The sequence below is a fragment of the Pseudopodoces humilis genome, chromosome 1 (genome assembly GCF_049639895.1).
Source record: "Pseudopodoces humilis isolate 2021_Gansu_Grassland_sample_001 chromosome 1, ASM4963989v1, whole genome shotgun sequence".
NCBI lineage: Eukaryota > Metazoa > Chordata > Aves > Passeriformes > Paridae > Pseudopodoces > Pseudopodoces humilis.
The window spans coordinates 23,723,514-23,867,692 of record NC_142200.1 but is presented as its reverse complement, the minus strand read 5'-3'; the positions used below and the strand labels follow the sequence as shown (position 1 = coordinate 23,867,692).

General features: G+C 38.4%; 1 protein-coding gene across 4 annotated transcripts; it reads right to left on the bottom strand.

Moving 5' to 3' along the window:
* Positions 1–55,343: 55,343 nt before the first annotated feature.
* Positions 55,344–114,173, bottom strand: TRIQK (triple QxxK/R motif containing). 4 transcript variants are annotated; one of them, XM_014254680.2, is made up of 5 exons: positions 114,083–114,173; positions 96,368–96,464; positions 95,787–95,867; positions 68,103–68,188; positions 55,344–58,439 (listed from the first exon to the last, which is right to left on the bottom strand). In XM_014254680.2, exons 3-5 carry the CDS (start codon positions 95,845–95,847, stop codon positions 58,326–58,328), a joined length of 261 nt encoding a protein of 86 aa, XP_014110155.1. In that variant the 5' UTR covers positions 95,848–95,867; positions 96,368–96,464; positions 114,083–114,173; the 3' UTR covers positions 55,344–58,325. The 4 variants fall into 4 exon arrangements, with proteins under 4 accessions (XP_014110155.1, XP_087922590.1, XP_087922580.1 ...); XM_088066464.1 differs by lacking the exon at positions 114,083–114,173 and adding an exon at positions 113,656–113,761; XM_088066454.1 differs by lacking the exon at positions 114,083–114,173 and adding an exon at positions 101,094–101,212.
* Between the last annotated feature and the right edge of the window lie 30,006 nt (positions 114,174–144,179).

Below are 144,179 nucleotides of genomic sequence, written 5' to 3'. Positions count from 1 at the left end.
AGAATTGAAGAAAAGCATGTCTGAAGTTACAGCAAGAATACAAGGACAGGAAAGTACTGGCACAGCTAATGGAAACTGTTACACTGATATATATGTCTTGATCTATAATAACTCCAATTTGAACTTTTTATACATTTAAAAGAAAGGCAAAGAATAAATAACATTTAATTGCTTTGAATGAAAATAGAATACTTAGGAAATGAGAATTGAAATCTGACTAAGAAAACCAACAGTCTCACAGAAGAATAAATGTAGATCACATACCTGCAATTTAAATTACGATGCCCAGAATGAATAGCAATGCTGTCATGGGGTCTAAGAAACCTGCAATGCAGCTAGGTGCTCTATGTGTACCTCTCCCACAGTTCTGCAGATCTCTATGCTAAGAGAAGCAGCAGTGAGAGTAAGAGAAACTTGAAGTACACCGTGGGTTTAGTTCCAAGAAAGGACCAAACAATCACCTGTAAATGATTTGGAAAACAAACAAACAAACAAACAAAAACCAAAATTAAAAAAAAAGAAAACCAAAACCAAATCCCCACAACAATGATAATGACAAAACAGGAAAAGAAATTGAAAAGCAGTTAAGTGGTGCACTCTGAAATGTCTCCGCTGAATTATGATAAGTATGTATTAGCTGCAGTATGTTTATCTATGTCCACAAGAGAGGATTAACTGCAAACATTCTTCTGAGATAAACCAGAACTATTTGGTGCTGGCACTGTTAAATTTTTGTGATATGCAGGTGTTTGAAGTATGTGTGCAGCTTCCTCATTGGTTTTGATCCAGGTATTTCCACTGAGAGCATTTTTACACACTAGATGTGACGAGGTACATAGAACAATGGCAAACACTCTGGGCATCTAGAAAAAATTGCTTTATTAACATTGAAGCTTAAAATAGTTTCGTGTGTTAAAGGCAATCAATGTAAATACTCCCTTTGTCAGAAAAACTTGGGGTCAGTGAATTTCACCCACTTCCAGCTGGCAGGCATCCCCACAGGCTGCGCAGTGCTCCCTACAAGTGGACAACAGCACAGCTGTCCCATTTCTGATAGGAGAGAGGCATGGTGTGAGCAGGGATTCAGGGCCCCTGGGAGGTGCAGTCTCAGGTAGAAGGGTGGGAGAAAACAGTCTTCCACAGTGCCTGGTATCTTTGCAATGCACCTGTGCTGCACCAGAGCTCTTCAATCTGCACCAGCCCTCTGCAATTTCTGTCCTGCTCTACATGGCTTCACACAAAGTCAGGATCTGCAGTTTGTCACCTCCCACCTCTTCTGTTCCCAAAGCGCTTCAGCTCAGCTATTCTCCAAGGGTCCAATTTTCCTAATCCTCTTGAGGTGACAGGCCTGGAAAATTTCTCCATTGACTTTGAAAATCACCTGCCTTCTCTCTGTTTAGTGTCTTTTCTGATGTCCTCTGCATCCTTATTGCCCTAAATGTGGTAACCATCATTTAGCAGTAATTTAGGTATTTATTTCAGAAGTGGTGCTCTATGTGACATACAAAACCTAGGCACAATTTTGGTGACTCACTCCAATAGCCTTGATGCCAATCTAGACACCTGATGAGGAGGTCATTTAGACAAACCCTCTGAAATTTTACAACTGCACATTTTTAACTTCTCCAGTTTCCACTGAAAAGCAGTGTGTTAGAGCAAATTTAGAGGATTTTTCCAAATAAATAATTTCTTACATCAGCAAACCTAATCTCTGCTATGACTTACGAGTATTTCATTCTGCCAAAGGACTTTTTGCAAATTGTTCTTGCTGTTCCTGCTGTTCCACAACTGCTTGGTCTACACCACACCTACCTAAGATGTTGAGACAGCTCTCCACCTTCAGACCAACTCATGTGTAAGGCCACCACAGACTTTTACACTGCATGTTTTAATCTTTTTTCTTCTGCCTGCTAAAAGCCCCATTCTCAACCCCTATGCAATGTGACCTTTTGTTTACATGTAGTTTCCAGTGTGCAAAATGGTTTATTTTTTTTTTCAAATCTTCACTTGTCAGTGAAGTCCAGTTTCATTTTGTTCTATGGTGCAATGAGACCTTGAAGTCTCCAACTATTTATCTACATGAACCCTTCTCCACTGCACCCGTCTTTCATCACAGGCGATTCCCACTGAAATTTTGAATTATCTATGAAATCACATTGGTATTTCATTAGTAACCATAAAATATGTTTCATTCTTGTTTTCTTAAAATCTCACATTTAATTTCTCATTGAGTTGTGCAACTTTCAGATGAAGCCATCAAGGATTTTTTGGCACTCACCTTGAGATGCAAGAAGTATTTCCAAACATTAAAGATTACAAGTTACTGATAGGTTCCAATGGACTGTGGATCTACTCCTGTGTCTCTTGAGTTAATGGGATTTTTACTTCTGGTCACAGCTGGGACTCCATCTGTCTTTCATTAACTGTAATGTTAGAGGCATTAAAAATTTAGAATAATAATTTCCATTAAGAAATACACCTAAAGTGGACAAAGGTTTACCTACACTAACTACAAGAATATAAGTATATATGTATACAATGACTTGAAGATAGTTTTGACACACTTAATCTGCTCATAATTAAAGGAACAGATTTATTAGTGCTGCTAGAAGCTGAAAATAACTATGTTCTAATGGAACCTATGGACTTATATCTTCCTAACTTTTATTCTGAGTTCTGTAAACAACAACAAAAAAACAATTTCAAATGCCTCACATAACAATACAGCATGAAAATATTCTGCTATGCATCTTAAAATGACAGAACAGAACAAAATTAACAAAAAAATTAGTTAAAAGAAAACTAAAATATCTGTGATTTTAATTTTGCAAACTATTTCAGCATGCTCTTTAGCCCTTCCACAATAAGCACAGCACTGTAGCACACAACTATTTGCCAAGAGTGTCAGCAAGAGAACAGGATATCAAGGCTAAGATCCAACATAGCAGAACATCAAAAAAAGATCAGCAGATACGCACTCTGCTCAAGACTTTGGAACTACCAATCTGAGCCATTTTCCTCATCTTCTTTTTCTCTGTAAGTCTGTAGGGCATCCCACCCACTTGTCAGGTCTTACCATTGGCTGACACTGAGAGCCACATGGTATAAAGTGTTTTTTAGATCTCTAAACAATTAAAAACCCTACAACTTTTAAAAATAAATATTTTCCTATTCTTTTTATTCCTTTATTTTACATGAGGATTCAAGTTCCATTCAAATTTCAAGACTTTGAAATAATCTGACAACTTTTCATTCCCTGTTCTACCTTCACGTATGGTCTGGTCTGTTTATAACTATCACCTTTAATCAGTTTTGTCATATTTTCAAATATACCTTCCAGTTCCTGGTTTTGTTTATTCCCCTGCTGGACAATAAAATGTTCCTTCCCAGTTCTTTTTCCTATGATGCAAACACAACAAGATCTTCTAATCTCTTCCCACAAAAGTAATCCATCATTCCTCACAACAACCATTATTCCTGTTTGAACTTAGCTGTCTTAATATGGGCAACCAGAAAAAAAACTTCTCTGTATGCTGATAATATTTATTATTTATTTATTTTCACCTCTTTAGGGTGAGACATGAGGCTCAGCTGATTTACCTGAGGGCAGAGCCTGCCACCTTCTCAGAAGCATCTCTTGGATTTCTCGGACATGTCTTGAAAACAGTGAGTTTATCTTGCTCCCTCTCCTCGGCTGTTTCCTGCCATTGAGCTTATCAGAGAATTCCTCCTAGCTGCTCCTCTAAGTGACTGCCCTTGCACATTTTGCTATTGAATTACAGTTCTTTTCTGCTATTCCAGTCCTCTAGGTAACACAGATCTTCCTGCATTATGCTTCGATCTTCTCCATATTGACAAAACCTCCAATTTTGTCTCATTACCACACTGCCACTTTTTATGCCTTTGTCATTACTAAAGCTATTAAGGAAAGGTATGAGGAGAGGAAATAGTTACCAGAGGGAAAACCTGAACACATAATTTACTGTGCAGCAACTGCCCACATTCATCCAACTACCTGTAGTGAGACAGAGTAGTTGTCTCCTATTTATCACAGTGTACTGAGGGGCAAGTGTCTCCAGAGAAATAGGTACAGTGCTTAAGCTGCAAACTCACACTCCTGCCCATCATGGTCATCACAATTGATTAGGTATCCTTAATCAGCCTCTAATGATCCCTCAAGAATCCACAGCACCTCCTTCCAGCCTGATGATCCCCTTCAAGCAAGAGCTGTTGCATGATTATATTGTCCTCATTCAGCTTTACCTTTTTTACTAAATTCCCTACTAATCCCCATTCTCCCTATTGCAATTAGTGAGACTCCCTACTGAAGCCCAGGCATTCCTAGATAAGTCAGTCAGGGAAAACTGACGAACCTGTAATTGCCCAGATCACAATTTTTCCTTTCTTAATATTGGTTTATACTTGCTACGCTCCATTCATTCTCTCCACGTTTTAACTTATAAAAATAAGAGCTATCAAACTCTTATTGTTTCATGTGTCATTGAAATTCATGTCATTGAGTTCATGTTTACTCCTGACCATGATGAAACTAAACTTTCCAAACTCTGATATTAACTGTGGAGATTTCAGATTCTCTTCTTTTTCCCTTGGGTACCGTGATTTTGATTGAATCTTGAATCTTGAAATATCTGTTATTACTGAACAATGATTCAATAATTAACTATTATCCCTCTTTCCTTGGAAAAAATTAGGAAAAACCCAACATTTTGGGTTTGATCCATAGCTAAATCTTAACCTCACTCCCCGCAAAGAAGAATGGCTTTCTTTTTTGTTCTTTTGTTAGTTTTACTACCAATAGCATTCTGCTGTTTCACAGAATCATAGAATATCATAAATTTGAATCATCTGATCCAAACTTTCTTGGCAAAAGCATGGTCTAGACAACATGGCCCAGCATCCTGTCCAGCTGAATATCAAAATTGTCCAGTACTGGGGAACCCACCATTTCCTTAGGGAGATTACTCCAGTGCCTGATTGTTCTCATTGTGAAATGTTTTCCCTTTTGTGTCCATCTAGAATCTCTGCACAATTAGAATCACAGACTCATAGAATGGTTTGGGTTGGAAGGGACCTGAAAGATCATCCAGTTCCAACCTCCCCATGCACAGGGACACATTCCACTAGACCTGGCTGCTCAGAGCCCCATCCAGCCTGGCCTTGAACACTTCCAGGGATGGGGCATCCACAACTTCTCTGGGAAATCTCTTCTAGTGTCTCACCATCCTCACAGTAAATAATTTCTTCCTAATATCTAATTTAAACTTACTCTCTTTCATTCCTCCTTGTCGTCTCACAACATGCCCTTGAAAAAATCCTTTTACAGATTTCTTATAGAGCCCTCCAGGTACTGGAAGGCTGCAATAAGGTCTCCCCAGAGCCTTCTCTTCTCCAGGTTAAACAGACCCAACTCTCTCAGACTGTCTTGTTTTAAGCCTTTTTTGCTTTCAGTGTATTTATACCTGATTATTTCCTACATTTTCTCCTTCAAATTTTTAGAGAGATTGTGCAGTTTTGACTTTAACGTATCCCAGGGCTCATCCATACTCAAGACACTGAATTTTTAAATCCAGCACACTCTGCTAATTGGGTCCTTAATGTCTTAAACAATGAATAAATCTTACTTAAGCACCTATTTTTATTTAGATTTCATTCAGTTCAAAAAGAAATCACTGCTGATCAGAATAGAATATTATTGTCTGAGACCATAATTTTTGTAAGGCTCTCACTACTCACACCAGTTCATAAGTTCTTGTTGGCCCAGTGATTTTGTGGCAATAGGGCAGCCACCATGTCCAGAAAGGACTGCACTGGGCAAACCTCTCATGTCAGGCTGGCTCCTTTACCTGTGGATGAAGTCTCCTTTAACAACACAACCCTACAGGTCCTGGCAACACTCCCTCTCTTCAAGAAGCTGTGTGTTCATTCTGAAGTGTGCTGATTGCCACTATTACTGCCACGTGGAAAATAAGGTGTTTATTAGCATTCTCAAAACCAAATTTATTCCAAATGTGTTATTTTGTGTGCTGTGCTCTTTTTGAACAGTTTATTACATTGTTAGCATTTAAAGTCTTGCGCTAACTTTTTTTTTTTTTTTTTTAATTTTCTTTGGTCAATTTTCCATCCAGTCCTATGGATTGCCACATTCAAGCTCAGGTTCTCTTTGACCTGGGTTCACATATGAAGTTTCAGGCTTCAGGTTTTCAGGTGAGTAAGAAGTGTACCCTGGCAGCCAGGAGTGCCAGCCTGGGGTACATCAGGGACAGCATTACCTGGGCAAGGGTGGGGATTGTCCTGCTCTGTTCTGCTCTGCTCTGCTCTGCTCTGCTCTGCTCTGCTCTGCTCTGGGGCAGCCTCACCTCCAGTGCTGGGGGCAGTTTTGGCACCACAACATAAAAAAGACATTAAACTGGTAGAGAATATCCAAAGGAAGGCAGTGAAGATGGTGAAGGGCCTTGAGGGGAAGCCGTGTGAGAGGTGGCTGAGGTCACTTGGCTTGTTCAGTCTGACAAGAAGAAAAGTGAGGGGAGACCTCATTGCAGTCCTCAACATCCTCACAGGGGAAGTGTAGGGACTGATCCCTTCACTCTCATGATCAGTGGCAGGACCTCAGGGAACGGCCTGAATTTGTGTCAGGGGAGGTTTAGTTTGGATATCAGGAAAAAGTTCTTCACCCAGAGGGAGGCTGGGCACTGGAACAGGCTCCCCAGGGAAGTGGTCACAGTACCAAGGCTGACAGAGCTCAAGAAGTGTTTGCACAACACCTTCAGGCACGTGGTGTGATTCCTGAGGTGTCCTGCACAGAGCCAACAAGTTGTACTCTATAATCCTTATGGGTCTCTTTTAACTCAGGATATTCTGTTTCTAGATTTCCCTTATCTCTGGGCTGTCTGCTTTCACATCTGTATCAGGAAAATACTTATGTCTCATAAAAGGCACACATTTTCCTAGTCAGACAACACACTGTATCCCACCAGCTACTTAATCAGCCTAAATGCTCCTTTTCTTCTTAGTGTCCACTCTTTTACAACCTGCTATTCCTTTATCTGAGTTCAAGAGACCTATATGCACTTGAGCTTTTATTTTTGAATTGTTGAAATAGCAGGAAGCTGCTGGGATTCTTTTCCTAGCTGAGGCTGATCCATCAGCAAAATGGTTTTCTCATGTAACCATTCATCAAAGTATTTGCTGAATGACTTTTGGTTTTGAATAAATGACTGCAGCCCAATTTATTGTAAAACATCTCCACTTTTGATACTCAGTTCCACAGTCTGAAAAACAATTTCTTGTGATCAGAAGCTCTTTCTCCAAAGCCAGAATTTGTTTTTCCTCAGATGAATTAGTTATTTGTCGTTAGTGTTGCCAGCAAACTAAATACATTAAAACAGCAGCTGAATGTAAACAAGAAACAAAGTTTTAGTTACAAAATTAAAAATACTGAAAATATTTACAAAAGCATTTTCTCAGATCTGAATTTTTGTATTTATCTATTTTTGATCCAGCCAACATCCAGAACACAATGACACTCAGAAAGAGTAATAAGAAAAAAAACCATCAGTAGCTAAAAATCCCAAGCATCTTCCTTCAGGAGGGATGGTATTTTGAAGAAAAAGGCTGGAGTTAGAAACTATATTCTGTTTATTTTCTCTGAATGAATTGGACACATTTATAATAAAATAATGCATTTTTTTATCTGTTAAATTAATTTAAGTAAATTAATTATAAAACAATTATCTGAGGTTTTTATGTCATGCAGGAAGTGTCATTTATATGCCAGTTGTATGCAAAGAGAGAAAAGGTTGCCCTCTTAATTTATTTTAATGCATGCAACAATGAAACATGATTTAATTGAAACAAAAGACAAGAGGATGAAAAGAATTTTTTTCTTTTTTTTCCCCAGAAAAATCCAAAGCATTTGCATTCAAGGCCTTGAAGCATTTCCACATTATAAATTATATATTTATATGTAAATGGACTTCTGGCTTCTGTTCAGAATATTTGGCAAATTGAATGCTAGATTCTGCTGTCTTTATCTCCACTGAGTTGTGAACTATTCCCTGAATATTCCTATAGATTTCTAAAGCTTTGCATAACTTAAGCTACCATATGTAAGCTACATGTGAAGGGTTTTATGACAAAAAGTGTGCATCTGTGAGCTTTCTGCTCCCCATTTGAAAAATAGTGTCTCATACCTGCAAAGCTGAAGCAGTTGAACCTTGGAATAAAAACAAAAGGTTTGAACTCCTCTTTTAATCTCAAAAAAATTTTCTTCATTGGCATCTCCTGCCTTCCATGTTGGCATGAATTCATGATAGCTTAAAATCAGTGTTTTTGAGGAAGAAATAGTAAAGGAGAATAAAAGAAAAATCCTGATGTACTTACAATAGTCCAGGGATTGACAAGGAATACCCTAACCACTGAGCAAAGTCCTGATCTCTCATACAATAGGGACACAAGTGCAGGAGGGAAGGAAACTAATTCAGAGCATCCAAGAAGGTCTTTGATTTGCATAGAAATCCCAGACTAAATACAAGAAATTTTTTCTGAAGAAATCACTTCATAACTTCACAACTTGAAGGTCAATTAATTGTTTCCTGGAAAAAATATTTTGTCATTGCAGTTGCTGCGCAGTTCCTAATTATGAGCATTATTTCACAGCCTTCCATAATGATGGTACTACTGCAAGGACAACAGGTTTAAATTACTCAATTCTGACTCCACAAATTGACTTATCAAGTTAAAGGTGACTCTCTAATAAGAGCTACAACTTCATTATCAGGGAAGTGCAGGAAGACATATAGCAGAATACACTTTACCATACTTCTTAAAAAAGGAAAAGTAATATATTACTGAATCTTTTATTGTTAGTGGAAAAGAAGTCTGAGAAAATTACAATAATGTGGCAGTATAAACAATAATGAACCTTATTACCATTTTAAAGAACTTACCTTTCCTAATTATTTCTTACCACAAATAATTAATAAAATATTTCTTTTGTTGATAATTGATGCATATTTTCCTTATACTACTTCTCATGAAATTTTGCAGTTGTTTGGAAAAAAAAACAAAGCAAAGAGAAAAAGAAGGATTTTCCTTTGTTTAGAAAACTGCAGATCTCCACCTAGAGATCTCGAGTTTCAAAGTGAAAGCATTCCAGGTGAATGTTTTAACACAAAACCTCTACCCTGAGGTCTTTTTAAAGAAAACAATTCAGTGGTTTTCTCTTTGGAAAACATTTAAAGTACCACAGTCAGAGACCTCATGCTGCCATTTGTCTGGGCTGGATTCTCCATCACTACATTTGTCTCCACCACACTACCGATAAAAAAGCAAGAATATATTGTAGGATAGCATAGAAATATCCTAGTAAGTTTAACACCAGAGTTAATTAAGCTTTATAGCATATTATCATGTACAGGATAGAGTCCCACACTCTTTCTGGAGCTTGGGCCTCCTCAGATCCTGCTACCTCTACAGTGCATTGTGAGAGCAAGAAGAGAGATGGATCTCCACCTAACAAGTTCTGACATACACCAAAAGTTGAAATTTTCCACTCCAAAGAAAGGAGATCTCCAGCAGAATTGTTATTTCACAATTTGTTGATATAGATACAAAAATGTGACACTAAATGATAGAGCTGATACTGCAACAATGACACAAGAAACAGGAAAAATTTTAGTTTGCTGTCACGTAAAACAATTAAAAACAATATTTCACAAATACAAATCTGATAGAAAGTCTGTTGGTTTCCATATGTAGATTTCAGAACACTACTTTATTAAAAGCTTCGTTCCAAAAAGCTACACAACAAGCATTCTTGGTTGGAGTCCCATAATATAATTTTACAGCAGAATTTAAGACAGTAGCTCTGCTTGTCAAGTGTTCCAAGGGAAAGGTAGAAGCTCCTGCTGATGACTTAAGATAAAAAATAAATTCTGATTTTAAACAAAAAGTTTCTAATTTGGGACATGTATTTGCATACAAAATGGGATTTGTCTCTTTTGAACAAAAAGCCTTTGCCTTGCAATAGAGAACAGGGGGTGGGCTGTGCCATGAAGCTCAGACACAGTAAATCTGGGGCCATGTTTTAGTACTGGGCTACCCACGAGCTCAGAGACACAGCTGATCCTCTTCAATCTGGAGTCCCTCCTGGAGTGTTAGTAAATAACTAGCGTTCCACTCAGGCAGGTGCTGTTACAAGGCAGATTATAATCACATCTACGCTGTGGTTGCAAAAAGAAAAACACAGTGCCTTGAAACCTTAAAATTAGAATGACTTCAGTTTCAACCAACTCTCTTCGAAATGTGGACTACAGCAAAACCAGAAAGCCCAATAAAATGAAGTATCACAGCCACCCAGTATAATTAGAGTCATCCAAAAGATTTACTTGTTAACTGGCATAATTCCCCCTGGATGGGAATACATCTGATCTGTAGCCAGCACTGCTAACAAACACTATTCCTCTCTCTGGAGCCCAAAATAAATACCTCTGTTGCATTTTGGGGGGTTACAATCCCCTGCAGGGCAGTAGGTCAGTGCCCTCTTCAGTGTGACACTAAACAGAAAAGGTGAAATACTGTCAATGAGAGTTTTGCTATTGACTTCATCTAAGCCAGGACTTCATTCCAAGTGTTTCGCCCACTCTTAAATTTTAGTAATGCTTATCTTATCTATCCTAAGAAATTTAAATGGCAAAACAACATCTGACATGCATGTAAATCTAGAAGCTTGAAATCTGGGGTAAAGGAAGACAAGTTCTCAAAAATTAGTTCCACATTCACTGAGATATGCTCAGTCTGCTATGGGAATCTCCAACATGTTAGTGCTTGATCCTACCTTTCCCCAACATCTCTTCAAATTTCCGCAGCAGAATGAGGTAACAGGCACACAAAAATGATTGAACTCTTCCTTTTTGTGCTATCCCCCATAAATCACCTTTGTTTGCATAAGACCCAAGGCAAAGTCTATTGAAATCAGTATAAGGCTTTTTCTTTTGGATCAAGTCCATTATCTGTGTTTCTCCTGTTTCTTTCTCTTTTGGCTGAAATGTCACATCTCACTTAAGCATAGAAGGGTGGCCAACAGAAGAGATGGAGCCAGCTACAGGAGTGTCATGAGAATACATGAATGAGATATGTATATTCATAGAAAGATTCATTTTAAAACAGAGTAGCAGAGCGAAGACACATCAGTTGCTCTTGCACACTGATAATTTACACATTTTACACATTATTACTTTGCTGTTCTACAGCAAAAAATGTAGTTACTATAGCAACTGGTTTGTCATATGACCAGGATTCTATTTTTAATATCACTCAAAGGTACATATTAACATGCATAATATACGGACTACTTATGGGGGCTGAAAACATATATTTTAACATTTTAAACCTTAAAAGAGACAATCCTTGCTAATTTCTTTTACTATCTGCATTTTTTTTTATTTTTTTCTATCTAAAGACTCACAAAGAGCAGCAGAATAGAACTGTCATTACAGCTCCTAGTGAACTCGTGCAGTTTTCTCCTTTGTGGTACAGGAGACCAGAGGTATCTACGAGGTTCAGAGCTCCTGAGAGTTCCAGGGCACTGCCAAGGTCCAGACACGTTTCCAAAAGCTTTGGCTCCTGTGTTTCTCTATCAGCGGCTATTGTCTTCTTTTTCTCCCTTTTTGTACCATGCTCCTGAGCAAGCTTATTTTTTAGGATGAGTTACGTTGAATGAATCAAGAAGACATCTTAAAGCTTTCTTCTCTTAGTCTAACATATAAAGTGCTTCAGTAAAGATGTTGTCCATCTGCAACAGACACAAATAAACCATTTCCCTCTTAGAGAGCTCCTAGAGTCCCTTGCACAAGAGGGCCGATATGACACCATTCTCCCTGCTGTTAAAACAGAATTTATCAAATCATGGATTTTCAGTCCAGTGGTAAAAATGAGTGTAGAAGGGGATGTTTAGGGGAAAAAAAACATTTTAGAAAAGGTGTGGGAGTGGGTTGTACAGTTTTTCTTCTTGTCTCATTTGACTTTAACTATGACAAATTTTTGGTGGTGTGGATATGAGGAGGACTCTTACTGAATTTGAAACTCCCATTCTGGGACTAGAATACCCATACAGTCATTTACTGCAGCAGCCAGGGAATATACTCACAGCAGAGCTTCTCAGGTTGCACCACTTTACAGTTTGTTTTGGAGGCCAATGCAAAGCACTCCTATTGCTCTACTGAGCCTTAAACTACTTAAGATTGTAACTGGTTGGGGAGGGGGAGGGCTCCCAATTCAAATTATTTCAACCTTTTTACTCCCTGTGGAGACTTAGCATGCTGTCAAGCCCCCTCTGACTTCAGCTGACAGCAAACTTAGATGGTTTCTACTCCAATATATAGTTTTAACCTTACAGATCCCTTAACACAGAACTCCATCCCTACCATGCCCTACAGCCTTCAGCAAAGTTGTCTACATTGCAATTCTGAGCTCTCAAAGGTAACCTTGAAGTATAACTCAGATTCTTGCATGCTATGGGAGGCTTAGGATATCAGTCTGTGTGCCACTGACTTATGGGTAGCAGAGAGAGGCGACAGATGCAGAGCTGCCAGAAGTCAGGAAGGAGGACTTTTGGTATTGCTCCTGCCCATCTGAGCCCAGAGAATCAGGTCAGTCCTCAACATCCTGCAGGAAAAAAGTGCATCTGTCTCTCAGCACGTTCATGTCATCCATGGAGCCTTCAGTTTCTGGATGATGCTGCAACTGACGTTCACTGGCTGTGTGACTGCGTTGCTGGTTGTCTGGTGTGGCTAAAATTATTCTCACATTGACCCAAACTTGAGTACCAAAGGAAGGTGTCTCTCTCCTGATGTCATATTGCTGCAGCAAGTGACTTCTAGGGTGCTCAACAGTATTTTTCACAGGAAAAGACACACAAACAGCCTTTTCAAAGAGCCCAAATGAAATTATCCCCTTGCCTGACTAAAAAAAAATGGTCCAAAAGCCAGTATCCCAAAAGTTTAGGGATCACAAAGAGTGTTGTAGTCAAAGAAGGTTTGTCCTACTCAGTGGCTAACTGGTTTTGACAAGTGAAAAAGACCTTGCATTAGATGGCAGCTCTGATATCTTGGCATGAGGAATTTGTATGCAATTATTTGTACAGGAGGAGAGAATCATGAAGAATGCCTGATACAAATCCCAGTAAATAAATCAAAACTGCTATCACATGAAGCTTTGTTTCCATTACTTTGCTATTATCATGGTATACAACAGAAAGCTTCATTATCTATTTACATCAACGCCCTCACAGGCCAGAATGCTTTTTTGCTTTCTGTTGCCATTATGTTGTATTATGTGTGGCAATGCCATAGCAACCCAGGATAACACAAGTAGTGTAGGGCAACAGTGTAATATGTTCTGGCTTTTGTTTTGAATGAGACAGAACACATCTACCCACTCTATGCAAGCTATACACAAATACCAAAGATTCAGCACAATAAGTAGCAATTAGGAAACCAACAGTACTTATTGCAAGCCAGCATTTGTCTCCCTTGTGTTCTAAAGGTTTAAAATCACTGAAAGGCACCACTACAGCATCTCAAAGGGCTGAGCAGCACACATAGAAGTGTAGTTCATAGGTTTGGTGTATGTCACCACCCACTGATACATGTTTGATGTAATTGAACATAGGTACGAGATGTCTGGGCATCCATGTTGTATCCATCCCATCTGAACTGGGCCAGGTCTTCATTTAATAGTCTAAAGGCTGAGGATACCTTAGGATATGTTTATTTGGCAAGCACCACAGCAGTGCTATTTGTAAGAGAACTTGTTGAGAATAGCTAATCAATATGTTCAGGCAGAGTGAAATGTCATTTTTAGTCACCTGAGACAATGAGTTCAGTGTCTTCTCTGAAACATGCACTGATTACCATGCCATTACCTTGTGTGAATAATATGTTTGGGCAATCAGGCACAAAAAAAGTATAGAGAGTATGATCAGCCAAAGTACCAAAGTTTCCTCCTGCTTGTTTTGCAGAAATCTCTCTGATACCCTGGGGATGACATAATCTGCCAGAGCTCAGCTTTTCAATATATTGGAATGTTCACCACAGATTGTCCATTGTCCATTGGTTTGGTTTTGTGTCTTCTATCTAAAAATGACAAACAAGCCAGTTCACACAATCAATATACATTCATGTAGTAGATCACTTTGCATTAATTTTACTGCTTTTTACCCCCTTCGTCATGAGAGGGTTTTTTCCTCTGCTGAACTAACTTAGTTGCATGGGACAGGGATCAGATGACAACCATTTTGCAAACTCTGACTTATAGATGTGCACAGAAACTAGACATCTAAAAAGATTTAAATATGCTTTTATAAGCTACAATAAATGGTCAGACATGCCAATGAACAGAGTTAAAACTAATATACCATTAGAGTTAATATTAAGCATTGTTGAGGTTGACTTAGATAGCTACTGAGCTGATATTCAGATGTTTGGGTGGAAGCAAGAAGCATATTTAGGCAAACAGGGAATGACTGAAAAACCTTCTTAACCCAAAATACAGAAGTATGCAAATGCGCCCAGGAACCTAACTTACATAGATGCCAAAGCTTTACTGACTTCTGTGTGTAAGAGTGGATGAGGTTCAATGAAAAAGAAATGCTCTGGGAGGCAGACAAGGAAAATTTGGTTAGTGCCAGAATTAGGATTGCAGTGAGCCCCAGTGGAAAAGCCCACATGGAGCCAAAGGTGCTGTCCTGGACAGGCTTAAAGATACAGATAAGAAAAGGCAAAGTAAAGCCCCTAAACAATCTGGAGTAATTTGATCTTCCTCTGTCTATGGAACAGTACATTGATATTTTCTTGTAAGCGGAAGTAAATGTACACACCTGACTAATATGACTTTTTTTCCTTAACTGGTGTGATCTGTAAAATGTTCAAACTACTGGATAGTTCCTTAAGAATGGAAATACAGTTTATAAATATAGTTGAGTCACGAGATTATTTCACAACCATTTAAAAACTGCTCATTTTCATAGTGCAGATGAAGCCAGAGTTAATTAGCACTAGTCACTGGAGAGAGCAGTAACTCACCTAATTTTTTTTTCTTTGCTTTTGCTAAATGAATTGCAATTACTCCCCCAGTAATACTGTGATAACAAAGTTTAATACATATAAAAAGTATTAACAGCATCAACAATGCATCATGGGAGAGTAGCAACTAAAGGACAAATTGAGTGAATATTTTTTGTTCAAATATGAAATAAAAAAAAAATTCTGAATAAAGATAGGTACTTTCAACATGGTTTTCATGGTTTTCTTTCAACCCTGAAAGACTGTAGAGATTAAAAACAAGAAATCTTAAATAAGCATTAAATACTTATTATAATTACATATATCTGCATTATTTTATACAGATGTTTACAATTGGAAAGGCAACATTAGAATAACCAAAGGTCTTTTCTAAGCAAGCAGGGCCACATGTTCAGGAAACTGAATAAAACCTATTTATTGTCCCTGCAGGTTTGAGGTTTGGGGATTTTTTTCCTTATTTCTGGTATGTCATCTTAATACAGTTTGCTAGCAGAGGTTAAAAATATCCTAGTTCCATCCAATCAAGTATTAATAATACTGTTAAAGAATCAGATATCAAACATTGCTGATGAGATCCCAATAGTCATGGGAATGGCTAAATCAGTCTGTGGCAGTACAGTATGGACAGGACTGTACAAAATCCAGGGTTTTCATTATTGTCCCCAGAAAACAGTGAGAAATGCCACCAACTGTTCTCCAGATCAAGTTGGAAAATGAAAATAGTCTTGCAGTTCACTCATCATTAAATTTTAATATGTCATGAAAAGATAGGTTGTTCTATTTAGCTCAACATGAAAAACAAGTCTCTCAAAAACCCTGCTGTAGGTAAAAGCTGAAGTCTACAGGACACAAAATGCTTTAGATTTGTAAGTATTTTGCATTATATAGCATTTTGTTTTCCAAAGGACTGTGTTAGAGAGAGATGCTGTAAAAATCCAGATATGCTGCCAGCAATTAGGCAGTTGGGTGACCTAGAAATCTTCTCCGTTACACTTGTGTTTGCTTGCCAGTTCTTCCTGTTCTGTCCTCAAAGACTGTTTTGTTTTTGTTTACACAGCTCTTCTAGGCAGAATGAGTAAACCCTTTTTTTTCCCTGCATTTTCCAGGTTTCACTGATACAGTATTGGCTTCTCCATTTAGAGGCTTTGGATGGGCATTTCAGAGTATTTGGTTTGACCAGAAATCAATTCTCGTGTCACCTAAAAGAAAATATCTTTTTAGAACTGAACGTATTTGGAACTATCAGTCAGATAAAATTGACAATAAGGGTTACATGTGGTTTAGAAAAAGAGATCTAGATGTAAACCTTAGTTAATCTGAGACAGCATCAGTAGGGCACCTGCTAAAACAAAATTCCCTGTGGGGAAAAAAAACACCTTTCCCAAAAATATCCTAAATTTCCCATTTCCCTCCGTCCTTCTACCACTACATTTCCACTGCAGGTGTCATGTCCGTTCTGCTGAGATATTTATAATCCCCCCATTCAAAGCTCTCCTTTGGGGGTCTCAGGCTCAGCAAGGAAACAAGGCAATGGGAGCTCTCAAAGGAGCAGCAATTTTATTTGCTGCCTGAAATATTTTGGCAGAGACTCATTAAACATGCATGGGAGGAGCTTAGGAAACTGCCTGAGATGTTTGTGTTCGCTTCTGCTCAAACTGTCCAAGTGTGTGGTCCTCACTGAAGACAACAGTTCAAAATTCAATAATTTACCTTGCTTCTTGGGATAGCAAAGATTAAAAATGTACATTTTTGACATATGGAGCACTTTTTCACTTGTCATTGTCTGAAATGAAAAGAAAACAAAAAGGAAATTATTATGTGGTTAATTTCTAATTTTCAGAATAACTATTTTCCTTTGGGTAGGGTCTAATCATAGTGTGTTTAGAGTAAGGGGAGAAAGTTTCAGAAACTTTTGACTTCCAAACATATTCAAAAAAACACATTTATTTGTCTCTAGATATACAGATATTAAAGCAAACTGTAAAAAGAAATACTTACTAAAAGTAGAGATATAAATATAGCAGAGGAAATATAACTTTAAACAATTATAAAAAGCAGAACTTGTATAGCAAATTTCACTGCAAGATCTTCAAAATATATTAACAATTAAAAAGCTTAATATTTCAGTTGCAGTATGTTCTTACACTGAATATTCAGAAACTTTAAAATAAAAGTTCTACTATTTAGAATAATATACACAATAAAAAGTAGTGCAATGTTGCTACAGAAAGTTAACACCTCCATTACCAGAGCTTTCAATTTAACATATTTTGCTAAAAAGTAAGCTTTTATAGCCACCTGGAGCAATCACCAGAATTACCAGAAAAATCAGAACAGGTTTTTTGACATTAGATTTTTCAGTTCAAAGCACTTCTCATAGGTATGAAAATGTCCAGTATTGAACACTTTCAGCTTCTGCTCCAAAATGCTCTGAACTTCATTCTCTGCTTTGAAAATTTCTGCAAGTTTGAGAGGAAATGAAAATAAGCTATTTCACATTTTTGAACTGGAATCAATTTTATTTTGTAGCAGATTAAAATTAAATACTCTAAAGATAGTCCTTAGTTTGCCACAAACAACCTACATGACTATATTCAAGCCACTGAGTCTATTTTTCAGTGTTCCTATAGATAGTAAAAGATACTTCTATACTTGCCAACTGAAGTCTTTGTGCATATACTTAGCTATCATCTCACAGTTCTTCTGAAATCTATGAAAACCTCTGAATCCATAAATGTTAACTATCCATCTCCTTTTGTATCCATTTTCAAAAGGCACAATCCATATCCAAAAAACTTTAGTCTGGAAACAGGACATGCTCTAGGCACAAGTTTCAGAGGAACTTGCAAATGGACCATAAATTTTACAGCACATAAGAAGCAGAAGCCTGCAAATACCAGGCAGACACCTGCTTAGTTTAAGACCAAAATAATTTTTTTAAATTTACAAATGTGATCTTTCACATTGCTGTGTGTACCTCCAAGAGACATGAGTGCAACCCCTGCTCCCAGCACAACTGAGGCTTCCTTCCCTCACACTGCAGTCATCCGTCCATCCATCCATCCATCCATGCATCCATCCATCCATCCATCCATCCATCCATCCATCCATCCATCCCTCCCTCCCTACCAGCAGGGTCCAACCTGTGCAAGCTGCTTTCTTTCACACAAGGGATGTGCTCTGCTTTGGAGCAGTTCATCACCTGGATAAATAATGTGGCTGTTTGTTCTGTCAGCTAAAAAGCTATCGCTGTATCACCTGTATCACTGACATGCCACTGAAGATGTCAGGAGCCATGCCATTTCCCTGTGCTGAAGTGGTTTTCCTTTTATTGCCAGGCCTATAACGAGATTATTGAAATGATTCAACAATAGTCAAGCTGCAGCTATAGATACTTGTTGAAAGTAAATAATAAAAGCATTTTATCAGAATTGCTGTCATTTTCCTGTTGAAGGATACATCTGTTTCATAAGTACATTTTTATGTGTGCCTGCCTTATGTGAACCTGCTCTAATTTAGTTACACTGATAGGTACAGTTGTAGCTTTCTTTCTAACAATATTAACAGATGAATAGGGCAGTCATTTTCAGACAGCAATTTGCCATGGCTACAGTCAAAGTGGATTGGATTGAGATTGCAACCTAGCAAGAACTAGGATTTTATTATTATTGTTGCAGTCACTTTCCTGTTAGGTTGGCTTTTTTCTTTATTTATATTTTCCTTTTTTTTCTTTTCTTTTTAAGCAGGCTACTTGTTTGGTATGCATTAATTTTAGACAAAAGTCCATTGCAAGGAAAACTAAATGGGAGTCAAAAACATTCCTCTGAGAAAACCAGTGGTGAAGTGCAGCCTACAGATAGGAAAAGGTACAGACTACATCAACTTTCTTAGTCCCAAGTAATGCCCAGAAATGCAAACCCTGATCACTCAATGCAGCTGTCTGACAGACATGCAAACAGTCAGGGAGATTCTTAGCAGATGACAGCTAAGGAGAACTGCAAAGCAAGTGGCTGCAACATTACATTTCTGAGGAGAGGAATCTGTACCTGTACTTGGAGATGCAGGGAAAATGCCTGCAGTTTTGAAAAACAAGTGCTTTTGTACTCTAAGCTATCCACTTGATAAGTCTAGATGTTGTTGTTCATAATAGCAATCCCACAAACCCTGCCCAAGCACCTTTACGTAACTAACCTCCTACCCAGAAGCACTTGTCCACCTTTGCTGCCAAGAATCGACCACTTTCAACCAGGTTTAACTGACAGTGGTCTGAAACATTTGAAGTTCCACCCAGAAGTCAGTGACTTTACAGAGGAAAGACACCTGAACCAACCTAAAGAAGTGGGGCTCAAGATGACAGGTTCCCCTTTCTGCTTGACTTCCTGGCTAGCTAGCCAAAACACTACCAAGTGTCCTGGTACCCCGTGTGGTGAGGCACAATGAGAAAGATGAGCATAGCGAAAACTATTTTATTGTTAAACAAATAATTTGTTCTTCCTGGGCTCAGAGGCTCTAAAGGCTGTATTTATTGGAAATTAAAATGAGACAATAAACAGTAAGATAAAACAAACACTGAATTGACAGCCTTTCAGCATACAAATTTCTACTGCTATGAGTTAACAGACGTCAATGTTTAAATTAAAATACTTCTCTCTAATTTTCTATATGCCTATTCTTAGCTAGAAAAATCCATGTAGTGGGGAATTCTGTTGAAGCCCTTTCCTTTAATTTGCAAGGAAAGGAGAAGAGCCCAGTCAGCCTCCAGAGACAGTGGATTCTGAACAATATTGCAACTTGGCAATAATGAAATCCTTTCATCCTCTTTAATGTTTGCACCTGACAGTTAAATTCAGAAACTCTCAATTACTGGAAGCTAGGAATATCAAAGTGTGCTTCAATATTGATTGCCACCATCACTCCAAGAATATCTATTGGAAGAAACGTAGGCATAGGCTGCCCATCTCCTCTTCTACTCCCAAGAGATATGGGGCAGTAAAACCTTGCATGGTGAAAGAAATTGCATCGTTGCAAAGCTAGCTTGGACTGCGTCAGAAATGTTTTTTTATCAGCTTTTATTTTTCAAACCTTTTCATTTGCTTAGAAAAATACTGCTTTCCCTCACATTTATCTCCATCCTCTTCTCCTTTTAAATAATTTCAGAAGGAGAAGGTTAAGCAAACAGCCCTGAGGGAACACCTAAGTCAAAGGCTACCTTCAGGGGTATTTTCTCTAAATTTCTTCCTGTAAAAATATGCGGTGGGAACAAGTTATGTATCCCACAACAGAGAGGAAGGGAGAGCTGCAGCTGCATGAGCTCAGAGATCTGGCATGACGCAGGCTCTAGAGGAACCCCCCCAACAAACCCCACTCCAGAGAACCGAGGAAGAAATGAGCTCCTCCCTGCTCCTGGGAGTCCTGCCTCTGCTTGACTTCACAGGAGCTGGCAGGAGCACTGATGGGAGCTTCCACAGAGCCAGAACTCCTCTCCAGGATATGAGATTCAGCACAGCGCTGTTAAACACATCCTGAAAATCTGCCACATCTCATGAAAAAAAGAATTGGAGGTGGTTTCCCCTTCCTCTGCAGAGAGCGAAGCTCCTCACAGTGTTTGTATTACATCCAAATATCTTCTTCAAACAAAATATTTCCCTTGTGAAGCAGCACAGCCAAAAACCTGGAGGAAACCTTGGTACAACTTTTCCTCTGAGATGACAGTCCTTGCTGGGAAAAATAAGAGTATAATTCTGTGACTGGGGAAGACATCCACATCAGCAATGTGGGGTGTTAGACTAAGAAAGGGAAAATACAGTTGAAATGCTATTGTTTCTAAAATAAAATCTGATCTCTTTGCTTGTTGGCTCTTTTTAAAGGACTGAAGACACATTCAAATTTTTTATGTATACACATGTAGGTAAATAGTTGATTTATATAAATACATTATGTATGTGAGGCATTAAAAGCCAAACTAATTGTGGAAGTTTTTTTTATTTTACCCAGAAAAAATATATAAAGATCCTTGAGGGTAGGACATTTTTCTTCTCAGTCATACAAAGATCAGCACAAGGAATCCTGGATAATACCAGAGGTTCGTGGACAGCACAGTTGCATAAAAGGTTGGTTACCTTTCTTGTCCCATTGCATTATCTGCTATCACTTGTGTTGATAAAGATATGCCCATCTTTTACCTCCTAGCTACTTCTCAAAGCTTCACTGCTCTTGCATTTAAAAAGAAAATTTCAGTAAACCAGTAAAAAGAAAATTCCAGTAAACCAGTAAAGATAATTTGCTGTGCTTTAGAGACCCAACTTAATAGGGCTCTCTGTTTATGGTTGTTGTACAGACAGCTGCTTGTTGTCCTTCCCTAACTAAAGTGATCACACTGAAAAGACAAATTTTGAAGCTTTCTACCCCTCTTCTAAGTCATCTGGCCTGTGAGCTGCAGAACCAGCAAAGTCTCTTGTCCTGAACATTACTTCCCAGCATCCCACACTTCCATACTTCCACTTCACATCCACCACAGGTCTCCCCACAATACCTTCGGCTCCTCCTTCAAGTCGTCCCACTTGCTGGGTCTCATCCCCATCAGGCAGACAAATCAGTAGTAGCTGGTGTGGTGGCTTTTTGTGGAACAGGCATCCAGCAGTGTGTTGAGGAAAACACATCTGTTCCTCCGCTGGTGCAGCTACACAGCACACAGCTGCTGGGCTCGTGCTGCAGACGCACGCTCAGATGAGGAATTAATTTTGGCTATCCTCTTCTATCCTTCTATTCTATCTTAGTAAGTTTTCAATGATTTGGTACATTCATATCTTTGAAGTCAGTTTTGGTGGAAAGTGGTAAATGGGCCCAAAAAGATAGGGGAGATGAGAGGACTAAGATTTCGTGATTGCTTAAATCTTTTCACATAAAGCTAAAATTGCCTACTTCCAAAAAACGTCTTTTAAAATATATTTTATCCACCAAACATTCCATGCAACTGGTTAATGTGCCACAAGGAACAGAAAATCTGAAAAAAGATCTTTTCAGACTACTTTTTTTGGGACAAGCATCTATTTTTTTCATTTCCACATTAAACAAAAACGCCAGTCATATGTAGGTTAATAAAGTGAACACAAGGGAGATGTACCTCTAAATTGGAGCCAGACGGTGAATAACAGAGCAGGAATGTACTTAAACCTCGGTACCAGCTCGTGACAAGGTCTGCTCTCTGTCTTAGCCCGTGGATTTTGGAAAAAAGCTTCAGGAGCTAAGAGAAAAACTTTCAAGCTGACAAATACTCCTTGCCTGGAAAAGGCTCCTGTTTTAATTCAGCACAGATGTGACTTTTAATGAAAGCATTATGGCTTTGCAGCTGCATGGATGATATAAACCTTTTTAAAGGAATAACTGACTCAAAATGCTTTATTTTCACTGCACCATTATGCTTGACCTTTGCTGGGGTACAATCCTAAAAGCAGCTATGATGCTGTTTATGCTTACTTGTCTCTTATCCAGTCTAATCTTGGGGGAAATGGGGCAGCCTGACTCCTGCTAGATGAGGAAAGAGAACAGCCCCTACCTCCCAGGTGGGACTTCACACTTTGCAGGATTAGGTGCCCGGTGAGTATAGACACCAATGGTAAACAAAAAGGAAAAAATCTAAATGCACCAGACAGGGAACTGCAAAGAAATACTGGGTCACATTAGCACAGAGTCACTAGATGACTGAAAACTAGGTCAATGTGAGGAACACTGGGAGCTTTTGCTGCAGCAGTCATTCTCCAGAAATTAAGCTGGATCTAAGGGCTGGCTATTTGGCTCGCATTCAGACACCTGCTTCACACAGGCACAGGGGTAAATTGTAAACCTAATTTCTTCCCTTTGTTTCATGTCTTAATTCTGCTGGGCAAGAGACAAGACAGACACCTGTGTAATAAACTTTTTTTTTTTTTTTCTGTTTAGTCAGGTAGCATCTTCTTTATCTCACCTAGCCTCTGTCTGATTAGAGCCCAGTAGTTTCCTTCCATGCAGCAGCTTCTCTGGGGGTAATTAACAACAGGTACCTTACAACAGGATAAATCAGCTCCTAGGGAGAGGCTGTCTCTTTCCACCTATAGAAGCTCAGACCAGACAGCTTTCAGATAGCCATTAAGGTGCAGAAAATCCCACCCTTATTATATACAAGCCCAGTGAGTAATTAAAAAAATAATACTGGAGACCAAGCGTATCTTTTCCATCTCACAGAACAAGCACTGTTGCTTTGAACTTAAAACCTGAAGTTTATTTTAGGTAAAACCTTCCAGTCCATGTTCTTTCCTGCTAATGTTTCTGTATATTTATTTCAGATTTGTTCCCCTACAAGGAAGAAGAAATAAACCCCCTGTGGTCAACATTTTCTTTCACCCAAAATGCCCTATATGACACTGCACAAGTCTGGCCCTGATTCAGCAGAGCACTTATCCATTTATTTAAAGACTGCTGAATCAAGGCCAGAGGTACCATCCTGCGCTCAGCAGTGAACTAATAAGCCAAATATTGTGGAGTCAAGTTCAACATGCTGACAAATTCACATTTATCAACTTGGATTCCTGGAAGTCTCCAGATTTCTGCAAAAAATTTGGACTTTCACTGATTATACTCTCTGTACTGGAGGTGCAATATGTTGCATCTTCTTACCTACTCAGTACAGTTTTAAAAAATATTTACCAATGGTCATGTAAATCATTGGTACAACAGCCTCCAATAACTGACCCATAAAATGTTTATAATACGCAGAGCATATGGAAATAAAGAAAGCATTGTAACAGACCAGTTCATTTCCTAGGGTAGCTGGAAAAGGAAATAAGGAAACCCTGGACAGCTGATGAGAAAGCCTAAACAATTCTGTTTAAAGGGAGAAAGTTTAAAGTTATTATTCTTTAGCAAATCATCCAGAATGAATTTCATCATTCTTGATTCAAATGTGGTTTTTTGACACTTTAATTATAAAGAAACCATTCCTGAACCACACAATATGAACAGAGATGCCATAAGTTTAAGTAAAATGCTATTACCAGCTCATTTTGCAAAATTCACAGCCTCATTCAAATTAAACAGCATTTCTCTACAACAGATGAAATGAATATTACAAAAAATGAAATTGTATGCACAGGTTCAGGAATATTTAAATTCTTTTATGCTTTCTATACATATGTATGGGTGTGTGTGTGTTGTGTGTGTGGTTGTCAACAATGTCATGCTGACAATTGCAGTTTAATAAGTGTATTATTTTCCCCACAGTAAGATATTTTCTTATGTTCTTGAAAATGAGAAACAGTCACTACAGCAGTATAATGAAGCAACGTTTGTTAAAACCAGATATGTAGGTAACATATTTCTATTACCACATTACAGCATCCACTTAACTAAAATACAGATGACTCTATGAATTCACCCAATTTTTTTGCTTGTATTCTCCTGATCCTAATTTATTATTGAGCTACCACATTTATAACAGATTTGCACAACTTTGCTCCAGGAAAAAGCACAACCAATCTGCACAGTACAATGTTTACCTCTCATCCCTTGTCTTTTTTTTCCCTTCTCTTTTCTAGTCACAAATCATTTTCAGAAGCTCTGACTGTTTCGTTGTCAGTTTCCTACCCATTTTAAATTTAACAAAAAAACAAACTTGAGCTCAATTTGTTTTTCTTTAATAAATACATGCTTCTGAATAATGCAGGGTGAGCAGTTACTTCAGGTATTACATAATACTCTAGCTCAATTGATAACATTTTCAGCCTGTAAATCAGTTTCTAAATTTGCCTGACAAGCACAGTTCATATGACATTTAAACTAGTGACTTGCTTTACAAATTTATGGACTATTCTCTTCCTATAATTCTAAAAACACAGGAAGCTTTAGTGCTAAAACATTTTGATTCCAAAACGTTGCAAACTCTGTTTCACATTTACGGGATGTCTGTTCCTCTGCCATGCAGTAAATATTCAGGCAGTGAAAGGGCACTGCAGAGGGTACAAAACATAAAAGGAGACAGACTGTAAGAAACCATTTTCAACACCAGCCAGAAGTGAGTTGGAGCCCTTTGCCCTACCATATATAAAGAAAACAAAACCAAAAACCTTTTAAAAAAATCCTTCCTTAGGGAGCAGAGCAGACATTTGTAGAACTTCTCTTATAAGTTTTCCTCAACTCAATATTAGCTGAGGGAAAAAAGTGAGATGATAGTTGCAAACAGAAGCAAAAGAACAACAGTAACAAACCTAAAGTCTCATATTACCTCATTTCTCCATTTTCACATAGACAAACATGAAAATGTAAAAAAAAAAAAAGTCTGGTTACACTGAAGGTAAATATGGCAATATTTTTATCCCACTGGCATTTAGGCAGCTTAGGCTTTCCCTGAGTTACTTGGTTCCTTACTGTACGTCCTTTGTCCAGCTCTATTAAAATACAGCACATGCAGTAGCGTATTAATTCAAATTGCACAGTTGTACATACACAAACTGACCTGATTTATAAGAACAGTCTTCAGTAAGTACTTAACACCTTGAATCTCCAGCTCAGCTGCACTCAAATGACTTAGATTGGACTCAATTCTCACCTCAGCTTGCTCAAATACAAAACTCCCTGTGGTTTGGGGGGCTGGTGGCTAATCAAATGCCAACCAATTAATGAAAAATAAGAGGTAAGACACCAGCCACATTGAAAACCACCAGTCAGCACAACAGGAAACTAGACTGAGTGAAATTATAATTTCAGAATCCTACTAATTATTTGCAAGCGAAGAAGGAAAACCATACTTGTGGTTAAGAACCTGTAATAGGACTTGGGACCAGACAAATGACCTGCTTCTTGGTTGGGATGAAGTTTCCCTGAACAACTTTGTGCTGGCAAATTTCTCTTCCATATCATTTTCCTATATATGACATGATAATACCTACACCTGTTTTCTTGCTTTTCTGCCCTCTTTCCTCACCTTCACCCATAAGAAACACTGGCATGGGAGGTCCTCTCTCCTAAATGTCTGTTACAATTTTTTTTTCCTTTTTATGAAAAATATATAGGGTTTAGGTTAAAGGAATCTGATACATAAAATTTTACAGTAATTTTTTTTTCTTAAAAATCTCTTAGAATTGCTAGAGAAAAATGGTGAGGACTCAGGTAAGCTATATCTATATGCTATTCATAAAACACAAATTTTATGCATATTAAGATATTACATATTTCAATACTGTTCAACCTTACCGTATCACAAGCCCTTAGCTTGGCTGTAGAAATACTGTTTTTTCAGTAATATTGAATTGCACAAAGCCTTCTGCTAAATAAATAGAATCAGCTATGAATTAAACATTATTGCAACTTAAATAAGTCTGCATATATAATTTTACAGCTAAATCAATGATATTTTCCATTTTCTTATTAAACAATATAGTCAGCATTTTTCTCTAAGCAGGACTACCTTTTGGGGAGGCTCTAGGGCTTATATTATGCAAAACATCAAAATACAGGGCCCAATTCATGAATATATATACCTTTTTTCCAGAAACCTCAGCAATTATAAAACTTGCCTAATTTTTTTTTAACTCTGCACTGAAATATATTAATTGACTGGATGATATGCATGCTTGCTAGACCACAAGGGGCTGAGTGACCAGATAAAAGCCTTTTTTACCCTTATCAGTAGGCCATACCAATTGGCCTACTGAAAGACTTAGTTATCTTCACACAAATATAATCAATGAAGTTTAAATTTAATATTATGTAAGACAAAACCACAGAAATGCTACAGTACACAGGGAAAATAAAACCTTTTAAAATAGTTTTCCTCCTTTTTAGCAGTCTGTACAACATGACATATCCCAACACATTGACTACATTAATATATGTATGCGTTAATAGATCAATACTCGGAGCACACTTGCTCATAATGCATTACAGATGGTTCTCTGCTAATTATTTACATTTTGCTATACGGAGGCTATGCTGCTTACTGCTTTGATGATACTTTGAGTTACTGTTTTGATGACTCCGAATAACTTTGAAGACTTCAAGGTGATGATGTGTTCCACTCACACAAGTCTTCTCTTGTTTTTATATATGTGCTCAGCATGCAAATTTGAAGATTTCTATTTACAGGCCAGGCACTAAGTGAAAAACAATCTGTATCAGATAGTCTAAAGAATACAGTAACCTATGCTTCTTATTCATTGTTTATATACTTGACCAGTCACCAATTCAAAATCTAAAACTTATTTCTCTGCTTGCAATATTTGTGTTGCTTTCTTAAGTCTTTGTGAATAACTATGTTCAATTTCTATTCTGAGTTTTTCAGGAATAAATCTCATACACTGATCTACCCTATTAAGTATCATCCTCTGTCAATTAGTTTTCTTCATCCAAAATCTTATCATAAAAGATACTTTTGGGGGAGAAAATTATATTATTTAATGTAATTGAAAAGAGCAATGCTATATTTGTCAGTAATAATATCATTAACTGATTCATCATTCCAAGCATGTACATTTTTCAATATACTATTTCCATTATTTAGATAGAATTATGAAGTCAATTTAGATTTACATATTCTTTCGTGATCTTCGTGAAAGAAGAATTATATGAATCAGAAGAGCAAAACACTTCAGAAGTGGTCTTGTAGGAGTGGAAGAGAATACTTTATTAGTTTAAAGGTGGAAGAAGGCTTCTGCAAAAACTTCCAAATTACTTTGTTCCTCTGAGTCACTTTAATCCCTTGCAGAGAATATCTTCTGGAGTGACCTCCTTGAACCTTTGTGACCAAGGCAATAAAACACCAAAAGACCTAAAGATTAGAAAAGAGAGTCTTGAAACTAAAAAGAGTGTTCCTCAGGGCTATAAGTTACACCAGCAGAGAGAGAATGAATCCCAGTGGGAAGGGAAGATCCTGTATCCCTACCATTAATTATCTGCTTCGTAATCTACTCCCATTATAATTGTAATACTTTCCAAATGCAGCTCTCCTTTCTCATGCCTGCAGCAATGCACATTGTTCCCTGTCTGACAAAACCAGTCTTTGTTTGGGAACCACAAGCTATGTAAACTGCAAATCTGTCTTTAAGAAAAGAATCAGATCTTTGTTGTGTTTACACTACACATTTCTCTTCAGTGTTTTGTACAAATGATTTGCCCATAGAACCCCACGGATATTCCAATAGCATAATTTAAGAAATTCTGATCTACATGTCTAAATGCTGTTTTATTCCTTGCAGAGCTTCACTCACCCCATGCATCTTCATTATTTGCTCGTTCTTCTCTATTATGTTTGTTCTTTCCTGTTATTTAAAAATAAAGAAAACAAATTTTATTCTGGGGTACTACTGAGGACACCAAAACCTTGCTCAGAACAATCCATGAGAAAATTTAGTCCACAGACAAATAGAGTGCATATGTTTAAGAAGAGCAATGTGTTAAATCCTAGAGATTGCACAGCTTGCCTCCTTGTGCTGTCCACTCGCCCTGCCCGAGCTGCAGACCACACTGCCTGTCAAAGGCAGCACAGCCAGACCCCTCTTCACTGCCTCACCACGCCATGCCACGCTCTCCAGAGCCAGACGCAGGCACCTGGTGCTGTGCTCTCTATTTGCAGAATAGAGAGGTTGATCTTGCCAGGGTTGATCTGGCACTGTTATTGCACATCCACTGATGACAGAGCATCTTTCCCAGACATGGTCCTGGGCCTTGAAAAATACAGGAAAGTTAGTTTTCAGGGAAGAAAATAATACATGAAGTGCACGCCTGCAATTTCACAACAATGTCAAATTTAATTTTATGCCAGTATTCTACATGGCCATATATAACATAAACAAATTTTAGAGGGCTTCATAATTTTCTTGCTCATGTCTTTTCCAAGGAGTACAAAATTACTGGAACAGTCACACTCCCTCAGTTGGCAATGTTATTTTTGCTAAAGCCTAACTCCTGATTATATTAACTATAATTCAGCAATGGCTCAGCTGTTAATGAAATATAAGAAAGAACATTTAAAAAAGAACATGGCCTATGGTTTATGAAAGGATTTGTGGGAATTGGGGAACAATTACCTTTCACTAAGACACTTGCTCTGCCAGCTGCATACATATATTCTATCTCCATGAAGACCTCAGTCCACGAAGCTGAAATAGTCTTTCAGGAAAGGCAATTGTTTTGTGGTGTTCATTGTTACAAAGGCAAGCAAGATAATCAAGAATTGATCATTTATAATTGTATCTTTTAATAATAGATATGCTGGCTTGAATCTGGAATGTTTCTAAATTATTTTTTAGTTATTCAATACCCTTTTTGCTTCTTTGCTTTAATCTTTTTTTTTAATAACTTGGGTCATATTTTATCTTTAAAGTTTGCTGTTTAATTTTCTAATACTTTTAAAACACAGAAGAGAGGCAGCAATAATCATTTTACATTAAGCATCAGGAGAGGAGTAATGAAGTGGAATCACAGTGTTCAAGTCCTTCATTTACAAAACACTCTTTTATCCCAAACACCTGCATCTTTCCCCAGGCTAAGGGAGCATTTTGACTTAGAATGTTAGAAGCTCTAGTGCATTATCACTTCAGATCACCTACAGCCAACTGATTCTGGGTGCCAATTAATGTTATTACCACCTAATCAAATGCTATTTAATGCAAACTGTGGGCTATACCCTTGGCTTTGTATACAGCCTGAGATTCACAGATGAAGAGAAGAAACCATTTCCAAAGGGCAGTTTGCAACAACTGCAAATATTGGGTTAGTTTCTAAGCCAAGACAGAGAATTAAAGAGAATTATATGTATTTCAAGAGGGAGATCTTATTATAATTACTTTCAAGGTATTATATGCAATGGTCATATTGTCAAGAGTATCGCAGGTTTAGAGGTTTCAAAAGCATAAAGCTAAGTGGGACTCCCTCTTCTGTAGGTATATTCCCAAAACTGGAGTGGGGGAAGGGTGGACTAGTTAATCTCCAGAGATTCATCCAACCTCAGCTGTTCTGTGATTCTCTAAAAATTAGCCTTCCAGGTGGTGGGCATGCAACTGTGGTATACAACCAGCTGTGGTACACAGCCTTGTGTCCTCTCACAGCCACATGAACGGCTGCTCACATACCACAGCCAAGGTATCTTCCTTTTCACCTTCATCTTCTGAGACAACGCCTTAGCCAGAACCTTGTAATCTAAGGTGGCATTCTCTGAGTTTCTCCTGTCTTCTCTGTAGGTATTACTACAGTATTATGGTAAAGGAGCACACACAGCAAGCTTGGGCTTCCTGCACTCAGGAGAAAGCCAGACACAAAAGGATTAGCTATAGCTTTGCTACATTTGTGTTATCATATGAAACACCAAAATATGCACTAAAACCTGTTTTGGAACTCAGGAAATTTAGTATTTCTTTCCTGGGTGATGCCAGAACCACTGAACTTCCTTGTATTTTGTCCCAGGAACTGCCAACAGCTTACCCCAGATCGCATCAGGTCTTCAGACACTTGCAGCTGTCTCCTGGGAGTTTGCTGGTAGAGTGTCCTATCCCTGCTAATGAGCAAAGAGGAAGCTAAACCTAAGGCAATCTTCCCTTGTATTTATTCTCCAGCTGCTGCCACTCTGAGTAAAGAAAACAGCAGCACCAACTCTCCTCACAAGCATGAGCACTGGTCAGCGTGAGCTTTTCCACCACATCAAAGTTCACTAAACAGAACGTGCACAAGCCTCCTCCTATAAATTCTGATGGGGCAAAACCTGCAGTAGCCATATGATAAAAGAAGCTAATCAAGCTTTCACTTTCTCAGTACAAATTCATGCAAAAGTTCTGACAAAACTTTCTGACAAAACTTTCTGACAGCTTTAATGCCCTTGTCCTGACAAGGAATGACATAAAAAACATGAGGTCGAAACCCTAGTGCATGGTTTGGCTAATTTATCAGAAATGCTCACATACCTGTTTGTGATCCAGATCAAATGTGGACTTAACAGACCCAATACTGTACTGTGCAGCCACCACTTTCCTGGAAAGGGGAGTAAGTCCTCCTCACATTCCCAGCAAAGACCATCCTATCAACATGCTTTCAGGATTTTGTGTGACAGAGCAAACAGTACACTTCTGCACTTCTGACTCAATTTCAGAAAATCATCCACACAGAATGACATTTTCCAGTATCTTCCCAGAATGCCATTAAATTTACATGGAAGCTGGGCTTCAGTATCTGGGCCTGTATAATGTGTTGGGTTAGTTGCAATCCATTCACAGAATATGTGTTCACTATCTGATACCTTATTTGAAACCCTGCCAAAACATACTTGAGATATAAGTTATCTTACAAATTATTTCTGAAGAATTCCTTTTCTATTATAATTAAAAGCCTACTTTATATACACTAGGCATCTTATTTCCTTAATTATTATCAAATAGTTCCTGAATGGTTTATGCATTCATCCCCAAACACCCCAGCCTGTTATTCCCCACTGGAATATAGCATATGCTGAATAATAATTCTATGAATATATAAATTACAAATATTCTTTTCCAGTACCTGTTTGCTGACCAAACTTTTCATTATCAATTAGGCAAGGCTAGAGAAGTTACCCAATATAGGCAGAAAAGAGCAGTGTCATCCCAGCAGATATGCTCCACGTGTTGTGTGCTGTGTGATGCCTTGAGCATGGGCTCACTTTGGACAATCCATCTGCATCTGCAGCTGTTTCACGCTTGACATCATTGCCAAGGGTTCTGCAGCTGGAAGGGCAAAGTCCACCACATTGGGTCCCCAGGCGTTGCAGAATCCATTCTCCAAGTTGTGTTTGATTCGAGTTCATCATGCCCAGACCTTAGCTGCTGATAGCCTCTTGGTCTATGTGGTTTTCTTTGCTTGCCTTTCAGACCCATCTTGAGAAATTTCTCTCAGAGTTGATCACAACTGGGTTTTGATGCCTACTGCTTTTATTATTCTCTTTAGTACTATTTTCTAGTGAAATATGGACACAACCATATGCATTCAAACAAAATAATCCTTATTCTCTTTTGACCAAGTGCCAAAAAAACTTCAAAATTAATGGTATTCAATCCCTTAATAATACCTTTCTCAAACTTGAATACATCAAAGAAACACTCTGAGTTTTCTGTTCTAACTATTTGGATTTTATTACTGTGTCACACAAAACAACAATCCTAACAAACCAGGAAAACAATATTTTATTATATAAAACTTTGTTTATTAGCAAATGAAATTATTTTTGGTGAAGCTTCATGCATCTATCAGAAATCCTAAGATATGCTTGGAATTGCATAGAAATGTGGGAATTATAGTTTTAACGAAAGAGAAAGGCAGTAAAAGTCTGGGGTTTCTGTGTGCTCCAAACTCCTATCTGATTCTCAGTCTGACTGCATAAAGTCAGTGCCTTGATTCTAATTTTCAAAGAAAATAACAGGTAAAGTCCTTGTCATATTAATAGCTGCTTTCAACTAGACACCACCAAGGTAGCTGCAACTAAAGTTTACTGTGAATGGTTGCAACCATAATGAAGGCTATTGAAATTCAGAAATAGAATATTTGAAGAGGTGGAAGCTGTGAAACTAACTCCTAGAAACAGGTCAGAAAAATGCAAAGTGCAACTCTTTTGGAATGTGACTGCATATTCAAGGTCCTTTTGACTTAAACCTTCTTTTGCTGCAATGCTTCCCAATAATATAAGAGGTGTAACTGCAAAATATTTGTACCAGAAAAACATAGACAGTCAAACTGAGAAAAATGTGAAAGAATAAAATAGGGGTTTTATCTGGCCAGTTTTTGAAGAAAGAAGAAGTTAGTAATGCAAACTGCAGACTGAAGTTTAAAGCTTTCTGAAATTTTAGCTTTTGGTAGTGGGGGCTTTTTTGTTTTGTTTTTTTCATATTAAATTTCTTTTAAGGCTCTTGTTCTAGCCTATTAAGGAAGTGTGGTCTTGCTGTAACTACAAATGAAATTTTAACTCTCACTTCGAAGAAGCAGCACAGACAGTTCTTTTTGAAGTGATTTAAAAGACAAGTCCATGTAAAAGAAAGGATTCCTATTTTGACATAAGAAAAATGTTGGCTACAGAGTTTCTTCACAGAATGCTCAAAAGCAAACAAAAGCTGCTTGGGAGTTAGATTAATTTTAATGAGTTTCCAGGAACATTTATGACATATCTACCCCAGTGATCACAGGTGGATATCCCTGTGGGTAACACTTGGCTGCTCCTGAATAAAACAGCGGAGAGCAAACAAACAGAGGAGACGAAAGAATAAAAGGAAGATATTTATGTCAGGGTGCACTTAATGAACACCTGCATTTCACAGGTACAGGTAACTATTTACCACCTTCTTCCCTCCAGATAAATATCTACTGAGAAATTAGTCCTCTTTCTGTATCAGTGACAAATTAAATGAAACCCTTGAAGAGTGCTTGGAGGCAAACTACGCATAGGTTAATTTTCCTTTTTTTGTATGTCATGAAAATAATCATCATGGGAGTTCCTAATTAAAAAGGACTTAACCCTTTGTGCACAGTCATGCTTATTGCTTCATAACAGAATGACTATTGTTTTGGATGTGGATAATGCAGTTAAACAGAGCTTCCAACTTTAGTGGTCCAGCTGCTTGGCATCCGAGCACCCCAACAGGTTTCCATCAGAAAATCACCTGTGTAAACTTCAAACTATCCACAGTAGGAGAAACCACAAGGTATTATTACATATGGGAGAAAGGTCTCAACATCCTTTGCATCACAGCTAGTTTAGGAACTTGGCCCATTTGTCCAGATCTGCCTCCCTTCCTCTCATTTGCAATGGTGATTTATGCATCTCTGACTGGGCGTGTGCAAGATATTTGTGAGCCCCAGACAAGTTACCCAAACAGGGTAGCAGCCTGAATGCAAGCTATATACATAGTCCATGGGCCACACTTAACAGGGGAAAACAGCTAACAAACACCAAGAGTGCCCAAAAGCTAATTTCACAGATAGTGTAGAAGGGCAGCAAAATAAGCAGTACATTCTAGATACTGCTAAATAAAAGTCCTGAAGGGAAGCAACCACTCTCCACTGCACACTGCAAGCAAACTAGTGGCAATTCCACAAGGGGAGGCTGTAAGTTCCTCCAGAGCTGCCCAGAGCAGAAGCTGAAATTCTGGCATGTCCAGCACACTGTTGATCACAGGCTGACATCTATCCCCAGCAGCACACACCATCCTGCCCATCAGAAGTGCCTGTAAAACACCAGTGTCCTTGTGGTATGACAAACGTGTATGCCAATATAGGACAGCGTGTTTTTCAAAGATGCTTAGGGACTGACAGGAATCTAGAATAGCTGAAAAATTAATTTTAAAGGCTAGATGTAGAAGTCTTCTTAATGAAATTGACTTAGGTGTCCCATAAAATTAGGCACCTGAGCATATCCAGGAATTTTGTTCCCACTAAGTTTGAAATCCTGAGCACTGGTTGGATGTCAGTTCCTCTGGAGAGATCTATTCAAGTTCAATGAACATAACTGGAAAGGAAACATTTGTCTGGAATAGCCATGGAGGGCATAGACTTGTTTTAGATTAGGACACTTGCATTTAGATATTCAAGTATGCATGTCTTAATATCAGACTGAACACTGCCCCGAACTTCTAGCCTAGCCTAGAAAAATATTGTCTTCATGGGCTGAGGAAAAGGTACACCTGCAATAATCTTCCCCAGGATCTGCAATCAAGCAGAAGTCTGTGCAGGAGTTTTTTGGCTCCTGACTAATCCAAATGGGTCATTTTCATGACAATTTCTTTTTCCTTATGAGCAAAGAGCAATTCACGGTAAAATCATAGAGCAGTTCTTCCTCAGGTATTAATCCCTTATTACTTTTTGTTTTGCCTTTAAAATGTTCCAGAGGAAATAATTTCATTCAAGTAACATTAGTGCTTCTTTCCTTCTATTCATCTCGGTCCCCTCTTTACTTTCTGCTCTACCATAAATGATAGCATTTTTGCTTCACCTTCTCTTTCTTGTTTTGTGGCCTCAAATGATTCTTTTATAAGTTGTCACACAATCTTCTGCTGCACTGACTTGGTCCTGAAGAAGACAGGGCTTGTATTCTATATTTTAAATGCTAAACAAAGAGAAAAAGGATGAAAGTTCCATTGGCAAAATATTTTTCATTCAGATTCTATCTTGTATGTACTGAACGTAAGGGTTTTTACATTTAAAAATTTTGGATACACAGTAAGAGAAAAATACCTGGAGAAAGTAGCAGTACTGGTAGTATTGCATTAATGTCAAAACAAATGTTCCATACTCTGATGGCAAGCAAGTCAATCCATCACCAAGGGTCAATTGCTTTTGCTAAATGTGGCTTAGCTGTCATTAAAACAAATACACTGTTGTGACAAAAGCATCATAGGAATTATGCTCTGTGCCCCTTACAAAAGGAGCCTTGACATCCTACAACAAAACTGGACCTTTGGTACAAAAGGCCAAAAGCTTCAAATACTCTGTGTATGACAGAAGAGAACAGGAGAGGTCAAAGTGCACCTCCTGGTGTCTTATGTTCTCATAATAGCCGCTAGTGAAAAAATGGATTATCCTAGGAAATTGGCCATATACAACAAAGGCAGAGAAAGGACTCTCAATGTTCTTTGCCAGCCTGTCAAGGGAAATCCTGACCTCAGGTCCTCAGTGATGGAACAGCCAGGTACCCAAACTGCTTCACAATCAACTTGGGACACCCCCTGTGCCTTGCCCAACATCCCAATTCCGACTGTGGCCAAACTCCAGTGCTACTGGGAAGTACATTACAGAATTTGAGATTCTGCCTCATTTGGGAAGTGTGGATTTGCAGATTCTTTCAAAAATATTGCAAGATTTTTATCTCACAGTATGTTGATATCAAAAAGATCCCTGCTACAATTTAATCTTCATAAACAAAACAATATATTGCCTCAAACTAAAATAAGACTAATTCAATACAGAAATTTATAGACAACATGCAACACTTGATTTAATTTTAAAGACTTCACTTACAGTCCCCCTTGGGTTAAAGCTTTTCTAACACATCAGGAGAATCAAGCAAACAAAGTCTATGTTTCTGCATAGAGTATTTTAAGTTCAATACTTCAATATTTATGTATGGCATTATTTACCCTACACAAAAATACAGGCTTTCTGATTTTCATTTATTCAACACTTTAGAACTGCTAATACACATGGGTATATTACACCCACAGGTTTATTCCTCTGACAATGCTTACCTCAGGAAAATGAAATTTTACATTTTAAATTAAAGGTAGCTCTAACTTGCAATCATAATGTACTGTAAGAGATTATTGTATGGTATGTGTGCCAAAGCAGCTACCTTATGCTGCTAAGGTACACCATAGTAGGGACTGCTGTGAATGAACGTGACACTTGAGAATGAGAGAAACGACACATCAGGTAGCTCCAGCTTCTGCTATTGCAACTCCACACTGCTGAAGTAATTTTAGATGTGGCTGAAAATCTGCCAGAGCCCACCAATCTCTACAGCCTGGCAAAGAAACATCACTCACACACTACTCACATGCAAAAAAAACCCACGTCTTTGTAACTATGCAGAAAAAATTATGTCCCCAGGGTATCTCCCTTTTTGAATGGCCTTGGCATTACCTCTTCTGTCATTGAATGTTTTATCAAGAAATCTTTCTGATTATATTGCATAAACAGAAAATTCTCAGTGCACCAGTTACAAATATTCATATTCCTACCGAGCCTAGATCTATGCTAGTTGTCCATGTCTATGATCCTTATTCAAAGAAGCCATTCTGAAACAAAGTATTTAATGGTCTTCCCAGACCATTAGCAACTGGAATGCTAGCCTGCTATACTACCATTGTTTAATTCTACTCCCACACCAGGGAAACTCCTGGTTCATCACTGTCCTCCTCTACCTTCAGAGCCAGGAGCAAGTTACCACATAGAGGAAGCTTGGCTGTACCATCTCCTGTACACACTCATATACTGAGAGAGGTGTAAAAAGGCAAGTTCACTCAGGAGGATGTTGTACTATCCTATGTACAGTTGCCTAATATATATATAAATATATATCAAATCTGAATTGATTGCTCCCTGAATCCCAAAGATTACTCCCACAACCCTGCTACAGCACACAGTAGTTAACAAATCTTCAGAGTGCTATCATTTGTCAAGGTGTAGTTTGTTGTCCTTAAGGCAGCAAGAATAACAGAGTTCATGTCCCTTGACAGCCTTAAGTGTCCTGCAGAAAGAGACTGCCCATCCCTCATAAACAACCACAAGGGTTCATAGGATTTGTGGTCTGAAGCGGGCCAGATGCTCCCCCAGAGCAGTTCCAGAGGTCAGAGGCAGCGGTGCTAAGGGTGCTCTTACACTCGTTATGTGCATTGGCTGGTCTTACATCAGAAGAGTGTCTTAAAAAGCCTGTGTGAAAACAGATCGCTTTGCCTTCGGGCATTGTTTGCTGCCAGTGATTGCAGCATCAGAGTTACTCTCCCTGATGTGGTCTATCGAGTATTTTCTGCTTAAAACTAATAAGCTGTGAGAGTGTTATTTGTTCCCCCACCTCCCACTTTTTCTAATTTTCACTGCAAACACAGCTTATTTACACTCTGTCTCTTTTAAAAATCAAGTGTCAACCAAGTGCTAAACTGCTGCTATTTGCCAACGTTTCATTAACACCTTATTAACTTCCAACAGCTGAAGGTGACTGGACCCTCACCTCTGTTTATTTCCTCAAAGTAACAGTTAACTGAAGCATCAGGATAGAGGCACCCCTGTAAATATGACTGAAAACAAATATGCATGCAGAATATAATCAGGCACAACTTCAGCCAGATCTGCTAACTGACACATCTAGTTAATTTTATGCATCGTCACATACTATCCAGTTAGTAGCTCAGATTTTTATTAGAGATTATAATAAAGAACTCTGCTTTTTCTCCCTAGCCCATATCAGAAACTGGCTAAAACAGAAATACAAACCTTGTATAAATTAGGCCACCAGTAGTTTGCTATTTCATTTTAAATACCAGGTACAAAGGTGTGATCCTCTTGTCATGTAAATCAGCACAGCTCCACTGATTCCCATAAAAACTGTAGTGGTTTACACAGCTGAGCCTCTCCCATGTGTATATACATTCTTCCATATTGAATTCCAGTCCATGTAGATATAACTGTAAAAGAAAGGAGCAAAAGGACAAAAAAAAAAAGGAAAAAAAAAAAATGGCAAGCCTGAAGAAGTAGGACTCTCAGAACAGGAGGATAGGAAACATCCTTCTTCAGAGGTATCTCTGAATATTAGGAATTAAAACTATTCCTCAGCTTTTCCATATTCTGCTGCCCTAACCTCCCTCTTCTTCCACCCACTTCTGTGTTGTCATTTAATTTGAAAGGGACAGGAGAGCCTAGATATATATGTTTGCTCCATCTTTCTCTTTGTTTCTCAAATGGTTTGTTGGAAAGCAATACGGAGATTTTTGTTCCTCTGCCCAAATAGACAGGTTCTTTGAGCTCCAGTAATGCTGGAGGAACTGGAGCTGTCATGGTTGCTCTCCAGTTCATACTTTTATTTTGAATGGCATGTTGGTTTCTAGGACTGCATCACATATGTATTAACTCTGGGAGCTGTCAGAGAGATAGTTATCACTTTTCAGTGTCCAAACAGGAAGAAAGCAGATGTTTCCAATAAGCTAAAGAGGGGGAGGTCTCTTCTATGAATAAGCATTCAAGAACTTGAACTAATCAACAATAAAATTTTCATGCATATAGTAAAAAAATTTAGAAAATAAATTAAAAAAAACACTTTCTGAAATAAACACTGGAAAAGCTGGTAAATCACAAAGCAGCTAGGGTGAGAAGAGTAAAAGGAAAGGAATTGGCTGGCATTTAGTCAGAAGTCTAAAGTCCAGAAGTATAAAGAATCATATGGGTGATTAATGAAACATGGATAAAATAAATGGGATGCTGGTGCCACTAACAAAAGCAGAGTACCTAGTTATTGCAAGGGTGGAACCTTGAATTATAGTTCTCATCTCAAAATATTATGTTAAACTAGAACATTTAAAAATATTTGCAAGCTCACAATCTGAAAATTAATGTAGCTTATCTGATTTTTCTTTTTTGCATCAACCCAGGAACATTCCCAGGTTTTACTAGTTTTGGTATAAGCTAGTGGATAACTTTTAATCTTTTATTCTCTTAGTGTTCACTCTGTTTATGCTTATTGTTACACAAAGACTTGTGTTCAAGGATTTAAAAAAGTCTGCAGGGGGTTATATTTTACTTGAGGATTGAAATGAATGCTTTGCTCTCAGATCTCTGCAAGTACATTGGACCAAATTTTGGTCTCATTATCACCAATTTAAATCTGGAATAGTTCCACTACTCTCTGTAATGTTACTCCCAATACATGCTGATTTAACTGAGTTCACAAGCTGGTCCATTGACCTAAGTGGTGTCAGTGGGAATGTACTGTGAAGAAAATTTGATCTACTAAATTCAAATCCTTGAGGTGTTGTTCTAGCAGCCAAGTTGTTTAGAAAGAAAACACTGAACTTGAATGTTGACCCTCCATCCCAGCTGGATCTCCATGTAAACTGTGCTCCTGCTGTAGCCTTTTAAATAGATCAGCAATTTACATTTTAAATAGATCAGCAATTCAAATTAGTGAAATGCCAGAATGTAGGTAGTGTGTAGTGGGGAGATTAAGCACTACCTGAAATTTCATCAGTGCTCAGCAGCATAACTCTCCTTACATTTTCTGAGAGCAGGGACTGGACGGGCTGCAAGGATTTGGCTGCTGCATGTCTGTACCCAGGGATGGCAGCAGTGGCTCTTAGCTGAAGGATGAGCAGAGATGGCCATAGAGTCCCAGATTGTCACCAGACCTCGACTGGTGATAGCAGGTGGGCTGAAACATGAATCTTGCTGGGGAGAAACATGCCAAAAAAGCATCTTGGACAACTGCGGGAGGCACAACAGTGTTCTGGCCTGGCATGGTTTGCTGATGTGGATGTGCCCCACAGGTATTCAGAGTGTGGAGAATGGAGTACATGGAGCAAGGATGTGACAAGATGATGGCACCGTGCTGCAATTTGTACTCCTTTAAATGCCCAAATGTTTCCAAGAATAGGAGGCAATTGCTTCTGGGAGTTCTGGGATCTACCAATATGGATGCGGTTGCCTCTAGGCTTAAATTGCAGTGGCCTGTAGGGTTTTAAATCATATTCTTAAATTTTAGTGACAAAGTCGGTGGTCCAAATCTCACCAAAGATAAATTACTGGCTGTGAGAGCAATGCATAAACAGAGGAAAATATTAATGGAAAGGCCAGCATAAAAGTGTACAACCACATGGTGCTTTCTTCAGAAGGCCCCAGCCCATGTCAGGCTGTGTCATACAGTGGCTCATCAGGTCCTGCTAGACAGGATCTGTCCTTCTGCCTTCCCACAGAGCCACACACACAGCAACACTCACTTGTCCATGAGAGCCCAACACGTGCTCCATACAATAAGCCTGTGGGATTATTTGTAAGGTAGAAGCAGCCAGTTCTTCTGAACAGTGGTGGGAAAAAAGACAACCGACACAGAATGAGATTTTAATGAGATGTTTTGTTTGTTTGCTGCTTTTTGCGGTACTTCCTAATTTATTTGTCCCTCCCTTCACGTATTTAACCATTGCTGCTGGGCAGTGAAAAGACTTTGCGCTACATTACCTGCACCTTTGGCCTTCAGCACTAATCTTACTGTGAATAGGCCAGATGACTTCGGGGTGATAAAATGCTGCAGTTCTCAAGCCCAAATAATTTCCCCCTCAAAGAAATGGTGAAGCTTCGGTACTTATTCTCATCTACGTCCCTTCCTTCACACAACAAAGTGACTTTAATTGGTGGCACCAATTAAAGGCGTGTAGTGTAGGCACGCACCCCTCACCCCGCGCTGTGCTAGGTCTGTCTGCCCTTGGCTCAAGGAACACCACTGCGTTTTATCTGCCTCCCTGAGGGCCTGACACACAGCGCAGAGCAGTGTCACACACCTCAGAGTCTGCCTCAAAAAGCATCTGCGCCAATCACAACACAATTATTCTTAATCCCTCCAGCTCCGGCATTTGATCACCTCACACCAGGAGGAAGAATAGGGGGCAGTTGCTTGGGATAAACACGAATGACTGTGGGAGATGCTCTCAGGACCAGCTCTGTCAGCGAGGACATTTGCCTCATTGACAGCCCCACGCAGCCTGTCGGCTTGGCTGCCGCTCTCCACAAGAGAAATGGCAGCATTTCAGGCTCTTAAGGGTGTGATTGATGGGTGTTGTCGGTCCCTACCTGTCAGCTCATTGCACTGACAGGAGTGAGATCCCCCAGGGGAGGCAGCCTTACACAATACAGCCCACCCGTGCTGCTCAGTGAGACCCTGCTGCAGAGCTCCTGGCAGGTGGCAACCTGCTCGGCAGGACGGGGGAAGGGCAAATGAAGAGCCGGGAGCACAGCGTTTGCTGGCAAGGGCAGTGACATCTCTCTCAGAAGTACCTGGAGACGCTGGAGCAGGGCTGCCAGAGCAGCTGAGGCAGGCTGGCTGCTGCAGAGCGCTGGTTCAGCCTGGGGTTAGGATAGATCCTGCTGCTGCAGCTGCAGCTGAGGGGACGTCAGTGGGAGAAACTTGTGGGATGCTGGCACGACTCCATGGCTTTGCATGTGCAACATTAAACACGTGCAGAGGGTTTGCAGTATGTGCTCCTGAGCCCAAGGGATGACAGAGGTGATATAACCATTTACCCCCGCCTGGAGGAATCCCCCACAGATGCCCATGGCAGAGCTGGCAGGCGTAGGTGTGAATTCCTTACCCCGCAGGAGCGAGGCTCAATGTCATCCGACTGTTCCTCTGGTTTTGCATCTAACTACACAGAAGAGGCTGGTCAGAAAAATAATTCACCCTAGGAGCCAGGAGCTTTTTTTTTTTTCTGTTTTGTGTTTGACAGCAGGAGGTTTAAGGCTATTTTTCAACATTGAAGTTTAAAGAGGATCTTTTCATCCACAAGAACGTACAAAACCTCAGACCATTCAGCCAGTGTTAAGAGGAACAAAGCAACAGCAAGAAAATCCAGCTGCCTTTCAGCAGTTCATTCCCTTTCTAGCTGTCCCCTTCTCTTCCCCACCCTCTGCCCCTCCAAACCAGCAGTGGTTAACCTTCGAGCAGCCTGACCTGCCTCTCCCTGCACCTGGCTCAAATCAACACCGATGCTCTGGAGCCAGGAAAGCCCAGCGGGGCCATCCAAAGCCCAGTGAAGTCAGTGGAAATACTCCCACTGGCTTCAGGGGAGGCTGCATCAAGCCCAGTTTGAAGCAGAGCCATCTTTCCTTTAAAACATTTGCTCGACAGTTCGGATCCCACAATGTCTACGCATTAATACTTTTGGGGACTTGCTAGGGCGGCTGCAAGGCAAGCGCTGACGTCACAGCTGGATCGCTCCTTTCAGCTGGTGCCTGGGATGACAGCCTCACAGCTTCCCTTTCCCCTCCAAATCAAAGGCAGCGGCTGCAGCTGCACAGACCAGCGAGTCTGTTTAGTTTCTGTGGGCCAACAGCCACCAGCTGTAGAGGCTGCAGTGCTTTTTACTGGATGGGAGCTTTTAATTCCAATAGACAATGTGTACAAATATTTCCCATACCAAAATTGTTCCATATCTTCCTAAGTTAATTAAATGCTAATTTTCTAATGAGGTGGCAACAATGGCAACAACCTGTTATCAACATGCTAGCTGGTGCCCGTAACCAACCGGTGAACACAGAACCCTTGTGCTGTTATTAAACTGCATTCGTATATTAATTAATTACTTTTGCAGCTGCATTATTCTGAAGCTGGACACAAATGTGGATAGTAATTAAATGAAAAAAACATTTACATCATTTTGTAGATTCCAGAGTTGCTTTGTGGAATTTATTATTTCACAGCGTTGTTATAGAAACCCCTCATGTGTTTTCATGTCTGCTGTATGCTAGTTTAGCAAGAAATGGTGAAAGGAAAACTCAGGATGAAAATGCTATTTGTTGTGGTCTAACCCCAGCCAGCAGCCAAGTCCCACACAGCTGCTAGCTCATTCCCCCACCAGCAGGATCAGGGAGAGAATCCAAGGAAAAAAGGTAGAAAACCCATGGGCTGAGATAAAGACAGTGTAATAAGGAAAGCAAAAGCCATGAACACAAGTAAAGTAAAGCAAGGAATTAATTCACTGCTTCCCATGGGCAGGCAGGTGTTCAGCCATCTCCAGGAAAGCAGGGCCCCATCACACGTAACAGTTATTCGGGAAACAAACGTCATCAGTCTGAACTGTTGCAATCCTTCCTCCCGGTGGGACCCCTCTGTCCCACCCCCCGTGGTGAGAGCCTGCTCGTCTCAGGGCACAGGCGGCCGAGGGGGTCCTGGAGTGGATACAACACGGACTCAAAGTATCTAGACACAGGAGGCTCAAACTTGCTGGAGTAATCCCGGGTTTATTGTCTGTCGTCCATCCGGGGCAAGAGAGAGACCGAAATGCCGTGGGTCTTATCTCTTATACCCGGGGGCAGGGGTAATCAGGGTGGTCACAGCCAATAGGAAGGGGGAAGGGAAAGAAGGTTTTCAGGTAGGAACTAACATTACACAACCAGAGGTGAGTTTTACCCTTGGGAGATACCAAGATTTTTAGATGCACTACAACACTGAACATCCCCCCTTCCTCCTTCTTCCAACTACTTTATATACTGAGCATGATGCCACATGGTCTGGAACATCCCTCTGGTCATTTGGGGTCACCTGTCCTGGCTGTGTCTCCTCCCAACCTCCCATACACCCCCAACTTCCTTGCCATCATGGCAGTACAAGAAGCAGAAAAGGCTTTAGCTCTGGGTGAGCCCTGCTCAGCAAAACTAAAACATCTCTATATGATCAGCCCTGTGTTCAGCACAAATCCAAAACACAGCCCCATATCTGCCACTGTGAAGAAAATTAACTCTACCCCAGCCAAAACCAGTACACTCCTCAGTATACATTCAGCATAAATTACGGTTTAAAAGTTTCCTGACTTGTGCAATAAGAATGAAATCTTGGAGTTCAGGTGGAAGGCTGTGCATCTGTCATGGCTTTATACTCAGAAGAGGATTTAGGTGCTTAAAACAGGGCAGAGTTGGAATTTATGTGCTTACAACCAAAAGAGAGATTCTGCTGTCTGTGTCAGGAGGTTTCCAAACTCTAAGTTCAGCTGCCAGTACAAAAGTTTCCCAGGCATCTTGAATTTGGTTCATACACAAGAGCTCTTTGGCGTTAAAAAGGTCAAGTTGCTCAGCATCCACTTCAGGCACCACCTTAGTTCAGACACAAAAATATGTTCCTGTTTATCTTCCCCCAGGGCTGGTTTGAGCACTCCAAGAATTTCTACCAAAGCGCTCTGAAATTGGATTTTTCATAAAACACAATGGCAGCTATTGATTTCTTTTGAAATATGGCTGTTAGTCCTCCCCTGTTCTAAGCTACTGTAGTATTTGAATGGGATATGAGAGATGCAGCTCAATGCCTTACTATGCCCAGTCAGAGCTTACAGAACCACAGAGTGTCCAGAGTTGAAAGTGACCCACAAGGATCATCAAGTCCACCTCCTGGACCTGCACAGGACCTTTCCCAAGAGTCACATTATCTGCTCAACAGCATTATCCAAACAATTCTTGAACTCTGTCAGGCCGATGCTGTGACCACTTCCCTGGGGAGCCTGCTCCAGTGCCCAACCGCCCTCTGGGTGAAGAAGTTTTTCCTGATTTTCAACCTAAACCTCCCCTGATACAAATTTACACCATTCCCTTGGGTCCTGTCACTGGTCACCAGAGAGAAGAGAGCAGTGCCTGCCCCTCCTCTTCCCCTCACGAGGAAGTTGCAGACTGCAATGAGGTCTCCCCTCAGTCTCCTCTTCTCCAGGCTGAACAGACCAAGTGACTTCAGCTGCTCCTCACACCGCTTCCCCTCAAAGCCCTTCACCATCTTTGTTGCCTGCCTTTGGACACTCTCTAATAGTTTATTATCTATGTTACATTGTGGCACCCCAAACAGCCTCCAGCAGTCGAGGTGAGGCTGCCCCAGTGCAGAGCAGAGCAGGATATTCCCCTCCCTTTCTGGGCTGGTGATGTATCCCAGGACAGGGTTGGTCCTCCTGGCTGCTGGACCAGTGCTGACTCAATAGTCAACTTTTCACTGACCAGGACCCCCAGAGGAACATATTCCTCTTGCAATATACTCTGATCAGAAGATTTCATCTCCCTGGAAGTCATTCTGCAATTTTCTCATCCCTTCTCATAGAAAAGGAATGGTAACTTCTATCAGAACCATGATTAAGAGATCCAGAAGGTCCTCCACTTTTGACAGAGCTGGCACCTACTGCCATCAAGATAGCATTCAGATGGTGGGAAATGGACAAGTCTTCTTGATGGCATTGAAATGAAAAAGCCTGTTAAAAAGCCATTCCAAAGTGGGGAAGGGCATGGGATTTCAGACAGGCTCCTTCCTGACTTCCACATCTCTGCATCATCAAGTATGCTTTACCCTCCAGCACCTCCATGTGCTGTTCATGGACTCTGGACACCCAATCAAGGATCAGGGACTGAGAAATTGCATACATCAGTGGCAGAGAGTTGTGATGGGTAAAACCTGCACTTGTTCTGAATCCTCTTAAATCCTGGGGTTTGTATTTGGGAAATTCCAAATATTTTTCTGCCAGTGGCCAGCATCCTTCAGAAGTGCAAAGGACAAATTTTTCCCTAGTTTTGGAGAACAGACTATGTTTGTAATGACTAACAGATTTTATTAGGAATAAATTTTATGCACTATGTTTAAATAACAAGGTAATGCACTTCCACGAAGAACATTTTACAGCCATTCTCTTAATGGTATGGATTTCATTTACAGGTGAGGTGTGCCTGTAAAACATTTCTTTGAGGGCTTCACAGAGCCAGTGTAATGATGTCCTACAAAGGAATAATAAAGTCTGCCAGGAAAATTAAGACATAATATAAAATTCATGTTAAATGTGTTTAAAACAACTTGTTTACTGAACTCAGACAAATACCTCTGAACTGTTTTCATTACATTTACTACTACCTAAGTTAAGTAAAAAAATACAAAGCTGATAGTAAACTACGAATTCATTCACATTAAGGAACAGGTAGACAATTATCTCTGCTGATTTCCTGGCTGCTTCCTTCTACTCATAATGTGGATAGAAAAATTCTTAGTATTCACCCCTAGTAGATGATGACAATGACAGTAATAATAATGATAATGATCATGATGATAATAGTGAAATAATTTACATTTAAATAAAATGTTTCCCTTAAATAATTCTACAAACTTTGCAAAATGATACAGTGGGACCACTTTACTCAGTTACTGAAATACAGCCACCTCTGGAGTGAATCACAACATCTGCTCAAATACGGGTAAGGTCAATCCTCTATGATAGATTAGGATCAGGAGAACGAATAAGTACTATTATATAATAATGAAAGAGAAAGTATTTGAGTTCAGGTTTGTAGGAAAACAACAGCTAAAACCCCTTTGCTTCAGAGAAAAGTCCTACATGGTGTTAAGTAATGATTAGGTTTTTGAGTTTTGCTTCAACGTAATGGCAAAACCTTAACATGTGCAGTGATCCCAACACCATAGTGGAGGAAGGAAAAAACCTGGCTGTGACATACCAGCACCATACCTTCTCAATGGCTGTAAAACATATTCTGAGGAGGTTTTAGGAGGAAGCCTGCTGGCACCATGCACTGAATGAAGTGAACAGCTTTTTAAGATGACTTTTTTCATCCCAAACTATCACTTTCATCTTAATGAATTTGGTATTATTCAGCACAATGGATTTAATTAAAGATATTTAAAGTATTTAAATTATTAATGATTTAATAATTAGAAATAAGTATTTTAATCAGTGACTTAATAATGTATATTATTAAACTTATTTTTTTGCAAATAATGGTCTAGGCTTTATTATTATTTTCCCTGTATTTTCTATTCAGCACAGTTCAGAAGTTGCAACTTTGTTGTACTGGCTTGTTGCAAAATATAGTGAGTGCAAAATCTCTTATTTAACACAGCCCAAGAAAACACACATGCATGTGGGAGAAATAAAGTGACACGGTCTCCTAGAGCTCTGCTAAAATCTCAGTAGCGATTAGATACAGTGGTGTGAAAAACACTGGCAAAAAAACAAATCACAAGTCATAAACAGAAAGGTCATAATAATGCCAGAGAAAATTTACAACTTTTATATCACTAGAGATAGGACAAGAGGTAATGGCATTAAATTGGAAATGGATGGGTTTTGATATTAGGAAAAAATTCTTTACTGTGAGAGTGGCACTGTGAGACATTTGAACAGGCTTGCCAGAGTCGTTGTGGATGTCCCATCCCTGGAGATGTTCCAGGCCAGGTTGGTGGGGCTCTGAGCAACCTAGTCTAGTGGAAGGTGTCTCTGCCTATGCCAGGGGGGTGTGAACTAGATGATCTTTAAGGTCCCTTGAAGCCCAAATCATCCTATGCTCCTATGCATGTGCCCACAGAGACTTGCTCAGCACAGTATCATGCATAATCATGTCTATTCGTTCCCTCATACAGGCAACAAACATGGGCTAGCCTGGGAGCAGCTGGAGACAGCCCTTCAGAGACCACACACCCAAGCACACCCACAAGTAAATTTAATATTACCATGGCATGAAGTGGGTCGGTGCATTACCAGATAGGCTGTTGCAGAAGTCACTGTGGTTCCGCTGTGGACTGGGAGCAGACATCCTGGCAGGTGGTGGCCCATTTGGTGGCATATTCACACATCTCCAACTCCAGACTGCCTTCTGCTCTACAGAGACTGGTGTGCCCAGTTGCACACTGTACATTCAGGATCAGTTGAGAATCAGCCCTTAACCAAACCAATCTATAAATTCCCTTCATTTCTGACCGGAGTTGGATTTAGACACCAGCCTCCTGATAATTCAGCAAATCTAGGCTGTGTGTCCCCTGTGGCTTCTGCTCATCCTGCCATGGGCATTCCTGACTTGGTTTTGTCTCTAAGGTATTGCTTGCTCAGTTTCACTGCAGGGACCAGGCCTGTCAATACTAAAATTGCCTGGAAGGCTGATGCAGCAGCAGGGAACACATCAGCTGCACTGGCCCTGCAGGGACTCTGGACTCCCAGAGCAGGCAATACCACTGGGAGAAGTGTGTCACGATGGCGTAACCATGAACAGACTCTTGCCTTCTCAAAATAAGCTGCTCTGCTAGACACACTGCACCCATCTCTGTGCCACCCACAGTGAATCAAGTGTGGGTTGCCCCAGTCTGAGTGGTTTTTTTTTTTTTTCCCTTTAATGCAGCTGCCATATATCCAAAAAGCAAGTCATTAGGAACATAGCAGTATTAGTCAAGTCAGCTTTGTTTTTCAGAGAGATGAAAAGCAGTGATACAGTTCACAAGTAGGAAGTGTCAGTGGGTATTACGCAGTGTTACGCAGTTCTCCAAGCCCTTTTCTTCCATGTGAGCAAATTCTCTTTTTTGCAGATACCTCTTGCATAATTGCTGCTGAAGGTCACACAAGGTTTGCTTTTCCCAAGCTCCCAGGCAGAGTGAACTGGCCAAAGGCTTGGGATTCAGATGGAGAGGAAGTACTGCCCCTCCAGGCCATGGCACTGCTGTGGATTTGAGGCTCTGGAAGAAGAGCCTGCTCTGCTTGCTGGTTGCTTTCCTCATTTCAGTACCATCTATTCAGCCTTCCAAATCACTGATTATTCCTCCACTGGGACATAGATGGCCCAAAGCTTTTTCCACTGTGCTTTCCAAAGAGGAACAACAGTGCCTTTCCCAAAATACTTTATTCCAGTTCCACCTCTGAGGACAGCTGTGCTATCTGCTTCCCAATAATTAAGAATAGTATAAAGTAGAGGTTTATACAGATTATCCTCTTTTTCCTCCTCATTAGCCCACCAACTTCATCTCTCAGTCCATGCTGAGGTCAAGGAACACCTTGTGAGAGGACCAGTATAATACAGAACCTCTCAGTGTCTCTATATTCTTCAAGGCTTCTGAGACACATGAGAATTTTACAGAGCACAAATATGTTGCTGGTGGATCTGGTTTTGGTATTTGGCTGTGAGGGATGTAATAGTGGGGTATCTATATAAGCTGTAATTTAATGAACTGAGAATTTTATTTCTGCAGGTCTCTAAACCGGGGCAGTTAGGTAGCCTAGTGTTTTGTAATCCTGTTTTACTTAATTCAACTATTCCTGTTGGCTGGGTGGAAAGATGAGTTATGCCATGACTACCACATGATGAAAGGAGATGTCAGTAGTGTACATGACTCCTTCCTCAGACTCCATCAGAGCTAGGGCCTCTGTAATTCCTCTGGAAGAGAATTAGCATACTTCTTATTGAAATGTTTTTGGGGGTTGGGATTTTTTGTAGTGTGTGGGTTTTTTCCTCATATCCAGCTGCATCAATTTCCTGATTACAAGAATTAAATTGTTTAGTTATCTGTAATGTGCATAGACTTTTGTGAAGATTTACAAAGGAACCTTTGCTGTTAAGCAAATAAAGGTTTATTGTAGCACCTGCAGTTCCTATAATCCTGAGTTGTTAATGAACTGAACAACTTTTCCTCCTTCTTAGCATGAGAAACACTTCTCATGATCTTACTCATGAAAAGACTGCATTGAGGTCCTCATAAGTTTTCTTGGGTTTCTGCCATTGGAGGAGGGAGTCCATAAGCAGCAGCATCTGGCAGAACATCTGCATCAAGTCCCTGCTGACATCCGGAGATCTGTCTGCCCAGGCTCACTCCTCCCTCCATACAGAACTTGACAGATCGTGTACCCCACTGCCAGACAACCTCAGCAAATACTTCTCTCTCCAAGGGAGGCTGTGTCAGTTTTTCAGTATGTTTATCCTGTGTTACCTCATTGCTCACCTGATGGAAGTCTACTCAGACTTTTCAAAATACTTACGCTATCTGGAAGGAACCTGATAAAGAACTTTGATCTGACCAAGCTGGAAAGCCTGATCTAGGTGCAAAGATCAAATCTAGCCTTCTCCAGACCAATAACCAGGAAGTTTTAATTATTTACAAATGACAGGAAAACTAAGTAACTAAAATAAATGTTAATGAGTGGATGTGACAGATCTGTTCCTCAAGGCTTTGGAAGGAAGAAGCAAGGAATTGCTGAAAGTCCCCAGGCCAGTTCTGTAGCTGTTTAGTTGAAATCCAGTTATATATTATTTCTGGTATTCTACATCACTTTGAGTTTTACATTATTGTAAATACCCAGTGGTACATCTTTTCAAAGCAATTGAGTACCTCAGTGTTTAACAGATACATTAATTTTCTTGTTTAAGTTCTGGGAAATACGAGATCATTTTCCAATCTGAGTTGACAATGATCCTTAAACTAGTGGTGGAATAAGGGGAATAATAGCTCTGTGGAAATTATTCTAGAGATCTGTACTGCAAGGAATGGTGGATCAATGGAATATTCCTTTCTGAAATTGTATTATCTTTTAAATTGAACATGTTTGATGCCTATGCACAGCTCCTGTACTGCAGGAATGATTCTTATTTCAAAATGCCCTTGCTCACAGGTAACATTTTTTTCTTTTTTTCTATCTGTAAAGATGTATAAAACAGAATCTATCTTTTTTCTGTAGATAGGAATTAATTTAATAAGAGACATCTCCTCTGTGTATAGGAGCCTAATATAGTGTAGAAGAAACACTTGCTACTGTGGGTTTGAGGGTGCTACATTGACAAGCAAAGTGGGCTGTCTCAGATGTGCTGCCTCCCCATCACTCCATAACACTGACATAAGCCCAGTCACAGCTGTGTCTACTTGGGAGGTTGAATAATGTATGGGAACAGTCTCTTGAGCATTTATTTTAGTCCTTTCATTTGTCCTTCAGGCATTTCCCATACCATCCCAATATCAACTTGAAAATTTCCTAAGACATAAGGTAAAACCCACTGACAAGGAACAATTTCAACACCATTGCTCTTGTTGGAGTCATACATCTGATATTTCTGTGGAGAATTTATCAAATTTCATCATCGCAGTCTCCAGAAAAAGTCATACATATTACAAGTAATTCTTATTTTGATGTAACCCTTAACCAAAGGGATGTAATTATCATTCTGTAACATTTCAGATAAGAAGCTATATTTGACCAAACTGTATCACTGAAAAATAAAGGGCACTCTTCTATTAATTAAAGGCAGCTGATGATCAGTTTATGAGAAAATAAAAAATTCAGATGTATTCTCATGAATAACGCAGTCATGTTTATAACTTATTTTAATGTGAACTCAGAAGCCTCCATGGATAAGTGCAAGGACTATGCAAAGTGTCAAATATAATTCACAAGAACAGGCTGCTTTTCAAAATAAACATCTATACAGTGTACTGGGAGAATGCCCCCACATATACTGCCTAACTTTAAATTAATTTGTGGCTTTGGTAATGATCTAAAAAAGCCAGTCTACTCTCTTTTCTGTTTAGTGCATCCTGTTATTACTGGAGTAGTACAGTGGAATAAAGGCAGAGTACTGCCTGAGAAGAGCAGTTCAAGACTATTATTAATGAACAGATAAATATAAACATGGTCACCTGCAGTCATAAGCTCTTTAGGGCAGAAAAAAGCCATGGTACTGTTGTTAAAACAGCACTGCCTTAAGCAGACAAGCACAGTACTTGCTCATCTTAAGTACTAGCTCATCTTAAGCTGAAGGAAGTCGTCAAAAGGGAAGTAGGGAAAAAACTGAGTTTCACCACACCTGTGGCTCTGAAGATTCCTCAGGCAGGAAAGGCAAAATAAAGCTGCCCTGAATTCACCACTTGCTGTCTTCACCAATACAGAAAAAGTTTTACTACATTACACAGTAATAGTGACTTGAAGTCTCTTCAGTTTCAGCCAGGTGAGAGCAGGGGACATGCCAGGTCACTCCCCAGCCCCTCCTTGCAAAAGGATAAGGCAGCACACCTCATACTACCAAAGAGCAGTAGGTATAAGTCTGGCATTCTTTGACTGGACAGGAGCCCCCCACAGCCAGCAAAATAACTACGCAGAACAGTTTCAAAAGGACAACAAAAGACAATCTGGCACCTTCCCAAGAACCTAATAAATAAAAGTGAAAAGGCTGAATGTTTCAGCTTCTATTTACTTGTGGTAACAAATCAGGCACCAGTAATGGTAGGAGATTCACCCTGTAGGTTAAGCTCTGCTCCATTCTTTTTGTTGCCTTTCCAAAGCAATCCAGGACTACTCTAAACACCAGCAGCTCCCCACTGAGCAGGAGAGATGCTTTAAGAGTGCAGAGTCAGCAAATGGGCTCCCCTGCCATTTCCCTCCACACCCCTCCTCTCTGCTAATAGTCTCACAGGAGAAGGTGCCTCTAGAGAAATGTGGACATTGCCAATATCAAAACACATTTAACCCTGTAACAGACACACAAAGCTACTCTAGCTTGGCATAATGTGACCTTTTTACACATGACGGCAGCAGCAACTACTCTGACTTATGCTTTATGTAAATCACCAAACACTGTTTCTTTCTTACTTAAATAAATGGTCCATTGGTCCAAGAAGAAGCTGCTTTGCTCCAGACACCTTTATCTTCTTGGGGCCCTTTTATTGTCCTATGAAAAAGAAGTTGTTGTAGCTCTGAATTGATATCAGACTTAGCTCTTCTTGAGCAACACGGTGAGTTGTGAGGTGGTTGGCTCCCAGAAGAACTGGCCATTTTGCTTTGATTTTCTTCCAGTCTTGCTTCTGGAGGAAGTGCGATAGACACACATCTGTCACCAAACTCTAAACTCCATATTCACCTCCTGTGGCTGCACTATTTTAAATTTCTATGATATCTTTGTGAAATGCCAAAAAGAGTACTAAAGAACTTTATGTTGTTTTGTTTTTCCACAATTCAGCAAAACAAAGCTCTTTGCAGCTCATATTTGTAACTGACGTGGACATACACCTTTTAGGAAGAGTTTGGGCAAGGCATGAACTATGGTCCAGGGTGGACAGCTTTTCTATGCTTTATGTAGCTATGGAAAATAAGACAACAGAATCAAGCCTATTGATTGACTAGTCAGGTATTTATTTGCTTTTAACATGCAAAACCAGTACAACAATCATGGAATCTAGAAAAAATGTAGCACTGAAGAAAGTATTCATGCAGAATGAGTATTGTACTTGAACTACCCTCCACAATCATCAGTTAGTCTGTCCCAATATTTATAGTTCATCATTACAACTGCCAAAACTGGCAACCACCAGGACTGTTGTCTCAATTAAGGACAGTAAACAGATTGTCCCATTTTTTTAATGAAAAAATCTAAAATGTAATACTTCACAGTTTAACATGTTTATTCATTTAAACGAGCTAAAAAATAGTGGTGTGACATCTGCTTGAGAGACACTGGTACCTAACATTTTGGCTGTCTCCCCTCTAATTTGATTGTGATTAAGGGGGGATAAAAGGATGAGTAGAGGATTCTGTCAATTAAATTAATTGATGAACTTCAAAAAAATATTTTTTCACTCTCATAAAAGTGTACGAAGAAATAAATCTACAAAAATGCATTACAGCAAACTAAGAAGACAATGGGGAGAAGTACTGCAAAATATCTCTGCCGGCTCTTTCAGGGAAAAATACTGTAAGCATAAGAGCACAGATAAGCTTTGCCAATTTATTCATCTCATGGCTTCACTTCCCAAAGTGCAGGCATAATCCACTGTAAAATCTTTTAGGATGCAGTTCCAACATCACATTTCTGCTGTCTTATTGATGTGCCATATTGTTATTTTCTTAGTCATAAGCACCACTAAGTACTATGCTACTGTAAGTAGAACTTGAAATGTGATCAAGATCTGTAGCATCTTTTTTATTTGCACTCTAACTTGCCTACTCTGCTTTTCAAGTACAGTTCTCTACAGAGAATCATCCTGAATGCATTTGACCTTAACCAACTGGCTCAGTTGTGCCTTACAGGGACAATCCCTTATCAGTCATCCCTCTACTGGGAGCTCCTATCAGCTTTTTTCTTCTGAAAACGGCAGCATTCAAAAGTTGGCCTTAAGTCAGCAGATGAGCCTCCTCCATAGGAGCAACTTTCATGGAAGAGGCATGAACAGTTCTGTAGGGCTTTCACTGTGCTTTCCTTTAGTAGAGTTGTTCAAAACCTACGTTTTCAAACAAAACTTTTAGGTCAGCTGCTCTAGAGGACACCTAAGTAAACAGGTAAGTTTGCTCATGTTGTAGTTACCTGCAATGCACAATCTCCCAGTCTACAAGTTCTGCTAGAGCTGGTTTGATGCATAGAAGGAGCTGATTCTGAATCACATGATGTCTATATGACATCCAACAGTGAACTACAGCACTTTTCAAGAAAAGTTTAAATGTATCTCTAAAGTCTATTAGGGAAATGCTTAACATGCCTCCTAGGCTCCTAGTAAAATATGTTTATGGAGTCTAGGTAGTAGAGCTAGAGCCTTTCCTTGGCAAGGTTCACTAGAAGCACTAGTAAAAATACTAGATTGAGGCTTTTGTCCTGAGATGGTCTACATACTGGTTCTGCTTTTGAAGAGTCAAAGAGAAAAGGAACACCACCTAAGAAGATTTACTGGGCAAAATCACTGCTGGAAGACTGTTACACCTTCCTAGCCAGAGATTCTTCCAGACAGGACATCTGCTCCTACCCACAGCACATGGAGTCAGTATAGGCATCTCCTCCATAACCCCTGCTAGAAAGAAATTCAGTTTACTCCAGGAGTAGAGGGCAACTACCAGTGACTACCTTTTCCTTCAGGTGAATATCTTTGAAAAAACTCATTAAGCCAGGCTGCTGTGTAAATTATTTGATCAGCAATCCTTCTCTGAAGCAAGCATATAAAATTACTAGTTTTACAATAAAAAAAGTGTTGTAAGACTGAAGTGATAGAACTGCATGGATCAACTCCAGAAAGAGATCTGGTCTATTAGTATTGGGTAGGATGCCAAAGGAAGATCTCTTCATTGTCTTTTAAGTATTCATAGGCCACATTTAGTTTTAATATGAGTTTAGTGGCTAGTGCTGCCTAAAGTAATCCAGATATTCTAAAACTGACAACAGTGCTTAGTTTTGAACATTGTGCTGTTTAGATTGCGTTAATGTCCTTTCAAATGTACACATAATTCAATGTGTTCAACATTAATAAGAGAATCAAAATAGAAAAAAAATCATTTATTAAAATAGAGACTGAGCAACTCATACAAAGATAAATGGTCCAAAATCCTAAAGGCATATTTCAATCTCAGATATAATTAAGAGCAAAATAAGTCACATGTCCCATTAGGAATTATTGTACTGATAAGAGAAGACGTGCATTTGCTGCAATACTTACTATGTATTTTGTACATAGACTGAACAGAAGTCTACCTGGTCTAAGAAAAAATAAATTTTCCTGTTACATGAGAATATCCTTCTAGTACCTGAAGGGAGCCTACAAAAAAGATGGACTTCTTACAAGAGGATGTAGTGACAATATAAGAGTTAGCTGATTTATACTAAAAGGGAGTAACTTGAGATTAGACATTAGGAAAGCATTCTTTATTCTGAGGGTGGTAATGCACTGGAACAGGTTGCCCAAGGAAGCTGTGGATGCCCCATCCCTGGAGGTGTTTGAGACCAGGACAGGGCTTTGAGTAATGTGCCCTAGTAGAAGGTGTCTCCGCCCATGGCAGAGATTTTGGAACTAGATGATCTTTTCTGTCCCTTCTAACCCAAACCATTCAATGATTTCATGATTCTATGATCTTTCATGCAAACGGAAAGACCTAATCCAAACAACAGATGAACTGCAAACTGTGGGCAGTATGGACTCCTAAGCCACACATTGGGGAAGCTGACAGAATCACATACATACACACTTTAGATTTGGTCTGATTCATAGTTATGGGAAATGGAATATTCCTGTTTTAGGAACTTCATGTTCATAAATTTGACATTCAGTAAGAATTGCTTGCTTTTTAATGCAACCAATTGAGAGAGCAGGTTACAAGATGACCTGCATAAAGGGAGTAACTACACATCTTTCTCAGACCATACATGACCTGGAGAGCTGTATGCTGACATTAAGGAAGGAATCCTTCCAGCATGTTATAGAAAATGAAAACTGCTAATGTAAAGTAACAGGACAGCTCTGCAGCTTCTGTGACATGTGGCTGACTGCTGGTGAAGTGAAAGGCATGTCACATCCAAGGAGACAGCTTGTGATATGCTTTTCCCTCCACTGGAAATTGGGCCATGTGTCAGATAATGCTTCACCATATATTCAACAAGTTGCGAGGTGTTTGGTCATGTGTGTGGCTAGTAGAGGACTGTAAGTCATAAGCATGCATAAATGTTAAGATTTTGTGTCTGTAACAGTCATAATTAGAAAATGAGATATATTCGCATATCTACGTTTCTCTTTCATACGTTTTTTGGAAGACTTGTACTCTGAATTTCTAGATGAGCTGTTTTGCATGACAAAGTGAATGAAGACTAAGACACATATGAAGTGGATCCTTAGAGACTCATAATGTATATGGTCATAGTTACTGTATGTTTTAAAAATTAACTGTATTGATCCAAGTTTCTTAAGTGGTGATAATGGGACTGTGTCAATTTAAAAAAAATATATTTCCCATTATAATATTTGCTGTGATTTGTATCCCTTTGTCTTCAAAATCACTATACAAAATCTTAGTCGGGCATCTCAAGAACAAGATAGTAAATATCTCAGTTGCAATTAAATCTAACATTCAGCTCTGAAATTCATGTCAAAGAAAAAACCAAACTAGCTCACTAACTGCAGAATTATGAAAACTTTTCTGAAAGTCAGTCTACCTAAATTTCCTTGCTACATTCAGCACCGATGGCTCTACATGTTCTTGATATTAAACTGAATCGTAACTGAATCTCAGAGAAAGACTGATCACATTTTTAAGAGGATCAAAACGGCGTCTTTACATCCACAAGCTCAGTTACATGCCAAACACAAAGCAGAACAGGATAAAGCCAGAATTTTAAAGCTCTCTGCAGCTGCTCTGACACACCAAATTCTTCAAGTAGCTTTTGGCTACCAAAAGGAACAAAAATGCTATCTAAAGTGCCTAATTTGAAAGGTACTTTGCAAGAACTGAAGGGTGCAATGGAGCCAAGATTTACAAGTTATTAGTATGCCAGAAAAAAAATTGTTTTCATATTACTTACAGCCTCTCACATTAGTCTGATGATTAAATGATTGTATAGCTGAAAAGGAATGTTTTTATACAACATGCCCCTAACAGGTAGAGCAAGTTGATACCAAAACCATCAGGAAGAGCATAATTAAAATACAATTTTGACTTTATATGAATAGTAGACCAATACACTAATTAAAACTAACATCAACTAAACTTTCTATTTACACTAGTTCAGACAGCACAGGAGGCAAAGAACTGTGTTTCAGAAGCATATGTGAATGTTCGAGCTTCTGTCATCCAGGTGCCATTTCTAACAGAACACATGTGTGCTGAACAGTTGGCAAAAGAATGAAAAAGATTACTGTAGATATACGGGCACACAGAATCTGGAATGACAGAAAATTAAGTCCGTATAGAAGGTGACAGACTGTAATAAGATATTTTTTTCCTACCATGTCTTCCATCTTCATGCATGTGCACACATGAACGAGAAAGATTAAAAGGGACAGAAATGATGAGGGGGTTTTAATATATTTTAAACACAAATGAAGAAAAGACTTTATTTGGTATTTCTGCTTTCTTTTCAGAAAGGAACAGAAAACTAATCTGGTTATTAGGAAGCTCTGATTCCTAAATTTGGTCAAGGCAGACACTTCTGTGAAGTCAGCATCAATACCCATGATAATAGTAGCACCTGTCTTTTACAATCAAAATTCTCTGCCTGAGAAAAAAAATAATGTAAACAATAAACTTCATGTATTGTATTGTTGCTCCTGGCTTTGGTGTGAAACAAATACACTTGGCCAGGCATAAGTGTTCTTATTTTGGAGACCTGGAATGTGACTGATGTATTGCAAAACTTCTTTAAGAGTTTGGACTTAAAGAAATGGCATCATTTACTCTCTTACAGTGAAGAGTCTGTGTGTTCCTATGTAGTCTTGTTGAAGCTGAAGAAATCTTGATGATAGATTCATTGCATCTACTAGTTTTCATCTGGATCCAGATCAAGGTCAACTTCATTGGAAACATTAAGATAAAAAAAAGCATAGAAAGCCAACAAAAATACCAGTATAGCTGCAAGGACAAGGGCAACTTCCTGTAGAAATAAAAGAAAACAAAACCAAAAACCTGTTAGAAATAATACCATATTTTCAGATTAATCAGGAATAAATATTATTTCCCTTTTACAGTGCATATTAAAATAACATCAGACATCTATAATTGCATAAGGCATTGATGCTTTAATGATTTCTCCATTGTGGTTACCATTTCATACGTTGTAGAATCCATTCACTTAATAAAGATTTTGGTGAGTCTGATATACCATCAGAAAGAAGATATTTAGCTTTAAAATCTTTAGTCTTACCTAGAAATAGGAGCTTTATGTCTTTTTATTATCTTATTCCCTCTTTTTTAAAGGAAAAGACAGAATTCACAAACCACAGTTTTGAACACAAATTTAAGTTATGAATTTACACTGTGAATTTTGATGTTTTCTAGCAATATGTTACTGCTTTTTGCCAACAAATTTGTAATTTTTTAATGAAGCAAACACAGTATGGTGGAAGTCAATGAAAATTGCTACCTCTACCTCCCAACCTCCTGGCATGCAGTACAATATGGAACTACAAACTCCTTCAGAATTGGATGAAACTTTTCTTTCTTCTGCTCTGCAATAAGGCAAAAAGCACAACAATTTGCACTTGCACTTGATTCTCTTCCCATAAAATATTGCAACTTGATGCATCTTCCTTAATTAACATAAAAGAGACTTCCAAAGTATACATGATTTATAGCAGCTTTCAGAAGCAGAAAAATGTTTTTATACTACACATTATACTCATTATGTGACTGCCTATCATCTTAAGGCTGGACTCTGTAAAAATATAATTACAGTACAATCATCCTCTTTGTATTTCTTTTGTTTCCTATATTTCTTTCATTTTTATTTCTTTCAAAGACACTGTATTTCACATTTTTAAGTTTTTATTTTTCTGTAAGGCACAGCACACTTCCTATAGTGCTGAGTCTCATTTTGCTAGGCAATGAAAGATGAATGATAAATCTGAGAAAAAAATCCTTATGTCCCTTCAGCTCACAGAAAGTATGACTCTATAGCTAACAACATCTACTGCTTGACTCTTGATCATCATGATGAATTTTTAAAATTGTGCACTTGAGATGCTCCAAAGGCTAGTTTGTACCTCCAAACCCCACTCTCCTTCTAAGGAAAGAAGCAAAACTTCCCCTCCAATTCTCAGCTTCATATTAAGTTATAAAACAATTACATCAGAACAATCCCCATGTACATTTAAAATGAGGAAATAAAAAAAGTGATTTAAAACATCTGATCTGAATTTGTACAGAGGATGTCACATCAAACCTACTCTGTCAGTGGGACTGAAAGGAGATGCCTACATTGAATCAAGACAACAAGACACACTTTACTGTCCGAGGACAGAATCTGTCCATCTTTGGTGTAAGATTCATTGTGTCCTCTAAAAGCAGCCAAGTGAATTCTTCACCAAAATGACCACTTCTTCTTTTACACTAGAAGGGAATGAAGATGGTACCTCTTGTGTGCATCGTGGGATTATCCTACCCAGCATCTCTAGGTTGGTGACCAGCATTGTGTCCACTGACGTGAAGGAGTTAAAACTGTGCATTTCATTTTTTAAAGTCTAGACCATAATCTGGCATTCTTCTATAGAACAGCATTTAATTTGCATTTACATGAATGCATTATATAGTTTATCAGAATGTTGGATCAATAATTCAACATATGCCATCTAATAAATTCTGAAATACTACTGCCTAGTTGGCATATGTTCTATAGGAACATATTCTTTATTCTATAGAAACCTTTGCTTTATATTTTATATGGATGATTGAGATGTACTTTAAATTTGTTTTACCACATTAGAATTGCTCCTGCAAATTTGCTGAGGCTGTTGGCTACAGATTTCAACTACATTTTCTTCTTAGAATTGTACCAACCTCCTTAGAATTGAATTTCATCCTCCTGATTTCATGATTTGATTTTTAAAAAAAGTACATCTAATTCATTCATATATTAAAGGAAAGTGATTTTTGCTTTGTTGCAGTTGCAACACGTCAGTATCTCACAAAAGGGCATGGCAGCATCAGACAGGTTTCATTTATTTCCTTGTATCCACAGCTGTGCTCCCAGACCCATCTGGCCACACAGCTACTAATCTTAAGAGGATGTAATAAACAAGTGACATACAACTGCAGGCTCCATCTGCTCAGGAGTGGACAACAAAACCATACAATGAAGGCACCGTTCACACTTGACACAGAGAGCAAATTCATTCCAGTATTAAAAAGTTTTTCCCTTGTTTGGATGCCACACTTCCCATGCTTTCTGCTTTACAATAGGCTTACCTTTCCCCTCCCTTCTCCCCAGTCTCCCTTAAGAAATGCTGTGGGTAGCAGCAGCAACTTTTCAGGAACATTTGCATTAAAGATTTGTTTCAAAGGAAGTGGAAGGGAAAATCTTGAGTTTTATCCTCAGGCTGCCCAGTAACTGCTTGACAGAAGCAATTCTTTAATTCCTCTGCCTAAGTTTCACAATGAGTAGCACTGTGATAACAATATTATTTTCCTTGCACAGCCATTAGGAACTGGGTGGGTGATCAGTATTTATTATCCCTGGGAATGGAAAAGCTTTACTAAAACTCCAGGTCTGAGAATTATGCAAGAACCTTAATTTTGAGTTACTGAAAAAGGCAGAGTAACAAAAATTTAAAATAAATGGCCTTACAAAGCACATCTGGCTCTCTGCTAGGGATATGTAGCCTTCTAAGAATTGCATCCAGTTTATGAACTTTTATAAATTTTGCAAGGCAAATAGCAACAGAGATGCTACACCACCGTACTGTATTTGCAACAACAGATATATATTGTCATTTTAATTTGTTTTATACTTTTCAGGCTTTGCTATCTGTATTTTAAGTCATGCATAGAAATGAAATGTTAAAATACTCCCCACTTGGCATATACAGCTCCCTTTCTCTTGCACTTTATGGATCATCCCCATCATCCTCTGCAAAATCCATTTACTCAAAGAATTTCACCATGAATAATTAAAGAATAGGGAAAAAGTCCTATAGAAATACACTTAAAATGATCAGAGGGTTTTTTCTCCTTTTTTTTTTCTTTTATATCACGGTTCAGAACACTAGGAAACAACATTCCTGCTCTCAAATCCCAAAGTACCGTCACAGAAGCCTTTAAAAAGGAATAGAATTTTCTATTTTATTCTTTTACATGTAGAATAATATATGTAGAACCCTACTGATTTTGGTTAAGTTTTCCAGAAACTTTTCATAAAGGAAACACATACCATTACAGCATAATGAAAATTTAATTCTCCTATCATTTTTTGTCAATTTTATGTCTCTCATGCCAAAAGACTTGGATTACGTACTCAAATTCACCCTGACAGAGCAAGTGGCAGAGCTGGGATCTAAACAAGATTAACCAGGAGAGGGGGTGAGGAAAAAATGTTAGCTATGATAACACAAATCTGGACACTGTGTATGGCAGCATCATATCGTAAACATATGGAGAAATATACTTCCAGGAAATGTCAGGTGGGTTTTACATGGTTTATAATTATTCTTCAAATAGAATCACACTGTTTTTACCTGAAATATGCTTAAAACTAAATGAAAGAGTACTACAAGTTGCTCTCTTTGAAATGCTAACCTCTCCCTAGCTCTTTCTGAAAAGAGACAAAAAGAAAATCATGCTGACCAAGCATACCTGTGAAAATAAATATATAGGAATTGACAATCTTTTTACCTCATGTAGTTTTTAACTGAAGATGTTAGGTTATATTCACTGTGACCATGAGTCAACCATGAGTCAGTTTCAACAAAATCATATTTATAAATGAATGTTTACTTCCTTAACGCAGGAAATTCTATTGCTAAAAGAAGGCAACAAAAGTAATTTATGAACTTTCATCTACACTTTTTAGGTTCTTATTTTTTACTATGAAAATTTCAGATGGAAAAGATCATTGTTGTCTCAAATAATGAGAACAAGGTACTATTAGAGAGTCATCAAAAACACCTGGCGATATGCTCACAAAGCAACAGGATTCATTTTACAACAACTAAACGCAAAATAATATATACAGATATCAAAGATGCAGACAGTCCTTATAAAGTGGAGTCTTTGCATTTCATGGGTAACTACTCCCTCAGTGTGATTTCTGGATGTACAAAGGTGGAGGGATTTCCAGCAGGGAGATGACCGGTATTTATTTTATCATAGAGAAGAATGAGAGGCAGTTTGGTTACAGCATATAATTATATACACCTGTATTTAAGTAAAGCATTTCACAGTGTGGGGTCCTTTTATCCTGTTTACAAGAAACTTTAAAGGCCCAGCTGCAGTTAGATAAGTTCAGCCTTAAACTAAGATGCCATTTACTAGGAGCAAGAATGATTGAACATTCTTCAGGAAATATGGACTTTCGTACCTGTGAGTTTTTTATCATGTGATCTCTCTGAAAAAAGTAAATTTTTATTTAGCAATTGGAAAGAATACTTCAGCTTGGGCTTGTTTCAAAAGAAGGACCTGGCTGCCAGGAGTCAACAAACTCAGCTCTCCTAGCTGCTCCTCTCCTTCAGAGACCTAAGAAAATTCAGATTACTTCCATGGTCAGTACTGCATTCTGAGCCCCCGAAGTATCAGGTTATTAAAAGTAATAGCACCCTATGTTTAACTGCTCAGACTTTTTTTATATAGCATCAAAAGTTTTCTTTTGCTGTTGACATTTTTGTCCAATTACATCGATTTAATTTCTAGGATTTGATGTTTTGCTGTTGCTGATTATTCTTTGAAGTGCTACAGACTGGTCCTAAGTAGAGACATAAGAAATCTTGAGAAAGATGATCTACTGCTCCAAGGTAATGCTGGCACATTAAGCTGCTCTGCATTTTGTAAGACACATAAGTTTTGGCCATAACAAAGTGCTTGGACTTTGCAGAAAGTATTTGGATGAAGTTTTATGATCTATAACATATAAACTTACAGATCAAATGATCCAATAATCTCTTGTGGCCTTAATTTCTACAAAGCTAAGTGTATCTTGTCAAATGTAGTTCACTAACTTAGCAGATTACGAACAGCATGAAATCAGAGAATATCCTTTGCTAAAATACACTAGGAATGTGTTGTTATCTATTCCTATCTAACTTGCTCCAGATGAGATAAAGTCTCCATAGTGAGGTATCTTACTACACAACAGATGAAGCAGATATGCAAATGACTGACAGACAGTAAGCTCTCATTTTGTTTAGGAAATATTTTTCCTTATCTGAATCGATGTACTCTGTTGCTAATAATTCTCTGTGGAGTGATATTGTGCAGTCAATTATGTCTTTACAAGTACTTTGCAAATACTACTGTTAAGATTTGTACCTAACTTTCAAGAAGAGAGAAAACTTCATCAGTTGTCCTATGAACCACTGATTTGTTCTTGCAGCCTATGAAAAATCTCTCCCCAAGACCTCCCATAACTTTTGGTCTCTGCATACCAAACTCCAGCTATCTGGGGGGCAAGCTTCCACACTTCTCAAACCATTTTCTGCTTGTTGCCTTCCTGCTGGCATGTTTTCCTCATCCACTGAGAGCAGAGCTAGTGCCAGTGGTGGAAAATCCTTCCTGCTCTACCTGGTAAGGATGGGCAGCTGGGCTTCCAGCAGCACAAGCCCCATGTGAAGGGACACAGAGAAAGTTCAGAGGCTGCCTTTTCAGTACTGCTACAAAGAATTTTGTCTTATCCAAACACCAGGAGACATACAGCATGCTGCTTTCACTTGGAGTTGTTTCTTGAGACAGGGGTCCTGCTTTTCCAAGAGACACAATGTATTTTGGCACTGTCTACATTAGTGTCACATACGCAAACAGAGCCAGTGCAATAGCTCTGCTGCAATATTTAATCTTTAAACATGTTTAAAGAGCAAATATGACACACCAAGTACTAGGATGGTCACCCTGCTTGAACTAACTTTGTAGAGTTATTAGTGCTCAGCTACTTCTCTGACATTATCAACACAGATAAAAATCCCTCATTGGGGAAATTAAAAAGTAGTAAATGCCAGTGACTGAAAGAAACTTTGTTACTTTAAACCTTGCATTAAAATGACAAGGCAATCAAAGTTTGACAAGACAAGCTAATTAGTATGCCAGCAATGAAATGTGAAGAATCTCCAGGGGATTGGCTCTGAAAAGTTTTATGTCATTTATAGGGACTTTTTTAAGCTAATGTTGTCAGCTCTCATGGTGAAATACACAACAGTTGAATTTCATTATCGTCATAGAAATTAAGGACTAAAATCCCTTCACTAATTTCTAGTCCTCTTTTTTTCTGCCCTAAATACTCCACTAAATCTTAGTTTACAGCCAGGCATGTAAGTTCTTCAGGACACTAATGCAAAACAACCCTAGAGTTACCAATAACATAAAAAAGCCTATTGTTTCAAATGGCTGTATGGTACTTATTGTGTTTGCTTATTATTTCACAGAACTACAAACGTATGACCCTTTACCAGAAAGTTTGTACTTTTACATTTATCCTTCCTGTACAATATTTTTATTAGCTTCAACTTAGCTTTTTATTTATTTATTTAAAAGCTTAATTTATTTTGAAATGCTGCATACTGCATCATGTACTGAATAGATACGTATATAAACAAATAAAACACATTCCAAATACATGTATGTATCTGGTTTCTTCTCAAAGATTTAAAGGAACTTCGGACATCTCTATTTAAATTGCCTGCTTATTACATTGCATAGTAGTTATATCACTTTTTGTTTTTTTCTTTCAACACAGACTGAAGTTAATCAACTGCTACAGCATAGAATTAGGGCCTACATAATAAAAAACTAAAATCCCAGCCTTTGGAAGGTGAATCATGTTGCTTATTACCATTACTCATCCCAGGGAAAAGAAGGAGCTCTTAAGAGACAGTAGGGAGCGGAAACGTGTTTCAGCTTTCGGTGGCAGGCAAATTCCCTCCTGACCTACCTCACCTCTCTAGGTGCTCTCAAACAGATATGAGGCCCTGGAATATGAGGACCAGGGAGATGAGAAAGTGGATGAGGATCCATCCAGGTTGTAAGGGTTGCCTAAGGCAGGGCAACCCACCCCCTGCATCAAAACCTCCTCAAATAATAAGAAACAAAGGGTAGTAGTCATTGGTGACTCCCTTTTGAGAGGAATGGAGGGCCCAGTGTGCCAACTGGACCCAGCCCATAGGGAGGTGTGTGAGCATTTGGGAAATCACCAAGAAACTTCCCAGCTTGGCATGGCCCACTGACTATTGCCCACTGGTTTTCCAGGTGGACACATACAAAGTCCCAACAAGATTAAGGATGATCAAGCAGGACCTTAGGGCCTTGGGACAAATGGTCAAGGGATCTGAAGAACAAATTGTGTTCTCTTCTGTCCTGCCAGTTGCTGTCATACCAAACATAAATTGTCAAGAATTATTTCAAAAATTATCCAGAAAACAACAGAGAAGTATTTAGGATAGGTGAGTTAGATGGATGTAAACAGATGGCACTTGTACAGCTGAAAGATCTTAGCACTGGACTGAGCAAAACAAGCCGTGCTTGAGAGAGGGGTATAGGTTATGGGGCTTCACAACTAAGCAGCCTCTCCAGGGGTAAGGAAGGAGATTTCCCTGCAGACACTCCAGAAGCATCTACTGCCCATGGTGAAGTTCTGCTGCTGGAGGGATTGAGCAGGGTGAAGAGCTGTCACCGCAAGGTGGGAAGAGGTGTACCTTTACCTCAAGATATTAAATTCACCTCGCTTCCATGCCAAGCACTGCAGGGTCTGTCAGCAAAGTGCAGAGTTTACTCTACAGAAATTGTCCATGTTCTGGTAGAAGTATTGTAACATTTAGAAAGCCTGAGGTTGTTGGCATTAAGCAGACTCAGTGAAAAGGATACAATCAAAAGGCCTGCCTTCCTTCCCCTACAAGCAAATCCTGGAAGGGAAAGGTGCCCAACTTACCTTCCTTTTTGCTTCAGCTCTGTCAGCTTTTCTCAGCTGATTTTCTCAGTTCCAAATTCAACAATTTGGAAGCAAAATAAATTGCTGTGATCTATTTGGGGATGATTCAGGGTTTTTTTTAAGGTCCAGAAGCACAAAAAATACTCAAGTGGAAAAAAAATATTTTAATTTTTTTTTAAGGCAGAAGCAGAATTGTAAACCTGAGACATCACACAGTGCAACTAGTAGAACCCCAGAAACACCCCCACTCAGGACCTGGAGAGCACATGTGCACCTTGATGGCAGAAGTCCTTTATTCACCAATATTCAATTCTTCATTACATGTATGATTACACATATGCCTTCCCATTTGTCAACATTTTTAATAAATAATTACTTAAGAAAATAAGAAAATTAAACAGGTTTTGAAGGACCAAATCTCAAACTCTTCTCACTAGTGAAAGACATGCAAAAAATGTGTATATTTTAAAAGAATTAGGCTGTACACAGTCTCCAAGTAGAACACCACTTTTAAAAGGTCACATCATTGAAAGAAAAATTAAAAGAAGGGAAATTTAATAAGAAAGGAAGGAAAAAGAACTCAAAAGGTTAATAATTTATCCTTTAAACAAAAAAGGCAATCTACTTTTTCTCATTAAAACCTGACACACAGCACTAACTGAGGAGATTATGTTGTGAAAACATACTGCATCGCATGGTAATGCTTGATCGAGATCAGCAATCAGGAGCAAAAAGAAAGCACTGTTTCGTGATTATAATAGCAAATTCTGGAAGACAACCAAATACATCATCTGGCAGCTGAACAGCTGTTACAGCTTGGTAGTAATACCTTTGCATTTGCTATAAGCTATAACTTGAAAAAATTGATTTCTCATCTGCCAGAAACAAGGAAATATTCTCCTTTTAATATTTCTGAAATTTCTTTTACTATAATACCCAGGTAATGGATCCACTTTTTTATTTTCCTCAGGTTTTACTCTTGCTGTATCAGTTAGATTAACAAAGTTTGAGGAAAAAAATAGTGTTGGCAACATAAATAATGTGTGTTCAGATAGATCCTGTTTTGATGACACTGGGTAGTAGATAACAGAAAATATCTCTAATTGTCCTCCTTGCTAATATTCACAGCTGTGATCAAAAGTAATTGTTATACTTCGTATCTGCCTGAAAAGAGAACATTTTCAAAATAAAGTTTAGTACCTTTCCATATGTTTTTCTGTTAGTTAAGCCTTCTTTTTCCAAGTCAGGGGCAGTACACAAGGATGCAGACTGAGACAATAATGCTGAGAATTAACAGTACTTAACAAATCCAGTCTTTAAATTACTACTAGTATAGGATGAGAAGAGGAACATGGAAGATGTTTACTGTAATTTGTCTAACTATATGAAATAGTTAAAGAATTTGTTCTGTGTGTAGACCAGCTCCCTAAAACCATCAATTTTCTAAGCACACAGTACTTTAAACCCTAAGGTAAGCATGCATCATAATAATATGTAAAATCTTTCAGCACTTCAAATATTCAAGTCATTTTAGGGTTAAGTAAAAGAAGTTAATCATAAATATTTCAGATTCTAGCATTCTACTTAGATTTTGAAGTGTCATAAACAATATCTCTCAGAAATCAATATTCTCACAGTACATCTACAGGGAAAAGAAACAAACAGAAAGGTGGTTTGAGCTATCAAAGAAGTCTCTACCTTTACGCCTAGTGCAGTTTTCTTGGCCTCTGCTTTTAATCTTGTAGCTCTTAACATAGGCCTGGTTTTCTTATAATCTTGTTTCCCTAGAGTAAAAAAAGCATATTTAATGAAAATCACACAAAGATAATATAAAGAATGCGAGCATTTATTTCAATTGAAAAGATTTAACATATTAAAACACATAGTAAAAACACAGTCCAGCATTTTAAACAACAGCTACTCTGCAACACAGGGATTCAAACAATGGAACAACCATGCTTAACATGGACAGTGACAGAAACAAGATCCAACAAATCAGTGTAGACTCTGTTACTCCAAAGTGACATCAAAATACATGTATGGGTAGATATCCACTAGTAGAAAAATAAATTGTTCCATAGGAATCAGCCAGCAAATAAGAAGATTAAAGGTAGATTATGTTTTTCCCTCTCATTGAAATCAAAACAAAAATTTTCATTAGAACTTTTCTTGGTTAGTCATCTCTAATGCACATATAAATGTGCAATACAAGACATTCTGGTGAACGTAAATAATTCTGAATTCTGAATGTTCATAATTCTGAACTGGAACATTATTTGCAGATATCCGAACTCAGAGATACAGAGATCTAAGTCTAAGTAAACACTAATAAAACCATTGCTTGACATCATCTGCTTGTAGAAAACAGATTCTTCTAGATGAACTTTCTACAAGTTACAGGGACTATCTCTTGTAGCCACAAAGAGTGCAGCCCAGGGCTTGATTACTGAGAGTCCATATGAGCTGAGTTCAGAGGAGGACATTCAGAAATGGTAGAAATGGTATAAATCATTCATCTCAACTTAATAATGAAGCTTGAAACACTTGATATCTCTCAGGGATAATTCCACTGTCTGAAAGGCCTGTTATTGTTGTATTATGAACTATTAACCATAGTTTAAGTTAAAAGAAGGCAAGGTACAGATACAGTCACAAAAGAAGAAGAAAAAGAAGAATCTGTGAAGAAACTGCTCATAGGGATAATGCCTCAGTACAATTGCTTTGGCTTTTTTAATAAGTCCTTTTCATTTTTTTCCTCCTGATGTGCACACATATTTTTTGTTCTTTATGCCTAATTCCAAAGCTAAACTATAATGCTTAAAGCAGAGTGTCTGGCCTTTTTCAAATCACTAAGTTTACCTATTTGTACATGAGCTTTCATTACTGTTATAGTCAAATAGTTTAACCTTTCCTCTAAAACTCTGTCCAGTGGTTTTGTATACAAAAATCCTATTTGACCAAGCAGATGTGATTTTACATTCATAATCAATATTGCAAACTTCTCATTTTAAGGCTACCCTGAAAAGTGGGATATTATAGTATTAATATTAGTATTATATTATAGTGATGAAATTTTGAAATGTGAATGTCTTCTTTCAGTGATCCACTGGATTCATGGAAACACACCTCTGACTTTGTCTACTCCTTCTATCATCCTGCTCATACTCAATACAGAGATCATCTGTGTAGCATACCATGAACGCTGAACTTGCATTACAAATTTGCTTTTCTTATATAATCCCTCCTCAGTCCCATGGATTATACATTGTGAAGGTCTCCATACTATTCTTTGGTCAGATATTATTCATTAAAGACTTGAAATAACTTAAAATACTCAATAACAAATGGGAAAATAACTGAAGCCATATGTATTAGGAATTAAAAAAAAAGGCATCATATATCCAAGGAAATTCAGAAGATAAGAGTGAAGAAAGGATGACAGAAAGATGATTTATGTCAGACACTCCAATATATTCATCCAGTTGATACATCTTACTAGCAGGACAGAACCACTGCAGCATTATTTTTCAGAAGTCAGTAATGTCTGATAATAGGATGTATCAGGAGTACAGTAATTTTTTAGAACAGCTGGGGAAAGACTTGCAGAAACCACAAAAATGGCTAAGTCATGAGATGAAGCTAGCCAGAGAGAGAATGTGTTTCTTCTCTCTAAAGTCCCACACTCATACTTTTGCCATGAAATGGTTAAAAGATCTTTCAGAATTTCCATTACAAATGGCAGGAGTTTATTATTCATAAAAATACACTCCAGGCTGAAATTTGGCATAGACACACCCCAGCCTTGAATTTTTTTGTTTGTTGGGAGCCAACTTTCATAAGTGATGCAGCTGTTCTTACTTACTTGTGAATAAACTATAGAAATGTATCAATCTGAAATGTTTTAAGCATGAAAAATATCTTCATTTAGAACTATATAACTGACAAGCACTAAATTCAATCTCAGTTCTCATAATTCAAGTTTGCTGCTCTTCCCTCGGGGCAAATGAAACAAGACAGTCAGAGATTTCCCTTCCAGTGATGCAACAGCACTAGATAATGAAAACTAGAAAGCTTAGTAAGGTCCATTAGGAAAGGGACACAAGTCAGCTAGTAAAACCCACCTTTCTTTTCCTCCCATTGCCCATTCTCCCTCCTCCTCTTCACAACTTCACGCAAGTGTGAAGGTGATGTGAGCAGGGACAAATATTGCATAGAAGACCCAGTCTGTGAAATACATGTATTTCACATGGGCAGAACCATGTTTATTCATCTCAAATGAGAAAGACTATTGGTGCTCTTCCCCTTGATTTCTGGCACCCTGCTACTCTTTATTCCAGTATCATGGCTACAGATAGGACTGGATTCTACTTATCTAGAGAATACTTCCAGATTTAAGTCTGATATGAAAAATTAACCCTCCTATAACAAACAGGCTATTTCAGTGATGACTCTAGAGCTGGTAATTCTCCAAATCCATGCACCTGACATTAATTTACCACTCCTCCTTGCTAAATGTAATAGCCAGAAGGAAAAAAATATGGTAGAGAAACAGTCTGAGTCCACCAAATGCAAAAGTTTAAAAAGGGCATCTGTGGACTTCTTTGTAATGAAAACCAGATTCAGCAATCCTACTAAAAGACTCTTAAAACATGTGAACTTTCTGAGGCCTTGGGAAAGACATCTGCTCTACAGGACTATAAAGAACAATGAAATGCAAAGCTCCTGCCACGTGAATACAGATCATTACCACCTGGAAAACAAGCAGAAAAAAGTAATACAGGCTCCCTGCAGCCTCCCTTCTTTTGGGCTTGCAAATTCAATCAGTTGGGATAAGTACATTCACACTCTCAATGTCTTCTAGTTTTATCTCACCCTGCAAGCTGTCTTGTACATTTATCTGCCAGGGTCATGAGTTTAAGCTATTTCTTCTTCTCAGGAAGTGATCATCACAACCAGTTGAGACAGACTCATCAGACAAAGCCCCATTTGTCTTGCTTTATCCAATGCCTGAGACACCAAGTTTTCGTGATGGAATATATGAAGGCAAGAAGAAGCCAAAAAGATACAACTGGAAGATTTCCAGACCAAGTCTTACTTTTCTTACTACTTAAAATCCTTACCTCTTTGACTAGTCATTATTGTTATCAATTTGTCATCTCTCAAATTCTAAACTCTAGTGCCAGCTTCCCTTAACTTTTTTATAACTACCCCTATTTATTTATATATTTTTAAACAAATGCACCTTTTCTTTCCTTTTTCAGGTCCATGATTTCCTTTCCATTTTTAAGGCCAAAGAAATACTTAATGATAAGGCAACTATTTTTAATGACTACATCTCTCTGCTTGTCCTGCTTCCTTTACAGTCCCTCCAAAGATCATCCACCTTCCCATTTAGTGCTTGAAGTAGCCTTTGCCATGCAGAAACTCTACAAAGCTCACCTTGCACCTTCTTCCTTCCTTCCATCCCTCTTTGCCGCTCCTTTGGTGGCAAAGTGATCCCAGTAGCACCTGAGCTGAGCTCTGCCATGTTTACAGATCCTGTTTGGAAAACCTTCCCCAGATAGAAATGAAGACTATTTTAGTAGCTGTTGCATTAGAACAGGGTGAAGATAAGGGAGCTTCTTAGCTACTAAAACAGCTATATTGTGAAAAATGACAAAGGCTGCCTGTTTCAGAGTGGATATTACAGATTCATAAAATCTGAAAAGTTTGTTTCTCTTCATATAACTAGCAAAAAAAACTATGGATTTTGCAGTGTATTTTTTTTATTTAGCTCTGTTTACAAGGGAAATTGAGATACCATACATCTTCTATTCAATGATTTTAATAACATATTAGAGATGACCTGATCTTGCATATTCAGTATTCTTTTTAATTAACCCTCCAATGACATGATGATAAATGCAAAAAACTACATAATATGTATAAGCTAGAAAAGTTCATTTAAGTTCTAGGTTAATTTTTTTTTAGTCTACAGAAATACTGTGACACTGTCAGGTAGTATGCACAATATTGTACTTCTGGATATGTACAAGCTCCTTTATTCATGAAACTGAGAATGCAGCATGTTGAGCAGTGTATTTCAGAAAACTGACTACATTGGGGATTGCGCTTAATGATGCTGCTGTTTAAGACACAACCTGAAAAGATCTGCGAATAACTTCATGAGAAAAAAAGTAAATTCTATTTTCCAACCCTTCTAGATATTTACTCTTTCATTCTAACAATAGCTCATTACTGCAACTGAATAACAGACTAAAGACTGCCTCTCTGCTTTTCAATTCATCAGGCTTAAGCAGAAACAGGACTGCATCTTTGGTCTTTGTTGATGCTGCTGTCCAAGCTTATTATCATATGAATATCTAGTTATTGTTTTATAAATGTTCGCATTTCAGGAGCTCCCTGCTTTCTTTTCTCTCAGCAGACTTTACAATATCCACCTTCATTATCATCATGTGGCAGCATTGCTCTTCGCCTGCATTTGCTACTTTAAAAATTAATGCACTGCTATTTTCTGAATACTGTACTGCGTAAGCTGCTTATGAGTACATTATGCTATCAAGCAAGCACATGCAGAAAAGCTTCCTAAACTGTTATTCTTTCAATGAAAATACAGCTGGTTCTGCTTCAAAGGCACTTCTTTTCACCTGCAAATGGACTTGCTTCTACACTTATTCCTCAATTCATTGTCTTTTATTTGTGTCTGCAAATCTTTAATTGCCTTTAATTAGAAAGAAGTAAATTCAGTGCTTTAATCTTGCAAATACATTCAATCATAATTCTGTCTGGGATGAATACCAAGTTCTATTCACTGACTGATCTTTATAACAAAGGTATATAAATTTATTGTCCGTTTATATAGACCACACCAATTAAGCCACAATGGAAAACCAAATAGATAAGAGTCAAAATATTTGAAATGAGAAATGTGCAATCTAAATTTAATTACTCAGACAAATAATTTGAAGATGAGTTATTTACAGCATGCCAAAAAACCTGAAAGATAGTTAAATTTTTAATCAACGCTAGAGATTTAAAATTCCTTTCAACACTTTCACTATAATTCCTAACAACCAACAAACTGCTGTCCTGAATCTTTCTGTGTTGGTATTATAGTTATACTCAAAACATTAGTAAGACATTTTCCATACATTAGAAATCCATTTCATATGTTAAAGTACTGCTTAAGAATCAATAAAACTACAACTAGAGGGTAAATTTTAATTACCAGTAGTAGTTTAACTAAAGTACCTTACTGTAACTGATACTGAAAACCATACTAAAATATATACATATCTAATTAGAAACTAGAGACAGATTGTGGCAAGATTTACTGACAAACTGCAAGTGTGAAATTGCACATCTAGTTAAGCTGAAATCAATCGGTTTATTATGATTATTGATATGAATTAGTGAAGGTTCCAGTAATCCTCCACAAAACAAACAGAACAAGAAAACAGACTTCTGGTCTTTTCAGGGTTTCCACAGTCTGCCTTCAAGCATCCTGTCCTTTTCCCTGCAGTAACAGGGGTAAAGGAGAATTAGAGATCTCATTAGCAGGGACAAAGCCCCAGGATGAAGAAAGGTTCAGTCATGCCATCCTCCACAACTTCCTTACATGCAAGACACAGAAGCTCACGCCCATTACACCTGATTTCAGTTTTAGGTGATTGCTAGTTTAGGTCTCTCTTTACTTCCCATAGAGAGACTTCTCCAAAGAGTGACAGCAGCCTGGCACAGCCTAAAAAGCTCCCTGGTGCTGCCTGTTTTATTGTCAAGAACAACTAGAGATGTTCAGAACCCAAGTCAGGTGGGTCGGCTTCCACTCTAAGGTTAAACAGAATAAATATGAACCAAGGAAATAGCTCTAAGGGACAAATGGAGAAGAAGAACCAGTTCCTACATGACTTTATCTTGATTCAAGACATTTACAGACATGGCCAAATTACCTTTAAGGTAATTATCTTGGGTATTACTAATACTATAAGGAGAATCACAGAGCCACGAAGGGACCGTAAATTGCATTGAAAACCACAGCCTGAATTCCATTCCTGCTCAGCTATGACATGGTGGTTCCCAAGCCAGTTAGCTATGCCTGTGCTACAGAGCTACTCGCTCTGTACCATAATTAACACACTACTTCAAAATTGCTCCCATGTACCAGCTATGGTCCTGCTTTAAGCTACAGCCTTAGGGGATAGGTTAGGTTAGAAGACATTCCTGGGGGTCATATGACCCATCCATCTGCTCAGAACAGAGACAATTTTTAAACTGTATTCAACTTGAAAGTCAGCTCCAGTGACTCTGGGAGCAAGTCTAACTGAGCTTATCCAGTTGAGTTGTTAGTATTTCCAAACATAGAGATTCCACAACCTCCCTAAGAAACTCCTCCCAACATTTGGCTATCCCTCTAATAAAAATATTTTTTACCTACCTACCTACCAAGAATTTTCATGTTCTAACTTGCCTTTTGTCCTATCATTGTGCACCTTTGAGAAAAGTTAGGCTCCACCCTACTGGCAGCCTTCTATTAAGTATTTGTAGACAGCAGTAACATCTCAGCTGAGCTTTCTCTTCTTAAAGCTGAAAAGACAGCTCTCTCAGCCTCTTCTTGTACATCCTGTGCTCCAGATGGACATCCTGACCCTTCACAGGACTCACTCTACTATGTCCATGTCCTTGTTTTCTTGTGCATCTGCATGGCACTTGCCTTTTTCAACTATCAGGGAACCACTTCTGTGGAACCAGCTAAATGGCTGACAGCTGAAAGAGAATTTAGGCATAAAATCACATTGCCTCAAGTATCTTAATGTCACCATTGCAATGGAATTTAAAGTGCACCAAAGGAATTCAGTAGGGTCAGTAAACAGCAAGTCATGGGCTAAAAGGATCAAATCAGTTTGCACTACTAGCAATTCCTTAACTTTAGAGTAGTTTGTCTTTTAGAAGGAGAAAGCATTTATCTTCTTACATGCCTTGGGACTCCAAAACTGAGCTCTATCATCTTATATATATATATATATATATATATATATATATATATATATAATCTCATAGTAGTACAATTTTTAAGTGCCTTTCTAAATGCCAACAAATTAGGTGGCTGGCATGGGAAAAGAAGTGTTTTCTAAAGTGCTTTGTAACACCATTGAAAAGCACAGAAGTACCTACACACCTGCCTCCTAAAGTGCACGAACAAGTATTTAATTCTATGATCTTTGAGAGATTTTAAACCAGTCATTGTATATTCACTGAGTAACAGAACTTCAACCCAGTGAAACTCTCACAGAAGACATCCTCAACAGGCCTGATTCATTGTGAAAATAAGTATTTATTTAGAATGTTGAAGAACCTCAGAAAAACAAAATTCCATAGGAATTTCAAGCCCAAGCTCAGTAAAAATCAGTTGGCAAAGCACACAGCAGTAACAGTTTTATAACCTATGTCTGAGAATTCGCAACACAGCCCTAGCTCACATCTATGGAAACAAGATCAAGCTCTCAAGTATTTATTATTGTATTTTGCATTATTAGTGTCACACAGATAAATTCAATGACCATTCTTTTCCTAAGAAGCAGAAGTGAGATTTTTCTTGTTTTTAACTGATGTGATTCCAAAGGGAGTTTTTGGAGTCTTAGGTTAACAGAAAAATTTTTATATGTCTTATACCTACACAAGAGTGTGTCTGTACTCAGAAAAGGCATGAAAACCCCCCACAGCCTCTCTATTTTATTCAGGTTTAATGGCAGCTCAAATCACTGACCATTTTTCAATCTTGAGAGACGGAACAGCTTGACACTAATAATACATTTGCAAAGGACACATCATCATTTAACACAACATTAAGTGCTCAGGGACAACTTTTTACCGCAGACACAATGTGCTCGGAGCTCAGGGTTGACATTTAATGCTACAAAGATAATCCAACCAGTCACTCATGAGGGGTAAATTAATTTTCAAGCAACTATATTTCAGCTTTAAGCCAACAAGAAGGATGCATTAAAATGAATAACTTCATTTTATGCTGTATGCAAGATTTAAAAAACCCAAAATATAATGCATTCTTAAGTACACCAAAATATACCCATTTAATTATTGCTCTCTTTCCCTGATTCCAAGCCAGAAGTCTGGTAATATTTGTCAAATATAATATTCTGACTGGAAGCAGAAAATCCCTCAAATTTTCTATGAGTTGCCATGAAAAGCAACATTTCATTAAAAAATGGTTTACATTTAGCATTTGTATTAGACATGCTTTGACTGTAACAAGTAATTAAGAACATATTTAAATTAGCACCTTTTCTGATACTTAAGGAATATTTTAAAAATCGATATAAGCATTTAAGAAAATAAATTCCGGAAACCAATTATCAATAATGTACAGAACAACAAATAAAAACAATACTTTAAATCAGCTAATTATTTCAGTAATTTGTTTTCAATACCTGTAGAATATATTCAATTAACTGCAAGACTATAATGAAAGAGCTGCAGAACATTAAAAATATTGATGCTTACTACTACTATTTTATAGGCAGTCCTTTTTCATGCCTTTCAGTGATAAACTCTGCTGCAATCCTGTGCTTAAGTCCAACAGGTGCATGGTTACAGCCATTAAAAAGTACTGGCTTCATGTAAAAGGAGATTCCACACACACGATGGCAGCTCTCAATTAACCTTTCCAACAATCTTGATAACATTTCCTACTCAGACAACTATGAAAACATTAAATACCTTTCTTAAAAATAAATTAACACAATTTGAAACAGATCATTGGGTGGGTATTTTGCTTCTTTCTTCTCCATTTATGTAATATATACATACATTACTTTGTACATGTTGTTTTGAGTACATTTGTACTACTTTGCTATGGAACAACTGCTCACAGTTACACTTTCATATAAACAACCATATTTTAGTATAAATTCTGAAAATGAAAAAAGCAAACCAAAACTACTACTGCAGAGACTGTTTATAAGAGCATGTAGTAGCAGGTCAAGAGAGAATGGCCTCAAATTGAAAGGAAGTAGGTTTAGATTAGATATTAGAAAAAAAATTCTCTGCTGTGAGGCACTCGATGAGGTTACCCAGAGAAGCTGTGGATACCCCATCCCTGGAAGTGTTTAAGGTCAGGTTGGATGGAGCACTGAATAACCTCATCTGAGAGGTGTCTCTGCCCATGGCAGGGGTTGGAAGATGAGGTCCCTTCCAACACAAACCATTATATGATTCTGTGAACTATTCACTATCAATGCAATTAAAAGCCGTATTTTTACCAAACATCTGATGAGATGATTTTTGGACAACAGAAACTATCATACTATTTCTTTGATTATAAGTGGTGTGAACAAGGCAGCATAAGGTGCAGTAAGACACAGAACACAATGAATCTTTCTGCACCTGATTCAGGCTGCACCCAGCTGCAATTTGGCTTACACTGATTTTATTAATGGTTGGCTGCAATCAGAAGAAATGTTTTATATCCCCCCCAAAAGTGGAAACAGATCTTACTGGTATCTTTCATGTACATACTTTTCTTACACATTCAATCAGTCTGCCTGTGATTCTTGCTGTTACAAACCCTTTCGCTAAGATTACTGCATAAGCATTTTTTGTGCATACTCAGTTTATAGGTTCAATATTTACGCCACAGTTAAGAAACTTGCCCTTTTTCTGTTATATTCTATTTTTCCAAGCGATTTCATCAATTTCTCAAATTAAGTTTGAATTTGCCTCTCATACTGGTATAATCTGCAGACTAAATACATCATCCCATTGCCAATTACAATACCGGGCCCAAGCCACTGTAAGTCCACTAGTAACTACTGAGAGCAGCTTTCATATCAGTTTGGTACCCATCTTGTAGTAGCTTCATATTCATATAACTCTAGTTTGTTTACCAGAATACACTGACAAGGTCAAGGTAAATGGCACCTCTTCCTCTTCCCCATCAGATAAGTTTGCTACTCTATCAGAGAAGAAAATTGAACTGATTTGACAAAACACATTGGCTGTAGCTGACCCCTTGTTGGACTGTCGATCCTTACAAGAAACTGTCTTATCCTGAAGAGCTTACTGTGAAGGATGAGGAAGCTGCATTCAATAATTTATGAATATTATATGTTCCATCTGTTTACTTGTTATTGTGATGTTGGCTTTATAATTACCAGAGGTTAGCTCCAATAAATGCTGGCCTGTGCTTAGGCAGCAAGGTAGGAAAATACTACTAATCTCTATTGAGAGCACTTAAAGACAACAAAAGAAAATACAGAATCTGATAACCAGGTCATCCTATTCAGCTGCCCACAATCAAGCATACCCATGTAACAGATGTTCCACAAAATATCTTCTCTGCTCTTCTTGTCTGCAACTACAGAGCCAGAAATTTCTCCCATTGTCTTATATTAATTAGTGTTTTTTGACCTTGAACAGAACAAGAGCAACTAAAATCACAGAAGAAGTTAGATACCCACTGGTTTCTGTTTTTAGAAGAAAATTCAACATACATGCATATAATTCTAGCACCAGCATCAAAAGGATCCTGGTTAAAAGGATGCCACCTTCCTTCTTTTCTCACTGAAGAAAATCTGTTCAGCAGCCCTAGACCATCTGAGCTACCACGAAATTCTTCCAGACCACATCTCTGGCATTAAGCAGGACCAAATCAACCAATGCCTAAAAAATGTCGCCAATATCAGTAACTTTAAATTTATTCCTAATTACTCTGGTGCGTATCATACTACTGCCAGACAATACTAATTCCCAAAAATGGTTGCTTGAAAAAGCACCATATCATCAAGTACTTTAGCAACACTATTAAACCTTCTGGATAAAGAGTCACTGGTGTCATTGACATCACACTACCTGAAATGTCCAACCTTATTAGGTGACTGGGGCCAGTCCCCAGGGCATAACACAGTAGGACTGTGTCACCACAGGAATCCATGAAGTCATCCCTTCTCCCATGTCTGATGCTCCTCTACAAGTACCTCCAAGGAGCCACAGAGATCCCCTACAATACCTCACCAACCTTTCTGCTGTGAGGGCTTTGCTTATAGGGGGGGGATGGTGATAACTAGTCTAGGAAGAAAATCACACAATCTGTCACCCACACCTTGGAGGTGGCATGGAAACCCTGAGCAGATAAAGCCATATGAAACATAGTGCAGGGTTTCACCACAAATACCACAACACAACTGTTTCTATCAGCTTCAATTTTCTGTTCTTACACACAATAGGATGGCACAGTACTTGAACAGTATTAAAGCATGTATCTGATTTAATGAAAAACAAACAAAGCCTTGCAGTAAACAAAGATCAACAAAATCACACGGTGAACCAGGGACAGAGCACCAGAGACAGTATAGCTCAGGAGGAGCTACTAGGGTCACTTCCCTGTGACACCTGCTTTATTGAGCAGAAACACATTTTAACGTTAACTTGGGACTTTGCTGCCAAGTTTACATTAACTCACCACTGGTCACAACCTGCTAAAGAAAAGCTTCCCAGGTCTAAACCAAATAAAGCCTGGACTAGAGCTAGAACTTGTGGGGAACAGACTAAATTTATGGATTTAGCACAAGTATGGGATTCATGTTTTTCACTTAGAAGCAGAAGACCTGCAAGAGCTGAGGGGGAAAGCCTATGAATAATCACAACCATGCTTGAAAATCGAAAGGCAGAAAACATCTGAGGAGACCTGCAAGAAGGTACCATAAGAATGGTACAAATGTGATCCTGAATTCCTTAACTTCTGATCCAGTGTCTTATCCAGTGGATGCTTTTCTCAGAATTGAAAATAAATAGAATGGTGTCTGCCAAGATGCAGTAATTTCTTACTTGTAAGCCATATCATTCTGGACCGGCTGTATATAACAAGGCCAGACCAAAATAGAAGTTGTAATTTATTAATTCTGCCTAAGTAAAAGGTTTCCAGTAATACTGACAGCACTTGCAGCTCTCATTTCAATGAAGCACATTGCAAAGGATGCTTCGTCAGACCTACATATCACTGTCACTCCAGAAGTCAATGCACTGACAGTCGTAGCAGAGGTGGATGTTACAGGATACTGTGAAAGTGATTATGTAAGATAGAAAAGCAGATTTTTGGAGTCTCACTCCAGCAATGCAGAAATCAGAAGCTTTTAATGGAATTAGCCAAGAAGGGAACATCTCTTGTACACATCACCATTATCCCTTGGGATCCTAAAATTACTTATGAGGAATAATCTCTCCAACTCACTCATAATTTTAGCACGCCTAAGAACTACATATCTTCAGTTCACCCATAATTTAAACTTCCTTCCTTCAACAGAAACACCACCTGACAGGTCTTAACTAAAAGTGAATGACAGCAATAGCAGCTTACTTAAAAGTGTAAAGGAAATGCATATTTATGAGCACCCAGAGTAATGGTTTATGGACCTGAGAACTAAAGGTGCAATAATGTCTTGAAGGCATATTAGAAGACAGAATTTTACATTCCAGAGCCAAACTGGGCTTCTGTCAGTGATGAGATAGGTGTTAAGATAATAGGATAAAGCAGCCTGGCTAACTTTTAATTTTTCAGACCTTCAAGTCCATTTTTTTTCTCTTTCTGAAGGCTTACAGAAAAGGAACTACACATGTGCATATAGTAAAATAATGGCATCTTACTCCTAACTTCAGGACTGGATTTACTGCCTGACAGGTGAATGTCTGGAATCCTTCAAAAATACTGCAGTCTAAAATACAGAGTGAAGAATAGCTAGACTTTACTTCAAACTTTCTCTTTAGAAATACAAATTTTTCAGGTGACTTATATGTTGCATTTTTTCCAATAACTGACATCTGAGTGTTGGTAATGATTTTATCTGAGACCCTTTGACTTTATTTCAGCATTTGCATCAGGATCATGGCTCTGTTGCTACTTTAATGAATAAAATCAGCTGGTTTCAGTAACAGCCTTTCTTTGAACATCACTATATTATAAATGATTTAAATAGTGAAAGGCATGTATTAGGGCAAACTATTCAAAGAATCAAGGGTTGCTCCCAGTATCCTTTTTTCCAAGTCTTTATTCCACAGGATGATCTTTTAAGTATGATGTCTCTTGTAAGAAACATACAAAAGATTGAAAGACTATCAAGGAAAAAATTCTACCATCTGGAAAACTATTTGATTAGATCAGATAAAGCATGGAGCTGTCTTCTACTCCTGAATCTTCCATAAAATTACTGTATGACCTTGGGAAACCTCTTTTCCTTGCAAGACTTTGGTACTCATCAAGAACTCTTGAGATCCTAGTCTAATGGTATAATAGAAGTAAAAAATCCTCATGAATGTTATTTATTAGAGATGATTCTCTGATGGCCTATATTAACTTATTTTTAAAGATTTTAAAACTACAAGTACCTGAAAAAGTAACTAAATCTGCTACTGACCCTTGAATTCAATTTCTTATTTATTAAAAGTGTGTGTTAAATATTTATAAACCCGTGGACAAAGCAATTTCAGTTTCTGGAATTAAAATTAAATACAAAATTAAACAGAATTACACAGAAAACTAACTTTTAGCTATGCTTTGTTCCTCATAAATGGTACATGGACAGTACACAAAGGTCCTATGTGCCATCCCCTGTCTTCCCTTGATGAAGTCCCTGTCTAGAGTAACCAAATGTGGTCTAGCATGTGACACAGGACACAGACCATCAGCCATGCACCATTAGGTGGCCAGTGACTTAGTCTTAGTTCAACTCCATCTCCTCTGAGTGACTCCTGATGCAAACCATCAGCACAGAGAACCCCCCATCGCCCAGGTGGGCTCCCATCAGACAGGACAGGCACTGATCTGTACAAATGAGAGTTTATTTGTAAACTCTCTGAATGGCCCTCTATTGACATTCCCCAATCTGGCTGGTTCTGTTCTTTAAACACACCAGAAAGGACACTTTAATTATACATAACATGCAGAGTGAAAAATAGTCAATACATTTCTTTTTCAAAGTAATTTTTCAGTTCCTTGCAACCTAGAGGTTTGTCTCACATTTGGAATGAAATGTTTTTCTGAATGTCTCATTTTGCAGATAGATAAATAGACAGATATAAGAACACAGAACAACAAGAAAAAAAGCCACACACTCTCCCTATGGCCCATTTTTCAACAGCTCCATTCCTCAGAAGAAAAGACACAAGGTCACTTTCATTAGCAACATGGTCCTTGTGACAGACATGCTTTTCCTAGAGCCAAAAAAAAGCCAGTGAATCTATGCCAAGTTCTAAGAATTCAGCAAAGGGTTTTTGCAAATACAGAATAGATGACACTAAATTATTAAAACAGTATTACTACAACATTTGAGTTCAAACACTGTTCAAATGGCACAGTGTGCCTAGTGGACACACCAGTGTGATATGTTAGTGACCAACAGTCCCCAGACATAAATGTGCCTTCATCACTTTCCACTCCAGGTGTTTACTCTGCCATAACCCACTCCAGCCAATATATCAACCTATTCCGAGATTTACTGAGATCAGAGCTCTTCCAATGTCCCCCATACTGGTGTACACTTCTAAGATCTGAGCAATTCTGTGGGGAAGATTTCAGTAACTGCTGCGCATCTGCATGAATTTCCTTCAAAATGTGATAAACTCAGTTAAAATAATACTTGGAAAATGACTGATTTTGCATATCCTGTGTAATAAAATAATAGGTGGAGAAAGAAAACTCCACCTAAAGAAAGCACCTCAGTCAGTGGTGTAAGCAGTGGGGATAGAACATATTACTATGCCCTTATGCTACCACCTTTGGCACCTGCTTTAAACTGTTTGAAAATCTTCCTTTTAAGTTACTAAATAAAATATGTTCCCAAGTTCCTTGTCAACCTACAGACACTATATGTTTTTCTTTTCTGTCACTCCCTGGAGATGAGCTAATTGCTAGAAGTATGTGGTACGAGCTCCTTTTAGTTTCCTACTGAGATTTTTTGATGACAAAATGCCTGTGTCACATCCTACCACTGGGACATGTAACAGCTAGGACCAATGGGTAACACAGGAAAGCCCTGTCTAAGATATACAACTGGGGACCCTCTGATAAACTGCATGCTATACTTACTACTAGACTGTTAAGTACTGTACTTCTGTAATATAAAGAACAAAAAGTGCAGCAGCACCAAATGTAGACTCAACAATTTATTAAAATGTCCCCAAAACAAACAGAAAAAAATGATGCTGTGGAAATATTGTGATAGCTTCACCACACTGTGTTGAGAGCACAGGCACTAAAAAACAAAGTTTGCTGTTGTGATCAAAATGTGTCCCTTTTCCCTTATCTCTCTCCTTTCAGCATGAATTTCATGTTCTCTCAAAGAAAAAAAAAAAAAAAAAGGAAAAAGCCTGTGAAATTCAAGATTATGTTGTCAGTTCTCCTGAAATCTTGATGTTGGTAAAAATATTCAGTATTAATTTTTCCACAAGTAAAACTTCAGTCAGAAAGTTATGGTAATCCTTCCAAATGCATTCTCTAGCTATAAATACCTCAGAAAGCTGCTCCACTTCACAGTGAAACTTTGTCCATATGGAACATATGACTAGGAAGGACTTGGTGAACTACTGAAATCCAGTGCTTTGCTAGAGAAGGCACACGTATCATTCTGTTTTCTTTAAAACTGATCATAGAAAACGATCAGTTGGAAAACAAGTCAGAGCTTTCAGTTTGGTGTTTTTTTGTGCTTTCTTTTTGGTTGGTTTGTTTTGTTGTTTTGTCTCAATTTGTGTTCAGCTGTGCTAAACAAGGCTCTTCTTGGTCTTCCCTAGTAGTTCTTTCAGCATTCCTTTCACTTTCAATTCATTTCTCTTAAACACAGATGAGCAAAACAGTACTCAGTACTTCAAACTCACTATCCCCAGTACCCTATTTAATGGCTTTAATTTTTTTTATCATTACTTTAAATACATACAAGGATAAAGTACACTTTTTTCATGACCATGAGTAATCACTAGGAACAAGGGAACCTTTCCACTAAGATTTCCAGCTGACGAATTGATATCACTGGTTGTAAATTAGCTGGTCATCAACATGCACAGTTCTTTGATGCCACTTTGGCCATAAACAACAAATGGTGAAGAAACAGAATCAGTTTTTCCAGCACCAAAATGTTATTCATTTTATCTTCACACTTATGGATTGGATTTTATTCCCAGTTACAAGGATAAGCATCTGAAATAAATGCTAAATTCAGTAGTGTGATACCTGCCCCAAATTCCCAACACGAGAAAATCCAACCTTCCTACTCATGGTCTCTTGACTGTAGGAAGTGTTTCTCTTCAGACTAAAAATTACCTGAAAGGTAGCTGAATAAAGCAAAAAATTTAACATTAAACTATGCTTTTAATTTCTCTTTTTTCATCTGTGACAGAAATAAGATGAGGAAGACAATCCTCTGTGGGATACATTTTTCCTAGAGTTGCTTTTTTAAGAGCCAAAATGTTTTATTCTCCCTCTCTGAGGAATACATGAAAGCACTCCCCCCTCTGCCCTTTTCATGATGATTACTCATTAGAATTTGGTAATTTTCTCTGCACAAACATGAGTTACATTTCCTTCTTCCATTAAACCATTTTGATAGAAACTCTTTCATGAAGTATATATGCTACAAGGTTTGTGGTTTTCCAAGCTGCCTATCAAGACATACAGAGCCTCCTGTATTACAGACTTGAGTCTTTCTTGTAACTCTACCAATCTTTTCCATCTGGTATTGTACTTAACAGGTGGATTTTCTGAGGCACTTCACACTATGAAGTATGTTAAGGATTGTACCTTCAGTTCTATTTGATTTTCAATTTATTCAATGTTTCTCTCTGTGCATTCTAGTTTGCAGAGTCCTCCGCTATTCCAGAAAAGACAGGGAGGACTGCAGCCGATCTTTTCTGTGAAAGTATTTCTTCAGAGACAACCCCACTACCTTTCACTCCACTTCTTTCCACTGTTCAGTAGGCAAAACACCATCGTAGTATACCTGAACATTATGGGAAAGGCTCTGCCAAAAACAGGACTGCATTCAGGTTTTGTTATGCCTACCACATGTATGAAAGGCAACATCATTTCTCATTGAAGACAGTGTAAAATACCTCTGAAAATACATGGATTTAAACTATTGTAGTGATTATTCATAAAGTAACAGCCTGCATGTCTACAGAGGCCCCTGGATTGAAATCAAAAGTGATTCTGAGAAGCTAAGGGAAACTTACACAGGGCACAGCTCCTTCTTGCGTTTCTTAATCTGTTCAATCTGCGTGTTATATGGAATAAAGACTCTCCCTAAACTCAGCTGATGTGTGGCTTGGCTTTGGAAAGTGTTCAACAGCAATACTGGCTCATAGCACTTGCTGGCTTGAGTTTTGCCACACACTTCAGTTCCTGCAGTGTGATGTCCTGGCTTTGATGTGTACTAGTTTATGCATGCATCCAGACGATAAAGCAGACCAGGGAGTTCACTCAACTCACAAACTGCTCAGCACACATTTTACTTCAAGCTGGATCAAAATGGCATACAAACTGCTCTGCCATCCCAGAGGATGGTATACTTACTATACAGTGTAACATGGTGGCAAGAACAAGGAGAGAGAGGTAGGTATTGTTAAAGGTCACTCTGTAATGTTGAAGCATACTTTCCGAACATCTGGTTGCAGGTGCACCAATATATTAGACAAAGTGAACAGGAAGTGGATTAAAGGGTGTGCTCATTCCAACTGTTACAACAGTCCCTGACACATGTACCCACTGTCGCCTTCTCCCAAGTAATTCCTACACATGGCTCAGGAAGGAACTGAAAATTGCATGGAGCAATTTTCCATAAGCAGTGTGCAAGCAGTCACTGTGTTTTAGGGATAAAAGAGTTTAACAGTACCATCGGGGTTATTTGACCTCTGTGCCAGAAAGCAGTACAATGCTTGCCTAACCTACTAATGCAGACACGAATCATCACCCAAACTCACACTTCACCTGTTAGAACAGAAGCCTGTAGAGATTATTCTTACACATCTACACTCAGCACGTGCAAAAGGCCCCATTTACATTCTACTTTAACTTAAAACTTCTCCCTGCTCTTTAGTTCACAGTAACCGCAGGTCCCTTAGGCCAGGTCTAAACTGACAGCTGCAGACTCATTCTGCCTGTGATGTGAATTGGTAAGATGCAAGCAGGAGATGCATTGCCACAGTACACAGCACTACAGCTAAGTTAATTAGTGCTGATAAGAGGTCAATACAAGCACTGTGTTCAAGAGGCCCAAATCTGAAGGTTTAGTGCACAATGTGAGCTCAGACTTATTCAAAACAGCTTCAGTAAATCTGGGCTGCGCTCCTACCAGTATGCTATAACCTTGAGCTGAAGGGACTATGTCTAATGCTGAGACAGTTTCACTCCATATGCTAGTTCATTATCCAGTTCCTCTCTGTTTTGACTGCCAACAAATAATGATGTTTTTCAACACTCCTCCACTAGGAACTGAATGCACAAACATCACATCATAAATGCCACCCAACATCTGCCAGGCAGTTACCATCTTCCCATGACTATCACCTAGGCTGAACCTAAGCAAGTGATTTACTGACAATCTGTGTCACATCCTCTTACCTATCGCACCCTAGATCATCCAAACACCAATGCTTATGAATTGCCCACAGGTATTCGGTTAAAATACCACAGGAAAATTATTTCTAACAAAAAACCCCCCATGCATTCTAAAATTGCTGTTACTTAGTTAATAAAAAATCAAATATTGCAACTGAGGATACCAGTTTTGATACAAATCTTATAGCACCAATGCAAATATGCTGATAATGATAAGATATTCACAGAAAATAAATGAACAAAAAACCAAGCTTTTCCACTTTGCCTACCGAACAGGAAGTCAAAATTCTTGAAAATACTGCTGTTTATGAGTTATTCTAGAATAGTATCAGTAGCTTAACTGAGCAAAATTCCCTCAGTTGGTCCTACAGTGAATAGGGTATCTATGTGACTGAGATAATGACAAGTAAATGACAGATTTCAAGTAAAGTATTTCAAAAATTAAGCAACAGATTAGTGACTTGCCTTATATTATCTATAAATTTATTAACTGTAACCAGAGTGTTCAATCAGGCATATAATTTGCTTTCCCACATTCCACACATTGTAGAGCTCTTTGTTCACTTCACAGGGCTTTTCTGTACTGATTCAACTACTACACAAATGAAATATCTCAAAATAACTTTGAATGTGTGAATACTTTCAATAGTACTTATTTTAATCAGCCTTTACCATCAAGTAAAAGCAAAAGCTAGTCACATGTTTGAGACTTCTGTAACTGTAATTCAAATCAAGCAAATGCCATTTCTTATTTTCATTCTAGCAGTTTGAGCTTAAGACCATTCTGCCCCATAAGTTCTTTTCTTACCCAACACTTTAAGCCTGCAAACAATATGTTGAGCTGAGCAGACAATCCCATAAATAGTTCAAGACCATGAAAAGAACAATGTAGCCAGTTCCTAACTTTCTTCCAAAATAAGGCATAATACAAGAAAAAGCTTCCACTAAAAGAAAAATATTTTTAACACAATCCAGTTACAGAAATCCATGACAACATGCAATTAATGGACTGCATGACAGCAATCACCAATGTGATTCATTACATTCAATTCATTACAAAAGCCAGATGACTATTCTGTGATCAAACTTTCTCTGAATGTGGACATCTAACTCATTCTTTTAAGGCCATAAATAGGTGCAATACCCGATGAGCTACATAATGAACATGGTTACATCCTGAAGCACAAAATACTAAAGTCCCTTGACCTCTCAACTTGATCCAAGGTGACTCATGTCTTTCTTCTTAGACCACTGTCCCTGCAATGCTTGTCAGACTCCTTGCTGCCTTCATTCCTGCTAGCCCAGACAGGGGAGGAACAGCAGAGGTTTAACAGACTACTACTTTCCATTGTAGAATAATGGCTAGACAAAACTTAACTGCACCCAAAAAATCCAGAGCTACTTCTCATAGCACTGTAGCTAAAGCAATGCAGTTACAACTATGAATTATGTTCACCTTAAATATCTATCAAGCACATACTGAGAGATACATCTGTGTTGAGCATTTCATTCTCATGCCTGCTCCATTGCTTTGTTATGATGAAATGAGAGGAAATCCAATTTGTAGTTCACTGCCCCAACTCTCCTTGCATTTTTATTAATGCAATAATACCTACAAATATAAGCACATGCAGGACACGTAGAGAATGTGTATATATGAACACTGTACACACCGAAAAAATGATGTCTGAGATTTTTTACAAATGGGTGTCTAAAATTAGATTTACATATTCACACTGAGATGAGAGTACTTTGAAGTCCAGCTTTCACACATGAGCTAAGATTTTCAAAGCCTGGTGAAAGAATTTCTAAAAATGTTAAACTGCGCTGCCTCTGAATGTAATACAGACATGCTTATATGTGTCTATAGTGAAAATTTTATGTATTTTGTAAAGGATTATAAGGGTTTTTTTCTCGGTTGACTTTGACTAGAGAAATGAATTCATTGAAGAATTGAATGAAGCTGAAAGTACAAACTCAAATAAGTAACATTGCAACAGCCCTGTAGACACTGGATACCTTACAGGAATTGCAAGTTCTTGAAATAACACCATGCTGAAAGCCAGTTCAGCAACTGGAAACATGTCAAATTTCACTCTCATTTACACCTACAAGAAATTCGTAGTAAATCCACTGAGTGAAAAAGTGATATTGTTGATGAGATTAAAATAAGAACAGACTACGAGCCTCCATCTGTATAAAAGTACTAAACAAGTGTAGTATGAACATATAGTAAAAGTAGTGTAAGCAAACAAGCTCAAAGAAACTTTTACTGTGGAGTAAGGATAGGAGCCAAGGGTTTAGATACACAACCTTTCTCCTTAGCTTCTCTTCAAGGTGTGTGAACACATTCCCACAGTCCTCTGGATCTGCAGCCACCCCTCCCATTCTTGCTCAGACAGAGTCTATGTCTGTCCAACAAATGAAAACTAAATAATATCCACACAAATCTAAGCACATATTCAGATCTACCATCACCTCTTATGCTCTCAGCCAAGGCAATAAAACACAGCTCTGCTGCTTTGGACTTACAAAATATGTGATCACAAGATGCATGTGCTTAAAATCCATCATCAGTCTTCAGAGATCATATTTAAAAACATCCCAATCATCAAAAATGTGGATTAAATTAGTATAGCCAGACTAGGCTTTACTTCACAGTATTTTCCTCAGCTGCTCCCACTTCAGTTTCCAAAAAGTGATTCCACTGGCAGAAAATTAAAATCAAAACAGCACTAACTGACCAAAGGATCTAGTTTATTTTTTGTGACACCAAAATTCAGTCTTCATAAAACCACCAAAAAATAAGTAGCTACACATGATATCAGTGGCCTATCCCTGTGAAGTATGGAACTCAGATTCCAAAACTTGCCAACAGTCACACATAATAGCAAAAGGAGGGCTTTTTTTTTTTTCTACTTCTCTTTATTACATGCTTAGTAATAGATTTTTATTAGAAAAATTCAGGAGAGCAAATGTAATGTTCCATATGCAAGAAAAAAAAGGGTGCACAACTGCCTATTTCTTGGTTTTTTTTTCACTGTAAATAAACAGTAGGAGAAGACTTTCTGAGTAGTCAGTATTTGCTCCTCCTTTCCCACAGTAAATAGGTGACCGACATTAAAATAGGGGAAAAAGAAATATGACTAGTTAAAAAAACAGACTGGAGAATTTTTAATCCACATCTGTCCTGCTACATTTTTGCTTATGGCAGAGGAGAGCAATCTCAATGATGCAGATGTTGCTTTCTGGTTCTGTGCCCTTTCTTAAGAGACAAAAGATAGAGGAATTGCTTTTTTGTGACAAATGGGCGAAATTTTGAAATTTTCTGTTCCAAATTCAGTCCAAATATTCTTTGCTGCTGCCGTTATTCCACAAATTACATCTAAAATTTTCATGCTGATAACAAGCATTTCCTGATCCAAAATAAAACAACCACATTTCATTTCAAAGTATGCAATGTATTTCAAAGGAAAGTATCAAAATGTAACATTTTCCCTCTTTTAAGCTGAAAAGGAAGGCTGATAGTTGACAGATTTTTTTGAGTATCCAATAGCACTACTCAGGACAAGAAAAGCAGAGGCACACTAACTCCATAAAAACACAGAGAAGGTAAACAGTAACAGAAAACAGAAAAAGTGAGGTGGTGGTATAGAGTAAAGACAACTCCTTTAGCAGTAGGGCAGGTGGAAATGGCAATCTGCCACAAGAAGGGCCTCTCTCTGGAGACAAGAAGGCAACAGGGCCATGCTTCAGCTGGTAGCTGGAGGCAGGAACCCCAGACATGTTTGTGCTGCCACTAGTCCCCAAGCACTTCTCCAAGTCAGGGCTACAGTGACACCACAGCCCTGGTCCTGGGATGAAGTACCTTTCTTCTGGACAAGTCACCAGCTTCCAAACCAAGGAATTTTTAAAAGGCCCAGCTTCACCCATTATCTATTAATTCAGGTGGGCACTGTTCTCTCTACTCCTGTGCTGCCACAGCAGGACTCAGGACTCCTACCCAGTCCCCCTTCCCTGCCCTATTGCTCCACATTTGTGATGCCAACAAGCACCACCTCCATCACCAAGTCACCATGCTCACTCTACCAAAGTGAGTAGCTTTGTGCTTTCCAAAACAAAAAGAAAACATATTTTCATTCATAACATTTAGTCCTTCCCAGGGGATATGAGGAATCTTATTTACTCCAAAGAACCCATGGGCTATGCCTATATGTTTCAGCTCCTAAAAGATCAAACTGGCAAGTCAGGAGATACAGAGAAGACAATAGGCAGACCTTCGAGTCTACAAATTGAAGGTTGAATGACTGGCAAACAACCTCTCCTCATGAAAAATTATGCTACAGCAACACAATAGTAATGGGAGCCAAAATTATGTCTATTCCTGATTTGCAGACCAGGTTTTAGTTATGCTATAATCCTCTCAGTATGGCTGCTTAGGATCCCACAATCACACAAGTCATGAACACTACCCACAAATCCTGCGCCTTCCATGCCGAGCAAGCGACACACCAGATGAAGAAGGATGGAAAATATACATGTGGAATTGTTCAGGGAACTTAAAGCACACATAACAGTAAACAAAGCAAATATGGTACAAAACCTGTTGCTATTTTCACAGCATTTGTGGAGCAAAGCTGCATAAATGCAGAAGGATGCATACTGCCTCACACCTTTCCTCAGATTCCAGCAAATTAAGCACAGCAGCACAAACAGCAGCAGGGAGAAGGAAATGCTCTGCAGAAGAGCTTCCCTGTTTGCTTCTGCACTACAGGTATATATTTGGGTATGTGAGTGAGAGATGACTAAAGAAGTATTAAAATTACTTTTCCTCATGTCTCTTCCACAGCCTTGGCTGCTCCTGGAGATTTGAACAGGGAGAGATCCCTTGGTGCCATCCTACCTCCTCCATGCACAGCTGAAGCCAGTTTGAAAAGATTGCTGTGGTTGTCCCCGGTCCACTTGGGGATAGGCTTCACAAAGCCATTGCCAGCTTGGTCTGATAACTAAAAGACTGCTTCTGCTCCCCACTGAGAAGGCACTGCCACTGTCAGATATTGGAGCACTAGCTTAAGTGGCACTACAGAAAAATTTTGGCAGGTGGCAGGAGAGATGGCTGAGAGCCAGCTGACAGAGAAGAGCAGTATCAATCTCTGTGCTGGGGGAATCCTCTGAAAATGCTACTGAAGCAAACAGCAACCGCTAGCGGCACAGAAGCAAACAAGACATGAGTGATCCTGTTCTCACGGAGAAGAGAAAAAGGCAAACGGCTGAACTGAAGTAATCAACATGAACTTGAACCATGGCACAGGGCAAACATGTGGCATGCCGTATGGAAACTCCGAACAAAACAGAAAGCTTGGAACAAAACGAAATTAAAAATCTGCTTCTATTTCAAATTACTCCACTAAACATCTAACTGAATATTGTGTTGGAAGTTGATATGACTTTGTGACATGTTGTTCCTTGAAGGCTGCCATTTTCCATCAAAAAAAAGGTATGAAAAACGTTTCAATCTGGTTACCTTCTATCCAGCAAGACTAGAAAACATTAAGTTGTAAGCTAAAAAATAACATCACACCATTAGTCAGCAGGAGATAGCTGTTCAGCCAGCATCTATCATAATGTTTTCAACAATCCATAGATACCAAATGCCTGGAAAAGAAGGCCGGCAGTCACTCCAAGCATGGATTTTGAGCTTTAAATGCATTCAATAAATCTATTCTTTTAAAGACAGGCCCTGTGCAGCCTCACTTTGTTTACTGTTTCTGGATATAGTCTACCTCAGAAAGGGCATTAGGGCATTCTGTGTTCTGAAGGATCATCTGTTCAACAGCTTCACACTAAAACGTCCCTGCAAAAGTACCTAAGCTGTCAAATCTAAGTCTTAATGCATAACTGCATTTAAAAAAAATTATTCTGTATAATTTCTAATAAGTACCTGAATGAAATCAGGCCAAGAAGAATCAAGAGGAATGAAAATGAAGAATCTAGAAATTAAATTAAATAATAATGAAATAATAATAAAATGAAATGAAATGAAGAAGCTAGAGCATCTCTCCTATGAGGAAATACAGAGATCAGAGACTGTTTACCTAGGAGAAAAAGAGTAGGCTCAAGGAGGACTTCATCAGCGTATATAAATAATTGAAGGGAGGGTGCAAAGAGGACAGCGCCAGGCTCTTTTCAGTGGTGTCCTGTCACAAGACTAGAAGCAATGGGCACACACAAAAACACATACCAACAAAACCTTCTACTTTGAGGACAGTCAAACACAGGAAGGGAGGTTGTGGAGTTCCTATCCTTAGGGATATTTAGAAGCCATCTGAACACTGTTCTGGACAACCAGCTCTAGGTGGCCCTGTTTGAGCAGGACAGATGGATGATATGATCTCCACTGGTAAATCTTAAACATCCTGTGATAAATGGATGAATTATTACCAGTTATGCAAAATTATGTAAGAAAAAAAACCCCACCACATTTATATTCATTAGGGCAATACTGGATGATATTTGTCAATAATACACCTATTTGTCCTATAATACACCTAAAGGCACAATAACACTAGAGTGCTCACTCCACCAAGCTCAGCTACCAGGCCTAAAGATAACCCAAAATGGTTACACACAAAACTCAAACACATCTGCAAAATTTAAGTTTAAAGTCATATCCACAAATTTTCAAAGTCCCCCTCTTACAATCATTAAGTTCAGAGAAGTAATTTCCATTGGCAAACTCTATAGCAGTATCACCGAATGACCAGGAACTCAAACAACCATCATCAGAGCAAAAGGCAGAGCACAGTCTATTTGAATTCTCTGTCCTCTAAGTAGTATTACAGAAACAAAATTACAGAAACACCTCCTAGGCTATGTAGTTTATTTGCCTGCTAGCATGAGATTCTTCCCTACAATAATTTTTAACACCTGCCTCCACCTTTCACATCAAAGAAAATCAGCTTATTATGAACCCCTTCCATATTCTCAGTACCCAATGGATGCCGCTGCTGCAGTGTGTAACAGGGAAGGTGCCAAATTGTTCAGAAAACACACCAGGGCAAAACTGCCAAGCCAATAACATAACAGCACCTCTGAGTGCTGGACTCCAGTACCAATACTCCTAGCACCTTGCTATATAGCAGAGTGTCCTCCCCCCTGCTCAAGGCACAGCTCGTCAGTCCTGGCATCTCACAGCTTTGAGAAGTCCAGCTGTGGACTGTCCACGCAGAAGTCATGTGCAAGAAACAGCACAAGCTGTGAAAGAGTGGGAGGTAATTGTTTGAGCTGCCTACTTAAATAAAGCTTTACACCTGCCCTCTCCAGGGACCCTACTGATCACCAAACTTTCACCCTGCAGAGGAGGATTTCAAAAAACAACTGCAACTATGGTCGCCTGAAAGTGTCCACAAAAAACCAAAATAAGCAACCCTAAGGCTGGTGGTTGAAAAACAAGTGACCATGATGAAAAACAAGTGGAGAAAATGCCAAAAAGCTGATACAATCATCCTCTATCCAAGCACTCAGTTGAGTAGGATGAGTTGTCCCAAAAACAAGCTGCAGGGCTCTCATTTCTCACCAAACACATTTGGGTGAAATATTTATGGTGTCGTCTTCTACTGGACAACAGTTTCCTTGCAAGGTTATCTACACAAAACCTAAAAAACCCAAAAGCAGAGAGCTCATATTTTTAAAAATATTTCTATTGTATCTGTTTCACATCCAAAAAGGCACTCACAAGCTTTCAGCAATGTTTCTCATAGAATGAGCCTAGAAAATCAGCCACACAAAGTGCCCAAGACTAGGAAACATAGGCCACTCCATGCCTATCTAAAATAAATAAAATACAAAATAATCCCTTACTAACAACTTGATGAGAAGTTGAAAAGACCACTAGAAGAGTTATATTAAAATAATCAGACAGCACTAAAAAATTAAGACATGATAAAAATTAGACTGCTCACATAGCCCTAGGTCTTCCACCTTGAGAATGCACACTATAAACAACCTTTTTTTCCCCAGACACTTGTTTTCTGCATATTTAAACAGATGTGTGTGCACTTAGCAACTGTAAAACAAAGTCATTTACTTAAATAGCTGAGTACAGATTAAGGTACTTTGTTTTATATATAAACTTTCAAAAGACAGTGACTCTTTCATATTATATAACATACAGAGACAGAATCCTCATATATGCATTTCAAAAATAACTCACCTCTGCATTTAAGCAAAGAAAGAGGGATTTGTGTTTGCTATGTAAGTATCTATGTGAAGGTACACGTGTGCATGTACATACTTCACATATATGTTACCTACACATGCACAAGGTAAGGATAGAAAAAGTCCTAAGGAAAAAAATTAACACATTTAAAATATCCATTAGTGTGAGAATAAATGCAGTTATACAATGCAAAGGTCTGTAACATTCAGTGTATCAAAAATCATGATGAATGAGGAAAGTATCTTGTTAGATACTTATAAGAAAAAGAAGAAATTAGAGACAAACAGGAAAATCAGGAAAGTTCTAACAGTTCAGAAACAATGTGAAGCCACTTCACTGCAGTATTTCACTAGTGCTTCTAAACACACAGCCCATACTTTATCTAAAGTCACACAAAATACTTCTCTTCATAAAGTAGAATGAATTACCCAGCAGCATATACAAAAGGAAGTTTTTGAAGAGAAATGCTATGTTTTGTTACACTAGCGGGCCTTGCTGGAAAAAAAAAAAGTTTTGTTTTTATTTTAAGCACACTTTTCTTTCAAACTCTTACCTATTTGTTTCCTGTACTGGTCAACAGGAGTCCTTGATGTGGAGGCATCTTTTCTACCCATTGTTTTCAATCCAAAAATCACTGTCAGAATCAGAAAAAACAACAAAAAACAAACAAAAACAAAAACCACAATATTATTCCTAAATAAATTACTAACAAAATCAATTGCTTATAAAATCAGAAAAACGGTAACAAGCAACATTTACATGATTATACACAAAGCGATAAGTCTTCCCACAGTACAATGAGACACTGGAGTTAATCATCACTATTCTGAAGATTATTAGATACATTCTAAACATACCTTTTTCTCCATTGCTTGGGTTATTAACATTACAGAATGCCTGTTAGTTTGAATGAAAATAAAGAAAAAAGAAAGGATTTAAACTGATTGCACTGTAATTCACCATTTGGTACCACTGAATTACATTCCTATATAATTTATTTCTTTAATAAACCAGGGAATCAATGTAGTATTGTGAGCTGCTTCCAGCACTGAAAATACATTTACACCACACACAGGAGCCGGAGGCAGTATTAGGCTGCGTGTATCCACAGGTGAAATTGCTCAGGAAACCCACCTGCAGACACAGCCCTCCAGCCTCCTTGAGAAAAGAGAGGAGCAGATACCACAGCAGCCCCACACTCTCCTATCTTCCAGTCATGGGCTCTAGATATCTGTGAATGAAAAGGAAATAAAGAACAAAAACTAAGCCTGTATGCATTTTACACCTCTCAGGCATGGTATTGATAGTTTACATCACCTTCGTTGTTTTAAGCAACAACCTTCTTGGCTCTTGAATGGGATTCTCATGTTGCACAGTCATGTTGCACACCACCTCACAAGGAGGTGACACTAGAATTGCACAACATACTGTATAATCATCCATACAAAGATGTTCTTTCTGGTATATTGGTGGTTCCACACCATTCATGTAACTGAACAAGCATCATCTGTACAGTGCTCTAGCAAATTCCTGATGTATCTTTTAACAAGCAAAACCTTATGGTCTCATATTCATCCCTCACAGGGCTGCCACTCAAGTGGCAGATTCTACAAACATGCTCATTTCACCTCTTTTTCCCTGGTTAAGAAACAACTGGCTGTTACAGTCATGCTTATTGCTCAAAACACTGGGATTGAACCATTTTGGCTGGGCTGAAGACATTACTCAACACGGTGATGATAAGCCCCACCATCTGGCTGCCTCTACAACACAAGAGTCCCAACATCAACACCCACACTCATGAGAGGACTGAAGTTTTCAAGAAGTGTCAGATTTACTGCTCAAGCACAGGAGACACACAGCAGCCAACCCCTGCCTTTTCCCAACTGGCCCTGGCAAGCACCATGCCATGGGCAAACTGGCTGAATCATCCTGGGTAGCCACAAACCACGTACAGATTGTGCACATATGGCTGTGGAGTATCTGCAAGAGTTATACTTTTCTGTAAGGCATAACCAGCTGTGCTACAGCAAGATGAGCGCCCCTGGTCACTGCCAAGGCACGCTTTCTGGGAAGTGCAGCCTTGGAAGGCACTGAGATGCCAAATCACAACCCAAAAAACATGCCATGGCACTGCTGAACACTACTGTGAACATCCCAAATTTAGAGCATTCACAATTATTTTCTCCATAGCTTCAAACATGATTTAAAATATAGCTGCAGGAATGATGGCCGCTAGTTATTTGTACATTTTTAAACCACAAAGTTTATTATTTTATATTTATCTATTCTATAGGAATTACTGGCATTTAATATCAAGTGACAAATCCAGGCTCCTTAATTTCATTTGTGGGACACATGACATAACTTGGATATTCCGAAGTCAGCAACCTGTTTTAAAATGTATTCAGGAATAATAGAAAGGTAGAGAAGAATGCCACTAATAATCTGAACTGAAAATTCAATTAGAGAGTTCTAATTTTTCCATACATTACTGTGGTTGAATTCAGAGAATACTCCCTGTTTTACGTAAAACACCTTAGCAATGAACTGTAACTCACCAAGATGCGTTTCTTTTCCCCTCTGTTATGGTTCACAGAAATTCTCTAGACTGAGTTATATTTCATAACATTCACATCATAATAATTAGAGTGGAAAAAATAAAAGTACTATTTGAACTTCCAGCTAACTGAGGAGGTAACAGATACATTTTTACACTGCAAAACTAGTTTTTGTTTTTTTTATGTCACTGTTAAGAGACTGTTTTGATTTGCCTTTTGCAATTTCCACAGTCTATTAATGGTTTATAACAAAACATCAGCTGTGAAAGATGTTTGCAGTTTTAGCAATGCCAATAAAACAGGCAAACACAGGAAAACACAGGCAAAAATTATTTCCTGACTTAAAATAAGCCACAGAGATACTCGCGTTTGCCTGCATGGCTCAGTGTCACTGACTCTCACATCTAGAACCTCGAGTCCCCTATGTTCTTCAAAGGGATGCAGTAATCATCATTCATTTCCACCGCTTTGATGGCTACACAGAAATGCCTGAGAAACCCACGGAGACATTGGCACACAGAGCCCAGTGTCTAGTAAGACAGCTATTTGCATAGAAGATCAGCCACAATTTAGAATGCATTGTGATAGATGTGGAAAGGGAATAAGAGATCTATATTAGCATGTATGAAACCGAGATTGTTTTCACAATTTAATTCCTTGGGGACTACAGCTCATCACCTTCTCTTGTAAAGAATCCCACATTCCCCAAGGAGGCAACTTGCCATGAGCTAGACTTAAACTAAAATATGGATTAATAAGAGGCAATATTTATTATTTATGAACCTTGTTGTAGGAATGGTTTTCAATGCAACTTTCTAACCATTTCTCAATAAAGAAAAAGTCTGAAACATTTGTGAATTACGAAACTAATTCTCCCCATTAAAAACAGGAGTGGTTATCCTACAATAAATGGTCATCTTTACTGTAAAATAAATTCACACTCAGGTCTCTGACCCTTTTGCCACTTTTGACATCAGCAAATGGAGGATCTGGCTTCTCCTGCATTTCTTTGCCAACCAAAGGGACAGGAAGCACACCCTGCTGCATGCATCCCAAGCAGCCTTCAAGTCCCTGAAGTTTTAAAGACTACATAACCATTTGAAAAAACATGTAAAGGAGCTTGTCCCTGCTTCTTTTACTGGCTACTGGAAATACCTGAAAAATAATTTCAGATAGCATTAAAGCAATGTGAGCCCTCCTCAACTTTCAAGCTTTTATAAAAGGTGGTTTTACAAAAGTTTTTACAAAAGATGGTTTTACAAAAAAACAAAGTGAGACCCCAACTAATGATTTTTATTTCTGCTTCAGAGACAGCACAAGATTAAGAGACGTCTTTGCTTTTGTGGAACCCTTTACTATTTTTTCACCCCCTTTGGCTTCCCCTCTAGTAATTCAGCTTTGAAAGTTACACAGTCAGAAAAATATATGACTTTGTTTTTCTCTTCTTTTCGTCTTAAGCAGTGGCTGATAATAATTAAAACACATAATAAATTGCTTATTATCACATGTAACTGCCAATAGTATTCTGTGAAATTAAAACCAGTCCTAAATGTCCATTTCAAGTCTGGTTACACTTTAAATCCCAATTCACTGTTTTTCATGTATACATAGCATTTTCAACACCAACTAAAAAAAAAAAAAAAGAAACGGAAGCAATTACTTTAATGAAATAGAAACTTGCTATGAATTACTTTAGAAATACTAATAAAAAATAAGAACAGGATCTATATATACAGAGATTGCACTTTGTACATTATTGGTAAAATACAAATGATTAATAACAGTGATAAGCCTTAAAATGTAAATCAGTGAACTCAAAAGCCATGCATATTTGCATGTGTACAAACTTTCCTAGCAGTGATATTTGATAGCATGTCTGCACTCTCCAACAGTAGATTGCCTAAATATTAACAATGGGCACATTAAAGAAATAATCAGTGAAATGACTAGTTTTATAGCTGAAATATAGTTAGTCAGCTGAGAGAAAAACAAGTAAAACTTCAGGATGGAAAAGAACCACTACCAAATGTCTCTGGCATCTGCATATATGCAGAAGTTCCTCATCTCTAATTGCAAATAGATATCTACCTTAAACGTAACTCCTTTTTTGTTTGTTTTGTTGGATTTAATGCAAGTTGGTCATCAAAAACTACTCAGTTTATGAGTTCAAACATGATTCAAATATGCTATCAAAGTTACTGATATCACTGGAGGAACTGGTCTTCTCCCAGTTAACTCCACAGCTGATAGTTAACGGATATTTAAATAATTACAAGTTACAAGACAGGAAAAGTAGGCTTTTATCCACCTTAGGTAAAATTCAAGGAGCACATCAGAACATCTGCAAACAAAGTTATGCCAAAGAACTGGCAGCGCTACATGTAAAGTGGAAAACCATGTGCATGCAGGTATTTTGGAAACTGCTGTTGCTGGTTATTACAATTGGTTTTTTTTTGTTGTTGTACTGCTGAAGTACAGTAACTAAGTTCTGTCTACATGGCAGTGGAAGCAGCCCGCAGCCAAAATTGCTAAAATAATGTAGATTTATTATTTAATCATACTGTAGTCAAGAAGAACTTAAAAATCTTTACTACTATTACTATCTTAAAAAAAAAAAACTTCTACAAACAAAATACATTCATATTCTTTTGGTAAGCCTTACAGTAGTGTTCCATTCCTCTGGAAATTCTCTCTCAAAGAATGAGACTATTATTTCAAAGGAAAGAGTCCCCTGCCCATGGTGATTCTTGCAGAATCTATCTCTGCTTTATCTGGGGATTTATTTATTTTTCTGTTAATAAAAGGAATGTAATACTTCTTAATTTAACCTTGAACGCAGCAGAGGTGATTTAAATTTAATTAAATTTAGGAAAATTAATCAAAAACACAGGATCCATAACTCCAGTCAGAATAGATATTAAAGTAATTTCAACTTTCTACACAAGGACAACAAACACTGTATGACATCCCAGGATTCAAATTATACAGTAACTAGAACTTTTACTCAGACATGTATCAGGCTATTTCATAGCTTCATGTAAGCACTAGGAAAAAAACACATTGTTACTTCCAATTAATACCCTCTGCACTCTATAGAAAGGAGCTGCTCTGTTGTTTTTTAGCTATACAAACTGCATGAAATTAGCTCTGTGTTTATTTACCAAAGTAATAAACAGGTAATAGTTCATAGGAATTTTGAGCATATTCTCATGAATGTTTCAAAATCCTAAAGCAATATATTCTGAAAAACTAATTTCATAAACAACCCAGATTAGTTCCACTAAATTTCAGGAACGTACCTGAGACACACATGCCATGCAGGAGGCCAGCTCCACTTCCTTTGCAATGGATGAAGAAAGAAATGTAATGGTTAGGAATCCAAATCACCTCTGGCAATCTTGCTTTCTTATTAAGTTCCTAAACCTCCTCAGAGTGTCTAAAATTTGGTGGGATTATTTACACCAATATTTGCATTTTCTCGTCTAATGAAGAGTCTACATAATTTTGCTAAATATAAAATGTTTTTAAACATATGAAGAGTTGAAAAGATTATCCTTAAATGTACTCACAGCTAGGAAAAGAGTGAAAATTTCAAAGGTGGCAAAAGTTGAATAAGATTATTTAAAAGGTGTTAGAATTGACCCAGCTGAAGTAGAAGAGAAGCCTGACCCAATGCAGTGGGAAAACTTTTAAATTGAATGATGTATAAGCTCACCCCTGGGATTCTCCTAACTATTCTATGCAAATTGTTACTAGAAGGTTCCCTGTTCTTCTTGTTACTATTGGCTACTTTTTGCCACAGTGACTGTAATATTCCTAATTCTCTTTCCCTATTGGACCCTTCCCCCAGACCCCACCTTAACGCCTCCCTGTTCTCCAATATATAAGTAACTGTGCTTGTCCCTTGACCCTGGTTTTTCCAGTCCATCTCCTGGTGGAGTGCATGGTGTCCTGTTTGTTATTTTTGCCTTATTAAAGCTCTGTTCCCAGATAACTGGATCAGACTTGTCTCTCTCTCGCCAAAGTTGCCAATAGCTGACAAACCCAAGGACAGTAGCAGCTGGTCTGACTATGTGGGTTGGGACTGGACTCTTACAAAAAGAACTGATACTATTTATGTAAAACTGCTTTCTTAAGCAAAAATAGGCTATTAAAAATGTTAAAAGGTCCCTTCCATTCCCAGAAGAGTAGTTTGTCTCTGCTTCTACAGAATGAAAAATGCAGTAGGCCAAAACACATTTACAAAAACACTATTTACACAGAAGAGATCTATTTAGCAATTGGTGCTATTCTTGTGTTAAAAAATATGAAATTTTGCAAAAGAATATTCCTAACTGTAGTGATTCTATGGACCTTACATTTAATTTTCATTACTAGGTTGTTATGCCTTCAGAACAAGATTCCCTACTTACTTCAGAGATGAGTATAGCTATATAGCATGTATGAAACATATACTCAATTTAATATGAAGACAGATCTTAAAATTCCAAATGTTCAAACAGGAACTTTTTCCCCATTTTTATGAATCTATGGTGGCACTGATATGTCAAGAAAATATCCTTTAAGAAGTTCATGAAGGAATAAAGCATACAAGTGGTTCATTCCTGCCTTGCCAGACAGTTCAAAATGTAGTACTTCACAGAGGGAGGAGCAACGTCTGCTAAAGGGAAAATTACATAGTAAATTATACCATATGCAGTATTCCAGAGTAACATTCTTCAAAATAATACAATCTGTTATTTAGAATCTGAAATATTTTTTTGGGGGAGTGGGAAGGACATGGGATTATGGCAGAAATCAGAACTAAAAAGGGAGCTCTCCTTGTCTGTTCTCTTGAAGGAGAACAGACATCTCATTGCCCCAAGGCAGGAGACCCACCAAAGATGGATATAGCTGTAGACACCTCTGTGGCCTGAGGTTTAGGGAGGACTTCACCACCACCACCACAGAAAGCAGAGTGAAACATAGCTCTCTCTCAAAAGTTCATCAAGTCAAGAACAATAATGAGAAACAATTATTTGCTCTGTCTCAGTAAGTGACCCATCAGCAGAAGACACTTTTACAGTTCAGTTAAATCCCAGCAATTTTACTCCCTCTTTGATCCCCACCATATACCCCCTTCAGCACTCATTTCCTTTCATAACATGGGGACTAACTTAAATAACAGGTATAAAGTAGAGGTCAAAGACCTTAAGTTTCAAAATCAGCTAAGTCTGCCTAAGCACTTCACTTTAATAAATTATGAAGTTGCCATTCTTAAATTCAATAAAGTTCCATATGGTTTTACCAAAGTCTTACTCCAAAATCTCAGGAACTCTGTTTTGCCCTCCTAGGTGTTACAGAAAGAAGAATGACTTCTTTCCTTCCCTTCTTTAAATGAGAAATTAAACCCTCTATTCTCCCCTCGTTAGTTTTTGGGAACTGACAAAACTTCTATTTTTCCTAAATGCTGCTTTTTTTCTTCTTCTTCTTGGGACTGCCACAAGCCATGGCCTTGCTATAAGCTTGAATGCTTTAATTATATATACTTGTTAATTTCTCATTTGTAGATTTTTAAGCTTAGGCTCATTTTTGATGGAAATGAAATTCTGATTTCTTCCTCAAATGAGAAGAAGTATTTAGGGATTATCTTTCCCTTTAGTATACCCATCTTAAACTACAGCTCTCAACCATCTACAAAGTTTTCAATATTGCAAAATGGGATAATCATGTTTATTGAAAATAAATCTTGTAACTTCTGAAGTTATTCACACACAAAAATTGGAACAAGGAAGCAATTTCATATTTATCATGCTTTTGTTTCTATGGTGCCTTTCTTTTCATTTGCCTTACCTTAAGACTACTAAAACCGTAAGATTTCAGAGCAAATTATTTAAAAACTGAAATAGTTTTTTTTAAGTAATATATCAAAACAAGACAGTTTGCAACTGCTGTAATTTTTCCTTTCTTTTTATGCTCTCACACTGTTTATAAAAAAAACAAACCATGTATGTATGTGAAGCTAAGTCGTAGCTTAATTTTTCTCTATTAATTCTAATATTGATATCCACCTTCTTTTAATATGTCTATCTTTCAAACAGAAACCCAACTCTCAGCAAATAAAATTATCTTAATAACTGAAAACTGAAAGAAAACATCCACAAATATACCACTCAGGCACAAAGCTGGGAAGCAGACAAATGTGTCCTTCTGCAACATATTTCACTGTAGCATAACACAATGTCCCATCACACGACTTCCAGTCAGTAATTGCCAAAACTGGTCACTGTATTTATAGCCTAATGATTGCTTCCCTTCTTACCCTGAGCAAGCTTGCAAAAGTTGAAAAGCACTTTACAAATGACAGCAGCAAATAATACTTCAGTCCACATAAACCTAACCGTAACACTTCAGCAAAACGGAATTATTAGTTCCATTACTAAACCTGGTGCTCAAAAGGACTTAAGGGGTAATCTCTCCACCCAGCATTCAGAACAAATGCACATTTTTTTCCTTTCTCTAAAGCTACTGCAGCTCAGTAAGTAATAAATAGGCTGATCTGTGAATGAAGAAAAACAGTTTTATGCCTTTTTTTGTTTGTTTGTTTCACATGCTGTATTAGGCATTCAGGAAAGCAACTCAGCTTAAAAAAAATCATCTAGTCTAGTCACCAGGCAAAAGAAACATGAAGTATAAGGAGATTTAATTTGGTGGGTGTTTTGTATATGTGTTTTCCTTCATTATTCAACAGCTGATTAAAAACAGTAATCACAGAATCAGTCAGGTTGGACGAGACCATAGTGGGTCATCTGTTCCAACATCCCTGATCAAGCAGAGTCTTATCAGAACACATGACACAGGACTTCATCCAGATGCAGATCTTCCCCATAAAGATCAGAACACAAAGCTGGCATGCATTTCATCAGACTTAACACAATATATCTTTTTCTGTACTTTCTTTAAAATTGAGATGAAATCCCGTAGATAACCAGTAGCTAACTTAGTGTTAACATAAAATATAAAGTTCAGCCCTACAACACTAATAATGAGCTTAACAGTCAGCTTAGTAAACACAGACTCACAGATGTTAACAGCAGCCTTTTCAAAACCAAGTCCTATTTGGTTTTGAAGGATGAGGCCATAACTGGGTGAAAAGTTTAATATAGCGTAAATAACATCAGCTCAGTAGTTTACAAAGTAGTTCAAAACAATAGGCCAAGCACACTCTCTGCAGATTTTATCTAAATTGCTCAAGACTTGGCTCTCCTGAAAACTACCTAAAGATCCCATTAAAGGCAATGACTTTTAAGATAAAGAATAAAGTAATAGCTTACACGATACCATCTCTTTGGGAGCCTTATGCTGTATTTGGGAAAAAAGGGGAGTATAAGATCATTAATATCTATCTACAATCTGAACCTTGAACAAAGATTGAATTAAATGAATAGATCAAAATCAGGCTAAAACCTTTATATGCACCAAATGAAAAAATAAGCTTTGATAACCATCAGAAAATCTGGTAAACTGTTTCCCTGCCTCATTTTAAGGCAGAAAAAATTGTGGAGGGCAGCTGGGAAGAAAGGCAGAAAAATGAAAAATCATCAACCAACAAAAAAGTATCAGTTGAAACAGAACATCCTATGAGCAGATGAAGATTTTGGATGAAACCATTTGTGCAAATGCCTGTTTGGGCTCTTTTCATGGCTCTTCCCACTAATGGGAACAGAGTGGGAAGAGACTGCATCCGCATCTCTTCCCTACGTTCCTGAATAGCATGCAGGTGTGTGTCATAAAGAAGAGATTTTGCTTCAGGGTTCATTGTCCAGAAGAATACCAAAAGAAAGAATAACACTGAGACATGTTAAACAAAAGTATCCTTTTGTTTTGAATCATTCAGTATGAGTAAAATTCTATTTACCACAAAAATTCTAGTAAAATACAAAATGGAACACATTTTGATGTGTGTCTGCTTTAGGAGATGGCACTTTTTTTAAGATCCTGGATTCTGATGTGTTAAAGGTTGGCCTTTTCTGGCCTAAAAGATACCTCTGATGAAAGATTCCTGTACCACAAACCAGTTACAAACAGCATAGTTATAAGACTGCTAAAAGACATAATCTGAAAAGCAGTTTGAAAGCATTTCTTAAAGAACCTAGCCTGAGATAAAATGGCAGATGACTCCATTTGCTCATATTTCCTGAGTGCATCTCTCTAAACACTAGGGGCGTCCTGGGGTAGCAAACCAGGACAAGGGGTCTGCACATTCCCTTGGCTAGAGGCAAAGCAGAATATTTCTGCCATCAAGTTTCATTAGGAGAAGGTGATTGCACTGCTTGAAATCTAGCCTTGTAGATGACATACAACAACAAAAAAGCCTTCTAGAGCATACAGTAAAATGAGTTCAGATTGGTTTTCTTAAGAACACACCACCATCACAAGAAACTGCAGGTCTGTCCTCTTCCTGCTACTATTGCCCAGTCTGGCCACTACCGTATCAACAGCAGTACAGCTCTATAACTAAGTTTAGAAGTTTAAGGAGAACTGGGTCAACTCTGAAAATGAAGCTAAGTTTCCTCCTCTTTTACCTTTTAGCAGACTTTATCCCACGCACTCAGCTTTACAGCTGTCCTAGTTGTTGCCACACTGATCTATAAATTTATTTTAATAACAAATAACAGTATAGTACAACGGAAACACCCTTCCAGCTCTTCACTATTTCCAGCAATGACAATGCATAAATGGGAAGGCTCAAAAGCAGAAAAGAGAAGAGTTTGGTCAGACAATCATCACCATGAGCTTTTGCCTCCACACATTATTCCTTCCCCCTCTAGGTCCCCTTCAAGGTAGAGTACATATTCTATAGTGTCCTTCTATGGTCAGGATACAGAATTGAACTAAGCCTATACAATATACATTACTTGTGTGCAATAAATGACAGAATACAAATGCTTTGAATTCCTTAGTCTGCATATATGGCTATGTTTTAGTACGGCATCCACATTTACATCATAATTTCCACGGGTCTATATAAACATGCATGAAGATAAACAGGCACTCCTACCATGCAGAACTGGAAGAATTCACCCAGAAGCTTTGCTCTGTAAATTATTTCAGATATATTTTAATGAAGCCATAAAAAATATTAGCAAGTGTGCTGGGAACTTTTGTTTTAAATTATTATGATCTGTTACTCTAACAGAAGTTATTAGTATTATTTAACCCACTGGTGTACTTAAAATGAGAATAGTTTCAAGTCTTTTTCAATAGGTTTTGTCTCTATAATATTTTTTCCAGAATATCCTTCCTGTTTAGCCTGTTAGTCTCTAGCTTTGCATGCACAAAAAGATACCAAAAGAGCCCAGGCTTTTAAATTATCCTATCTTTCAGAATAAAGAGTAAGCATCAATCAAAAAACGCTTTATTAACATTTTCATTCCAAATTACAGAAAGATTCATTCATAAATTAAATAGCATGTCAAAAAATTCCAAGGAAATCAACATCCATCCTTGCTTTTACCGTTTAATGATCTCAAAATTTAAAAAAAAAAAACCAACCTAGTAAACTATTAGTTGCTGCAATTCTTAGCAGTTCCATTAAAATAATACTCAAGTTTGTTGAAAAAACATGCTCTTGAAAGCTTTCCATGCTGCATATGTATACAACAAAACAGAAACAATGCTTTTCATGTCCTCAGCAAAGGGAAGAAATGGCAAATTCAGACAGATTCAGCATAGCCTTGCCTAGGACACTAAGCAGCACCTATGCAGGAGGGCCTCTGCAGCAACCAGGTGGGAGGGAGAGCTAATAGAGTTGGCCGAGGTAAGGCAGATGTGTGGTCAGAAACACCACGGCAAGTGTGAACCCAATCTCAAACTCACCTCTCAAAGGCAATTCTACTAACAGAACTAAGTCTGTGTCTTTCAGGACCTTCATCATGCTTTCAAATTTTTCAGGACATGTTTTCCACAGAAGTAAAACTAGATGTAACATTTCAGCACTGGTCTTATTATTCAAATCGTGCTTCTACCTCTCATCTCCTAGGCAGCCCAACCCTTCTTGACACTGCTCTGCACTTGAATCCCCTTTGTCTACACAAACCTCTAAGTCTTCGCTCAGCCACAAGCTTACAAGATATACATAAGATATTACAAGATAACAGTTTTCCATTCTGCACACACATCTAGCATTCCTTCTTCCTTGCATATGCGCACAAACTACATTCTAATATACTCATGTTACCATGGTCTCAGCCATGCTTTAAGCTTTATCCTTTCTTCATCAATCCAGCAATCACTGAACTATTCATCCTTTACCACTACTACTTGTATGTTTACAGTTTACACACAGATAACTGACCAAAACGACAAGCACATTACACCTGATGCAAATGCTGGGGGAAGTCCCCACAAGCTCTCAACCACTGCCAGTGGCCTCCCAGCTATTACTTCTGAGTGTTGGCAACTCACCAGCTCTTTATCAATTTTATTGTTACTGTACAGTTTTAATTTTAAAATTAATTTTAGTTGAGAAACAGTAAATCAAGAACCTAATCAAATATAAATGTTAGCTATATAAAGACTCTGCTTTCAGTTTGACAGCCAAGACACAAAAACAAAACAAGTAATCCACTGCTTCAGGTTAACAGTTTCCTTTTGGCAAGAGGAAATAATACAAAACTGGTCTAGCAGTAAAGTAAGTGATGCAATCTTAATTGGAGGCAGTGTAACCAGCTCCTCACAAAATGACAGCAACACACCGCCTACTAAACAATTTCTATAGCATACATATTACATGAAAGAAAGATCTATGGTTTTTAATATAAGCTTTAAGGTATGATCGCTTTCAAAACTGACAAAAGTCAGTTTAAGCAGAGATGGTGATATAGTAAAGCCAAGTTTGGACATGTCCTCCACACTGACTTGGTGCAGGGTGAAAATACAGGTAATTTAAAAAAAACCGAACTTTTAACATGATCAACTTAAAACTACAAAGGAGTCTCATCAAGCAGCTCTGGGTGTCTGAGAGGCTTTAAAATGTTGCTGACCCAGGTGCTTAATCTCCTTCCACAGTTAAGGAGGCTGTAAGAAAGGAAAACAAAAGGGGTTATATTCTGTGCCCAAGACCCAGGATCTGACTCCCAGCCTCCACATCAGCACATGGCAACTTAAAAGAAATGTGAGTTCAGGTGAGGGAAGTGAACTGAGGTGCATGTATTGCCAGCTCCTCTATACACAGACTGCAATCTGAGGGGTGGGGAGAAGCAACCAGCTGGCACCATCTTAAACTACAGCATTTAAGGCTTCCAGAGTACATCTGTCAGAGCCATTTGTGAATAAATTTCAGCATAAGAGTTTGTAGAATTGAGAACTTCATATGTAAAGATTACAATGAAAACACAATAGATAAAAGCACAAAAAGCTACAAAGGCTGATTGATAATTTAAATGTGAGAGGGAATTATCATGGGTAAACTTAACCTTTTCTTCATTTACACCACACAGCACAGCCAGTGAGAAAACAATTAAGACTTCAAAATCTACTACATTTTCAACCCAATCTGTTTCCCCAATATAAAAAACAGTTCATTAAATAAAAGGTTATTATTTTATTCCACTATTTATTTTATTTCAGTAGAAATACGTGAGGATTAATTTAGCTTTCTGGCTAGAGGCAACCAACTAAAGACAATGCAACCCCACTTTTAATTTGTCTCACCCAAGACTAGAAATAACAGCATTAATAAGTGACAACGAACTTGTGTAGAAAATGGTGTGCTTCAGCTTGTCCTCTGGACTTAACTTTCCAACTATCATTCCCAACACTAACTTACTGCCAGCATTTGCTCTTTCCCTCTCTCACACTTGTCCTTTCTGCTGTGACTTCTCCACCATAAGTTTCTGCTGTCAGAACAGTCTTTCCTTATTTATTCATTTTACCAGCTCAACATCTAGCCGTGGATTTCTACTGCACCCTTCCTTTCCTATCTCCAATTCTTCTTCACAAGCCCTTCTGGGTTTATATTGGCTAATTTGTCAGCCTTTCTTCCCAATTCTGCCTCTTTTTTGATTGTAAATCATAGTGAGTGAAGGATGGTGACAAGAACAATCACAACACATGAATGAACAATATTTTGATGATGCATGAGTTATATTTAAAACTGCAAAAAATCTCGGAACAGAATAAACTGTATTGTGCAAAGCTCCACTGTATCACTGCAGTGTATGCTTAGAAAGGCAGAATCAAACTCAAAAAATCACTAATGCTGATTCTTAGCCCTGTGGCTAAAAAAACACAAAACAAATGAGAAACAAAGGAATTAGCGCAGTCCCTGTCAGGAATGCCTCAAGTATTTACTCAACTCACTGATTAAAGGGGTATCTGTGCACAGCTAGTGATATAAAAGCACCTGGGATTCCATGACATTTTCCCATGACCTTCAAACATAATTCTAAAGAATAAAAATGTATCAGGAACCATAGGCTGTTGCAGATAATTCTGTGATATTAAAGCTGCATTAATGCAAGTCCTATTTGAAAATACACAGGCAAGAACTCGTTATTCTTCCACAGCCATAACAGTGACCATCAATGCTTGTCATTACATGAAACAACAGCTCCTTTCTCTACAGCAAACACCACAGTTTTTCTGGAACTATTTTTCCTTCTTGTTTTCTTTTCAAAAGGAAAAAAAATAAATTGTTACCCACTTATTTTGTGTGCCAAAAAATACTTCAAGAACAAACCTGATTATTAAACAGCTATAAGATAGACTGTTTCTTCATCTCCTCTACCAGACATACCATGAGGTTTATGTTGCACATAATACTGCAATGATGTATCATCAGGACTGTTAACTAAAAGCAGTTTCACTGTGCATGTGATTGATAAACTACGGAACTATTAAAACATTAAAAATGTTAATCTTTGTAATAATCTCCTGAATTTTTTTAATATTAATTTAAACCATGGATCATTTTAATATTTAATCATTGCAGACTTCACTTGGAATGAGGATAGCCATTCACTGAAAACCACTTCATTTTTTATTTTGAAAAATGATCAGCTAGTATTTATTCTGTAAATCTCTTCACATTTTTTCCTTACGTAAAGCAAACCTGCAAACAAATGAAAAAATCCACAAGAGCAGAAACATTTAAGGCAGAATTTGGGTCAGAAAACATTGACTTTCACACTCCTGTTTCCCAGGAGTAACTGCATTACAACAGTAGTATTGTATGAGAGTCAGAGTATTGGGGGAAGACTCATACTGCAAATAGAAACCACTAGCTTCTTTGTCCACACCTTACACTCATCTATGTTCCACTCTCTTTACAAATCTCATAATGTGTAAACATAAATCATTATTTCTTCACAACAGAGTGACTCGGCTCCCCACAATATTAAACCAGTTTAGGTTTTTCAATGGGTGACCCAATTTTGTAACATTAGCCTACTCCTATCCTCTCCTATAATTTACAGCTTGCCTTGCTCAATGCAAAACTTAGATTAATATGGAAATAGTCCAAAGGAAAAAAATCCAACTTCCTAGTTTTGAGAAAAATCTCACATGAACTCTAATCCTAACTGCAATTAACAGTAACTAGTCTTGATGGTATCAATTAATTTTGAAAGATATTTAAAATTATCTAACCAAAACTAATTCATGGTCTAGAGAAACAAATTTCACAGAAAAATGCAAGGACAGTATATTCACTGCGCTGCAAAAATAGAATCCAAAGAGAACAACACTTGTCTTGTTTTCTACATAGGGTTTACTAAAACTGGTTGTTTTCTAGAGCTACTTCCATAAAGTACACTGAGCTTCAGATGCCTTTTAGACTGGGCTGCAGGAATTTGGCTGAAATGTTTGAATTAAGTAAATCCTAAAGATACTCTGGGCAGTACCACAGGTTAATGTATTAGCTCACAAGACTCGATTTCATTCTGTATTTCTGACCAATAGCAAGGTAGATTTTCAAACTGGCACACAAACTGGCTTCCTTACCTGAAGAAGCTGCAGAGTCTAACAGCAAGAACTATGAAATCCAGAACAAGCAAAAGTGAGTGTAGCATCTTTCAGTGCATATAAACTTAAGTCTGCAGAGTTCAAATTCATAGAAAAAAAACCACAACCAACCAACCAACCAAAAAACAATACTGAAGGTACTGCTTTTACTCACGATTTTATGAAGAAAGTATGTATCTCCTTGCATATTACCATATTACCTTTCTCTAAAGTATATTCTTAAGAAAAGACGTACGGAAAAGTCCTAGTCACTCAACGCGATCAGAAATAAACTCTGGAACTCAGTGTCCTGTATCCAAAATGGAAGGCATAGTTCTGTTTATATGACTTTATAAAAGCCTTATATATGTCTTTGTACAAAATTCAGTGTAAGACTTAAAGCTAAATACATAAGGAATTCTAGCACAGTTAACCAGCATCTCTGCTTTAGTAATCGGATTTGAAGTAATCTTTCAAAACTTAGATGTCTGAAGAGTTCCCACGTTTGCATTGAAAAAGTATTTTCTATATTGTTTTTGCAGATACAAAATACTACTTTAAACACAGTAAGTCAGTTGTAGAACACTGTGGTAATCTCTTCTTGGCTACATAAATCAAATTCACAGAATTCCCAAGATTGTTGATGGATCTCTTGAGGTCATCTATTTGTGCTCATCTACTCCTGCTCAACCAGGTTTATCTAGAAAACTATACATAAATTATATCTGAAGTAGACTTACATTTTTCCAACTTCCACAATAACAGAAAGAAGTCCGAGAGGGTAAATTGTATTAATGCATGATGAAAGACAATCATGCCAACAAAAAAGCTGGCCCAATTTTTCTTTAGGCAAGCAGACAAGCTATTTTCTGAACAATGGTTTGTCCCCAGCCTGCCTTGTATCAAAGAGTGACGAGATTCAGTCAAGGATGCCAAACAGCAGTACTTAAGAAACAGTTACATTTCCCCTGGATTTGTAGAATTTGTGTCTCTCCCAAACATCACTTCATGCAGTTTTCCCCTATAGAAGTTACGTATCAGTAGCAAAGGCTGCATTAGAACTCAACATATCTTTAATAGCAGGTACCCTTCCAATCTGATTACGAATGAGCCTGGGCCCCAACAGGAACAAACTCAAAATCTATGGCAATTGAATTACTGAGTGTGAAGGTGTGTGCTGTATATACAGCCCAATTACACCATCAGCTCTTTCAGAGGAGGTTTCTAAAACTACTATGATCTGTCCTGTTTCTAAAACTACTATGATCTGTCCTTGTAACTGTAGGCTGATGGAAGGTGGAGCAGCTTGAGAGCCGCATGAACAGCGTGGCAGAGAATCTCCTGCCAACAGTTCACATTTAGAAGTTTTTGCAGCTCACATATTCTCAAATATTTCTGTGCAGGACTTTCTGAGCACAGGCATGACCAGAGCACTCTGCAGAGAACACAAAGAAGTTCAATGTACCCGGAACACATCACGCCTGTAAGGCAAACACAGCCAGCTCAGCGCTCCGGGTTGGGTCAGATTTACTGCGCACCCACGGCCGGCCGAACACATCCAGCAGCGCTGCATGCGGGGGATCAGCACACACACAGCAACGGATCGTCCAGCTCCAGACACCCTAACACCTCACCACCAAACAGTTCCACGCGCACACACACCCAACCACACCGCACGGGCCGCCAGCATGTGAGCAGTCGTGCTCACGAAGGAAAACCGTGAGCTATTCTCCCATGGAGGCACCGCGCGCTTCGGCCAGTTCGGCCCCGCTGGCGTGCAAGGACCAGACCTCGAACACGGCCCCACCGAGGAGACCTTGGTGAGGGGTTTGTTTCCCTACAGTTTGGCTGCCTAGGGCTGCCTACTGAGAGTCGTACTTCTCCGAGCACCGAAAAGCAGCCCTGGCAGCCGAGAGGTCCCGGTACGGTGTAACGGAACACCAACTGCGACCGCAGGACACCGCGGCCGGGCAGCTATTCCCGCCCACGCCCAAAATGGCGGCAGCACCGCCGACCCCCTCCCACCCCAGCCCCTCCAGCCCGCGCTCCGGGGGCGGAGCTTCCTGGATTGACAGCGCGCTCCGGCCAATCGCGGGGCCGCGCGCTTCCCGCCGGCCAATGGCAGGGCGGGCCCGCGGCGGTCAGCGGGCCGGACGCGCGCGCCGCCGGCGCGAGCCCTCTCTGCCCGCGGGCCAATGGCGGCGCCCCCGCGGCGCGGGAGGGGCGGGGCCGGCGGGGCCGGCGCAGCGCCCGTGAGGGCCCGGCGGCCGCGGCCGCTTGCCCACCCCGGGACGCGGCGCGGTACCTCGGGCCGAGCGGCAGAGCTCCGCCTCTCCCTCCTCCCTCGCCGTGGCCACTTCCTGTGCTAGCGGGGCTCCCGCCACCTCCTGCCCGAGCGTCCCCGCCTCCCGGTCCCGCCCGCTGTGCCCATCCCCGCTGCACATGCGGCGGCGAGGCGGCTCCCGGTCGTCTGCGGTGCTGAGTGTGTTGCAGGGTTTTCAGGGAAGATGCTTTGGGGCAGGCTGAATGCTCAACTACGGAGTGGTTCAACATACCCCGTTCACATCCTCCGCTCCCTTTTATACCGCTGGGTTTCTTGCCAACAGAAGTGTTGCTCCGGACTTGCAGAGCGAAAAGCAATTTAACCACTTTCACATTGCAGAATCACAGGGTGGTTTGGGTTGGAAGGGTCCGTAAAAGTTATGTAATTCCATCGTCTTCACTTATCACAAGCCAAGTCGGGACTTGCATTCAAAGTCCTAAAATGAAAACACGTTGAAAATTACGAACTCCAACAGGTAATTCTTTGCCTACCTTGAGATGGTGCCTGGCCTTTTGCAACAGAAGTTACTTCTGTGCAAGAAGCAAGCCAGTGACTCAGAACAGTTTACTGATAAATATTGCAAGTGCAAGCCTTGCTTCCTGCAAAATGGCACTTGATAACCAAGTGTAGCGCTCCCCTGTAAGGAAAGATACACAGAAAAAGAAATATTTGCGTTTGTTTTCCTCTGCAACTTTGGAAGTGAAAGCCATACCCAGCTGAAATTTCTCATCTTTCTAGATGGCGTGTGTACAGAGTGGAGAATGAGCCTGCAGAAGTGTTGATAGTCTGTGTCTGGCATGCATACCAAACCACAGTTTTCTCCAGTCATTTCCATCGCAGACTTAATAAATGCTTTAAATTATACTTTTTTGAACCCTTTTCTTTGGTCAAGAAATTTCACACTAAGGGTATTTAGCTGCTTTGAACATGGCAGGTCACTGGACACAAACTTATGTTTTCTTCCCAAGAAATCTTGTTCCCCTCTGGGACTGGAGTTGGTACAACCACCACTGGCACCTTCTCTGGTTTTTCCAACTTCTGTGTTCAGAATTTTCAACAACAATTTTATTTCATCTGTACTCCTAATGGTAGGGCAGAAACCATTTATGTGTAAAGTATTTTAATACTTCATTTTGGTTCCTTGATTATTTTAATATGTTTCACTTAAACTCAAATCATTATTATGCTCATGGATATTTGAATATAGTAATTATGTAAAAAGCAGCAATCACATTCAAATAGACATTACATGTGATTTTTGACTGTCAAATCACAAGCAAAAATATTCCATTAAGAAATAATAGGATCAGTGTTCTTGGCTACATTATTTTGTAGTATGTGAACCACATAATACAGAACTTTGTTCATATGAGCCTTCCTAATGATGACTTTGTCCACATGAGCCCTAGTAGCAAAATGCATCTGGTTCTAGTTCAGTTTCACCTAATTTGACCTAATCACAATATTCATTTTGTTACTTAGTTGTTCTTCTAAGCAATAAACCAGAGTATGCCCAGCAGCCTCAATCTGTAAAGAAGCCATAAGGAATTATGACTTCATGAAAAAGAGCTCTATAAGCACTGAGATGTTTTCAGCATTTTAGTTTCACTCTTTCATGTCTTCATTCTCAATCCTCATTTTATGGGAAAATTGTTTCCCACTGTAATTTTTTTTCTGCAAGAAGGGATTCACACTGGTCAGAATGGAATGGTCAGAAGGGCAGTTGACTTTCAGACAGTGAAGTGCTACTGACAAACTTGCTGTGCTTTGTGTGATTGGAAGCATACTGGGTGGAGTATATGTGTCCTGGGATATTTTTAATCTGTTTTTTAAAGATAGTAATAGAAGATAGGTACCATTACTATTATGTGACTGTAACTGAAATGTATGTCAATCAGGGAAGGATTCTTGTTGACCTTGCCACACCCATCAATATTTGCTGTCATATCACTGGATCAGATTAATGTAAAACCCTAAATATTTTTTTTTTTAAATTACATAGTTTTATCTCACAATTTTTTAAAGGAAATTTATCAGCCATTGTTTTCATTGTCTTTTCCTGGTTTTCCTCCTGTTTTCATTCTTTCACAAGATCTTTGGCTTCTTCTGACAATTTGACAAATATCTGTCCCTTTTTGTTTTCATCATATGCAATGATTTTTAAGTTTATGATTTGTGAAACTTTTTTTAACAGAAGGGTAGTTAAGCACATTGAAAATAGGTTTCCTTTTTTATTTATGTTTTGCAAAGCTCCAAGAAGCTGTTCCTGGGCTTTTAAAGTTAGTTTAGGTAAAAGGTTGTGAAATGATGCTCAACATCTTTGTTCCAAGTTGACAACACAGATTAGATTAACATACAGAAAACTATCTCCCCAAAGTGCAACAACTTGTCTACTGTCTATCCTGATGTCTCTTAATGTATGTCTAAACACTAAGTTAAACTCAAAGATGTGAAACAATGTTCTTAATTATTTTTATTCTATTAATCTTGCAATCACCAAGAAGAAGTTTTGTCCCATTTCTTATCCTGAAGTGTAGCCAATACTGCCAATAAAACAGCTATTTGACTGGGGCTACTATTCAGGCCAACACTGAAACTTTCTGGTTTAAAATACACCATCTATCATGACTGACACCATGTTGAGATTTTCAGCTGGAAACCTGGAAGGAGAGAGGATGGGCTCCATGACCCTCAGGAAATACCTGACTTCAGAACTTCTAAAAGTTCTCCCCATCTTCTAAAAGTATTCCCCATCTACCACAAAGCTAAAACTCTCTTCATGCTCCGGTCACTTCCTAACAATGTAACTTCTGGTAACTTTGACAGATACAATATTGCTTTTCTAATATCCAACCAGAACTGCTACTGAAATAAATGATCACCTTAGCTCATCCCTTTATCCATGTAATTCCTCACTTTGCATCTCTCCAATGTCTCCCTATGCTGGCTCTGTGCACACTTTGCCTTCATTTTCAAATCCTTTCTTCCTATTCTGTCTTGTTTTCACTTAGCTTTTATATGTCATTTCTCACCTTTGCCTAATAAAGAATTTTGATTCCACTGCTTTTTTTTTGTTGTTTCTTACAAGCTCTGTTTTGCTTTCCCCACATGTCACTGGTTCTCTCAAATCCACCCAAAAGAGAGCTACTGTAACTTCATGCTGCTAGTGTGCTGTGCCTACTCCTATCCTGCTTCTCCTACACTTAGAATTTTTTCCTGCTAGTTCGTGTCTCGTCTCACATTTCAGTTCTAATTTCTTCAGTGCAGATACCTTCCTCTTACAGTATGTTGGGTTAGTGGTTGACACCACTATCCCTAAAATCAGGCATTCCTAAAATCCCTGCAGCATAGCTCTAGACAGCTGTCCTTACCCATGCTTCCTTCAGGGATAGGAGGGTCGTGGAGCCCATCCTCTCTCCTTCCAGGCTTCCAGCTGAAAATCTCAACATGACGTCAGTCATGATAGATGGTGCATTTTGTGACACAGACAGCCTGCCATTAGGACAAACCCATTTCACTGAACCATATGATGGTAATGACTTTCACTGACACTGACCTAGGCTGGCTCAAGTCAGTGTGCTGGAGGTGAAAGGCTTCGTATTCCATTACCAGGACTCTGAGCCATCAAGTCTGCCCCATCCCACCCCTACTTAATCTGTATTGATAGACTTGGTAGCATTTTCCTAGCTGCCATCATCCATACAGATGTCTGCCGTTGTTTTGTTGATGCGGTCAATCAATACTGCGTTAAATGTTACCTTCAGTTTACCCTTAATTGTCTAAAGTAGATGTGATATTTTCATTATTTATACAACTATGCCATTAAATTATGCTTTCCAGATTAAAAGAATAAAATACTTGTTTACATTATTATTATTGCTCTGGCATCAACTTTTGGATTTCTGTGTAAAGAAATTAATTTCCTATCAGAGCAGGAAATGGAGACTGACAAGCTATAGCCCCTGTTGCCTCTGGGATGTAATTATGCTTGCAAATACAAAACTAGAAAAAATCATAAGCTTAACACACTAGACACTCTTGAAAGTTTCATCTCAGCATGAAGCTATGTTTTAATTATTATTTTTGTCTGCATTGTTCAGATCGACGGTGCACCAACTAGAGTAAGTGCTTATCCTAGTTAATTCTTCATGAGACTTATGTCATTGGAAGATGCATTTAATTTATTTCCTTTTGCTTTCTTTAAACTGCCACGGACTAAGTGGTTATCTATAAACATTCCACAAAGGTTTTACTACTTTAGGACCAGATCCAAAGCCTGCTGAGTCAATAGGAATCATCAAAGGTCTTCGGAACAGGCCCTATTAAAACACAGAAGTTAGCTGTGATTTTTTTGGGAACCTTGAAGAACAAAAAAGGAAAACACTCCTTTATATTCTACATTAACAGATTTCCTACTTGACAGAGATTTCCCATTCTTATGAAGCAAATCTGGACATGTAGAGATCCCCACTTACCTCAAAGATATTTATATACATATTTAAATTATAATGCATTTCAAATAATTATAATTATAAAGCATTATAATAAAATCTTTTCCTGCTACAGGTTTCTGCTTGCAAATATTATTCTATTTAACACATATAGTTGTTATACCTGAACAACTGTCATCTCTGTTGCGGAAGAAGCTTTTCTTATTTACTGATCTAATTAGATAATTACAATCATGTATTTCATATTGGGGGAAATAGGATATTTTGAAAATTACTGTAACACTAGTTTGGTTCATTTTATTTAAAAAAGCTTACCTGCTAAGTATCAGCATAATAGTTATCTATTACATTTCTATCTATTATCTATTATATCAAAAAAAAAGCTCAGCTTCCAGGAATGAATGTGGGTTTTGCAATGACAAAATTAACCTAAGAAATGCTCTTCCTCCAAATACTAATGTGGTCATCTAGGAAACAAAAACCTATTTACAATTCTATAAATTATTTGTAATATAATTTGGGATCCATACTCTCCAAATTGCATTATAGTGTCCCAAATTACTAGGCTGATACAGTTCTTGTCAGTTTATCAGAGAAATCTCCTCCAATTTGTATGAGTAATAAAATATTCTATTAAGTCTGAGCTTGATTTTCTCCCATCCCAGATGTGTGCCTTGGGTATGCACCATCACCCTTTCTACATCACTGTCCCAGTAACTAATAGGGAGTTGAACACATCAGTAGGATAAACAGAGATCTTTTTGTCCTACACCCAGTTATGCAACAGCAGAATCCTTAGGACCCTCTCCTGGCAAGGGTGGGACCTGATAACTCATTTTATATAATTAATACATGTCCTGGACAGTTAACAAAATTAATTAAATGATTACATGATACAGACCAAAGTAAGTATGGCTCCTACAAATGTTTGTCTCACTCCTCATGACACGTGTTTCAGAGAAGATTTAGTTTGTCACAGACAGCAGTATCATGCTGTCTATATTGCCCAGATTCATAATTTACAGTCAGAAGTGAATGTTAAATAATTTGATCATTTGTATATGCTGTGCTATGAAAACTTGTCAATTCACTGTTGTGCTGAGTTTTGCTGAGCACGGGGACACAAGTTTGAGCAAAATGTGTTGTACGCTCTCCGAAGGAGCTGTGGAAATGCAGAGATGGATAATTAGACTTTTTTCTGCTGTGGTTTGTTCCTATAGTTAATCTAATTTTTAATTAAGATCCAAAAAACAATAAATAATAGCAAAAAAAAAAAAAAGCAAGCTGTTTCTGATATCTCATCTGAATTTGTTGATTCCCTCTTTCAGCTATTGGCTCTTCTTCTGTCTTTATCTATCAGAGAAGTTTTCAGCATCTTTTCACTGAGAAGATGCTTATATACTGTCATCAGACCACGGACTAAGCGTACTTTTAATAAACTGAGATTTGGGAAGTTTTGCTAAGATTTCTTACCACTAGGCATTTCCTTCAGCTCTCACATAATTTTTACAGCTGTCTGCTGCGGTCTGCCTAATTTATCAAAATGCTTTCCAAAATACAGATTACAGAAGTGCATGATTTATTCCAAAAATGGTCCCATCAGTGACAAAGTCAGAATTAAAGCATGTCATTAACCCTGGAAGTTACTTTATTACATGAATTTATATCCAACAATTAAGCATGTACTTTGTCAAAGCTTTACTTTGGCAAACCACATTGAATCATTTGGAGGCAGTGGCCATGTTTTCAAAACATTGGTTTTCGGAATGAAGCTTTTCACCTATGTATGACTTGTAATTCTTTGTTTGGCTTCATTAAACCAAAAATGGCTTAATGGTTCCAGACCAACAGAGGATTCTTATCACTCTTAGTTCCATCCTGAATGTTATTTGCCATTGGCCTTTTAAACAACCTTTCTGTTCTCATTTTTTTATGAAAAAAATGAGTTAATATTCCTCACTGGAGCTTTGGCAAAAACCTTAAAGCATCTGTGGCTCACTGTCATTCCAGGAAAAACCTTATTAGAAGTGTATCATCATTCATAGCTATATTTTGGGTTCACTGTCTATTTCTTAATATCTTTAATGTGTTCTCTATTGATTTGTTACTAGGGAAGTCACCCTTCACCATTTCTTCCCACAAACACAAGTGGACTGACAAAATTCTGTAATAAGTTTTAACAAATTCACAATTAGAAAGCAGGTCTTTTAGCTTGACAACCTCTGCCTACTTACGGCATGTGCTGTTACTACAGGCCACTGAAGTGTGAGAGCAGCTTCAGGACCATCCCCTTGACCGTGTTTGCTGCTGGTCCCTTTCCGCTGTTGGGAGAGATGACAGCAGAAGTGGTGGCAAGTGCTCTGCAGCCATGCAGGCACCAACTCGCTGTTTGTCTGGCATGCTGTTCCTGGCAAGGCTGCCCATCCCAACACCTTTTCCCTTTGGTAATGATTGACACAAGACAGAAGGATCCTTCTTAGAAAGATCCTGGCATCACCTGTGAGGGAAAACAGATGGGATTTTTACACAGCCTGAATTCAAGAATAATGTGGATGCTTTTTCTGTCAGCACTTCAAACCACTAAAATAAGTACAGACATAGCCCATGTTTCCTGGCTGGCCACGGGTCCAAAGACATAAGGTAATCAGGTCCTGAATTCCCCTTTACTGAGATGTGGCTCTGTGGGTTTCATTCTCCCCTGTGTCTAAACATTATCAAACCTAGAGTTTGGACACTGAATCTTAACAGCATAATGGTAGACAGCATTCACAGGGAGCATCCCTGTTCTCCTCCTTGTTTTGCAATGGTAGAATATTAGGGCAGTAAGAAGCTGGAACTTCACAAACTTTACAAGTAATTGCCAAGCACTGTTCCAGTTAACTGAGACAATACTGAACCATAGTGATGCAGTTTTGCACTCTAATGTTTTATCCTCTCTGCTGTATATTGAGGTTCTTCTTGATGCTGCCTTGCTTTAATAGCTGCATGGATTTAATTTTTTTTTTTTAAATGAGATTTGCATCATAATGATCTAAACATAAGCTAAAATTACATCAAAAGGATATTCAACGTTAGTACAGCCAAAGTGAGCCATCTTTTCAATATCTCTATTCAAATAAAACATACCGAAATGAAGGGCAACCAGATCTGACTGGAATTACTTCAACACAATTTGTAAATATATCATTACTGATAGTACTAATGTTACGTTGTGTCACCCTGAAAACTCAGCTTTTTGAGCTTGTTGAAATAGTTTCTAAAGACTTTCCCAGGACAGTAACTGTAAACATAGAGATGTGTACATTCTTTCTGGTACACATCTTTTGATGGACATCTCTCACTGCCAGTGCAGTTGGGAAAGTGTTTTCCTGATCATCCAATCCCTGGCTGTGGTCAGAAACCTATAAATTCTGAAAGAAGAAATAACGTTTCTCTTTCCTTTCACCACACCTTGACCTGTGTCTGTGTGACTTATTTCGTGTCCAACAGTGATGACATTGAACTAGGCATTATATAAATATACAACAAGAAAGGTATTCTTTGCCTGAAAACAACTGAAAATGAGCTTCGTGTAATATTATGACCTAGTGTCCAACAACTAAAAAGTGGACATGGTTTCAAAGAGGGTCATTAGCTTCCAAGGAGCTGTTAAAAGATGTCAACACCAGTGTAGGATGAAATATGAAAAAACACCCCATTACATAATAAGAAGCTATTTCTTAAAGATCAGGTTTAAAAAAAGTCTCGAGTAGCTCAAAATAACTGGAAAATTCATGGTTCAAGCCCAATCTGTATTTATAAATAAAAAACTGGTTTCTCAAAAGATCAGGAATTTGGATTAACTTTTGACTGAGAAATCTTTTCCAGGATAATTGAATTCTATAGTGACAAAGTACATGCAAATAATTAGCAATAATTCAGCATGGAGAATTAATACTTGCTCTACATAATAAGGTGAAAGGTAGTATAGATGGAAACACTATTCTTAGTTATGAATATTTTTGTGCATATTATTCTTTCATCTAGTATCTAGTATCTTCATTCTTATTGAAATTTTATTAATTCCTGAGTTATATGCAAAAAATTTTCATCCTGGAAACATTTATGTATATGCTTTGTATTATACAATCAAGAGATAAGTTAAGAAGAGTTCTAGCTTCTAGGGACTTAAGTTCTCAAACACTTCCTTTAAAAATCAGATTAAAATAAAACCAGTTTTTCCTTCTTAACAGACTGAACATTTTCATGTTAACAGAATAAATAATAAATTAATGTGACAGGAGGTAGGATAAGTATGAAGACTGAAATGCTGCATTTACAGCTCTAATGTGTTTTGAGAAAAATCAGATCAAAGGCATTTTATGAACAGAAAATTTCTATTTCCCTTTTGGGGTAAATTGTCTTTACTATGGAAAGAGGAGTACTACTGGGAGCAGATAATCTTTTTTTGAAATCTGTTTTTCTAGAATGACTGATATACTTTTTCAGATTCATAGCCGGTAGTCTTTTTCTAGCACTAATCATGCAAGTGATGTCATAAAAAGTAACTTTTTATATAAGTTTTAATCACATATATTTCAAATCTCAAGTAGGCTGTTCAGACAAAACACTGTTTAGAAGACCCTATTATACCATGCAGTAGTGTGTGATGAGGAGATGCTACATTTATTTTAGGAGAGAAAGAAATCTGTATTTCATTTGTTACACTGCTAACTTCACTTTAGGTAATTGCATTCAGCTTTATTATTGCCCAGAGCAATAACTGATTGTTAGTTATTGAAGTCTGAAATGATTTTTCTCATTTCCCAGGGGAATCTGGAGATTTACATGGTGCACAGCAGTAACTAATAGATATAATCTGGTCATAATGTGGCCCTATAATGTGTTATTTACTTGTTGAGAACATGGATGTTAAACATTTTAACATTTCCTCAAGAAGTGTTGCAGATTTTACTCATGATATGTGAGCTTTAAATGTGTACTACTTTTATTTTCACAATGGTTGCAATGTCAGCAACCATTAGAAGGTATATAAAACACTGGGATCACACACCTGTACTAACCCAGCTTCACAGGAGCTTGAACACATTTTATCCTCAAATTCTAAAATGAAAACACATGAGTTAAAAATAACCTATGATAAGTAAATTTCATCAACAAAAGGTACTCATGAGTTTGACTTGGAATGCTGCAAGAGGGTGACTAGATTGAGACAGAGGAAGGTTTTTATGGAGCAGAGCTTGCTTTTCTTGCTCTCCTCCGAATTATATGTATCTATTTTGGTACCAGTGTATGTGCAACCTGGAGTATTTTTAAGTAGCTGTGGGCATTGTTCTATGAATGTCTCATGCTACTCTGTAGCCAAAGGACATTGAGGGTATGTAGTCTCAAGCAAAATGTCCCTGGATGTATTCTGGAAGCATCAAATGTTTTAAAGATGGCATTAAGATGCTTGAGCTTAGGCATCTAATGCTAATTTGCATGCTGTGGTGCATTATCAGCCTGCCCCCCAGGATCTTCATGTAAGGCACAGAGCCTTAAGGATTTTTTTGCCTTCAAAAGCATCCAAGTGAACATCAGGTGTCTTGTGACACACCTTTGTAGTCAAAAAATTAGCCCTCTGAAATGCATTTATTCAGTGCCCAGCACAAAGGACCTCAAACTAACTCCGACTTCCTTTAAGGCAGTAAAATAAACCTTAAACAGTAATTGCTGCGAACTCATCAGTTCTGTGTCTGCCATTGAACCACATTCAGAAACAAGGTCTTAGAGAAGGAAGAAGAAACTGTTCTGTAAACTTGGGTTCATTCTGACTTTCTTAATTAAAATGCTCAGTTTTGAGGTTACAGTAAAATGAACTGTTAATGTTAGATAAACAAACAAATAATATCAAGTAAAACAATCTTAGTCTAATAATATATAATAACAATGGGAGTATGTTATACGTTATACTCAAGTAAATAAAATACCAACTGCTGATTGTATAATAGTGGTAAACATGTTTTATTAAAGTAGGTTTTCCTTTCCATCAAATATGAATGTTTTATGAAGGTTTCAAAGTATTCCTCATGGAAACATTAAAGAATCTGATCTTCTCTTGGTCCTCAGGGGATTTGTGACTGTTATACACATTAAATCTAATGAGAATTACTGATATAAATACCTGGTGCATCAAGAGGCATCCAGGCTCTTAATCCTTAGCGTCTTCATCATCCTTTCTGCACAAGCTCCACCTCTTCCCAAGCTGCTGCTGCTTTCATTCCTAGAGCTCATTTCCTCATACAAAAACATTCCTGCTAATGGGGGAGTGAGCACTTTCTTTAGTGAGGATGGTTGCTTGAGGAAAATCCCCTTCCTTGACTAATTGTGGTGTGTGCTTTCTTTTGTGCTAGAGACAGACCCTATTCCACCCAGCTAAAATCTGGATGCCATTTTAAAGTTTTATTTGGATCTGTATTGGATGAGGAGGGAATCAGAGCTATTTCTGCTCTCTGGATTCATCTCCAGACTGTTTATTGTCAGGGTGAGAGATGAAAGGCAAGAGAGAAGGAAGAAAGCAGTAAAGTGAGGACTGCAGGAGAAAAGGAGGGGGAGTGAGAAAGGACAGGATGGGTCTGTGCTCTGATAAAAACAAAATATACAATTAAGGGTTCAAAGCCATTCCTTCCCAAACAGCAGTTAGAAAGAGCAAAATAAATTAAGTACAAGCAATACCATCCTCCCTTGAAACACCAACACTTACTATACTCCCTCCCTCTCAAAACACAGAGCAAACAGCCAGATCTGTGTCCTGGAGTTAAGTGTGCCTTTAAAGCTTACAACATGAGATTAAGCTGTTCAACATAAGATGTTCAACATTCAGTATCCTCTCTATCTCAAAGCACAATCCAAAAGAAGGGTGCTTGGTTTTTTTAAGTTTTCCAATGCCAGCCTAGATTCACTGCTTCATCTGCATTGCACAAACTATAAATAAAATCACTTGAAGCAAAATGACCGGGTACCAGTGGGTAATCTTACATATTATGCTTTGATGGATCACTGCCGATAACATGTACTAAAAGTGTCACATTTCATGCTAAAGCCATAGATCAGGTAACACCTGCACTGGACCATCAGCCAAGGCCACATACACAATCACTAATAGATTATGGCCAAAAATTTTTTTAAAGGATTTTAGTCAAAATTAAAATGACTTAATCTCTCCAGATCTTCTAGGGCCACTTGTTTTCCTGTATCTTCATTCTGATTAACATAATATAATATAATATAATATAATATATATAATATATATGTAAAATATGTTTCACAATGATAACATCATTATCAGTGATAGCATATGTTCTCTGCTAGTTCTTTTTCCTCTCCCTAATCACCTCCATGAACTTCTTCCCTCTGTTTTGTCCTTGCAGGCATATTAGAAAAAGGTCCTGTGTTAAAGAAGCTTTCAAACTTCTGATGCTGGCTGGTACAGCATTAATTCTGCCCTCACTAATCCCAACTCTCACACATTGTCCCTTTTAAATTATATCAGGTTTTTTTAATAGGATTTCTTTTTCTGATAAGTAAAAAATCTATACAGAACTAGAATATTGTTATGCAATAGCTTACTATCTCTAATTGTTGTCCTCGTACAATTTTTCATGTAACCACACCCATGTTCATCTGGCTAGTTCAGAACATCAGCTCTCAGTCTTTAATGAGTCCTCTTTTCTATACTGATTACAAACCCATCATTATGTGTTTGTCACAACCCTCTGCACACCAATATTGGATTCTCTTCTGATGACACTCTTATTCAGTGCCCAGAATAAGATTCATGAGCCATGTTCCAGAAGAATTAGGTAAATGTAGAACAGACAAGGAAAAGCTTTGGATACTCATGTAAATGAGATATATTTTGTATGGCAGTGGAATAGAAGACTTGAAGTTTGGTGGGATACATGCCCAGAGATTGGGAATGCCTGGTAGGAAAACATTTGAGCTAGATGATAAAGCTAGTCAAACAGCAAAAGGAATATGGTAGTACTTTTATGGAAGAGTAATACAATGGTAAAACTGATCATGGATGGCTTTAATTTTATTACTAAGAAGATTTCTAACCATTTGAGAGCAGAAGGACTGGAGTAATTTTCAAGGAAAGCATTAATAGCAAGAAATCTGACCCTTTTTAAGAGAGGCATTAAGGAAAGGGCATGGTGTAGTGCTTGGATAACCAGGACGTAGACTTAGTGATCCAGGGATTTTAATTGTTCCTTGTTTTTCACAGACCTTGGAAACATAACTGTGAATTGCTACATCCCTTTCTTGGGTGCTGTATACACAATTACCTCTGCTGTATGGCTTTGTGTTGCTGTCTTCCAGTTTATTCAAAGTGCTGATAACATTTCTTTCTGAACACATCCACCTGATAAGGTCAAAGTAATATTTTTCTATTTTAAGTGTATTAGAAAAATAGACTTAATTTAGTGGTCCATGTTAGCTTCATTACTAGGAATGAAATCAAAATGCACAGTTTTTGCTAGTGTCTTAAAGAACTGACACTCTAACTTGGTAAAACCAATTTTATTGAAGCTCCAACAGACTTAGATAAATATGTCAATACTGTACATACCCTCTCTGGCTTGCAACCATGTTTTGGACAGATTAACTGAGCAAATAAGGCAAGTACACATTAACTGTATTGACTGCCAGGTGAATAATGTACTAAGTACATATGCAAAAAATAAATTATATTTTCAATAAATAAACCAGGTATTAAAATCTGCTTCTAAAATTAATTGTTTCAGTGCTTACTGCCATTTGATACTCTCAGACTGTGTGTTAAGAGTTAAGAGCAATTATTGGCTCCTGCATTTCCAGAAGACACTTCATTAGGAAAAGTGTTTTGTTTCAGAGGCAATGGAAGTTTCCACCATTCTGCTTGTCCATCAAAGGCTGACAAACAGGTCATCAGCTGCTCAACCTGCTTGTGCAGAATGGGTACTGAATTGAATATACTGTTGTTTATGATACTAGTAATTTTTGCTGCAGTTCTAATTTCTCAAAAATTGTTAAATTATGTCCTCACATCCTTTGCCCACACCTTTCTTCAGGGTTTGCACTGAAATATCTCTGTGTGTTTCCTAACATACTCCATATGGACACCTACAGTCAAGACCTTTATAAGAACAGTCATAAAAGTTTCCCTAGGCCTTGGGACACAAATTCTATCACCCCATCTGATATAAAGCCTTTGGTATGGCCTTTCATTAAACAGCTCAGGACAACAAGATACTTTGATGGTGATGGTAGGGAAGCCACTGCAATATTCTGGTAGTATCTTACAGATTAGTAAGCTTTATTAGTAATTAGTGGTGTATTTGGCAAGGTGAGAGCCACCACAGTGGGATACAAGTGCTTTTAGGGTGGAAACATCACTGTCCCTGGGTACATGTGGTACACATTCTGAGCCATTTGTACACAGGCTGTTACATAATCTTCCTCCCGTGTTTTACCTCTTAGGCTGCACTATTTGTTTAAAGCATGAGATTGCGGTTCTTACGACTACAATTTTTAACTGACCACTTTAAAAATAAAATGGACTACACAAAAATGATGTTTTTCCATGCTTTCAGGGATTATTAAATGACCTCGTCATCTCCTGGAGGATAAAAAAACCCAATGTTATTCATTTAGACTTTCTCCCTCTTGAAAATAGGCTGTTGGTTTTATTATTGTAAGGACTGGTCCACTGAACTTAGTACAGCCTCTGAGGTCTCAGTGAGAATCCTATGATTAATGAGGTAGCCATTAATGTCAGTAGATTGAACAACTGAAATCTGATTATATTAAAGTGCTTCCCAAACATTAGGGTCACATTAACAGTTTATTGAAACAAGCTGATAAAATTTAAAATGGTCATCTAATTCCCTAGGGTTCCTAATTGTTGCATGATAAATCACTCTGTAGAGAAATCTATTACAATGTTCCAAATGTGAAAATGTAATTTACTGTACCATTAGTAGGGTGTTTGAAGCACATCAGTTCTTTCATGGGGGAGTTTTGCCAGAATAAGACAAAACTCAGTATATGGAGGGTTTTTTCTTACAGATTGAGATAATGCACAGGCCTTGAGCTGCCTAAATTATATAAGAAAAATGAGACATCTTAGGGAGACAAATCATTTGGCAGTGACTTGCATGTCTATTGCGATAAGTACAGCATTAATGAGGATTCATCTATGTTTATAGTATTATTCTACTTGCAAGCGTATTTTTGCGAAGATTAAAAAGTTTTCATGGCTCAGTTATGGTGGTTTCTTACAGAGAAACAATCAGCTGAAAAATCACTCATTTCTGGTTACAGAACCTCAGATGCTCAAATGCAAATTTTTGCACAGAGGGCCTGAGTTACTCAAACCAATGTCTACAGGATTTAGGTCTGTCTTGATAGTGTTTTTTCCTTTCAGTGTCAAAAATTACCCCACACATCTGTATTTGCATCTTTCTTTCCTCCGTTTATTTATTGTATAATTTTATTACTCCCATTCTGTGCCTAGGTAGAATTTGAGCTTCTGAGATTAATACATGTATTTCATTGTGTGCATGTAAATAAATAGCTGAATGATGAGCATCTCAACATGCCCTAATTTAGTCTCTAGTTTGGTGAGATTGACCCCAGTCAGTCACAATGAACTTAGCTTCCAGCGAGAATGAAACAGTTTAGTACACAGCAGAACTATTTTTAAAGGAGGAAAAATATGGCAGCTTCATCCCTTTCATGAAAAGAGGGCTAAAATATTGTAAAAGTGAGTGATATAACAGGAGAAAATCTTAGAGTCATAGAATGGTTTGGGCTGTAAGGGACCTTATAGATCATCCAGTTCCAACTCTTCTGCCAAAGGAAGAGACATCGTCCACAATATCAAGTTGTTCAGAGCTGCATCCCATCTGGCCTTAAACACTTCCAAGTATGGGCCGTCCACAACTTCTCCAGGCAACCTGTTGCAGTGCCTCACCACCCTCACAGCAAAGAAACTTTTCCTTGTATCTAATCTAAACCTTCCCTACGGTGTTCCTTTAATTTGGAGCCCATTCGCCCTTGTCCTGTCTTGCTCTTGTAAAATGTCCTTCTCTATCTTTCTTGCAGGCTCCTTTCAGGTATGGAAGGGTTGCAGTTAGGTCATGCTGAAATCCTCTCTTCTCCAGGCTGAACAATCTCAATTCTCTCAGCCTCATAGGAGAGGTGCTCCTGCCTTCTCATCATCTTGGTGAGACTCTGGACTTTCTCCAACAGACCTATGTCCTTCCTGTGCTGGGGACTCCAGTTTGGATCTCACAAAGCAGAGCAGGGGGACAGAATCCCCTCCCTCCCCTGCTGTCCGCACAGCTTTGGATGTAGTCCAGAACACAATTGCCTTCCTGGGCTTCCCAGTGCTCATGGCTGGGTCATGTCCAACCTCTCATCCTCCAGCACCCCCAAGTCCTTCTTGGCAGGGCTGCTCTCAACATCCCTAGCCTGTGTTGATAGCATGGCTTTCCCCATCCCAGGTGTGGCACCAACCCTTGGTTAAAAATGATGGCACTTGTACTTAATATCCTCCCAACATATACCTGGCTCTGTTTAAGTGTGCCATTCTACCTGTGACAAAACTTGATTCACATTGCATGTGAAATGGAAATTTGTACATGTTCCACATTCAAAACATTGATTGCAGGATGTGAAGTTATTAGTACTGCTTGCAGCTTGTAACGTTTGGGAGTCTCAGCTGCACAGCAGAATTCTGTGTACAAGGAGAGGCACAAGCACAGCACAAAAAAAACCCATGTTTCAGTAAGTTCCAGCAGATGAAAAAATATATGGCAGATGGGTGTAAGGAAGTAAAATGGAACATTAAAACAAGCTGCAGTCTTAGCATTGTTTGCTGTAGGTTTCACAAGAAAAAAAAAAAGGAGAATTCTAGGCTGGCTGTGCAGAGAATAATAAGGTGCAGCTTTGTGAAAATTTGCTTTTCCCAGAGAAAGCAGATCTGGAGGAGGAATTAGTGCCTCTGCTTCTTTTTTATACAGTGCCTCAGTGGTCACAATAGCCTCATGGGAAATTCAAGTGCAATTTTCCAGGCTTAGTGGTGTAGAAGTCAGATTGAAGAGGATACAGAAAAAAATTTTGAACAGGAAAAACTAAAGATTTTTGAAATGGAAGAGACAAGAAAGAATTATCGTGACAGTTGAAGACCAGTCTTTTAAAATGAGAAAAAAATTCGGGTTTATATTCAGATGAAAGAGAAAGATGAGATTAACCAAAAGCAGAGAGTGAGAGTGACTCTTAGGTCACTATCTTAGGGGGACTTAGGGGAGATCAAGCAGTGGAATTAAAAAAAATATATAGTTAAGTTGTGGAATTCATTGCTACAAGATTGTAAAAAAGACTAAAAAGTGGTGCATTTTTGTTCAGGTTTTTGGTTTTTGTTGTTTTGTTTTGGTTTTTTTTCCAGTGAGATTAGACTTTTATGTAAGACTGATTCATTCATACCTATTAAACATGACTGACCCAATGGGACCTTCAGCTTAAGTCAGTGGGAAATGGTGAATTTATTTTTTTTTCTTGTCACCTGCTTATTACTTTGATTTCAGATAGAAGTTTTGTGCAAAAAGAGTCTCTAAAGATGATGAATATACCAGTCCTTCTAGGATGCTGATGAAAATACCAGGTTTCAAGGGCCCTTTTGAAACCCCTCGAATGGGTCTGCCTGATCTTTCTGAGAGACTGAAGCCTGCCCAGAATTTGAGCTGGGTCTGACAGGACAAAACACATTTCCTTTTCATCTTCTCAGATCATCCTGTGTCCTGATGGAGCTCAGGCATCCAGCTGCCTTTCCCCAGGCACTAAGCTCAGGACTGAAACTGTGTGAGATTCAGATCACTGTATTAGATCTACTTTCTCTTCTCTGGGCTGTGCAGCTCCTTGTTGTCTCCACTCACTTTCAGCCCTCCTATTAACTTTGTTCTTTTCAATTGATCAATCATCTTTCCCCACTGCAAGTTTGGGGAGAGGAAGAAAGAATAGTCCCAGGGACCAGTAAATTTTGCTGTGAATTACTTACAGAATAATGTAACTTTTGTAATTCACTACTTTGGTGAATTGGGATTTTTGGCTGGGTTTTTTTTTTGGGGGGTGGGAGGATTGTTTGGTTGGTTGTTGTTTTGGTTTGTTGTTTTTTGTTTTTTAATGAAGAAATAGGATGGAAAACAGAAAAAGAGTATGTAGAGATGAGATTAAATGCTTCACCTGAGGAAGGAGAAAACAAAGACAAGGCAAGCCAAGAAAAGGAGACAAATAGAGGGATGTGGATCTGCATATTCAGCTGTTACTATGAAGTCATTCCATTGTAGTTCTCATTTAGATCAGCATTTATTAATCACTTTGGAAAGTCCAGCATAGTTGGAATGAGCTTGGAAAATTAGTACCTCTAAAATGTAAGAGTGACAGGACCTAGATTACACAGCAGAGAGAAGCTTCTGCTTTTTTCTTCTCACCCTTGTGCATTGCTTCTCTCTGTCTTCTGTAGTCTGACACATGGGATGAAGGATTTAAGAAAGAAGTAGAGCAGAACATGTGAAAATTGTCTGGTTTCACAGCCATGCCAGCACCAGCACCAGGAGTAGGGAAGAAAGAAGGGAGAAGGTTAAAGTCTCGGTCGAGTGTGTCAGTATAGTGAATTGGAGGGCTTCTTTTGGGTGTAAATTTGCATTATGCCTACACATGGAGCAATGCAACGTATTCAGATACACTATTACACTTGAAGTTTCTCTTTTTACTGGAAGCAGTTGAAGACACACCGTGACAAAATTTGTGTGGTCCACCTACAGTATGGCTTCAGAAAACTCCACCAGTTTGTCCTCTGTGCACAGAGTGTGTGCCTGGACTGGAACCTCATTCAGACCTCCTCACCACAGAAGCTATAGTGCGGGCTTACAATACTGGAGCTACTCAAGGCCCCAGCAAATCAAACCTCAGCCCTTCGTACTCTGTGCCATACTGATGTATGGTCATCACAGAATCATAGAATGGGTCAGGTTGGTCTAACCTCCCTGCTCAAGCAAAGTCATCCCAGAACACATGGAATGGATTGCATCCAGAAGTTTCTTGAATATCTCCAGTAAGGGAGACTCCACAGCCTCTCTGGACAATCTGTTCCAGTGCTCAGTCACCCACAGAGTAAAGAAGTTATTCATCATATTCAGGTGGAATATTCTGTACATCAGTTTCTAACCATTGCCTTGTCCCGTTGCTTGGCAACACTGAAAAGAGCCTGGTTCTATCCTCTTCACATCTTCCCTTGAAATACTTATATATATTGATGAGGTCCCCTTTCAGTTGTCTCTTCCCAAGGCTGAACAGGCCTAGATCTCTCTCTTTCGTGTCTGTGTAAATCCACATGGATCAGAACACAACACAGAGACCAAAAAAAACACATTGATGAAATGCACTGGTAGAAGTGCTGAGCGCATGTGGTGTCACCAATGGAAGTAACAATGCTCAGCATTTTGGAGGACAAGTTTGAAGACCCAGCCACCAACCCCTTATCTCTGACCAATTTTCTCTCCTATGCAGAAATAATAAGAAGTGGGAAGAGACCTGAGGAGCTGTCTCATCTAGCACGAGTTTAGAGTTTCATTGTGCTAGGTTGCCATGCTGGTTACCTGTATGAAGCAAAGTGATGTAGAGTTCCCGGGTAGGTGAGAAGGAGAGCCCCTTTATTGCAAAAAAAAAAGGCCTTTTCCAGAACTTAGCTGGTCATTTGTTCACATAGTTTTAAGGCACAACAAGCCCAAGCCAACCAACCACCACACACCATGATGTGGACATGCAGCAGTCACACAGCACATCTCTCACATCTCTCACGTCTCTCTTCCCCTCTTCCAGCTGAGTCCATCTCCCATAGTTCTCTTCTACTTAGCCTTAGTAACAGGCCTGAGCCATGATTTTACCAGGGTAACAAGGCTCTTATTTTATAAGGCTTTACCTATATGCAACAGTTGCCTAAACTAGACTAATCTGCCTCTCAGACCAAAGGAGCATTATACTCGCTGCATTACTGACCATCCTGAAGAATTGGCAAGAAATAAATAAATAAGAAAATAAACTAATAACAAACTAATAAATTAGCAGACTGTTTCCATGACAGTGACTGATTTCCTAGACTATATGATATTAATTCACTGCACAGCTATTAGTTTGGGAGGCACAAGGCTGTACATCACTCACATGCTTTCTCTCCCTTTTTTTATTCTTGAGGATTTGGCTGACTTTGAATTGAAGACTGCAGAGTCACAGTGGCTGTGGATGTGCCCCCACAGAGTTTTTTTAATACACCATTTTGTTGGGGAAAGGTTCTTCAGATGTAACTTGTCTGTCAATTTTTCTCTAATTATTGTTATTACTGCAATCTATGAATGATATCTATGAATTTCTGTGGATTTATGATAACTATGGATTGTTGCCATAATGTGCAATTCAGCTCCTCTGAAGTTGCTGAAGGGTTTGCATGCTGGTTTGGAAGAACTGCTTGCACACATCACATTGTAAATTGGTCCTTTAAATGGTTGGCAGTAGAGGTTTTTGTGATACCATTTGTGTGAAATTGCCTTCTAGGTTTTGATAAACTTGACTGAAGTCAATAGAACTACTGCAGAGATGAATTTGGACCTTTGTATTTTGTTTATTCTAAAAAATAAAAAAGAAAATATATTGCCTTTTTGGAATAAGGAAACATACATAGTATTTACCTGAAAGCTCTCAAAAGCTTTTTCATAAATCCATGTCGTATTTTCATTCATGTAAATGTGTATTTGTATTTTCACAAAAAACCTACTTATTAGTAGCACAGTTAAATAAGTGTTTTGGATGTATAGTAGGAGTTTCTTAGCTCAAATGTGATTTACCTTATCAGCTATAAAGGCTACCAGGATAAACACATATTTTGCTGTAAGTCAAAATGCATATTATTAATATTTTTATAGCAGTTTACATTTATACAGCATCTTTGATCCCAAATACCGTAGTGTATTATATATATGAATAATCCCATTGAACTGGTGTGAATAGTCCATTGAAACCAATGGGACTATTCACACAAGCAAGGCTATTCACATGAATTAGAGCTATAGAGTCTGGTCTTCATTATATAATGTATTTTTCCTCCACAAAATTGTCACTTACCATACATGTTAGTTACAAATAAAATAATTGCAGATGAGATGAAATTGCAAATGCTACTTCTTTCAATATATTTTCAGAAATTTGCGTATATGAATAAGGATAGGAGGCCAAATAATTTGATCTCTCATATATTAACATAATAGTTTAGTGTTGATTTATAATGAAGGTGTCTCCTGCTAATGGCTTATCCCAAAACAACTTCCTACAAATAAGGAGCTTAATCCCAGAAGTTCTTACTTCAGGAAGTAGGTTTTAATCATGTTAAGAATCTCATTTCATTCAGTGGGATTGCTCATGAGTTAAGATTCTAGGATCAATATCAAGGCCAGATAAACAAGTGGCTAATATAATTGATTTCTCTTTGGTCCATATTAAGCAAACATTTTACACTGCAACAGCAATTTGAAGAATCAAAATTGGGTGACAAAGACTTTCAGTTCTACTTTTCATTTCTGTGTGTTAGACATGTTCAGGAAGCAAAAAGATTTGGGATATGATACTTAATCAGCTCTAATTAAACAACATACCAGCAGTACAATTCCCTGAGAGAGTAATAAATTTGTCTCTGTTTCTGGTGAAAGGATTCTAGCTCTGCTCTGCTTCACTGGCGTTGTTTGTTCCTGCCTTCTCAGCCCACCCTGCCCTGCATCTACCCATGCCAATGTGGAGCCATACCTTGATCATGGTACTTGTACCAATCTGACCAACTATTTTTTGGGGCCAGTTTAGCTTTTATCCCCACTATTTGTCCAGATCAAGTCCATGACTGTATAAATAGCTGTTCTAGCATCAGGAAGAGGGTGATGCTCCTCTGAAAGTGCAAAATGGGGGAAACACTTCCTTCAAAACTGCCCATGAAATACAGCATTAGTGTGCCAGGGCTGAGATCATCTGGGACCTGAGCATTGGAAAGGCTTTAATTGGGAAGGCTTTTTAACTCAGTGACAGTTAGTTTTCCCCCATATACAAGCAGAATGAGGTCTCTTGGAAAGCCATCCCAAGACACAGAAGTAGCTGCAGTGGTATTCAGGAGAAAACTGCAACTTAAGCATTGCATGGGCTCTCAAAAGGCTCTTATCCACCCCTCTGTAGCCAGGACAGTCAGGATTAAAATTTGAGAAATTGTCCGGTAAAAGTGTGAAGATAAAAAAGAGCTGCAGCATAGTTCTTGAACCTTGCCAAGGTTCTGGTAGCAGAGGGGCTACTGGGGTGACTTCTGTCAGAAGCTGCCAGAAGCTTCTCCCATATTCAACAGAGCCAGAGGGAGACGGACCCAGCACTGGCCAATGCCAAGTCTGTCAGCAGCAGTGGTTGCACCTCTGGGATGATGTGTTTAAGAAGGGGGAAGGTTGTTGCACAGTTGCATCCAGAGAGAGAGAGAGAGAGAGAATATGTGACAGCAACACCTCTGCAGTCACCAGGGCCAGTGAAGAAGGAGCAAGAGAAAGTTCTGCAGGTACCAGAGCAGAGATTTCCCTTCAGACCATGGTGCAAACCATGGTGAAGCAGCTGTGGTCCTGCAGCCCATGGAGGCCCATGGGGATACAGAGATCCACCTGCAACCCCCATAGTAGGTGGATTCCTGAAAGAGACTCTAACCACTTGGGAAGTCCAGGTTAGGCCCTGGCAGGCCGATGGTGGGAGCAGCCCTTGTGGAGCACGTTTGCTGGCAGGACTTGTGACCCTGCAGGGGTCCAACACTGGAGCAGCCTGTTCCTGAAGGACTGTACCCCATGGAAGGGACCCACTCTGAAGCAGTTTGTGAAGAACTGCAGCCTATGGGATGAATTTGTATTAGAGAAGTTTGTAGAGGACTGTCTCCCATAGGAGGAATTCCATGCTGGAGCAGGAGCAGAGTGTGAGGAGTTGTTTATCTGATGAGGAAGGAGTGTGAGAGACAACCTGTGATGAACCTCCATTCCCTGTCCCCTTGCACTGGCAAGGGGAAGGAGGGAGAAAGAACTTGGTGTGACATTAAGCCCAGGAAGAAGGGAAGTGTGAGGGCAAGATTCAGTTCTATTTATAAAATACAGTTTTATTTCTCATTATCCTGCTCTGATTTGATTGGTAATAAATTCAGTTAACTTCCCTAAGTCTGTTTTGCCTGTGAGAGAAACTGGTGAGTGATCTTTCTCTGCCCTTATCTCAATCCATCAGCCTTTTATTATATTTTCTCTCTCCTGTCCTGCTGAGAGGTGGAGTGATGGACCAGCTTTGATGGTCATCTGTCACTAAGCCTGGTTCAACCCATGACAATAGCACAGTGACTGAGTCACTGCAAAATCCTTCAGATCCCCATACTGCCTGATCTGGACCATTGATCCCATTGTTTTGGAATCTTACCTGAGGTGCTAGCTAGCACATGGGCTTGGGAAGAGCCACTTCCTTTTCTTATTTGCCTTTACAGTGCAGTGCAATGCAAAATATCTCCAACAGGGACACCAGAGGAGACCCACTCCAGAGGGAGCACACCCTGGCAAATGGGGGACTCCCCCGGCGATGTGTGAGGTGATTGTACTTACACTCTTGCTTTACAGCAGACCTTGGAAGGGACCTTAAAAGTTATCTTGTTCCAACCCCCTCCACCATGTGCAGTGACACCTTCCACTAGACCAGGCTGCTCAAAGCCTCATAGAACCTGGCCTGGAACACTTCCAGAGATGGGGCATCCACATCTCTGAGCAATCTCTTCCAGTGCCTCACCACCCTCACAGTAAAGAATCTCTGAAAGTGTCATATGAAATCATAGTAAAGGATAGCAAAATTTTTAAGAAAACATATTTAATACTTTGCATTTTTAAGTATTTATTGCAAATACTTCAGATTTGCTATACCTTTAATACTAATGTCATCCTTAAAATAAATCACAATGTGTACTTCCTGTGATCTTTTCAGAACGCAATAAAACAGATTGTTTTTAATGGCTGTTCCAGCAATGAAAAATATCTGTGTTAGGTGGAAACAACAAATTGATGCTTTTTCAATTCCTTTTAATGGCATGAGGATCTTTGCAACATGCTGTGAAAAATATTCTCTTAATGATAGGCCTGTGGCACAACTTAAGGAGTCATCAAGAAATAAATGCTCTGCTGTCTGGCTGGCAGCTTGGTGTCCCTTAATTGAAGTATTATAAGATTCTGTGCAGAGTAAAGCCTCCAGGGTTTTGTAGCTAAATGGCACGGACACCTCTGATGAGACATGCAGATGAAGATGTGTCAATACAATCTTCACCAATTTGCTGTAATAGCAGAGACTGATTAATTTTATAACCACGGGTGCTTCTATTAGCTAACCTAAGGAATGATTTAGACTTTATTAAGCGACTTATTTCTATCTTTTTCAAGAGAACTTCTGCAGCATAGTTTATCTCCAACTGCTAGACAGCAACACTTTTTCTCATAAGTATTCTAAATTTATTATTTAAGGACAGATCATGAGCATAACTCAGTTATGTGCAGCTTAGTGGGGGCAAATCTTTGTGACTTGGCAAATCAACTGTACTTAGGTTGGTGTGTCTCAAAAAATAAAGTGGCTTGATATCCTATGCAACTGAAATGGCAACTCCTGTATACATTTTTAATGTACAAAAAAGGAAATTGAAGCAACTAAATCAAAAGAATGTGGCTCTGTATTTTTGTCTTTTTTTTTTTGCTAGACTACAAAATCATTTTAATATTTTATTATAATTCCTTATGGACATCTAGCGTGATTTGGTTACCCATAATCAACCAACACTTTATATTTTAGGGCTTCCTTCAGTAAAATATGAATTACCACATGGACAATGCATTTCATGATTGCTTCACACAGTGCTGGCTGTGCAATCATGCTGCACTTTCTCTCAGGAATAAGGAACCCAAATGAGTCCTGTACATTCTGGACACAGCAGACAGTCAGAAAAATGTCATATCCATTTTTTTGGATAGCAAAAACTCCAAACTGATGGCTGTCATCAGTTTCCTTTACCCATTCAGCAGGAAAACTGATGGCCATGTTTTTTCCATCACAGATGCCATCATGCCTCCCTCCCACTGAGGAAACTCTATGTCCTGCATTGTACCCTACTGCTGCCTGCTGACACAGCACTGTGTTGAAGAAGGTTTATCCAGTGAGTTCAGAAAAGCCTCCTTCCTTAGTCTTACTTACCAAGAGTACTAGAGCATACTGACCTTTTATATTTTTCTGTTGGCTTTGTGCTATTTTCCAACTAGTCAGCCTCATACACAATATTAAAGAATATGCTGTTTACAGAAGTCAAGTTTAAACATGCCAAATTATAGCCATCAGCATAGGTATGGAGTAACCCACTTCCAGACCATGGTCCAAAGTTTCACTTATACACTAATGGCAGAGAGAGCAGTTACTCTTTGCTCATCGTGGTCCCAGGATCTGGACACAATTTAATTCAATCCTGTGCTCCTTTATTTACAGTCTGATTCTGGGATGGACGCTTAATGCATGAACTCATCTGTTACAAGGCAGGAGAGCTGCACATACAGTCTGAAGTTCATATTTTCCCCCTACCAGCAGAAACATGAATGTCTGAGGGTTTCCTTGGATCAGGGATTTTCCTCTCATTCCCTGTCCCCTACTGGTTTTGTGTTTTGATTTGTCTTTTTTTTTGGTGAATGTGTGATTCATCGTTTTTATATATTCATTTTTCAATTGTGGCTTAATTCACAACCTTCTTTCAACATCTATTTGTTTGACATTTTCTTATTACTTGCTTCATAATTTCATTTCTTTGACCAACTGTTGAAATTTTGAAACAGTAATAAAAAATTCCTCAGGGGTGAACAATGAATTTTACTTGTTTTTCTGCAACTCACTTTAGTAGCAAGATTCTCCAGAATCACAGTGTTTCAGTACCTCATTCTTACAGCTATCTGAAAGTTCAGTCTTCCAAATTACAGGAATCCCTACTTTTTGACTTGCCTGACATCTTCTGAAAGTCAAATTATTTCTAACTTTGCCTCTTGTAGGTTCCATATACATTTTTCTCATGTATCTGGTGCAAGTTCTATGCCAGCAGTTGTCTGATCTAGCATGGCAGATCCAAGTGCTTGTCGCTGCAGACATGTTCAAAGAAATCATTCTCCAAAGGCTTGTGGGAGCCAAAGGCAACTTTTTTGTGAAGAACAGAAAAAGCATCCGTTTGGAATTGAAGCAAACATTGGTGATCACCTTTCATCATGCTTGCTTTGCTTTTTCTTTCTTCCCTACATCTGTAGGCTTCGGTTTTTTAACCCTCTCCAAACTGGTTTCTCTATCACCTGTGCAATTTTAGAGCTTCTGATCAGAAGTGGAGCAGCATGTGAAATATGGCTGCTTTATTTCAAGCAGGTACATGCCAGTTCTATCTAGTCTGCTTCCCTCAGTACTTCAGGTGTGTTCCTTCTGCAAAAATGAATTAATAGTGCCACTGATACGGTTGTATTTGTGTTAAAATGCATGAGAACCTGCTCTGATACTTATATTTCTCACTGAATGCTGCTCTGGCATGATACCCTCATACCAATTAGTTTTCCTTTGCAAGCTTCATGGGTAGTGAGATTGTGGCTGCTGAGCAGTATTGTGGCATTTACTGAAGATCCATTCCCTAGTGCTTGAAGAGGTAGCAGAGAGGCACATGTCAAGGGAGATATGATTGAAAAATGTCTTTAAAAAGTATATTTATAATGCGTGTCTATGTGTGTTTACATTTACACATTAATTACCAGAAATATGCTTTGAAAATAACTGTGCATGGCTAGATAATTTTATAAATTAAAACACTGGCCTTTACTTCACCTTATAATTATAATACATATATATATATAATATATATGTTATAATATATTATAATTATAATATAATTATAGTTGAAGCAGCTCCTCTAGCACCCTGTAGCCTGCATCCTCCTGGAGAGCCAGAAAGGAGAGCTAAGCTCAGATGGGTTAATTGGCACCATATTACCCCACCCAGTGAAGTTCCCTAACCCTTGAATTGGTGCTGCACCTAACACTGAATCACTAAACACTATTGATTTTGGCTTTCTAGAGAAGCCATTCATACAGCCTAGAGTGTATAAAAGAGCTTCTATTCTCCCTGAAAATGATTTAGTATAAATAACTGAAATAAATGTCAGTGGGAGATCTGTGGACTTATTTAGCACAGGTAGGCCTCTTGATGTGTTGCACATAGACTGAATGTGTGTATGTATAGATTTAAATAATGATACATGTATTTTCAGTCCCAAGTTTGGCACATGACCAGAATGGACCTCAGAGTGAGTGCAAATACCCATTTACCCAAATTACCCAAATACAAATTACATAATATGCATCTGCATAGGGAAACCCAGAGCTGAGGCACACCATGTCTATTAATCCTACCCCAGAGGCTAGTAAAGGCTGGAGAATGCAAACTCATAAATACAGACTGTGGCCACTGGTCACCGAGGTGCTCCCTAGAGACTCGTTTCTACCCACTTTGGCAAGGTGCTTTTGTGTCTTCAAGGGTGACCAGAGCTGGGGAAGAAATTCTGCCTTGTGGCTACAAACCACTGTCTTGTTTATGTCCTGCATGGACACGCTGTTTGCTTTGGCCATTTAATTTGGTTGCAGGTTCCTCACAATCCAGGAGGGTTTCCAATGTGCCCAGGAGGTTTGCTACCTCTCTCTCCTGTCTCACTGAAGCAAGAGAATGTTGGTGACTGCTGGAAAGTAGGGACCCTGTGCCTTCCCCAGATTCCATCTCTGCCCGCCACAGGGCATCTGAGCATCTCCTGGTCTTTAAATGACTGTCTTGTTTAGGCTTTTTGGAGGTGAAGCACAGAAAATGCAATACCATGCCATATACAGATTTCAGGTTAACTCTGATTCATAGTCTGCCCCAGGCAGTAAAAAACTCTTTATCATCTCTGATAGACTCTTCATCAGGCAGATACTGAGGCTCTAACAATGTATTAAACTCTACATATGTGTGCACACACACACAAAGTGTTCATAAAGAATATACATCTATGCATTGCTTTAAATTTTCATACTGATATAGAATAATTCTAATTTATAGAGTGGACCCATTGCTCTGTTGGATTTTGAAAAATAAAAACCAAATAAATCTTCCCTAAAAATGGACAAGATTTTTTATGTTACATGTTCTTTTGGCATGACAACCATTGAAAGAGCTATTTAGTATGTTACATGGTTTAATAAAAATAACTTGTCTGGCAATGTCTGAAAGCTTTTGCAGCTGCAGGGGTACTTCTTGGAAATAAATTTCTGTTTACACAGGTGCAGCCATATTTAACAAAATTTCTATATGCAATGCAAACAGCTGCCTGTCTGTTTTCTTTGGCAGAGTTCTTTCCAACTGAAACAATTTGTATCAAACATATCTCTCTGTGATACCTATATAAACAATAGACAAAATTCCTGTGAAAGGAAAAGGTTTCCAATAATGCACTTTTTAGATAAACTGGAAAGCAGAACCACCTTGACTAGAAAAGCTAGTCCCTTCACAAAATATTTTGCGTGTGAGAAGGGCTCAGGAGGCCACCAGGGAAGTATTAAACACTCTGTAGGAAAACTCAGAGCTGTATTGAGTTAAAGTCAAGCTGAAGGATTCTATGTTCAATAAAAGACACTTGGCAAACTGGATATTTTCCTTAACAAGAGCACCGCTAGTAGTGATGTACATTGTATTATTCAACCTTTGTGATAATATTATATAGAATGAACTATTTCCCAAAATATTTAGTCATAACTCAATTTTCTTTTTTTATTATACTTTAAATATTGTTTTATTTTTTTTCTATTGTATGAAATTATTGTTCACTCAGAAAGCTGTTATTTCCTACAGTCTTAGTAACCCTGCACTTTTCATTTCTTTTCAAATACTCATGCTTTTCAAGGGCTGCCCCACTGCCAGCTTCCTTTCTTTTGGTCAAAATTCTGTAGAATAAAGGTCTGTGGAGTTTAAATTGTGGTCTGGAGTTTGGGTTTCAAAGACACCTTCCTCAGCCTTCCCTGTTCCAAACCAAAACACTGAGTAGGAAAGAAAGATTTCTTCACTTAATTTACCTTGATGGTCACAAATTTTCCCACTTTTTGTTTGAGTAAAAATGTTTTGTTTAATTTGCAGCAAAAAAATGTTAATATTAATATATGCTGCTATTGATTCAAATTACGTTCAAATATTTTGAATGTATACACAAAATACAGTTCTAATATTAAATATAATTTTAATTATTTCAGCAATGATGAGGAATAATTTTCTGTTCACATATGAAGAGCAAACTCTCCAAAAACATTATCTTCTCATGAATATTTTTTTGTTCTTTTGTAGCCATGCAGTATAGCAGGGGAACCCAAGCATGTGATATACTTGATGAGTCCTTTTACTTTATCAAAGAGTGAAGTGGAGAAGCTAACAATGCTTCTGGCAGCCTCACTACAACAGAAACCTTGTGTCTAGATAAAGATTTTAATAAATTATATATTTGTGCAACTCCACTGACTTCAACAGAGGATCCAGTGGGCTTTGTGCTGTACTTGCATTTGTGTGGAGCTGACACAGCTTCTGAGTGCTCAGAATGACAAATCTTTGTTAGCATTGCTGCAGCTTCGCAGAAAGCCCTTTATGAAATGCAGTTTAGCCTCCCAGCACCATGGGGGCTTGTCACACTTCTCCCAGGCAGTGTGCTGGAAACATATTTTTAGTGAGGTCGCTTGTTTGTTCTTTCCCTGTGAATTTTCCCCTCAGTAAAAATACAGTCCAACAAATGACCTTTTCTTAAGCCTATTCTGCATATGATATGCTCACATATCTCCACAAAATGTATTTACATGTGCCTATTATGTCCCTATATCCTGTATAGAATGAGGCAGTATTTCACCACTGCTTGGAATTATGGCCACAGAAGAAGATTCTGTGAGTGTACATTTGCTACACTTTCTGAATTATCCTGGCCTTCTGTTTGAATTTCAATCTGATGAGCTGAGAACCCAGAAGACATATTAAAGAAAGTTGTGCTCTGTGTGTAAAGGCTGCTTTATTTTTATATGACTACATTAGGCATGAGAACCAGTTAGAAAATGAAAATTCTTTTGGGGCATTTAGCTTCTCTTTCCCATCTAAATAGCATTTAAATCATTAACTACAGTGTTATTATTTGTTTCCAGGCTTCAAGAAATGTGTTTCTATCATCAGGCATGCCTGCACATTGGTAATTGTGTAAGCTTTGTGGTTTTTTGAGCAATAGATTTACTAAGTGAATGAGGATTCCACACATCCCTGAAGCTCTTAAGTTTTCACCCTGAAAGATTTTGCTCCAGTATTTTTAGCTGAGCTAGACTATAGGCTAAATTAGGATCACTGACAACCAAGGAGCTGGAAAATCCGGTGTGTAAATTCATGATAACAATCTTTCTCCTAATAAATGAACA

Coding starts and splice junctions, on each gene's coding strand:
- TRIQK (XM_088066454.1), bottom strand. Junction 95,868..96,367: donor CTGGAGGGCTGTGTCTGCAG/GTGGGTTTCCTG, acceptor TGATTCTGACAG/TGATTTTTGGATTGAAAACA. Junction 68,189..95,786: donor CCAGTACAGGAAACAAATAG/GTAAGAGTTTGA, acceptor TTTTTACTCTAG/GGAAACAAGATTATAAGAAA.